Source organism: Sphaeramia orbicularis, chromosome 20, assembly GCF_902148855.1.
Source record: "Sphaeramia orbicularis chromosome 20, fSphaOr1.1, whole genome shotgun sequence".
Classification (NCBI taxonomy): Eukaryota; Metazoa; Chordata; class Actinopteri; order Kurtiformes; family Apogonidae; genus Sphaeramia; species Sphaeramia orbicularis.
In genome coordinates, this window is record NC_043976.1 from 25,679,661 (window position 1) to 25,823,705 (window position 144,045).

General features: G+C 37.0%; 7 protein-coding genes and 1 long non-coding RNA gene across 15 annotated transcripts; 6 read left to right on the forward strand and 2 right to left on the reverse strand.

The window, feature by feature from the left end:
• The first annotated feature begins 1,171 nt into the window (after nucleotides 1–1,171).
• Nucleotides 1,172–30,432, forward strand: map7d2b (MAP7 domain containing 2b). 6 transcript variants are annotated; one of them, XM_030123341.1, is made up of 16 exons: nucleotides 1,172–1,369; nucleotides 2,316–2,399; nucleotides 3,784–3,944; nucleotides 10,484–10,631; nucleotides 14,016–14,105; nucleotides 18,689–18,778; nucleotides 19,604–19,698; nucleotides 20,470–20,543; nucleotides 20,624–20,835; nucleotides 21,215–21,353; nucleotides 22,722–22,902; nucleotides 22,975–23,079; nucleotides 23,195–23,258; nucleotides 25,979–26,123; nucleotides 26,801–27,102; nucleotides 27,852–30,432. In XM_030123341.1, the coding sequence occupies exons 1-15, from the start codon at nucleotides 1,333–1,335 to the stop codon at nucleotides 27,096–27,098; spliced, it is 1,923 nt and encodes a 640-aa protein (XP_029979201.1). In that variant the 5' UTR covers nucleotides 1,172–1,332; the 3' UTR covers nucleotides 27,099–27,102; nucleotides 27,852–30,432. The 6 variants fall into 6 exon arrangements, with proteins under 6 accessions (XP_029979201.1, XP_029979205.1, XP_029979199.1 ...); XM_030123339.1 differs by having other exon boundaries at nucleotides 1,179–1,369; nucleotides 19,580–19,698; XM_030123340.1 differs by having other exon boundaries at nucleotides 1,182–1,369; nucleotides 19,580–19,698; nucleotides 26,822–27,102.
• Nucleotides 30,433–31,588: 1,156 nt separating this feature from the next.
• LOC115411592 (BCLAF1 and THRAP3 family member 3) lies at nucleotides 31,589–43,573 on the forward strand. Of its 2 annotated transcripts, none has more exons than XM_030123782.1 (11): nucleotides 31,589–31,788; nucleotides 33,100–33,143; nucleotides 33,358–34,020; nucleotides 35,160–35,960; nucleotides 39,291–39,460; nucleotides 40,064–40,184; nucleotides 40,411–40,480; nucleotides 40,569–40,705; nucleotides 40,869–40,971; nucleotides 41,051–41,165; nucleotides 42,092–43,573. In XM_030123782.1, the coding sequence occupies exons 2-11, from the start codon at nucleotides 33,109–33,111 to the stop codon at nucleotides 42,103–42,105; spliced, it is 2,229 nt and encodes a 742-aa protein (XP_029979642.1). In that variant the 5' UTR covers nucleotides 31,589–31,788; nucleotides 33,100–33,108; the 3' UTR covers nucleotides 42,106–43,573. The 2 variants fall into 2 exon arrangements, with proteins under 2 accessions (XP_029979642.1, XP_029979643.1); XM_030123783.1 differs by having other exon boundaries at nucleotides 41,057–41,165.
• A 1,206-nt stretch (nucleotides 43,574–44,779) lies between these two features.
• lipib (lipase, member Ib) lies at nucleotides 44,780–59,120 on the reverse strand. Of its 2 annotated transcripts, none has more exons than XM_030123785.1 (10): nucleotides 58,980–59,120; nucleotides 55,341–55,735; nucleotides 53,441–53,549; nucleotides 51,363–51,464; nucleotides 50,558–50,647; nucleotides 50,309–50,476; nucleotides 49,106–49,195; nucleotides 47,857–47,965; nucleotides 47,151–47,324; nucleotides 44,780–45,941 (listed from the first exon to the last, which is right to left on the reverse strand). In XM_030123785.1, the coding sequence occupies exons 1-10, from the start codon at nucleotides 59,026–59,028 to the stop codon at nucleotides 45,857–45,859; spliced, it is 1,371 nt and encodes a 456-aa protein (XP_029979645.1). In that variant the 5' UTR covers nucleotides 59,029–59,120; the 3' UTR covers nucleotides 44,780–45,856. The 2 variants fall into 2 exon arrangements, with proteins under 2 accessions (XP_029979645.1, XP_029979644.1); XM_030123784.1 differs by having other exon boundaries at nucleotides 55,341–55,732; nucleotides 58,977–59,120.
• Nucleotides 59,121–65,775: 6,655 nt separating this feature from the next.
• LOC115411594 (mechanosensory protein 2) lies at nucleotides 65,776–72,106 on the reverse strand. Its single transcript, XM_030123786.1, has 7 exons — nucleotides 71,882–72,106; nucleotides 71,673–71,785; nucleotides 70,224–70,296; nucleotides 69,905–69,987; nucleotides 69,207–69,410; nucleotides 67,810–67,944; nucleotides 65,776–66,373 (listed from the first exon to the last, which is right to left on the reverse strand). The coding sequence occupies exons 1-7, from the start codon at nucleotides 71,955–71,957 to the stop codon at nucleotides 66,188–66,190; spliced, it is 870 nt and encodes a 289-aa protein (XP_029979646.1). The 5' UTR covers nucleotides 71,958–72,106; the 3' UTR covers nucleotides 65,776–66,187.
• On the forward strand, nucleotides 66,313–67,652 carry LOC115411596 (uncharacterized). Its single transcript, XR_003934241.1, has 2 exons — nucleotides 66,313–66,422; nucleotides 67,432–67,652. It is a non-coding gene; the product is annotated as an uncharacterized LOC115411596 (long non-coding RNA).
• cip2a (cellular inhibitor of PP2A) lies at nucleotides 67,943–94,082 on the forward strand. The gene is given in 23 exon segments (XM_030123781.1): nucleotides 67,943–67,960; nucleotides 80,331–80,433; nucleotides 81,977–82,124; nucleotides 82,393–82,505; nucleotides 83,032–83,126; nucleotides 83,207–83,303; nucleotides 84,009–84,131; nucleotides 84,366–84,511; nucleotides 84,598–84,673; nucleotides 86,018–86,257; nucleotides 86,388–86,550; nucleotides 86,776–86,923; nucleotides 87,203–87,302; nucleotides 87,381–87,499; nucleotides 88,483–88,663; nucleotides 88,940–89,014; nucleotides 89,125–89,235; nucleotides 89,973–90,169; nucleotides 90,545–90,603; nucleotides 90,606–90,657; nucleotides 90,751–90,833; nucleotides 93,485–93,624; nucleotides 93,747–94,082. Coding segments are annotated over 22 exon segments (2,715 nt in total). The 5' UTR covers nucleotides 67,943–67,960; nucleotide 80,331; the 3' UTR covers nucleotides 93,894–94,082.
• LOC115411595 (SH2 domain-containing protein 1B) lies at nucleotides 74,228–78,335 on the forward strand. Its single transcript, XM_030123787.1, has 4 exons — nucleotides 74,228–75,082; nucleotides 75,597–75,660; nucleotides 77,100–77,313; nucleotides 77,404–78,335. Exons 1-4 carry the CDS (start codon nucleotides 74,940–74,942, stop codon nucleotides 77,454–77,456), a joined length of 474 nt encoding a protein of 157 aa, XP_029979647.1. The 5' UTR covers nucleotides 74,228–74,939; the 3' UTR covers nucleotides 77,457–78,335.
• A 464-nt stretch (nucleotides 94,083–94,546) lies between the features above and the next one.
• Nucleotides 94,547–108,937, forward strand: chrnd (cholinergic receptor, nicotinic, delta (muscle)). The gene is made up of 12 exons (XM_030123518.1): nucleotides 94,547–94,604; nucleotides 96,990–97,135; nucleotides 97,981–98,025; nucleotides 98,110–98,219; nucleotides 102,672–102,827; nucleotides 103,091–103,200; nucleotides 104,695–104,895; nucleotides 105,681–105,792; nucleotides 106,542–106,656; nucleotides 106,976–107,186; nucleotides 107,925–108,043; nucleotides 108,620–108,937. The coding sequence occupies exons 1-12, from the start codon at nucleotides 94,547–94,549 to the stop codon at nucleotides 108,800–108,802; spliced, it is 1,566 nt and encodes a 521-aa protein (XP_029979378.1). The 3' UTR covers nucleotides 108,803–108,937.
• The last annotated feature ends 35,108 nt before the right edge of the window (nucleotides 108,938–144,045 follow it).

Here is a 144,045-nt window from a genome sequence, read left to right on the forward strand (position 1 = left end):
GAATTTATGCAGCAGTTTGTGCTGTCTTTGTATGTCTATCGCATATGAAATGCCTTTAATTTTGTGACAGCTGTACATACCGAAGATAAATCAATTTTCCCATTGGATTTTAGCAGATAAAATATTGTAGCAGGATTTCTACTCATCGAAACAAATCTCACATACTGTATTGGTACAGTATGATGGTGAACTAGAACAAGGTTTTAACTCATTTTGACCGTAAGTGATTAAAGCAGTGGTCAAAACAGAGAATGAGAATTGTTAAACTATGTTATCAGTGATGTTTATATTTTCCATAAAGGATGTGTTTATTTTCAGATTTTGGACACAAAAAACACCCAGTTCCGAAGAAAAAAAAAGATACTCTTGCCGGATGTATTATTGTGTCTAAAGGTAACATCATAGCGTTATAGTGAGTCGTACTCTGAATTTATTTTTAGAGCTGCATACGACGTGACTCAGTAAACATGTGTGACCTATGTGTGTGACCGTAAACAGCGCTGACCCACAAATATGACGTAATGCTGCCGCTGGGGCTCGCTTGTGCCTGGCACGTGCGCTCTTCGGCACGAGCCACATATCGGTGCCAAATGAAGCAGACAGTCGAACGTGTGTTATTTTTTTTTAACCTTTATTTTTAATCATAACCATCGATAAGCAATTACTGTTTTATATTTGCATCCATTTAATGAAAAAAAAAATCATTAATATATTTTCACATTTGTTGCTAGGCGACGTAGGCAGAAGCGTCACCGTTTTGATTTTCGGCGTATTAATATGTAAATAGCCAAATGTGAAGCGGTCACCGCGAGGAGAAAATATTAATTTACGGTTAAAATAAAATAAAAGTTTCCCTTGTGTTTGATTTTAGGAAGGAGGCAGGTAATATGCACATGTATTGTCATAAAAATACATTTTCCTCATATTCCTTGATATATGTTTGAAAGGTTGTGAGAAAGGAGCTAGACCCATCCATTGACTTTTCCATTCATTAGCGTTAATCGTTAATATTTAGCCAGCCAGTCACACCAGCCGTGGCAGTATTGGAACTCTAAAAATAAAATAAATTAAATTCCATTAAAATCATTAAATTCTAGCACTGATGAATGTGTGGCGTGTTTGAAATCAGTGCTTCGTATTAGTAAATGCAAAACCAACAGACTGTACGGAAGACCCCCTCCCTCCCTGCTCGGTTTTCCAGTCTCTCCTAGCATCACATTTTTCTTCGTCTTTTCCTGAGTCATTGTGTGGTCTCCTGTGGCTTCGAGGCGCTTTCTGCTGTTACTGGCTCCTGTCAGGTGTTGCAGCGGGACATTTTCGACGACATTTGAGATGACCAAAGTGGCCCCAAGCCATACTGACATGACAGGTGAGGAAAAGATGCCCTCATTCAAACGGTTCAGGTTAGCAAAGTGTAGAAATTTAGCTTACTAATATAAATTAAACTGTGCCTCTGAAGAAAAGCTGCAAAAAATTATAACAGTTTGACACCTTTGGATGTCATCTTTTGTTTCCAGAAGTACTAGACAAATGAATATGATAAATTAGATAAGATTGTTTTCCCATTATGCAACTGGAAATATTGTAAGGAAAAGACGTGGCAGTACTGTCTGAAATACCACTGATGCTGTGATATTTTAAGCATGATTTCACCTGTCTCATCTATAAATGTAAAGCCTTTTGCATTTCATTTTAAATACCAAATTTTGCATTATTTTATGTTTCTGTGTTTACCAATTGACAGACATTTTCAGTATGCTCATAAAATCACTCCTGTGTTACTTAATCCATCCTTTTAGTATCAGCATTGTGGTCATATGTCATATATTTCAACTGAATCACGTGATTCATCTTATTATTTTTTTTCCCCATGTGATGTAATCTGGTGTGAAAATGCTAAGTATAACCCATGGGTCACTTGGGACTTGGTTCAGATTTGCATGTATTTGCATATCTAATGGCTGTGTGTATTGGGAGTGTTTGAGTGCATCTGTATATGCTGTGTTGGTCAGTATTTGGCTTCTGGCAGCTTTCATGTCAGCTTGACAGATTGAGAACCAACACCAAAACAGGAAGAGTGCTTTAGGTTGCACTCAGGGGTCCTATATTGACAGCCTGGGTTGACACCTGACCCCAGAGGTGATATGTTGACTGACAGCTGATTTATTGTAACAGGAAATTATTACCTTTTTTTTTTTTTTGGTTCCATACTTATATTAGCAGGAGTCACGTTCACCCCTCCAGTTTTACGTTTTAAGCTTTCTGCCATTGTAGAATGAATCATAACTGACTGTTATCTCCAAACAAACCCACAGCACTGGCTCCTCCTACTGCGCCGCTGCTCGCCAATAGGCATTCATCCCCTTCGCGATCACCAACCAGGCACAGCAGCCCTCTAGGTAAACTTTTAATCACATCACAGTCTGTTATGTACTTTTAAGGTCTGGAAAATCCAGGGCAGAACAAATTGAAATGTGACAGCAGCAAGATAAAGAAGTGACAAAGTAGAAGTACAGTGATACAACACCTCATACCTTCTTGTCCAATATGTATGTTGTTTTCTTTCTAATCTGACCCCACATTCTCATAATAATCATGGACAAACACCCAAAGAGTACAAGGGACTTTAATTTAAAAGACTACATAACACATGTGTAGCCTAACATTCGGCACACAACTGAAAAAACACTAAATACTCACTGGCTTGAGACTCCCTGAGGCCACATCGGCTGCGTTTAGCAAAGAGAACAGAGAGAAGACACAAGGTATGAGTAAGTGTCCACCTGGTGAAGCTCTATGTGGTGTGTCCTGTTCATCTGTCACTGTGACACACACATTGTGGGTGCAGTGCAGTCAGTATTCGCCTACTCAACAAATGGTTCAGGCAGTTGAACCACATATCTGCATTAAAATGTGAAGTATTCAAGTTATCATAGGCACAGTAAATAGGAGCAGTTTACGTATTGAAAGTATAACATAAGCATCTACAACACCAAGCCTCTGATAATCATAATCATATCCAATTGAGCAATTAAACTCTTTGACAAGATGGTGATAAGATCACATCATTCATATTTTCTTAAGAAATTTGTTACTTTATTTAGTTAGGATAGAAATTAAATATAACAAATGTTGGTCATTTATTTTATGCTAATTTAAAACTCATCTATAAATGATACATGAATCTTTATGACACTGTAGCGTTCTGTCGGTTTTCAGCCCATCACCTCTCTGATTTAACTCCATTCCCACCCCAGGTCAGATTTCTGTGAGTCTAAAGACCCATTTTTCATCTGAAGGAAAAATGAAATATTATTACATTATTTACAATTTTAGGACTTACAGTTTTGCATATCCATCACAATGTTGCAATTTTTAGGGCATTAATGGAAAAAAAAATGAAATTTTTGCTGTTGTTACCAGGTTGTACTATTTCTAACCACAGTGATTATTGTATAGCAGAGAAATACAATCCACGAGCATGTGTAGGCTTACTTACAATGGGGTAACTATAAATAGCTATTCAGGCCTGGTTTGATCACTCCCTGTGTTCATGCAGGTTGAGTTTTGTGCTATTGAGCTTTGCAGTTAAAGGCACCAGGCAGTAATTAGTGTATGATGTACATTTTAATTAATGCAACAGTAAAACCATTTTTCACCCTGCATACTTTTACTTTTGGATAATTTAGGAATGGCTCCAGTCTTACAACAATGATAGCTAAACCTTCAAAACAACAGAAATGCAGTATCAGAGTCTGAATTTATTTCTGGATATGTGTGCAGAGCTGTCAGAGGTACTGCGGGAAAAGGATCGTCGGGTGCAGCAGCAGTTGGAGCGCTGTGCCGAGCAGCGAGGACGAAAGATGGAGGAGCAGAGGCTGAAGGAGCAGAAACGCAGGACAGCAGCCGTGGAGAAAAGACGGCAGCAGCAAGAAGCAGAGAAGGTCAGAGGTCACAGCACACTAATTGATGCATTTACACATGTTAACATGAGCATGAGAAAACAGGATGACAGCTGTAAAATCCACTGACAAGTCATTAGGAGTCTAATTTAATTATACGTAATTAAAAATGTGACTTTGGTCCGTCATTCTTAAATAGATTAGTTTGGTGCTGAAAGTTTAAGTTATGGTTTAACATGTCTTGGTCTTAAATGCATATTTATTATTGAAATCTTTAGATCAGTCACAAATAAACAATAAGGGTGCAGAAGTGAGAGCTTCTGAGATGTTTATGAACGAAGTTTATTCTAAAAACAGATGGTGCCCATTTAGTGATTAGTGATGAAATTGTACAATAACTCTTTATGGGGTATCACATAATAGTCTAAGAGCAATTTACACAGATTTTCCAAAGGATCCAGCTTTTTAGAAATTACAAAACATAAAATACAATATAGGGTGTTTTTGATTAAGAGAATAAAACAAATTTAGTTTCATGACAAATAATTATACGCAATTCTCTCATTTTGTTTCAACTTCAAATTTTAGTTTTCATTTTATTTAATTTTATTTTCAAATTTATTTGTACATGATATTTTCTAGAAGATGATTGTTCCTTTACAGATGCATGAGGATTATAAATAATATAAAATCTTTACAGGGGCTTTCAGACTCATGCCACATCTTTGTAATTTCTTTTTTAGCCGCGACACAAAGCGTTCCAAACAATTATAAATATAATTTATAAATCACAAATTCAGAGAGCCAAAAGAGATTCAATGCTAAACCTGTTTGAAGGCAAATCCACTTATAAATAATAAACTCTTCACCTGCATTTGAAAGGAACTCAGTATTGAAATTTATCAGAATAAATCAATATTCTAATTAGGGCTGTTAAAATGAATGCGCTAACGTGAATTAATTAATCATCATGATTAATCTGATTTAAAAAATTTTTACGCAATTAAACCATGTGCAGTGCAGAATGACTCTGAACATCTCTGACAATGCATTTTGGGCAGTTTGTCCAAGTAGAGTTACCGTAGCGCATTCGCAAATGGGCAGTTGATCCGGTAGTGACAGGCAGCAGAGCCATAAAGATGGAAGATGCTAAACAGCACATTGGCCCACTCGATGGGAAATTTGAGTACAAAAAAACCCCAAGATGGAAAGTTGTTTCAAGTTGTTTTGTTGAAACTGTTGAAGGTGTTTAATAAACACGTTAACTGCATATGTTCTGTATATTCCCTTCTTTCAGAAGTCTGAGTCTGTTTATATATAGATTCAAAATTAATGATATTTAATTGTGATTAATCCAAATTAATCCACAGCAACCCTGTGATTAATCTGATTAAAAATTTTACTCATTTGACAGCACTAATTCTAATATTCTAAACATCTATTTTAATAATATCAGTTTCTTAAAATTGGACAGATTGTTGGAATTGTGTCAGTATGAATTACACTACAATAAATAGTACACAAACATGGTAAATATTAAACTTATTGTTCTGTGCACAGACCTGTAATCTTATTTTTAGGCTTACATCTCATTAAAGAAAGTGTGTTAAATTCTTGTTTAATTCAACATAATTGAATTATAATTGAGTATTTAGTTGAGTTTGCTGCTTGTATGTACAGATTTATGACAGACATATTTAGAAGATGACCTGTGACCTGTGTCCCCTATGTCCATGTTATGTGTTTATCTGTCTCTACTGACTTCTCCATGCTTTCGTTGGCTCATTGACAATTTACACCTTCATAACTCCATTTTACTCTGAGATCTTTGCTTTGTTGATCCATAACTGAGGTGTATTTCAGGCTGAGGTACAGTTTTGTAGGATAGTTGGTAATTTATGCATATTCTTCAATGATTATCTGTCTGTTGACCAGTTGTGTGCAGTCACAGTGTACTACTTGTGGAGGATGTTGGTTTTTTCACGGTTTGTTACCTTTGGCCAGGATGCAATATAATTGCCTTTATCAGTTTGTTTGTCAGCAGCATTATGCAAAAACTGCTGCACTGATTTTCATTAAACTTGGTGAAAGGGTAGGACGTAGGCCAAGGAGGAAACCATTAAATTCTGGATCAGACCCATAAAGAGCAATTGTTTGAATTCAGAGTTCCAGTAATTAAACAATAAACTGATTAATGTGGCTACTACATTTTTAATCAAAACCTATTTTTTGTAATTGATGATCGGTTTGAGTGAAAAAAAAAAAAAAGCTAAAATTCTCAGATTCCATCTTATTCTCAATCTTCATATTTCTTGTTTCTTTCCTCCTCTGTGACAGTAAAATAAATATCTTTGGGTCGGGACCAAACATGAAACTTAAGGATGCCATGTTGTGCTCAAGGAAACACCATGTTTTGACACTTTTTTAGGTTGGTTTAGCAATAATGCTTAATAATGCATAGTATAATGTGAGCATATGTTACTATAGGTGATGTGAGTAAAACTGTCAAATATTTTATTGTGAAATACGCTGAATGACAAGGTTTAATCACACTGTATTTGTTTGGGACTTTTATCACAAAAGGCTATTACAGAAGTGATAAATTTGTGTAAGATTTTGGGCAAAAAAATGCATGGTATGTATTCAAGTAAGGCTTTGAATGTACATGCTTTATTTGTATTACTTGTAATAGATCTAAATACTTTCACCATTCCTCTGTCCAAGACATTATCTGTAGAGCAGCTGTGATGTGACAACCCGCTGGATGTCAGAGAGGATTTTGTGCAGGATGTGTTGTGATATCTTTCCAGCCTGAAACATGCACATGCACAGGACTATGTGAATCATCCAAGAGTCTAGTATAAATTATAATCTGTGTTTGTGACAACCACATCAGCCTGTCCTTGAATATAAATCATATAAACCTGTGAAATGCTAAGCAACACACAATATTAAAACAGGTCCTGATTCAACGACAGTCTAGTCCAGAGATTTGATTTTATTGATTGGATTGATTTTAAGGCTCTGTTTGCATGCAAACGTCCTTCCCCTCCCCACACACTCATGTGCATAACTTAATGGCATAATGATCAGCCATTCTCCTGGGGCTATGATATCACCGCCAGCGTATCATGTGCCGTTTACTGGAAGACACAGTCGATGTGAGCACTGCTGTGACAAGCATATATTTCACCTCTCAGCAGAAAAATAAACACACAAAACCTTTTTTCTGATTATAAAGCAGAAACAGGTTACTATTGTTATTGTTATTGTGTTAATATATTTTTTAAGTGACGATGATATTCAGCAGTTCAGCTTTTTCACTTTGTCTGTAGATGAGTCATCATATATACTGTACACACAATATGTTGAACTTCATTGATTTTCTCATTCTTTCATTCATAAGATGTTTTGAGGATTAAAAACTGAGTGGAAATTGAACTCCACTTTATGGATTGTTTTAAATTACATGTTAATTATTGAATATAAACGGTTAAAACTGTCATGCTCTGTCAAAAGTCTGTATGTGGATAATACAAATTAAATATATCTACACCTAATGCTTTTACATAATTGTTTAATGTTAGTGTATAGTTTTTCAGTCAATATGAGCAGAATTTAGCGAGTCAGTATTCTGGCATATCCAAACCTCCGTATTTTGTTGATAGCTTTGGCACCATCCACTGTCATTCAGGGATACTGTTAAAAGTTATCTGGATTGTGTTGGCATCTGGTTAGTTCTTGGGAGTATGCAATGACAGGTGTACAAAATAGTGTCAGGAGACAAGTTGTTTGGTGGAACATGAGGAAGTGCGTTTTGGTATTAAAATAGCTCCCTACACTGACTCCCTACACATATAAAAAGTGCAGAAAACAAACAATATGTGTCTTTGTCAGAACTTGCCATTGTCAGGGTGTAGCTGCAGCTCAGAGGTTGTTCTTAGCTCATATTAAGGAGAATGTCAATGAGACACTGAATGACAACAAGGTAAAGAACGACTACCCTGTTGTTATATGTAGTTATTGTATTCACACTCAACAGATTATCTTACATTAATGAATTTGTGACTGTGCTGTTGTTTGTTCATCTATCTCTGCTATGTTTTATTCATTTTCATGTTAGCACATCTGCATATTTTCTGTATTTTCAGACAGTCCCCATCACTCCCTGCACCTGTCATCCCTGGTGTCTCTTTCTCTTTGTTTTGTGTCTGAACCCTCCTCCATCGTCTGTCTTCCCTCTTGCAGTTCGTACGTGAGTCTGCATGCTCCTTCAGCATCCCCACTCACACAGTGCTGAGGTGGGGCTTTCATCCTTTTAGTGTACAGACGTACAGACCACAGCAACTTAAATCATCCAGTTACTCTCTATGTCTTTATATTCCCACATCAGTGATTTTGATTGAAAGACGGTAATAGCAGACGTCACAAATACAAGTAGAAGTAGAAAGCCAAAGGACAGGTATGTGTTTCAGTAGCCCTATTGACATGGGACTAGTATAACCCGGGTACCTCCAGTGATATGGAAATTAACCCTCCACATCCGTGAATCACAGGGGATCAGCCATGTCTGTTTTATATTCAAATTAACTGATATCACGGTATTCCCCAGAAGTGATGTCAAGGCTCACTATCAATACCACTATCACTTGCAGATATCTGAAAGGTAGAAAACATTCCCTACTGTACCTGCCATCCATATCATCCATCTCATCATCTTTTGAAATGTCACTCCTCTGAAAGACTTAGGTTTGCTCTTTCAGTGAATATCCATATTATATCACAACATGAGCCTTCTGAATTTGCACCAAAAATGCTTGAAAAACTTGAATTCATCAACACCAGTGCAGTGTCTGCAGTCCCCAAGCAGGAAATAGGCAAAATAAATGTGCAGAGGATACAAAAAATGCTACAAATCAGAGTCAGTTTACACCCGACTAGTATTATTCAAAGGCCTCGGTGTTTGCTAAAAGAGGTAGATATTTGCATTGGAATCTTTACTGTACTCGCAAACAACCTCCAATATTATCACAAATTACCAGAGGCTCACAGGTAATACTTGTCCTGTATTAATGTGGCTATAAATTATGTCTTTCTCTCAGTCTTTTGGCCTGTGTCCTCTGTACTAACAAAATACTATGCACAAGCACATTATTGGTCCATCCATCCATCCATCCATCCATCCATGGAGAAAAAGAATAAGACTAAATCAACACTAAAGAGTTAAATTCATATTTGTAGAAAATACAACAAACACTGACTTTCATTGTAAAAAAAATTATATCATTTGACAAATAATTTTTAAAATGAAATGCAAATTAAACAAGGAAGATGAAAATGAATCTGAATTAGTAAAAAACTATCTCTATAATATTCAAAGAACACAGAAAGACAACTCATACCTTTTGGAATAATTTGCATTTGATAGTATGGTAGTATTTATGCAATCAAATGTCTATTAAAAAAATGACCAGGCCAAAGAAATTGATTTCCCCTGTTTCTTTAAAATATTAACTGGAAAAAAAGGTCTCCCACGCAAAACTTAATTTCTTTTCATATTGACTGCGTTTTAGATGGTATTTTGCCACATTTTTACTGCACATGTTCACGATCTGCAGCAAACTGTCATTTTAAAAATTCAGTGTTCAATATTTAGTGACGTGTAGTGGCAAGGCTTCAGATTCCCCCACAGGGTTGCTGGAAAAATGTGACACTTGTCTTAAGAGCTAGTGTTTGTTTCAATGCATCTTAGTTTTTTAAGTTAAGATATCAACTCCAGCCCTCATTTCAATATAGTCCATCACAAGAAAACACCTTAATGCTAGATGCCACCTAAAATGCCCTGCTCTCTCTTTAGACATAAATGGCTGATAAGATAACAAAATAATATTTTTAGGTTATCGTATACATAATTATAAACATATTTCTAAATATTATATTCCATTTCTGGAATTAGATCTCCCCAAATCTCTGTTAAACTTACACAATGGACCTTTAGGGATATAGACTGATATAATAGATGACATCCAATCTATGTACGGCTAAAGGAAAGGAGGCTGAAGGAGACTGGGAACATAAAGAGAAGGAGAACCAGTGCCACCAGCCAACCCACCCATTCTCTAAGTGCGGGGGTGGTGATGGGTTACAATTTGTCCCCTCCTGTCTGACTAAAGTGCTCTGTGAGATAGACTCAGTCATTAGTGAGGTAGAGCAAGGTAGACAGAGAGAGAGGGGAAGAGGAACAGGGAGAGGGTGGGGTTGTGAGGTGGAGAGAGAGAGAGAGAGAGAGAGAGAGAGAGAAAGAGAGAGAGACAGTGAGGGAATCAGAGGGAGCGGCAGCAGAGAGCAGTTGGAGCAGCTGTATTTTGTATCACTGACTGACATACGAGTGAGCGATCGAGCGCTGCTGACCGCCAGCAGGCAGAGCAGACGAGTGTGAAGGGGACTGAGGGGCGAGGCTGCTGCTGCATGCTGTAACCATGGCGCAGCCGTCTCCCGGCGCATCACCGGGCGTTCGTCGCCGTAGCGATGGCTCGGTGAGAGAGTGTCTGTTCTTCCCTGTTTCTGAACGGAACGAACAGGAGAGGCTGGAGGCCCTGGTCCGCCGGAGAGCCGGGGGCGCCGAGAGACGCGGAGGAGGAGGTGGAGAAGGAGGCGGAGAGGCCCGGGACCACCTGGATAACAGGCCTAAACGATGGACATGGGGAGGACCGCCTGACGGTGTGGAGGGTGAGTAGAATGAACTGAGGGGGTTTATTGAAGATGTGGGCAAAATACTGAAGCGCAACAGAGAAGAGAAAAGTCTTCACAATATTTAACTCCAGGTTGATAATTTAATTCTTCTTTTAAAACATTCTCAAGATTTAGATTTTTAAATGTGGAGAATATTTTAAAGAGAATGAAATTACGTAGGCGGTCGTTTGTTGACAGTATGATGGAGACTGACATGAAGTGTAGGTTTAATATGTACAACAGGGTAGACGGTACGGGTGGATACAGATGGGGGCTGGGAGTGGTGAAGAGGAAGGAGAGATGTTTGTGGGAGGAGGTCTGGAGGTCAGGGGGGAAAAGAAGAGGGGGGATGGTGGGACGAAAGGCTGGCGATGACAAAGCAGGGGAGGTGAAATGAGGATAAAGGAAGAAAGATGAAGAAGAGAAGGAGCGATGAAGAAAAGGGTGTGGAGGCTGCAATGCAGGAGCAGCTCAGCGCTTTGTCTCATCAGGCTGTGTGTGTTTTTATTACAGTGTGAGATGATGTTTGGGTGATAAACTGCTGGTTTCGACTGTAAATAGGCTACAGGTGTCTGCATACATGTGTCATTTCCCTGTAACTTTATGTCTCAGCCAGGATTTGATTCCCTCACTTGCCGTTTCTAACCTTCAACGCACCAAGACCACATATAAACACATTTGAGGCTCTACCTACAATCACCTATGATCATTTTATGTCTTATTTTAGCTTGTCTGAGAAAAACTAGCGTCTTTTCCTGATATGTTTTTGTTGACTGTGGGAGGCCTGAGTGCCACCAGCTCAGCTCGAGATCCTGTGGTGCATTCATAACGCCATCAATTATTCACAGTACCCATCAGCCCCGTCATCCTGGCACTGACCTGGGATCAGGGTCCACCCAGCGGCTTGTAGTGGCTCCTGCCAGGCTGACTTGCAGTGAGGCTGCTCTGGGATCTGTCGGGCCCAGCAGAACATTCACTGCAGCAGAAAACAGCAGCATCTCATCTTACAGTGGCCCATTCGATTAAAGGGCAGAGACTTGCCAAAGATGCCGAGTGTGTGTTGATGTGCTGCATATTTTTATACGTATTTAAATACGCATTTTCTCACCTTACTTACTATGACAGACAGCTGTTCAATCATAATAACAGACTTGTAAAATTAAGCAGTAGGCTTTTTTTCTGACCCATGACTTATGTAGTCTGTAGCAGATTGAAAAGAATGTGGAGGATATTGATCGGTCTATAATAAACTGACCTTCAGGGCTATATATCAACTGGCTCTTTGAACTTAATAACATTTCAAATAGAGATGCACCAATAAACCTCTATTCAGCTCTGATATGAGACATGGATTTGGATATCTGCCAATATAATAACTCTTTGTTCATAGATGTTACTGTTGTTTTTGGTGATGTTATGTGCAAAAATACATGAAGCTGTAGTGAACCATGGTTTGTGGGCTTGTCGTAACTCTTCACCTGTTTCTAAAAACAATACTTCAACCTATGGAATTCTCATAATGTTTATATAAATTGAAAATTTTGGGAATTGCAAATATGAATCATATTCATTGACCTTAATTCCACCATGGTGGCCATGAAAAGTCTAGATATTCAACATAAATGAAAAGTGTGCACTTACACTAGTTTAGTTTAGTCATTCTCGATCAGTTATCGAATTGTACTATACTTTGTGTATCTTTTGTTCAATTTAAACTCAAAACAGAGAACCATATGGGTCAGATTTTCCACGAAAATCCCTCAGCACAGTCCCAAGCTCTTCATTGCCTCTCACGTGTTCCTCTACAATGTTCAAAAATAGATACTGCAGTCAAATAATGCAATAGTGTAATAAAAAAAAATCACTGAAGTGAATCCATGAGCAAACTTTTAATTTTTCAATCATGTCTGAAAACATCATTAATGGAATAAAACATGTTGTTCAATCTATGAATGAATTCTCATAAAGCAGTGCTAAACCAACCATTTTCTATCATAGGATTTTAAGCTTCCCATTATTTACTGGAACAGAATATCTTCAGATAGTTCTTTAAACGCTGTACTATGTCATAAAATATTAATAGTCCAGTGTTTTAATCATTACTCTGAACATCTGTCAACATTTCTTGACTGTCTGTAGTGAAATCTGTTCCAGATATCCAGATATGAATCTTTTAATGCCACATATTTATACTGATATTGGTTTGGATCAATCCAAATTCATTTCCCTAAAAGTCTTGTAGTCTTGTTTGGATTCAGAAGCTTCACCATTAAACATGCCATTCCCACTTCTCTGTGATGTAAATAAGACTTCAGGTATAATAAGAGAAGCCTTTACCTTTAGTTACATATCACCAAAATATTGATCATGTAAAGCTTTGTTGTTCAAATACAACATTTCACTATTTTAGTGACACTGGCATAGTAAAAAAGAACCACTTTTATATTATATTTAAACGTTCTTAACAGTGTCACTGGGTCATTGTGGGTCTTTTTGTCCTGCTTTTTCATCTTTATACAGACTATCAGTAGCTGTGGTTACATGGACAATATTTATTCAGTTCAAATTAAATAAGTAATTTCAGATTTCTTACATGGACGTAGACAATAAATGAAGTGATTGTGAGTTTACATGAAGTGTTTCAATATCTGTGGTATTTATACATGTGGTTTGTGATGTTCAGTTGAATTCAGTATCACTCATCTTTTCACTTGTTTGAACAATATGTGATTAGAAGCTTTTCAACCACAGATGCATTTAACAATCCTCAAATCTTTTGACAAAAAAGTTGTTTCAGCAACAGACCCTTTCATTTTGCTATCTCTATGTTTTTGTCCCTCCTGGAGACTTGTCACATAGCGGAAAGAAAATAAAGAAATGAGTGGATTGAGTGTTAATCTGTGCTAATTTTTTCCTACTGAACTCAAATGTTTACATGTTCCCTCTCAACCTGCTTGAATTTTAGGTTGAGCTGATTGAGGCTGTTAAATAAGGCATTTTTCTGATTGGGATTTTTTGATTATCAGTGAAATACTGGACTCCATGTAGATACAGCTGGTTGGAGGCAAAAGATGAAGCAGTTTGTTGGCTACAACATTCATCAAATATGGTTAGCCTCCATACTTCTAGTATTATTAGTTTGAAGCAGTCCCTGATTGTGGCCCAATTGCGTTATGTTTCACTCTGATCTAATGCTATACGCCATTATTTGGCTACTTCTTTACTTCAGCTTCACGTAAAATGCTAATAGTCTTGTATTATATCCTGAGATTGTTGCCGGTGCTTGTTTGCATGTGCTAGCGATGCACAGATATTAGTGTGTGTTTGTGCACATAAAGCTGTGAGTGTGTAATGCTTTGCTCTGCTTCACCTGCTGCCCAGGTAACCCTAAGACCCTGCCCTGCCATGCCATTGGCTCCGCTCAGCCCAATGAGCTACCTGCTGCTTCCAGTACCAGCCAATCCCGTAACGGTATAGATCATATGACTGTGTGTGTACCACACCCATACATCCCACTCCCACACCACCACCTCTCCCGCTGTGTCACCTGCAGCCGTTTTTCTGTGCATGTGTGGACGTATTTGTCACATCGTGTTTTAATGAACTGTGAATTCAGAGCATTGTTGGGGAAAATTCCTCAGGCTATCACCTTGACATTTTCCAGTTGTGATATGTTAACAGATCACCAAAAACATGGTCCATTGTTCTTTAAGTCCAAAAAAGCTGAAAAATGCAAGCATAACATTCAACATCCTCTGCTAATGTTCAGCGAACAAGGGGGATAAAGCGAAGGAGAAAGAGAATTAAGAGAGATCAGTGAGATGAAAGACATGATTAAGAAAACAGCAGTATGTTCAGAACATTTCATAGCTGTTAAAAACCACAATGCATGTGCACCCACAGATTGCAAGGTGTGATAGGGTAGAGAGATAGATATATACGTATATAGATGAGTCGGATGAGTTTTTATTGATTTATGCAATTAATTGCATAGTAAAGCTCCATCATAACGACATCAAAGTCAAAACGAATGAGGTCAAAGACACCTAAATTACAATATTTTAATATGAATCTCTTAATAGTTTTTGGTGTTCACAATTGTCTTCATAAGACCTGAAATTACAATTGAAATAACAATTACCTGAAAGTTAATGTGGTTTTAAAACCCCTTTTGTTTAGGTAAGGTTTAAACTTCAGGTTCCTCTAAGAAAAGAGACAAAAGAACATAAAGAACACTTGCCATCTTTGACAATGATGTTTTGTTAAAATAGCTATAAATTCATAAGGTAATGTTAAAATAATTTATTTCTGGTCACCTTTCCAAGCTGAAAATTTGGTAGATGCCGTTTGAGAAGACATAAAGTGCATCTACATCAAACCTGACTGTTTTTTTCCTGTATATCTAACAGATGTAAAAGGGGACACAGAACAGACTGTTGGTGAATTTTATTTTTTACTATAGGAGGTCTGACTACCCTTATGTGGCCTTGTGGAAAATGAATCAGGATAGTCATATTTACATAGCACATCTAGTCACTGGTTAGATTTTGTTAATGTGACTTTGTTTTGTTGCTCTGATGTAATACAGTGGTCAAAAATAACTCCACAGCTTGTTCTAATGAGAGAAGGTATTTCTTTGTACTGGATGCATTTCTCTCAGAAGAAAAAAAATTATGTGTAGGCTGAGGTATTTTAGAAAGAATCAAATAACAAAGCTGTTAGAGAAGGCTCAATTTGTCATTGTTGTTATGAGTATTTATACAACTAAACAAGCTGAACAAAACTGGAAAAATAAAGCCAATAGAAAATAAAAATGCCTTAAAAATGTGAAGTTTATAACCTACAACACTGGATCTGAGTGTATATGTTGGATATGTGTTTATGTGTGTATGTTTGTGGGAGTGTAACTGGAAAAACATCAGTGATATTACTCCATGTCCATTTTTCATCAACAGTTTCAGCCAGTATTTCCACTCAAGTTGTCCTGATGAATGTCTGGTTTGGACCTGCTCACACATGTAGACATATCCATACACACACATACACACAATTTATCTCCCCACCCCCACTCTTATCACAACAAAGGGCTGCTCCACTTCCTGTCATCCAGGCCCAGAGCTGTGTTTAGTGATGCATATACATGATTCGCAGCAGGGAGCCTGGTCTGTAACACACACACACACACACACACACACACACCATACATCATACCAGACATTCACCCTGTAGCTATCTGTGAAACTTATTAGACCTCATCCTCACACAAGCGAACGCACACACACCAGACAGTTCTAATCATTCCTGTCTCACATCACAGATGCAGCCACCATGGGATTTAGTGATTTCTTTGCACTTTTTCTGAACCACTTTAAACCCAGGAGGAGAGAATGCACTTAATTCCAAGTCATTTCATGTTCTGAATTTCTAACTTCTTGGAATCGATTCCTTCCACCACCGTCTATTTCAGCTGGCCAGTAAAAAAAAAGCCAGACTCTCTCCAATATTTAGTATAATATAATATTCACTATGTACATGCTAAATACTAGTATCCAGGTTAATGAGTACATTTGGAGGAGGTGGGAATCAATGGAAAAAATACCAACATTTGAAAATATGCACCTTCTTAAGCCTTCTGTAAATATCATGTTTAGGGGAGCTGCCATGTTGCATCTGTAACATCTCATGGAATAGAGCAGTAGAGTCACATCTGATTGCATTATAACAATTATGTTAACATCTATGAATAGCTAAAACCTAGATTTTCAGAGCCAAGGTGCAGTAGTTGTGTTTCCTTCCACACTGTTCCTTTCATTCATTCATTTTCCAAACCGGAGGCTATCCCAGCTACCAACAGGTGAACGCGAGGTGCACCCTGGATGTGTCACCAGTTCATCACAGGGCCCCTTTCACACAGTTGAACTACAACATACTGAAAGGTAGTAATGGAATTTGTTCCTAGTGACAACAAAAGACCCTGTAGCTGTAACAGGCAGAAACACAAACCGTGGATGTATTTTTAGTTTTCACAGTGTAAGCGAATGTGTGGAAAATCATGTAAAATTCAAACTTTACACATGGTGGGAGTGGTGAAAAAGGTAATAATTTATTTGTTTTGCATATAAAGGCAGGAAACTAAACCATTAGCATCTTTACAATACTTAAAAACATAAAGCCCCTGAATAAAGAGTCATGCACACACTGAATCATGTCCAGAAGGATAAAAAAAGCCCTCAAGTCTAACCTCAACAGGAATCTGACATTTTGGTTTGACTTCCCCTTCTTCCATTTTAGCAGTTTTACTGTTGACACAGGAGGTGGTATTTAACTCCATTGTAAAACATTCAAACTCAGACCTGAAGACATCTACATGCCCACATTAAAACCCTTTGACTGTGCTCACCAAGCCTTCTTCTCCAACATGTTCAGAGGTTCAACAACCCAAATGCCGCTGCTTGGAGCTTCAGTTAATGTTAATATTGAAAATGAAGTCAGATTCACTTGTAATGGTTTTGCATTGTAAATACCAAGATTTGGCAATTTGGCAGCAGTGGGAGCTGACTGGAATAGGTCAGCATTTCTGCACATTTTCTAAATATAAAAGTATGCTTAATTTTTTCATTACCTCTTGTTCATCATCACTCCAGAAGTGAGACACTTACTCTTGCTGCCATTGTTGGTGTTTCTGTCACATTAATTGGCTGGATCATACCTGTGCAGGTAGTCAGCAGTGATCTGAAACCAGGATAAGACATATTCATTAAAAAGTATCTATTATTTTGGGACTTAAATCATGTTTACCTCATTGAAATATATTTCTAATTTTTAGTTGTGTCACATGTAATGAAGAAAATCAATGTCTTAAATCAAGAGGTTAGAGTTTACAATGTGGTACAGGAAATACTTGACAAGGACTTTAAAATAGTCTAAAGACAGAACTTGGAAGCCACAATATTTTTTTCTTGCAGTTGTGGGCAGCTTGGGCACGTGAATTATGCCACATGCCACATGCTCCTCTGTGGATGTTGTCATGATGCCTTCAGCTGCTCTGTACAGTACTTTCCCTCAGTTTCATATCTAGGGATGTAATGATATGAAAATTTCATATCACGGTTATTGTGACCAAAATTATCACGGTTATCATTATTATCGCGGTATTATTGAAATTGTGCTCAAAATGTTCAAAAAGTACTAATACACACTGAACTGATTTAACCAAGTTGTATTTTTTAAAAAAATAAAATAATTGGCACAATGCACTTTCTCTTGGCAGAAACATTCAAATATTAACCCTTGGTGGTCTGAGCCTATTTTGGCCGTTTTTCAGTACTTTTGATTTTGCCTTTATATACTATATAAAGAAATGTTTACTATACCCATGTTTGGTATCTTTTTTTTTTTCAGCACGACTTCATCTATCTCATCTGCTTATTGTTTGTTTCACTTTAACCTATTATAAAAACATAAAAGGCCAGAAAACACACAAAAAAATATAAAATCCGATTTGAAAAATGCATATACTTTATTGCATAAATAACACAAAGATGCTTAACAAACCTTTTCAAAGACTTTAAAAGTGAATATTGGTTCCAAATAACATAATAAAAAGCATATCTTAACATAAAAGCATATCTTTACATAGGTGTTTTTTCCCCTAAAAGTGCGGTAATCAAACACAGTTATCATGATAATTAGAATTTAAATGGTAATACTAACCGTCTGCAATTTTACCGCGGTTTATTGTTATACCGGTAATTGTTACATCCCTATTCATATCACTGCAGCAGTTACCTCAATATCATCACCCTCCATATGATGATGAAGCAGACTGCTGCTTCATTTCTCTCTTACATCACCAAGGTTAATTCATTCAGCTGCCTGCACAGATCATCGATCCGTAGGATTATTCTGCCTGTGAGGCGGCAGTTTTGTGTTTGTTGTGTGATGGTGTATTCGTTCTGGGATCAGGCACGAATTGTTCGTTGTATCTCTGACTTTTACCTTACAAGTCAGCACCTTCTTGTATGTGTCAATAATGTGTCATCTTTTTTTGTCAGTTGGGGACTTCCTGTCTCCGCCTGGTTTGGATCAGCCAATCAACAAACAGCTGTCTAACTCTTCAGCCGCCATCCACTCCCCAGAGAGAGGTGAGAACCCTTACACTCAGATGTGACTGAGTTTCCACCAGGATTTGCTCCTAAACTTTTCACAGATCAACAATCACTGTTGAGCAAATTCAGCTACTGGTGGCATGCAAAAAACTTATTCTAATCTCAGTTTATATTCATCTACACCAGTTCAGAATATCCTACCATACATAAGGTCATGTTTGTATCAATAGTAAAGGTATCAAGGGGTGAGAACCATGTGGGCGTAACTGACATTTGGGCAAAATGGAAATATTTACATCAACTAAAAGCTCCTGATAAGTTCTATCTGCCATAAAAAGAGACTGTTTTTTTTTTTAAATTTCCACTTCAAGACTGGATGCATGTTTTTAACCTTTAAATATCTGTGTGACATTTGTGTATCATGCCTCATCCAATAAGCAGCGCATGAAACTGCTTTCATCTTCCTCAGTTAAATATACTCAATTACTAACACAATTCAAAGAAGTGCTGCATGGGGCTGTAAAGTTACTAATAAAATGAAAATGGCTCCTATAATCTGTAACTTGTAACATTCTTGGACTGTTTAACATGGCATCGAATGCAGCTTAGAAGCAATTTTTCAGTGAGGTTAAGTCCTCTGCTGCACACTTGAAGTCAAACAGCTCTGCAAAATCTGTAAACAAATGCTCTGTTTGTAACCTTTATTATAGTTATGTTTTGTGAGCATGTTGCCAGAAATTTTGAATGTCAAGCCTTTAGCTTGTCATAATATCTAACATTGCTGTGTTTGTGTGGTGTTGTGTTATGTGGGGTTTTTGTTTGTTTGTGACATGTCAGTGTCCGTTATGTCCCATCGTACAGCTTCTTCCAGCAATCACAGATCACACAGAAGTTCCTCCAACCGCAGGAGCATCGCTGGACTCCCCGAAGAAACGTCCAGAGCCAAAACACCCACGGTAGGGTTGTGAGACTCCTCATACACATACAGAGGTACAGGCAGACAATTCACCAGATACACATTCTAGCAGAGGTTTCAGAACAGAGAGGACACATTAGTAAGTGTTGTTCATTGTGCTACTCTTTCATATATGTAAGTACATGCAAATACACAGGGGACATTACAATAATTTTCTAAAGATTTACCAGTAATCACAAATGTATATGCATTATTTACTAACACAGAAGTATAGAAGTCTGTGGTCTGAAGTATTATTTATTATTTTTGAAATATTTACACATTGCTCCTGGCTGTTCATGTAACTGAATGCCACATCATCCATTTAGTTTTAGGACCTTTATTAGGTCTGATTAGTCTGGTTAAATGCTCTACATTATCTGTCATGTGACGTGCACTGCTCTGTCCACCAAGGGTTAGTTTTTCCCTGTTATTGTCCACTTCCTGTAGGTTGAAATCCTTCTAGATATTCTGATGGTTCACTATGATCAATACAAAAAATAATCACAACCCCTTGCATTAAAACCAGAATAACAAGTTTCTTTTGAAAGTAAAGGTAGTTGTTTTAAAATATAGGGAATAAAAATTAAGTTGTAAAGTAAAGTACCAATACCTGAAAATCACACAGACGTCCACCCAGGACAATAGTTCAGTCTTCCTGTATTCTTTTTGTTAGATGATCCTACTTTTGCAAAATATCTGTATTATTGTGGACACCGCAATAAACTGAATGAAAATGTGGTCCTAACTTATATTATCATGTGATTTACAGGGGGAGGGTCCAAATACACCTGCCCGTAGTGCTTCCTTCAGGGCCAACAGCAAGGGCCCGGCAACACCAAAACGGTACAGCACAGAAACACAAAAATAGACACATAAAAATACACACACACCAGATGAACTGAAGTGATTTTGTTGGCTTCCAGGGTGAGGTCAAACAGGAGTCGTGCCCAGTCTCCCTGCTCCCCTGGTCAATACCCCCCCTCCCCTCTCCGGCAGAGGGCCACCACTCCTGGCACACCTGACGACAGGGGTCACACTGAGATCAAAGGTCACAGCACCTTAGAGAGGAAATCAACCAAATCTGAGACATCAGAGAAGAAAATCCCTAAATCCACCAGCAGAGAGCTGAATGCAGGTAAGGAGATGTGTCTAATGGATTTATAAACTCATATTGAATATCTCATATCTGCCATTTTCCCAATTAGTAAATGTGCAGCTGCTCTTGAATGCATCATGTTCAAACAAATTTACAAGAAGAACATATAAAATGTTCAGTAATTTAGGTGACTGTATCAGTAAGCAGTAACTAGCAATTATTTTCATTTTCTACATGTTTATTTTTCTTTTAGATTGGTTGTTGTCTATAAAATGTCAGAAAATGGGGAAAAAAGTCAATGTTTCTAAATCAAATGTCTGATTTTGTCCACAACCAAAAGTCCTCAAGATACCTACATATTTTTGGGCAACAGATTTGAGGAACTTCAGTTGTAACTGTTGTTTCTGTCTGTCCGCAGAGTCTCCTGGGACGCCCACAGGCAGGAGTGTTGGTGGGACAACGGACGCCGAGGAGGCGTCCAGGCTGCTGGCGGAGAGACGACGTCTGGCCCGAATACAGAAGGAGCAGGAGGAGAGACAGCGGCAGGAGGAGGAGAGGTCTGTTCCTGGATCAGATTTAATATGTTGAATATTTACATTTAGGGTTGGGCGATATGGCCAAAAATGTTATAAGGATAAAAACGTTGATGAAAACAGTTCATTTCAATAACTGTCATAAATATTTTGTGATAATTTATTGTCAGTAGAAAGGATGATAATTCATCTCAAGTGACAGGATGAGACGGTTTCCAATTTTTTAATGGCAGCAGATGAGCTCTGTTATCTTCATGAGCCAAAATTGAACCATTTTGAACCATTTGGTTTAAATGCTTGAATGTAATTTTATCCAAAAATGTGGTATAATTTCATGTAAATTAGGTTGATTCATCATCACTTTCCAAAGGAATTGTTTTGTGATGAGTTTGAAAGGAAGTTGGCTAAAAGTGTGACACAGAATTGGTTTCAAACCAGTATCTTGACTACAATTTATCACTGTTAAAATCATTAGAAGAAAGAAAACCCATATTTCTGATAGAAGAAAATTCAGAATTAAAAAGAGAAACTTAATCATTTTGTGGTTGTGAACAATTTCCCTATTAGCGCTTCTTACAGGAGGAGATTTTGTAAAGGGCTCTGACTTAATGCCTCCATGAATAAAAGATTGTACAAGTGCATTATTTAAGATATTTTCACAAATAATTTAGAGCGAAATCTAACCATCTAGTCATAGCTTTCCAGTTTTAATTTAGAAAACTAAACATTGTTCTAGTGATTTACATGTAAGTGAATATTATATTTCACAGATTTTAAGAAGTGCTTGTTGACAGTGAGTTAAATATTTATTAAAGGCTTGTCTTTTTGGTCATGTTCTATCAAATCTGCTGATATTGTGGAAATAGGTCAATGTTTCTGCGCTTTATCTAAAAAATGTTTCAAAAATGAGTACAACTCTGACTGTAAAGATACTTGAAATGTGTAGAAAAGAATCAAAATCACATTAGATCAAGGATGCTTACTCACAACCTTGTTTGGTCCAACAGTTTGATCTGAACCTACCTGACAAGTGTGAAACAAATGTGAACCCCCCCCAGACTTTGATTTGATGAAAAGGTGGTCTGGTTTAAACTAAACTATGGTTTAGTTTATTTACAGTGTAAAAAATTTTTGGACGGTTTTGATTTTTCAACCCATTTCAGGAGGCAACACAAGGCTATTGTTCCTGAAAATTAAAAGAAAAAAAATTGAAGATAGAACAGGTTAAAAATGAGACAAATAAACAATTTGATGTAACCAACCAATGTCAAATATAGGGAGACACAGTAGATGTAGATGATGCCGATGACAGGTCATCATATATGTTAAATAAACATGAGCCAGGGTTTGGACTGACAGCTGATTGATCAGAGCTCCCCTGTGTTTGTTCAGACTGAGGGTTGAGGAGGAGCAGAGGAGGCTGCAGGAAGCGAGGGAGCGTCAGGAGAGAGCAGCACAGCAGGCAGAGGAGGAGAGAGTGAGGAGGGAGGAAGAGAGGAGGAGCAGAGAGGAGGAGGAGAGACGACAGAAGGAGCAAAGATGGAAGGACATGCAGGATCAGCTGGACAAAGAGGTCAGCCTTCAGAACACGTGCAACATTAAGTGTGTTGTGAGTAAAAAATCTAACTGGATGGATGTTTTTCAGAGAGAGGAGGCCTTCTTGCGAGCCCAGAAGGAGGCGGAGAGGAAGAGGCAGGAGAGAGAGCTGCTGCACATCCAGGAGGAGCAGGAGAGGCTGCAGAGGAAGAAGGTACAGTACATCTGTCACATCTGTTTCACAAGTGATGCATGTTTCACAATCCAGTTACATGGTGAAAATCTCCCTCTTAATGAATCTGAATATTATGTGTATGTGTCTTTTGCAGAGAATTGAGGAGATTATGAAACGAACACGGAAGAGTGAAGTGGAGCCTCCATCTGCTGCCCAAGGTGAATGTTAAATTCAGGCACAAAATGCTTTAATAGTAAGGGTACAGTGGAAAATGGTGATCAACTACTCATATTGGCTTATGCTGATCAAGTGACAGTTTGCTTGTTTTAGGTCACACCTGAGGCTCGTGCACTTTTAAATCATTATCTCATTAATTGCGTTAAGTGGATTGATTATTCATGGTCATGTGATGCTGCAATGCTGTGAGGAACAAGCAGAACTATCAGCAGAGCTCATGAGAGAAGACAGTTTCAGAGTTTCCATAAACTGTTCTGAAGAATCTGCACATGGAGGATGATGGAGATGACAGCTAGGCTAACGCTGTCTTCATGTTAAGTCCGTCAGGGAGCGGGCTTTTTCTTTTAGTGCACCAACTCGGTAGAACAGTTTGCAGCATGTTCTATTGAGGTATTTATAGCAACGCTAAGGACCCACTTGCTGTATATGAGTCCTGAGTTATTTTGTGTGAGTTTTATGGTGTTTTATTTCAGTTTTATACTGATTTTAACTTCTTCTTAACTGCTTTTACTGAATTGTATTTATTTTATTGAATTTGTTTTCATTGTGCTCTTACTATTTTATTGTTGTTGTTTTGTAAAGCACTTTGATCAAAAGCGCTATAAATAAATTTTTTATTATTATTATTATTATGTCATCGTTTTATCGTTTGAACTGTTATTATGAGCATCTAAATGGGGAAAACCAGGGCTACTTGAAATTCTAGATCAGAGTTCTAAGGTATTTCTCATATTTCTAACATACACATGCTGTCTTCCAAAATATTTAACTTAAACTGCCAGGTAAATAAATCTCATGATTACTAAAATACATTATTACTAGACCAACATGAAGTGACAAACTACACAAGATCAGTTTGACCTAGATAGACATGATCAACATGTATAGATAGATAGATAGATAGACAGACAGATAGACAGACAGATAGATAGATAGATAGATAGATAGATAGATAGATAGATAGATAGATAGATAGATAGATAGATAGATAGATAGATAGATAGATAGATAGATAGATAGATAGATCTATACAGTATATATACATACGCACACATCCTCTATGCACACGTACAGACATGTTAGACTCTTTCTGTTGGGCAAGTAAAAAAGCAAAAAATAAATACGTAAATAACAGGAAAAACAAACTAAGCAGTAGGAGCACTTTTCTATAGCCTGTATTTTATATTTGCCTTCTATGCTTGTTGCACACAAGATCTTTTGGAGATACCATTTTTACTCAGTCCCGCAAGTACAGTATATGTCCTAGATGTAAGAATCTGGATGTTGCATTGCTACTTCCTTCCAGAAAGGTGGGGGACAAGAAAACCTGATCAGCCATGACTGGTCTGGTCAAAATAAGATAAGATAAGATAAGATAGTAATCCCCCAAGGGGGAAATTCAAATGTACAAGACAATAAACATAAAATACAATAGAAAGATAAAGAGAAGATAGAAAATATAAAAAAAATGTGTTAAAGTGACTAAATGACATATACAATAGTAATGATAGTAAATTAAGAAACGAAAGTAATGAGTGCAGTAGAGAAATTTCACAAACACTGATTACTATATACTTATATACTATACACTATACTATATACTATACTATACATTATATACTATAACTCTACACTTATGAACCTTTTCATAGCTAGCCATCATTAAACATTGTTTGAACATTGTGTCATGAGTAGACATTGTTTCAGCTACATTTCAGTGTTGAGGTTTTGTCAGGCCTGAGCTGGGTTTTCTTTGATTGTAATGAAAAACAAATCCAGTTTTTCCAACAAACATCTGGCCAGGGCCAGATTGGCGCTCCTTGGAGGTGGAAATTATTTGGAAATTGAGGAGGAAATGCTCTGGAACTGCACGTAGAGCTGAATAGTAGATGATCATTTTTAAGATGTCTTCACAAATAAGAGTGATATTATGAAGTTGTAATTTAAAGAGCTACTTGTTTTATTGATTAACTGGCAGTGTTGATTGGGATTCATTGATTCTGACCTATACCTTCTGACTACTAATAATACAATAATCAACACAAATAACAAAACAAATGGAAAAAATATGTCAAATCCAGAGTCAACTTAATATTTTGGGCACATTTAGTACTATCAGAATAAATATTTTTGTTGGTTTGTAGGCAAAATGGTAAATACTTCTCCCTGCTTACTTCATTTTCTGCATCTTCTCTCATTTTTATAACTGTTAGTTCTGTTTTGCTTCATCAGAAGGTGTTTACTTCTCTTCCCTCATCACTTGTTTTATTCTGCTGTAGCATGTTTTTTCCAAACCCTGTTTCATCTCATCCGTCTCTTAATTACTTTAGTATTAAACTGAATGTGATCAGCTGCAGTGTGACTCAGCAGTGTCAAACAGGCAAGGAAACAGCACCCCCCCATGGTCATTGGCGGTAACAGACTGAAAATGTACTGCAGCATTTCTTGAACTGTCTGACCTAAAATACTGCATTTTACAGTGTCTGTTTGTATCTTTGTTGTGCAGTTATTTTTTATTGTTTGCCTCTTTAAGTATCAGTTATTGAAAAGTTGAATGCTGCAGCATGTAATGAAAAGTTATAATGATGATAATGATGATGTTGTAGTGATTTAAAACTCAAAGTGTCTGCAGTTTTCAGTCTGTTTGGATCAGACATGCAGTATTTCTAAATCTCTATGATGCCACTTTGTGTGTTTTCAGCCTCTGAGGTCCGATCTGAGGCTGCTGTCGCCTCAGAGGAGGATGCTCCCACTCCAGCTGAAGCCCCCATTATCCTGCTGGGACCCCTTGAGAATAAGATCTGTGTGGACGAGCTGTCTGATGGAGTTCAGTCCATGGACGTCAGGTGAGATGTTATTATCTCTATCATATATTTATATCAGCCTCTGTTCATCCTGCAGGTCATCATGTGGTTGATTTTGTTTTTTTTAATTCAACATCAGTTTTGTTCCAAAAACCGAAAGAAACCATATTGCTACCATTGATCTCACAGAGTCCCTGTTTACAGTTATTGATGCTGCGTTACGTTTTGGGGAATGTGATTAAATGAACAGCTGTAAGTTCACACTGGAATGGATCTCTACTAATGGCTTGTGATTGAATCTCTCAATCTCACTTCCTCTCTCCATATACAAATAAACATATACATAATTTCTTTTTTCAAAGACCACATGCAGCAAGAGAAAGCAATGCACAGCAGAGCTTCATCATTTGCTTATATAGAGGACATGGGCTGAGTAGGCAGTCCTTCAGTGTGGCCCAGGGCATAATTGTGTGCAGACTGCTAAAAGTATGAGACCACTTCTGAATGCATAGTGGGTGAACTCACAGTGGTACTTGACTGTTAATGTGTACATGCCAGGTGTGAACAGGACCATAGTTATACTTCAGGTACATCAGAAGGGGAAGAAGAAAAGATGGATTTAGTTAAAGTCTGTTTGCTTTTGTTTAATCGTTTAGTTTACATTAAACACTGTCTCTGTCATTGTTTTGTTGTTTTGTCATTGTCATTGTTTCTTTAAGCTCTCCATCTGTCTCCATCAGTCCAGTGTCCAGAGATGAGCAGGCTAGTGCTCACGAGTTTTCACCAGTTACCGAGGGACCAGACGGTGAGAGTAACGGCTGCCCTCTGGGGCAGCTGATGGACCTCGATGCCCAAGGGTGCGGACAGCGTCAAGGTGCCGAAACACCCCCCTACCCAAAGCTACAGGCTGGGGTGGGCGACCTCAACAAGAACCTGCTGATCCAAGCGTACAGCGCCGCCTCCGAATCCTCCCAGCTCATCCCCAGCGTCGGGCCGAGCAAACTGGACATCCAGTAGCCCAGTAGGGACACACATCCTTTCAAACAGAGTTCATTTAGTTTAGAATGGGGCTGTGAGGGCTCTCTAAAGTTTAAGTTTAGACAGGGACATTAAATAAAACAATTTGAGACAGACATCAGTAATAGACGCTTAAGAGGTCTATTTCTCAGCCAGCCTGAGAGTTTTCATTAGTGCTACTGTTTTTGATTGCTTCTTTTATTGATGAATACTCCATAAACAACACTGCTAGAAAAAATATCTATGTTCTTAAGTATCAACTGTTCTCAATTAGCCCTGTGATGAACTGGTGGCATATTCAAGGTGTACCACACCTTTGACATTGGTAAAATGCATTGGCTCCAACACTTTAATATTCCACTAATTATCAGAATAAAAATCCTTCATTTTGACATGTTTTTTAATACTCTATGAGATGTATGCTGGTTTGTAAATCTTACCCTTTAACTGGTCATTGGTTTCTGTTTGCAACAAATGTGACAAGAAACTAAGAAATGAATCACCATGGCAGTGGCAAAGTAAAATCAGTCTGCGTCTGATGCAACTTTTTTTGTTAGGATAGAAATAGAGTGTCAGAGCTGTGGATAGTCTGATCATGTTGCAAATGGATGCTGTTTAATTTCATATCATTATGCATTTTTGGTTCGAACTAAGTTTAGATATATTGCTATTTTTAGGTGTTAACTGACTATTGTGTCTTTACACAAAAGTGGTACACAAATTGAGTCCACTGTGTCATTTCTTTGCTTTTAGGAGAAGCTGGGAGGTTCAGTTTAAACAAGAACCAGGAGAAACAGACCAGAGACCACCACCTCCATCTGCAACAACCAACAACAACCAACAACAACAACAACAACATTTCCACCACAAACCACTGCTGATTTCTCACCTGTACTACCAAACCACACACACTCCACACATAACTGTTAAGCTTTGGCTATGCTTTGAGGCAGTGCAGACTGGCGAGTTTGACCACCTGAATCTAAACCACATCAGCTAGACTTTGTTCATGTTAAGGACCCAGACTTTTCATTTGCAGATCATATCCAAATCACACTCGCAACACTGAACAGGATTTTTGTCATCCTTTTTTCTCTTCCATCTATACCTTGCTTTGTTGTACATCTGAACTGCTCCTTTGCAAACATAGCCCATCTGCACTGCCACAAAATTTCACTATTGTCCAGTTTAATCTCTGCTTTTGTAAAACTGTAAATAGATCCAACCGTGCTGTGGAGCGTCATTATAAAGACCTGATGGAAGCAGTAAGACCGACGCTGGTGGATGAATCCTGCGTAGCATCTTCAGAGAGGACTGACTTGTGAAACTGTTTTCAGTTGTAGCTGTGTTTGGGGTTTTCTCCCTTCCTGTCTGATGGTTCCTGCGTGTTTATCTCGACTGCTCACAGCGACTCGTACACTATAAAACCCAGTCTGCTGTAGCTGTTCCCTGAAGAAAACATTCACAACTGATATTATAACCTGTAGACAATAGCTTTGGTTTCTCTGCTGCTCATCACTTGATTGTTTTGTGGATGACCCCACGGCAAGGATGTGAAGAAAACCTCTGAGGGAGAACAATATGTCAATAGTCTTGTATTTTTATCTGCAGGTCAGGAAAATATTGACACAGTGTTGTGTATTCGTCTGGCACTGACTGTAATCACGCTAGCTGCAGTTCATTGTGTGCACTTAGAGTAGTTATGTGTTTTCACTGCTCTGGCATCACCACCTTCCCAGAAAACTCATTCCCCACACTAAAATATACCTCACCGCCTCGCAGCTCATCACCTCTGAGGCCTTAAAACCTCTGTGCAGCCCCCCACTCTGTGCTTTACCCTCAACCTGAGCTTCATCTGTATGTACTCTTCCACCAAAACATCCAGAGAGTAAAGAAACAAAACTTCAGAAACCACAAATTAGCTCAGCTCATCTGTGTTTGCTTTTCAGCTGCACCACAAGAACAACAAAGATTGAGGGTAAAGAAAATGGGATTTAAGTGTAATTCTTGCATTGCTTGAATTTGACCAGCGCACACAGCAAATTCTATAACAGTCATATATATTTTTATTCGTTTATACAGTATCAAGTTACAGGGACAGTGCATGTTGACCGAGGTTTCTGGAAAAGGGTCAGTTTATGGATAGTTTTCAACCCTGACAACCACAAAACTGCATAAAATATATTTAAAGAAGTGCAAAAATACATACTTTTTGTTATTTCAGTAAGTTACACAGTACGGTCACACATTTAAATTCTGTTTTAATCATCCCTCAGGGGCTCAGATGAGTTTGTCTGTGGAGATGATTAAAGAAACTAACAAATCATGAACCGATATCTGTGCAACTTTCTGATTAGTTAAAGATAATCAATTAATTCAGAAGTTCAGTTTCATCTCCGTACATTACTGTCTGTCTGTCTGAGTACTTTTTTTTTCTTTTTCAAATTGCCATAATACCTGCATTTTTAACTGACTTTCACTGTCAAAACAATGTTGAATCAAGTGGGATCAGGGACAGAAGGCCAGGAGCATCTATCAAGATATCATCAGCAATCATAGGACACATTAACAATTCATTTTAAGCTAGTAACATGTTAGTCGCTAACTTACACATGAAACAGACAATTCCAGTCATGATGTACACATACAGACATGAATGAGTTTCATTTCCACTGTCCAAACACTGTCTCATAACTTTAAAATGTTTTTTTCGTACAGAGATTTAAAGATTTTATTACTGAGCGTCTCTCATAAGAAACTTTTTTTATTATTAAAAATGCTCTTCTGTTTTAGTCAGGAGTATGCATCACACACATAGAATTGGCATGTATTACACGCTGCCAATTGGTGACTTAGTAAAACCAGGACTCAAGAAAATCGGGGACAGACTATGAATGAAATATACAAAAAGGTGGTGGTGGTTAGGAAAGTGTAGCATTTCAATATAGACCCTCTGCTCTGTTTTGGCTGTTAGAATCACTTATGATTGAAAGTAAAACCTCAAACGTGGACTGTGACAGAGTTTCCTCCAGCAGTGAAGGTGGTCTACTGCTAATCCGAGGCATCACACTGAGGGAAAAATGCATTTAGCAGCAACAGTTGCACCTTTCAGAGTGTGGTTTCATGTTGTCCCACTCCTGTCAGCTTCATGATAGCTCATTAGCCCTTCAGATTCAGCTCATCGTAAGAGGGTCTCCTGGATGTATATGAAGTAAAAATAAAGGACATACTGTTTATCCTAATATTACTCTGTGACACTGCAGCTTGGTGGAATATATCATTGTAGATGTGGTGCATGGAAAACTGCTGAAAACGAACAATAAACTTCATCAAGTCATTTTGTGTCAGTGAGATGGATAACTAAGCCCATGTACTGTACGTTTCTGGTTGACTAATGAAATGTTAAAGATAATGTTGGGTCTTAAAGATTAATAAAAAGTGGCACATATAATGATAAATTTAGTGTAGAGCTCACTGCAGCCACTTTTATTTCATTACAACTCACTGTCTGTTGATTTTATGCTGCACTGAAATTAAAACTAATCTGCAAAAAGCTGAGCCAATAATGATTTTTTTTTTTTTTAATTATCAGTTCATTTTAACATTGATGACAGAGTGAGACATAAAGTTTGACTTTTCAGCTTCCAAAAAATGAACTTTTATTTGGTTTTTGGCCAATACAAAAACAATATTGATTAATAGTCACAGAACAAGAAATAATCATGCAATCAGACCCATGAGAATTTTTATTACAAACTTGATTTATGTCAGAATTTTGATTAGAAAAAATAGTTGTGCAGTAATTTCTGCAAGCTGAATGCAATACAACGAATTTGAGTTGAAATATATATATTTTTTTTCAACACTGCAGGTCTAGCATGGATAAAGTAGATTTGTTCTCATAAATTTACAGTATCGACATGAAAGGATTATCATACTGATGTGTACTAATGATATATTGTAAGCATTATCATATATTTTATTTCATTCTTATTTACATGTATTATCAGTTAAATTTATTGTTTTATTAGAGTATTTTTCACTTTACTTACTATGACTTTACTTAGTATTTTGAGGGATTCACTTTGTTTTAATTTTTTCCCCCAACTTTTCTGCTGAAAGCCTTGATTTGGATAAGGATGAAAATATATATAACATTTAATATGATTTACCAAACCGTCATGTATTCAAGCTATGTCATGCAAATTAATTTATTTTTGTACACCATTAACTCTGGGGGGGAACCAAAACAAAGTCGATAGTATCTGAAATTTTATTTCATTTTAGTCAGTTTTGCATTACTTATGGTTTTTCTTCAGCTTTGAAAAACTTTTTTATACGACAGTTTAAACCATTTCTCCCAGCTTCTTTTATTTTAAGCCTAAATTTAAGTTTCAGATCATGTTCATGTCTCTTTACATGCTTTTATTTTAAAGATATTTTTATGGTTTTATTTTGAAGACTGTGTTTTCCGGAAGGGCCTGGAAGTTGATTTCAACAACCATTTTATTTTAGTCCGTGGTTGATAGTAAACAGCATGCGTCTAACTTTCACTTATCCACAAATAGGGTTGTAGTGGTATAGTTTGTTTGTTTTTTTGGTTGTTTGTTTTCCTTTGTTTTTCCGCTGTGTTACTTTGGTGTGCTAATATTGCTTTAGCTAACATTTGCTGCGCGTGTTGTGTTCAGAGGTAAGTCAACTGCGTGAGGTTAGCAGCTAGGTTCAGTTAGCTAGCGAACAATTATTCATCCTGATATATATATATATTTTTTTACTTAGCATTAAATATTTTGCATGGCTAGTGTGTACTATTAAGAGCGTCGCTAGTGGGATTCTCTCTATGATAAAATGAGTTTCTGTCATGAAAAATAGTAACTGATCGAATACTAGCTAACATTAGCATGTGTGCGTTTGCCACTGTGGGTAATTTAAAAACGGGAATGGCAGGTACTCAACCTATTAAAACCAAATGGACCTCAGTCACCATTTCTAATCAGATGGGTTAGTGCTGGCTAAGTCTATGGAGCTGTTAGGTAATCTATCCATGTTAAATATAGTGCTTAACAAATTTATTAGAACACCACCCTATGTAAGGCTTATGCCACATCTGCCCTAAAATAAATTAAACGGCATTGGTATTTTCAAAAATCATTCTTATATTACTGTAATGGTCAATACATCAGTATGTAGGAGCCAAAATGATATTTTTAATGCTGAAATGCAACTATGATTGCTATCCAATACTTTTCAAATGTTCTTTTACAATTAAATAATTAAAAAACAAAACAAAACAGTAGGATATAACACATTATTATGTCTTGATTAATTTTGCAAATTATAGTTGCACATTTGTACTCCAGAACAGAAATGTATTTTTTTTGTGGTTAAATGGTGTTCTTGATTAATTTCTGATTTGTCAGTGAAGCCCAGTGAACCGGCTGAAATTTGTGAACAAACCGGTGAAAGTATTTTATGATGCTGGATGGTCTCTGAGAAATATGTGAACAGGTGGTGTAATAAATTCACTAAGCACTGTATATGTCTAAAATATCAGCATCTTTGCTTGCAGATGAACATCAAATACAGTCCACACTTCCACCTTTAAGTTTGAGTACATTTAGAACAGCAACATTTTGTCATTGAAAGATATATTTGCTTCTGGGATTTTTTGAGGTAGATTTTCACTGTAATTCTTACTGTTTTATGTTGTCAAATTCTGACATCAAAAGGTTTGATCATCTTCTATATAACACTATGTGTCTTTTGATGGATAAAAATAACTCATCACTCTGAATACAACACAAAGTGTAGTCGGAGTAAACAATGAGTACACTCTGTGAACCACAATTTGTAGTCTCTGTTCACAGAATTAAGGCAGGGATTTTGCAAAAGGTTCTAAGTAGTAGTATTGGCAAAACAATGTAGCAGAACATTATTTTTTAAATATTTGTTATAAAATGCTTATCAGATTTTGTAACACAGTCATTTCCTTTTCTTCAAGGTTGGAAAAATGTCAAGACAGAGGTCTCAGTCACCGCATTACAGGTAATAGTATTCTCAGTATAAAGTAGGCTCAATACATACAGTACATAATAAATATATAGCTAGTAGTACTCAGATATGTCAAGAGTTGTTGATATTTTAGTCTGGAAAATATGGAATTTTGAAATGGAAAATGCTAGGTAAAATAAGTAATAAGAGTTATTTCTTAATTTTTGTATCACATTTGGTGAAGTGTTTTCAATATTTCCATTTTTAGGATGTTCCCATGGGATGAACCAGATTTTGATCCTCACAAAGTCATTGCAGAATTGCATGGGATGCCACAAGGTAGGAGGCACGGCTCAGGAGAAGATCCTGAAGAACACTGGGACTACCTCAGAGGTGACATGTCCCCAGATGGCCGGAGAAGATCCCCTCCTTTTCGAGGTGACCATCACTTTCCACATGAGCGGCATCCAGAAGAGTTTTACCGCAGGAGGCTCTCACCTTTTCAAGACGTGATTGACTATGGTGACCAGAGGTTTTCCCCACAGCACAATATAGGAGTCGAAGGAGACAGGTGCGGAGAAAGGTTTAGACAACACTTTGAGGATTTTGAAGACAGGCGGAGGTCCCAGTCACCAGTGAGATTACAGAGGGAGAGGTTACCCTTGTCACCAAGATCTCAGTCAGACCAGTTGCAGAGGCATCATGGGATGGAATGGAGGAGAGAAGACCAGGGCAGGAGTCGAGGAAAGTTCAGCGACCACAGTCCTGGTGGGAGGTCCGATGACCAAAGAGGGGGGGTAGGTAGGGAAAGAGGACAAAGGAATGCACAGAGTCCTAACAAGAATAGACGAAGGGAGGCCCCACGAATGGAGCAGAGGAACCCCCCCTTTAAAAGGCACAGGAGAGAAATGGATGACGCCAGTCACCTTGGGTAAATTTTAAGCAAAATGCTTTGCAGCACAAAAATGGAAAAAGAAGAATACTGAGAGTTCTTCTCTTTTTAATTTCTGTAGAACAGAATTCTTCACTTAATGTTTTTTTGACTTTCTTGAATGAGAGATACTACTATGACTAATATTGCATGGCTTTAATTTTTTTTTTTTTTTTTTAGCAAATTCTGCATATAATTAACATTTCTGCATGCTATATTAAACTTAATTAATATAAATGAGAGCTATAATTGCACTTAGTTCAGGCTCATGTGAAATCTGTTTTTGTAAGTGTAACACCCTTAAAACTCGTGACTCTTATGATGACAGTCCATCATAGGACAGTCAAACTAGAGCTGGATGACCTGACCAAAATATAATACGGTCTTTGGAGTTGGACCAATTACAACCAAACTATAAATAGATAAGGTTTTTGGACGCTTAAACCAATTTCTTGGTTTGAAGTCACTGAAGTCACCGGACTTCAGTGATGTACAGAAATGTAGGGTCTGTACAGCCTTATGTCTGTGTATAGAGATTTTTTTTTTTTACTAAAAACTCTGCATTTATGCATAATTTTGTTCCAGTGCAGTTGCAGTGTTTCATACAATCTACACTGTGTCACCTATCATAAGATGATCTGTCCTGCCATTATTTTATTTCTTCAGTGGTAGAAAACTCCTACACAATCTCCCTAAGTTTAAAGTAGACAACCCAAACACTTTTAGAACAGAAATAATAGTTTTGAACAGTCTTTTATATTCTCTGATCCTGCAGCATTTGTGCTATTAACGCATAATGCAACACTCTGTACAAGACCATAATTTCACTGCTACTTGAACCATTTAAAATGAATTGTAGAAACTTTTGGACATTGCTGTTGTTCAGTTACTTAGTGAAGTGATCTGTACAAATTTTCTTAAAAACAGATCATGTGGTGAATTAAGATTGTCTGTTATAAGATCATCAGATCACCCAGCTCTAAGAGAAACCCTAGTTTTCTGTCTGGTATTAAGTTGTTTTTTAAAGGTGTAAATTGTAACTTTTGTTCAAAACTACATTTAAGTGTAGCTTTAAAAGCAGATGTGTTGCTCCTCTGTATCATTGTTGAACGATTTCACCTCCTCTTGTGCCATCACAGGTACGGGAAAGAGGAGGAGTTTGGGGAACAGCGTTACTCAGTGGAAACACCTAGAGATGGGTTTGCAGGAGATGCTCAGGGGAAAATTCTTCATTCGGGACCACTTGTAGTTGAGCACGATCATGGCATAGACAACAGGGATGCCCTACGGCAGGAACACTTCAGCAGTCGCAGAGATCATGACTTTAACTTAAATCGACAGAGAAGTCCCTATCAAGTTGACAGCAGGATGCAGGAGCATTTCAGGAAGCCAAACAGCAGGTTGGATGAGTGGGAAGACACGAGTGGAGACCATTTTCAAGACACCTGGAAAGACCCCAACTATCATGAAGCAAGAAGAAGCCCTTTGCAACAAGACAGACCAAACCCCATGCGATATGCTAAACAAAATAGTCCCATGAACCATGGTGGAAGGAGCGATGCTTTCCCTGCAAAAGGGAGGTTCAATCGTGGAAGGAATGGGCCACCCAGGGGTCCACAACTTTTCCATCAGTCCTCCCAGGAATACCAAAAGCCTCTTCCTGAACAACAGAGACCAGCGTACCAACCACTCAGAGAAGACCGCTACAAGGAGATGTCAGAAGAGGAGCCTAACTGGGAAGAGAGAGGCCGATTTCAACCATGGGGTGGTGACAGACCTGCGAGTGCAGACCGACACTTACCAAGAGAAGACTTGGACCCTAAAATGCCCCGAAGCAGGGAGCGTGGATGGAACAATCCAAAAGCCAACAGCATGACAGTGGTATCAGAGGAAACGCTTACCATCAAAGTAGACATGAGCCGACCTGTAAACCAAAACAGGTAGGGTATTTTTTTACGATTAGATTGTCAGGGTGAGAGGTTAAAGTTCACACTTTCTTTTTCTCAAGGAAAGCTGCAGGAGGAAGAGGACAGAAGCACCACAAGAGAATGATGAACACAAAGAATGTACAGCATGAATTTGTTTAACTGAATTGGAATTCGGTGACTACAACAGCTGCCAAAGTTTTATTGATACAACACAAAATAACATCATAATTCTGCCTAAAGGAGCTTTGACACAAAAACCCCAAGAAATGGAAGAAAAATGGAAAACCCTGAGGAAGAGCCATTGAGGAGCAATGTCTTTTCTAGATGGACAAACATGCAGTGTCAAATATGTTACAATATGGTTATATCCTGGAACACGTATCCCATATTATATGAGCGTTTTTCATCAATTCATCAGGATCCTTCATTGAAAAAATACAATATCATCTGAAGATGGAAGTTGGAAACACTCAAAAACGTGTTGAAAGAAGAAATCATAATTTCTGAAGTGAAATCGGCTCACAAATTTGCCTTGAGGTTTATCAATTTTTGTGATTTGCAACACTGTCCTTTGACTCTGAAAATGGAAAGGAAAGTGCCCAGAAAAATTGTTTTAACTGCTAAAAATATACCCATTCATTATTGAAAAACTTCTGTGATCATTTTGGACCATGTTTTCAAATGAAGAGGATTCCACTTGCAGCGCAGATTGGTTGGGATTTATTAATCTGTGAAGATACCAGCTGGATATCTGAGAGAGCTTCAAGACTTTATATTGAGTCAACAGATTTCACATTTTGTGGCAAACATTTCCCAGTGGAACCAGGACTGTCCTGAAGCAAGAAACAGAGGACACGGATGTCAGGTTTGCAATGACTAATGTGACTGATGTTTTGCAGAGGAGTTTATCAGAATGTGACATTGAACATACCATTTTACCTGAAAATCAGGTTGAAAGCCAAGAAGAAGTGGTCTTTGCAGGGTTCAACTCTACTGAAAGAGATCTGTTGTATCGACTGGCTTTTTAATCAGAAGATCAAAACATAAAATGCCACAGTCTGATGAAGCGATCAGTACAGTCACTGTTGTTGAAGTTCCTTTCTGAAGCCAAAACTAGTGCTGCTTTTAAGATCTGAAGAAAAACTCCATGGTTTCTTCCCTGGAGCTGCCATAAAAGAACATCACCTGTTTCAGGAGAACATTATGGCATCGTGTGATGGCTTGGTTGGCTCCAAGCTTTCTTGACTTGTAGAAACTGTTAAGAACGTTGATCATGGAAGATGTTATTTCAGATGAAGATGGGAGGAACTGGAAGTCCTATTTTACCCTTATAAAACAGTGGTTTTACTCACTTTATGACAAAGCTTTTTGTAGGACCTGCACATGATGCTTATTTCAAAGAGGAGACTTTGAAAGAGGAAGGTAAGAAAATCCCAACACTGAAACTGAAATCAGTGTTGAAACTGAAATTTGAATCACCGTCACGGACTGATCTGAAATATTGATCATCAGATGTGGAACTAATCCTGGGACACACTGTATCACTAGTCTGTACTGTATAACAATGGAGGAAGAAGCAGTGAAGATATAAGCAGAGCATGAAGCTGGAGGTGTGAATGTTGGGGGGGGAAAAAAAAGCTGTGACTGAAGTGGATATTTCAGCTTGATGGGAGCTTTTGGTCCATGTGGCATAGGGACCTGAACATGTTGACTTCCTGAATGGGAAGAACAGGTGACGAACGCATTAGCCATGGATAACAATGGCACTGACATGATATTTGGGGAATATTTAACCTCTGTAAAGTACTGAAAGAGAAATGTTATGTTGTCTACTAACCACAGTGGAAAGAGATGTGGCGATTGAGTGCCATTTAATGAAGACCACCTTAAGGGAGAGAATTCTGGGACACATTAACACTGGATCAGAAGCTGTGCTGTGTGCTACAGTGAAGGAAAATAAATCTCTCGGATCATGTTACTGAACTTTCAGGCTGGTTTTTGCCAGCCCATCAAAGGTATCTGAATCCTTTTCAGTACAGAGACAACACAGTGAAGACTGTTGGGCCTGTCGTCAATTTACTAATGTCACAGTGAAAACAGAGGAACCACTTAGTCATTGCTGAAAAACTGATGCTTTTCACTTCTGCCAAGAGAAGTGAAATCATCTGAAAGAATCAACAAACAGAAGCTGAGGATGTGAGTGGTACTGTTGATAAATGGAGAAAGTCAAAACAGTCAACCAAAGCAATGACCATCAAGGAGATAAAAACAAAGCGTCTCAGGCAAATTATGTCAAATCCACAGAGGACATATTGGCAGTTTAGTGGATGAAAGAAGTTGGAGCATCAGCAGGAATGTGAGAAGAAATAATCTGCGGGGATTTTTTAAAGGTGGAGAAACGGGAATATAAATGTCATAAGAGATCAACGCACTGAGCGTTGATAAGTGGAGGCATTCACAAAGATCAACTATGAGCATGACAACACAGGAAGATTTCATGGCATCAAGAGAAACATCACAACTGAAAAAAAAAAAAAAAAACGCACCATGTTTGTTCATATCTTTGATGTTTGTGGCACAATCACATTGGAGGAATGGAGGAGTTGAAACATCACCAGTGTTGTTAAATGGAAATAATCTGCAAGGACATGTAATCTAAACTGTTCAAATGGAGAGATTAAGGATGTGATTATAAATGTCATAAAAGATAAATACTGATGAACGGAGAAACTGGATAATCATTGTTAAAAGAAGACAAGGCAGCAAAGAAGTTTTTAAACTGTTAAGTGTCAAATGCTGAAAAACAAGTTGTCACTGAACAACAGCATTAAGGAAGTCAGTGAGCAGCTGAAATACTTGGTCTTGAAACCAAAGTAAGAAACCCAAACAAGAAAAGAAGTGTGAACTTTGACCTGACTCACCTGTATTTCGGAGAGGACCAGGATGGTTTCCTTTCACATAAATTTTGTTTTAACTATCCATAAAACTATTCTGGATTAACCTATGTTAGCATAGACTCCCTTCAGTTGGTTATAGGCTGTTGTATGTGTTGTGGAAGTATTTTTTCTCCAGGTAAGTCTCTTGGGTAAGGTAAAAAAGTGACTTTTTTGACGTCTAATTGGGCTTACAGATGCACAAAGGACCAATTATTGGTATGTTTTTGAACCAAAAACTGTGCTAATGAACACATTTTGTCAGCGTTAAATTAAAAATATGTTTTTACACAAATCCACTGTTCAGATCCACTATTTTGTGAACTTAATTTCATGTTTTTATTGTGTTGGAGAAAACTGCATTTTCATCTTAGCTGTGGCGTTTAACCTTCAATTTTGTCCTCCACAGCCAGCTGTGTTATTCCTCAGACAGGCAGCTGTCTTTAGATCTTGTCAATGTGGGTCGGCAGCGTCTGGACTTCCTGCCAATGTTGGAGCACTCTGGGACATATCGGGAGACTGCGATGCACACTGGGACTTTTGCACAGGAAATCATCACCCTGGTGCACCAGGTCAAAGGTGAAACCTCTCTTCAGTTTCCTTTTTTATCAAATTCAGATGAAAAGATCAGAAATGTATTCATAGTATTGATGAATTTAATTGTTCTATTTGTTCCTCACTCAGTGTAGCTAAAACATCTCTGTTTTTTTTTTTAGAATAATGTATGTGACAAATGAAGAGATCTGGATCTTGACTGTTCACTGAAAGTTGATTGGTCCGTGATAATGTTGCGCTGCGATAAACCAAAAGAGTTGAACATAATGCTGTGCAATATGACCAAATCTCACACTGATTTACAGTCATTTCATATCCAGAATGTATATGTATATACAGGTGTGTATTGAATGAACACAGCAGCCACTAAATTGTTGTATAATAATATGCAATATAAAGTAGGGTTTTGAGGATTGATGAACTGTCAGATAGCAGTCTGAGCACAGCCTAAGAGAGCTCTAGTACGGAAGAAGTGGTCTCCAAAGGCTGTTGTCCCTTTTGAAAACAGAAAAAAACATCAAGTTTGTTTATTTCTGTTATCACCGCAGAGCATCAAATGAAACATGGGTGTGTAATTTTCTTGAGTGTTTTATCCATTATTAATCCATGGTCCCCTTGTGTTTACAGATCAGTATTTCAGAGGTGATGACATTACCCTAAATGAACGCTTCTCCGCTCCACAAAAAGGCAGCTACTCTGAAGAAGAGATGGAGGAGCTGACCCTGGATCAGAGGTTCAGTTCAACCCGGTATGTCTCACACTAACAGAGTCTGTGCTTTTATCAGCAATTGTGACTTCACATGTGATGTCATTTTTTAAATCACATAATAACACATCCAGTAGGAATTATAATCTTTAGACAGAGCTCAAGAGGAGATAGTAAAACATTTGATATGTTGTGTAAATGTGGATGAAGTAAACTGTTAACTTATCTAAACTCATACTTGTGTATTTTTTGTGCTTTTCTTGTGCAGTGGCTTCAGTTTAAATGTGAACTCATTTGATGATGATGAACCACTGTTCTCCAGACTGGGGCCCATGCAGGTTAAAAGCTGAGTTATCAAACTACATTTTGGTGTGAATTTTGTCAGATTGATAATGTTCACTGATCATGCTGATGGGCTATTAACAGGGTTTAGGTATGCAGCCGGCACGAGACCCAGGAGACCTGAGACACGACCTAGAGAGGAGGAGACAGGAGAGACTAGAGGGAGTGAAGGTCACAATACCAGGGACCAGCCTGCCACAGCGCCCCCTAGGGCCAGTCAGGTAGGATTCTTCTTTATCGTCATGACACTACAGGACCATTTTAAAGATCTGAGGGCTGTTTCACAAACCCAATATTCCTGAGTAACAGGAAGTTATTAGGTAACTCTTAACCTCAACAAGATTTTCTGTCTACTAAACTTGAAAACTTTAATTATTCTGTCAGTGAGCAGACAGAGTATGGTGACAAGGATGGGATGTTTCCGATGGATGATGTGGGATTTCCTAACTGGCCGACACAACAAAACAGGAGACGAGAAGGAAACGTGGTGAGTGTTCGTCAAACGGTTTGACCTCTGACCTTCACACAAGTGGAAGTTAGAGTAACTCTGTTCGGTCCTCCTGTAGGGACCAAGGAGAGGAGCTCCTTACAAAAAAAGCGTCGGGCCACAACGCAAAAACAATCGCCTTGGCAATCGGCTTGGACCATTTAGGAAACAGAACCACGGCAACAACCCAACAGGTAACAGTGACCCAAACTAATACAGCCATATGAGGGGTTTCATTTAACATGTCTGTGAAAAATTAAGTGAAATAGTCAGATGATGTTTCCTTCAACATTGTCCCTGTCTGTGTAAAAACGGAAGCAGTACATTCCAAAGAAGCGGTTGATTTATGAAACCACGCAATGGACTGTACATCAGCAACGTTTGACATATTGTACCCTTCAAGACAGTCTCATAAATACAAAACAATCAAAAAAAAAAATCAAAAAGTTTTGTCTTTTTTTTTTTTCCCCCCTCCGAGGCCAGTCTTAACAGATCTAGTGTGGCATAAGTGAGTTGACATATCCCATTCAGGGTTACTGTCATGAACAAAAACTAAAATACTAAAAAAAACAATAGAAAATTTAGGTCTTGCAAGAAATTACATTAAGAGCTGTTTTGAAAAAAAAATCTCATGCATCTATAAATCAAAAATTAATAGTGAAAAATAAATAATGGAACTTGGATCACAGCAAATGTGTCCTTCTGAAGTGTACATATTGGTGTCTATGCCAGTGTCAAAGGTCACAGTGGAAAACATGGAAATAGTTGTTAGTCATCAGTTTTTAAACAAACAATTAAAGCTATTATGCAACTGAGGGGTCAAAGATCAATGACGCATTTAGTGTCACAGATTTATTTTGAGGTGAACTCTCCTCTTGTGTAACTGCTCTTGGTGTGTCTGTGTGGAATTTTCTTGTTGACCTTCGACCGGGTGACACATTTTAAGGAGGTTTTCCCATCCGCCCACTGATCAGCTTCTAATCGTACCTGAGCTCATCCAATCCCATCTTCTCTCCTCCCGTTTCTCCGTTGACACCACTCAGATCCTCTTGCATTAAAGCCGCTCTCAGCATTGACCCAAATGTCTCTGACCTCATCTCTTTGTCTCCACCAATCACAGGTCCCAACTGGTGACCGGACATCGGAAAGGTATTCAAACTGGAGTCCCGGCACAAATGTTGTCATTCTGACTGTGAAGAAGGTGGAGATTGGATTAAAGTGAATGTAAACCGCTGGTATTTTAGAACTGTCTGATCCATTCACACCTTCTCATTCTTTGTCTCTTTCTGCTCTCCTCCCACCTTTCTCATGTCAGTGTGTTCATTCATTATTTCTAGTTTTTAGAAACTGAACGTCCCTGTGTTTACATGCATAAAACAAAATGTGGCTTTTGTTGGAAAGCTCAGCATTAGGTACAAACCAACAAACATATCCTGCTGAAATACGATGAAATATGACATTATTTTGTCAAGAGGCAGTAATAAAATTCAGACCAAGACCAAATATGAATTAAGAACATTCACCAACACTGACTTTTTCTTTACAAATCTTGTCAGAAAGTAATTTACTACTGATGTAAACTCGTCAACAGCCCTGATGTCAGGGTAAAGGATAACTTCAGGGTTTTTTAACCTGTTGTTTTCCATTAAAATGGATATTTCAAACTGCACTCAACTCCAAAACTTCTCAGAATACACCCAACTTTAACCCAAATCATATCAGAACTGAAGTAGACTCACTACACAGATGTTCATATAGTTTCTTTTTGCACTGATGTTCACACAATGACACCTAATATTTAATGGAAAACACAAGAAATGTAGATTAAAACTTGTCAAATATTTGTCAAATTTGAATTGATTCACTAAATTTTGATAGAAATTTACTCATTGGGTAACACTTTGTTGTCACAGTTTATTTCCACACAGTTCAATAACATTTTATTGTTCATAAGATTTATATAAATAAGTAAGAAATGAATAACATAAATGGCTTCGGTTAAAACTTTTTTTTACATGAACATTTTTTTTATTTCACTCCTCTGACTCTAATTGAAAACACTGAGTAAAATTCTATGCATAATCTTTCATCAATTTAATTCGACTGAATATATATATATATTTTTGTACTGGTTCACATTTAATCCAAAAACTGAAATGCAATTAATCAATGTAACCTCTTTTTATGAAGTACATGTTGCTTTTATGTAATAAAATAATGAAATGTCATTAATATCTTCAAACAAAAACATCTCACTATGCCCTATATGGATAAAGTTTCCAAACAGTCACCATCTGTTGGTGAAAATATGAACATGTTAAAAACCTGAAGTTATCTTCTGACGGTTGAATAGAAATAATGAAGTATTTGTCTCTGTATATCAGGTGCAGCTGTAAATCCCCACCATTGTACATTTTCATTCATGTCTTTAACACACCTCACCAGTTTCAGACTCTGTGAAGGAAAATGGTGTAGATGTTTGATATGATTCCTTTACTTGTATCTGTACAGTATTCATTAAAACCAGCCTTACTCTTAAACACCAGAGCAGATGTCATCTTCTACCCACAGTTGCTGAATGAATAAAATGTTTGTCATTTTGTTTTTGTATTTTTTAGACTTGACTTTGGCAGCTGACTACACTTAAATCTATTTAATTTACAGCATATGCATCACTTTTACACATAACTTTAGATGTTCATTTTGTAATATTTAGTGACATCTAGTGCATCACTTAAGCCTGCTGCATACTTCGTGAGAATAGAGGAAAAAAATTACGTAATTTTTTCCTTTTCACCCCAGTTTTGGAGTTCTTGCAGCTTTACTCTTCTCAATGTCTGGTTAGAACTTTATACTTGTGCTGTGCGAGAACTATTGTGCGATTGGTCACGTATTTGAAGGGGGCGTGGTTAATGTGGAAAAGCAGAGGACCTCCCAGGAGTTCAGTACTTAAGCCTACTAGGGCTTGCTTCATAGTCAGTGAGAACAGAGAAATTTGTTTCTTTTTATAGATGGTAAAAACAATACAGTTTCTTCTGCCCGAGACGTTTCACGCTACACGAGAAACTCAAATGCTGAACTCATGGTGGAGCATTTTCCACATTAACCACGCCTACTTCAAATACCTGACCAGTCGTGTAATAGTTCTCGCACAACGCGTGAGTGTAAAATTTGGTATTGGAGCACAAGCTCTGTTGAGATGATGGTTTGTAAAAATGTCCTATTGATGCTGAATTATCACTATTTCTCTTAATTTGAAAGGATGTCGACGCAATAAGGTTTACTTTTGCAAGAATTTAATTTGTCCAGTGAAGTACTGTAATACGATTTACATTAGTCAATATTGCACAGTTGCACTTCCCAAAATTAGAATATGGAAATGTTAAGTATTTTTTGTCAAGTGAAATTGTATATACTCTAGACTCATTACATATAAGCTAAAATATTTCAAGCACTTTTTTGATTTTAATTTTGATAATTACAGCCTATAGCTCAGAAAGAGTAGAATTTTATGATGGATCCAGTAGTGTTCCCTAAATTACAATGAATTAAGCAGCAATCATTAAGTAAAAGCTAACAATCAGGAAATAAAATCTAACAATCAGTTAATAAAATAGTCAAGGATAAAGCTAAGTGTCATTAACTAGCAAGAAGTGAGATATTACCTAAAATATCTTTTTGTACTTGGACTCAATACAAGTGAAATGATATCTATAAATGTTTTTATTTTTGCAGTTACATCCCCTATATCCTTGACACTAAAGTCATTTTAGTTGCATCACGTCAGTTGAATAAGCAACAAACAAAATGAAACCTTTCAAAGTTTATTTCAAACATTGCGTGAAAATTCAAAATAAAAAATATGACATGAATTTCATATTAGACAAAGTAACTTAGTCACGAGACTAATACATTTGAAAAGTTAAACTAATACTGATCTGAGCTGCTTTTGTCGGGAAATAACAGACAACAGGTGTTTTCTATCACTGACTTTGAGAATAAAACACATTTTCAGGAGACTCATTGTTCAGCTTATGTCTGGTTATTCACACAACATAGCAGTGTCTCTGTAAAGGCAGCAGCTCCACGTCTTCATTTAACTCTCACACCTGAATGATGTCGGAGAATTTTGACAGCGGGGGGACGAGGTGACAAAGCTTGAGATCTGCTGGTGTTAAGGCACAAAAAAATGAGGCTGTGACTGCAGTGAATATTTTCCTGCTTCTCACAAATGCAGCTCCCTGGTATTTTTCACTGTAAACTTTTAACTACCATGTCTTGACAGGTAACTATCATGTAATACTGTGCATGTCTTTTGAAATCATAAAAAATGCATAGATTCCTGAAAATGTGTAACTTGTAACTTTCAGGCCATCATACAAGACAAAATATTAAATGTATGACTGCTGAACTGCATTAATGATTTTTCTTTGACTAAGCCACTTGTACAGGAAACGGTTGCATTAATGAAAGTAATCCTGCCATTGGAAGATTGAAAAACAAAACAAAAAAAAAGGTGGAATTGAACAATTCTGCACAAATGAGAAGTAAATGTTTGTCATTTTTACTGAAAAATACCTGAAACCATTCATCTGATGTCAGAATAGCTGCAGATGATCCATTTTCATGCCTCCTGCAACTGTTTTTCATATTATCTATCACTTCAGCTTCCACAACAATCCTGCACAGATGGAGCTTCAGTCACATGTAACTATGGTAACCGCCAGCAGCCAATAAGGATGCAGCAGCTGTTCCAGAGCCCCCACACCCTAGGAGGTGTCAGACCCTGAGGATGAGTGACTGTCCTTCAGCAGGGTTCAGGGCATGTTTAATGTTTTTCCATTGAAGATGAAGAGAAAGGAGGAGGAGGAGGGTGATGAAGGGGTCAGAGTCTGGAGTCGCAGGGTAGAGGACGAAACGCCACCTCCATGTTCTCCTCCATGATGATGTCAAAGCGGCACATCAGAGGTCTGACATGAGGAGAGCATCAGGACAACGTTCAGTACACAGTAAATATACGTTCAGTACACAGTAAATACACAACGTTCAGTACACAGTAAATACACAACGTTCAGTACACAGTAAATATACGTTCAGTACACAGTAAATACACAACGTTCAGTACACAGTAAATATACGTTCAGTACACAGTAAATACACAACGTTCAGTACACAGTAAATACACAACGTTCAGTACACAGTAAACACACTGCATCTTACTGCTATTTATTTGCTCTTTCCTTCCTGTCTATTTTTTCCATCTCTGCACCTGCCTGCCCTCATCCTTTTTCCCTCTTCCTTCATCCTTCTTTTCCCTCCCTCTGTCATTTTTTCTTTCCCTTCCTTCCTGCCTTAATTTCTTTCTGTTCTTTTGCTTTCTTTTTTCCCATCACTTCCTGTGCTTCTTTTCCCCCCTTTTCCCTCATTTTTTGTTTTCTTTCTTCCTTTTCCTCTTTCCCTCTATTGTTTCTTTCTTTCTTAGATATACTTCTACCCTTCCTTCCTTCCTTCCTTCCTTCCATCCCTCCTTGGTTCTTTTCTTTCCTTCATCCTCACATCCTTCCTTCCTGATGTCAGGTTAGATGCTAATGTTCTTTTGCCTTCTTTTTTCCATCTCTTCCTTTGCTTCTTTCCCCCCTTTCCCCTCATTTTATGTCTTCTCTCTTCCTTTTCCTCTTTCCCTCTATTGTGTCTTTCTTTCTTAGATGTACTTCTACCCTTCCTTCCTTCTTTCCTTCCTTCCATCCCTCCTTGGTTCTTTTCTTTCCTTCATCCTCACATCCTTCCTTCCTGATGTCAGGTTCGATGCTAATGTTCTTTTGCTTTCTTTTGTCCATCTCTTCCTTTTCTTCTTTTCCCCCCTTTCCCCTCATTTTATGTTTTCTTTCTTCTTTTTCCTCTTTCCCTCTATTGTTTGTTTCTTTCTTAGATACACTTCTACTCTTCCTTCCTTCCATCCCTCCCTACTCTTTCCTTCATCCTCACATCCTTCCTTAAAATATATTCCTCTGTCTTGCATCCTTTCATTCTCTTATCTTCCCTCCCTTTCTCTGACATCAGTACCATCAACACATTGTTAGACAATGTTGTAAATAACTCGAACTATGAAGTAAGTCTTCCTTCCTTGCCTCCTCCCTCCCTCCTTTCCCTCCTCCCTCCCTTCCCTCCTTGGTTCTGACCTCTCTGGTCTTTCCAACGGGGTGAATCGTATCCTCAACAGTCTGATTTTGTACCGAGGGCCGATCACGTTGCCAGTGTTGATACGCATTGAGATCTTCTGGACATGTTGCAGATCATCATCAAACTGGGCCAGCAGGCGGGTGGAGGTGTACTGCTCAAAGCGGAGAAGTTTACTGAGACAAAAGACAGGAGAAGGTCTATTAACACACACACTGTCTGGAGGATGTCTGAGCCTGTTATTAGTGGGTCACAGAGTTAGTAATTGGATGTTTGACTTCTGGCTTCTGGTGGAAAGGTGACAGTATGGTTTTTAGGCCGGATGTGATGCAAATATGACCCCAGGTATGAGAGAGAATATGTCAATACTGAAGTTTAATTTAAGCAAAGCAGTTCCACAAATGTGAAAACAGATGATGAATATGTGTAAATCCTATTTTTTATATATACTGTACAGTAATCACTTAATGACAAGGAGAATGTCTTATTACTGGAGGTCTCATAGTTTTTATCTGCCAGGAGAAAAAGCTGAACGTCACTGCAATAATTCATAGTATCTTCACAGGATTCACTGACATTAAATAATGTGTAAAAATCACTGGACTTATCCTTGCACTGTATTGAAAGATTAACTGATGGTTAACTGAAGTAGGTTTTCTGTGACTCTTCTGCTCTAACTGGTGTTTCAGGTGTCGCTCTGACACTCACTGGTCCACCCGGGCCTCTGTGTAGCTTTTGCCACTGTGCAGCCTGATGTAGACGACCCCCCAGCGAAGGTACTGGTTCCAGGTCACCATGTCCACCCTGTAGCTCAGTTCTGCCACACACAGGACAAACACAATATTACACTCCCATCACCAGAGCCATAACACATATCAAGTCTTTTACTGTTTGAAGTGTGGAATGAGATCACTGCAGCTACATTTGTAAAATTTATTTCTGCTGTTTCTAACAGCAGCGTTTGCCATTTTTAATGCTATTTTGTGAAGATGTGCTTTCTTATAAATATAGGTTAATTTATCTTGATATTTTGAGAAAGTGAGCCTGGATGTTGAAGCTACAGAAGCAAGGAGGAGAAGTTTGTTTAATGGCATACTACAAAAAATTAAATGATGTATTTATACCTTGTCTTAATGTTCGGTGTCAAATTAACCAGACACTCATTTTAGGTTCATCACAATTACTAAATTATATTTTTTTTGTGATAAATTATCCCATTACCAAGAAATCTGCTTTTTGTTTTCTCCTTATAATGTAGTGAAGACACCCATTATCATAAGAAAACAGTCTCTGTTTTCGGGATCACACGTCACTTACTGTTTAATCTCCTGGATAATAACATGTAAAAACTGCATGTCCCTTCACAGCTTCCATATATTTACACTTTGTATCATAAAACCACATTTTAGGAATAAAGCTGCAAGAATCTTGTATTTCAATAAAATAAAAGGTCTTGCAAATGAGAATTGAAACTGAAATTGGATCCTCAAAACACAATTTTAGGATTTTAAAGGTGTTTTCAACAGTTCAGTAGAACATCCTCCTCATTTCCCTAACATTATCTTCTAAAGAATATGTGTATTTGCTTATATTTGGTCATATTTCAGCTTAATCTTGAAGTTCTCACTCTGTTTTAGGGTTAATTTCATTTATTTTTGTCTATTCCTTTTCTTCTAGTTTACTAAAAGACTTCATTGTGGGTCGTCTGTACACACTTTTTCAGGTCTGTATGTTTAATACGAATCTAAATCACACCTTTTTTTTTTTCTTTTTTTTTTGTAGTTGAAGCTGAAATTCTCAATTCAGACATGAACAAATTAAACAAAAACACTTGATATGAGAGTGAAAATATATAAACTATGGACTTGAATAGTCTGAAACTTGATTATCAGTGGGTTATGTTTCCTAAACTACCAGTGGAGCTTGTCCGTCTGCCATGTGTTTGTGTTAAACTGACTCCTGTAGGGCAGCGTGGCCGTGGTGCTGAAGAATACTTTGGTCTGTCCGAGTTGCAGCAGCCTTTCCCTCCATGGGCTGAGATCGTAACCTGCAGGTAAAACACACAGATTCAAGAAGACAATCATATACACCTATAAATCAACAGTTAACAGTTTCGTCCTGATTATATACAGTAAAGATGGTTAAAAACAGGTGAGTCACATGAAAAGGCCAAGATAGCAGTAAATAAAGGCAAAATTTAGGTTACCAAAAAGTCAGTTTTTAGTGATCAGTAATGTGCTACAGTTGTTTAGCAGCAGAAGAAGTTAGAGATCAGCTGGTAAATCAGCTACGTATTTATTTTTGTGTTTATACAATGTAAAACACATTTAAATTAAAGCCCAATGTTGCATCAAACCAAAGTGATTTCATCATCTCACATAAGAAAACAGCGAAATCTGAAACTGAAATGTTAAGTTTTTTCTTTACATTTTTACTTAACATATCCCTTAAACAAGTAAATATTTACAAAATAGATGCTGAGTTCTTTTGCTGATAATGCTCTTCTTTCTAATCTTTGAGATATTGGGTTTTCTGCTGATGTACAATTCAAAAAGGGGGGAATTTCAACACGTAACATGGACATTTTCACATTTTTTCCAAATATTTCATTAACTAAACACTAGATTAAGTAACATAATAACCTACAGGAGTTTAATTAATACTAAAGTAATAGCAGGGGTGGATCTACGGGGGGGGCAAGGGGGACCACAAGCTGTAAAATGGCCAAAGTAATTTTAAAATATGTTATTCCTCTGTTCCATCACATCTTAGAGGCAATTATTATAATCATTTACAGAGCAGAGAACTTTTACTTGTATTGGAATATTTTCATTTTTATTTTCGTACTTACTTTAATACACTGATCTTGTTCCTGTTGTGCATTAAGAACACTTTGGTTGTCTGTTGATACAGTGCATTATATTGCAATAAATAGTTCTAAAGTATTTTTGTGGCTCTTTTGTTGAATCCATCTACGGTACATACTGTCTTCACATGCCACCCTGCAAGATATCTTTTCTAGATACGCTCCTGAATTGCAGATCTACCAAGACATGAGCTAGTTTTTGATGGAGAATAGTGCAGTTTGTTCATTTAAGAGCTGAAACATTCTTTATTTTTCTTCTATCCACAGTGTTGAATGAGGTATTTTGTGACGTACTGAGCACAGGGCAGGGGGCGGGCTTAAAGGCCTCACACTGCAGACACCTGCCATCCAGGAAGTCGCCATAGGAGGAGCATGGGTAACCGGTGAGGCTGCAGGTCCGGTTCAGAGCACACAGGTACAGAAAGACCGAACGCTGGTGGTCGCACACAAAGTACGACTTCCCTGAGTAAGAAAACACAGCAGGTTAATGAGTGTGTGTGTGATAGTGTGTGGGTTAAAGCAGGATTTTGTGTGTGTGTTCACCTGCAAAGATGGTTTTGGGACATCCAGGTTGGTCGGCTCCACCGTTGGCATAGAAGTCAATGTGACCGTGAGCTCCATTGAGTCCAAACGCTGCAGAAAAGACAGAATGGAAAAATTACCTACATCAGTGGTTCTCAAATGGTCTCACCTTGAAATCCATTTTCCTGGCCATTAAGTTTTCACCCACTGTTACAGCATAATTTTCCAGAAATAGGCTGGTAAGCACTTTTACGTCATAAACAGCATTTTTTTTCTATCCCTGCATTCAGAGCATATTTCTTTGATAATAAACTGAGTCAACATCACAGCTCAGGGCTTCTGGTTCTCATGAATAGGAATAGAACAGAGTAAGGGAGATTAATTTGACTCATCAGGCATTTTTTAATGAGAATAACAGAGTTTCAGTCACTTCTCTCCACCAGTATTTGTTTATCAGCTGGTTTTCATCACTCAACCTAAAACAGAAAAAATGCTCAAGTGAAAGTGATCAAGGTCTGCAGCAAATTTACAGATACTCTGAACTGTATCAAACTGTCCATCCTGACAGAACCCACCTCCTGCACTCAAAGTTTCAGATTTTACCTTCAGGAGCCTGCTACAAAGCCAGTGTGTCAGTATGTGAATCTATGTGACCACTAGAGGGAATAATGAGTCACTCTGTGGGTCTGTCATGAAAACGAACACAGAGGCCAAGTTGAGGATGAAAAATAGAAATGAATGAAAGCAAGTCCATTATCCACATGATAAAATGCTAAATCCTACATCTATGCCTTATTTTTTGCTCAGGTTGTGTTCAGGTGCTCACAGTTCATATCGGTGTGTAGGACATCCACAAACATGGCGTCTGAGGGGTCCAGCCTCTCTCCTGGGGTGGCGCTGGTGAACATCGGCCCTGCAGGGTCCAGACCTGATGAAGTAAAGTACAAAAAATGTGTTTAGACATTTAACTGAGTGGCTCAACAGTCAGTTATTATATTTTGATACACATAATAAGAGATTATAAGAGAAATACATCTCTATCTTTTTTTTAGCTCTGTAAAAGTTTCCCATTATTCAATATTTCAGTGGTGATATTTATGGCTCCTAGACTCTATCAATGACAGTAAATATGGCTTTTCATACCAAAATGCCTCTGTATTCTGCCCTTATATTACTTACTTTTTACATCATTTTTCTAACAGCATAAAAAATGGCTGCTATGATGTAATTATGCTCAGGATTTTGCAGATGAATTAAGGCATAATTAATTTAAAAGCCAAAAACAAACACTGTGTTTAATATTAAGAGTTGACGAGGTTTTTGGTGTTCTGGTTTTTAACATATTATCAGGGTTTGATTTCGTTTCAGTTCATTTTCATCAGAAATTCCAGGCAATATATATATATATATATATATATATATATATATATATATATATATATATATATATATATATATATATATATATATATATATATATATATATATACATACATGTGTGTGTGTGTGTGTGTATATATATACATATATATATATATATATATATATATATATATATATATATATATATTTTTTTTTTTTTTAGTTATTATTGTGAGAAAAAAGTCAGAATTCTGAAAAGTCAGAATTCTGACTTTTTTCTCAGAATAAAATATGACCTTAATTACTTCCGCCAAGGAGGTTATGTTTTTGCCAGGGTTTGTTTGTCTGTCTGTTTGTTTGTTTGTCTGTCCGTTAGTGTGCAACATAACTCAAAAAGTTATGGACAGATTTGGATGAAATTTTCAGGGTTTGTTGGAAATGGGATAAGGAAGAAATAATAAAATTTTGGTGGTGATCGGGGGTGGGGGGGCCCACGGGGGGGGGCGCAGACCAGAAAATTTCATCAAAATCTGTCCATAACTTTTTGAGTTATGTTGCACACTAACGGACAGACAAACAGACAGACAGACAAACAAACCCTGGCAAAAACATAACCTCCTTGGCGTGGGGGGGCCCACAGGGGGGCCACTGATCAGCCTTGGCGGAGGTCTGCGCTCTCCGAGTGCTTCTAGTTTTATTTCTATTTTTCTAGTGGCCCTAATCCTCTTCCGTAAGTATGACATAAGGAGGATTTTCTGTCTGTACATTTTACTGTCTCTTAATTCAGCAGCTTCTTCTTCATTTAGTAAGTTAAGTGAGTTCTTTTCTAAAGAAAATAACACATGTGTAAGTTTCCTGCAGATATACATGTATTAAGAATTATTGGTATTTATTTAAGTGCTGAGTTGCAAAAACACAAGGTGCTAAATCAAGGACAAACACCTGATTTTTGTGGCCACATATGGAGGTGTTTGTCTGCCGTTGTTGTGTCCACACAGCTTTACAGTAAATCTGTCTGCTCGGCGAGAACGTCTTATGGAATTAAATGTCCAATCTACTGTTTTATTTCAGGTTAGTTTATTTGTAACTTCTTTGTTAAAACAGTGCAGAGCATGTCAGAGACAGCACATTATTTACCTGTTGTCTTTTACTATTGCATTACATTTCTATATCAGCACTGTCAGTTACATTTTCAGAACAGTTAATCCATTTATACTTATATTTCAAAATCTTTTTTAAATGTATTTTTAACCTCTATTCTAATCACTGCAACATTATTGAGAGCACTATCAATAAGTAAATCAGCATAAGTACATAGTTACTACTCTGTACTTCAAGTTTATTTTGATAAATAGACCAATTAAAAAGTGAAAAACTGAAAATTCATGATCATGATAATGATTTAAAAAAAATATAGATGGCTATGTAATTAATAATACTGCCAGGCCATAATTTCTCCATTTACAAGTTTGCAATAACTTTCAAATTGTCTTACTCTTCTCATGCATACTCTGTTTTTTTTTTTTTTTCTTTTTCTTTTACCTGTGATACGCCCAATCTTCCCTTTCAGGTTTTCTCCTACAAATCCAGCCAGGTGAGCTCCCAGACTGACACCAATCAGGTGAACTGAGCTCAGAGAGGCTCCCTCCTCCTGCAGACACAAGGCTTAGGCATTCAGGGTCTGGTTTCAACTGTTTCCTACTGAGCTGAACAAAACCGCTGTAGCTCAGGGAAGTGACAGGTACTGCTGAAAAACCAAAACACTTAAAGAGGCTAAAAAACTCCACAGAGCTGCAGGAGTCATGTACTTTTTACTTTTATTTATATATTTTGCGCAAGCTGCATGGCTCATCTATATTAGACTTTCTGATCCTGTAATACATACAGGTGGACATTAAATAAACCATTCTCTGTCAAGGGGCTAATAGATGGTTTGAAATAGATTTACTGAAGTATTGATTCCTTTGACATGTGCAGTTAAAGTCAGAGACTAAGTGGGGTTAATAAGCTGTTGACATTTTCCTGCTCCAAGCTATCATCATTATGTCAACCTTTAAAAATCCATTATTGCTCGAGCTATACTTGAACCTCTCTTCTCTCTTTAACTATGTAAAACAATAAATTTTTTCACACTACTAATATTCACAATGAGACTAAAACCTACCAGATTAAATGAATCATTAGGCCATTCTAACTAAAAATAAGACATTTTGTGTTAATTCTACTGTGACAAGACAAGAAACAGAGTTAATATGAGAACTAGTTATGGCCTTATTTTTTATGTTATCACCATTGGAAAGTTTGAAAAATCTACTTGCTAATGAGATTCTTCATGATAATTAATAATTGTGCTGTTATTCTCAATTTAATATTAATTTACTTCTTCCCTCTGTTAAATGAACAATATTAATATATCACATCATATATAAGAAACTATTAACAGGTCCATCACGTCACCCCTATCCTGGCATCCCTCCATTGGCTCCCTGTGTGTTTTAGAATTGATTTTAAGATTTTACTGATCACTTTTAAAACCCAAATGGGTCTGGCCCCTAGCTATATAGATGAGATGCTTGTTGACTACAAGCCAGTACGCAGCCTTAGATCCCCGGGCAGAGGGCTCCTGGCTGTTCCAAAGTCGAGGCTTAAATCTAAAGGTGACCGAGCCTTTTCCATCAGGGCCCCTTGACTTTGGAATGGCCTGCCCGAGGAGATAAGGCTTACGGAATCAGTGACATCTTTTAAATCACTTCTTAAAACACATTTTTATAGACTTGCTTTTATGTGATGTCTGTCCCTTTTTAACTTTTTAATTTTTTAATTTTAATTTTTTTAATTTGATTTTTATCCTGTTTGATTATTAATTTGTTTCACACATCTCTCTTATTGTGTTGCTTCTGCTTTAGCATTTTTACTTGCTTCTTGTATCCTGCTGTTGTGCCCTCTGTCAAAGCACTTTGTAAACTTTGTTTTTAAAGGTGCTATACAAATAAAGATTATTATTATTATTATTATTTTTATTTTTATTATTATTATTTTAACATTATATTAGTGTGTCTTTATTGTTAAACTCAATATACACAAACTCAGTTTACATTTATTCATAGATAGTCTGTTCCTAACAGATGCACTATATTACCAAAAGTATTCACTCACCTGCCTTGACTTGCATATGAATTTAAGTGAAATCCCATTCTTTATCCATAGGGTTTAATATGATGTTGGTCCACTTTTTGCAGCTATAATAGCTGTGGTCTTTACTTCTTGCTCCAGACAGATTTTTTTCCGTCTCCTTTAGGTCAAAACTATTTTTTTTAGATCATAAACATAACCAACCCCTGCCTTCAAGTATTTTTTCTTCACAGTAAAACATCTTCAGCTACTTTACTCTGTTCACTGTCACTGATGTGAAAAGATGAAAACACCTTCACACATTTCTCACCTCCATAGTCATGATGAAGCCGGTCAGGTTGAGGGCTGCCTCCCTGGTATAAGTCACAGCAGTGAAGTAGTTGAGGTTGGCCGCCCCCTTGTTCCAGTCCATGACTATTATGTTCATGTCCTCCTGCTCTGCCAACAGGTGGACTATGTGGTCTATCCAGATGGGGGGCGCTCCGGTGGGTCGGTAGCCATGGATGACGAAGGCTGTCGGCCTGGAGACGTTGAAAAGCGGCTGTGAGGACAAGTGGTGGTGGTTGAGTTCCCGGCCACAGCGGAGGTTAGAGCGGGTGTAGAGGAGCAGCCGGACATACAAGCTGGTTCCCACAAAGCAGTGTGACAGGTTGAGGTCAGTGAAGTTATCGCAGGACTCGTCCGCCGTGCTCTCCTCCTGACCTGGAGATGGATGATAACAACAGCTCAAAAATAAAAACAGACAAAACAGAGTGTCTGGCTTGGTTTTTAAGTACCATGATGACTACATTTACATACAGAAGGTTGGATGTTTTGTATTTATTCTGAGAAAGACTTAACTCCTACACTGGGTCTTTATGTATTGTTTTTGTGAAGAAAAAATGTGAGTGAAAATATGAAACAACACCTATGAGTACAAAAAGAATCACAAGCAAAACAAAGAACATCTATGACTACATTGAAATTTAACCCATAAAGACCCAGTGTTACCTTTGTGGTAGTCCCCAAATGAATTGTTCTCTCTATTTAACCTTTCTGAAGAGATTTATCACATTTATTGTTATATTGCCCTCTATATCTAGCATTTTTTCTGTGAAAATCATATATTTTCTTATATTTGATTTACTGATCATGTAGATGAAGTATGTAGAAGCTCAGATTGAAGTTGAGGGTTATTATATCTGAAATAGAGAAAACTGAAGAAAAACTTACTTTTTCCTCACTTTTTTTTCAAAATTTTTGTGTGATTTTATGTATTTTAGTCTAAATAAAAACATAAATATGAATATTATACTCCATTTAAGAAATTAGATCTTAATTAGAGCCATGCACACAGTTTAGACACATTCTTTCTGTCTGTCCCAACAAAAATCTGTTTTGTTTTTAGAAATCATATGATCACTGATGGTGCACCTCATGGACAACAACTCTGTCACATCCCTCTTTGATTTCTGCAACCATGTTCTTTAACATTCACTGTCCAAAAACTTGTTGATATCCTGTTGATATACATGCGTTGATGCAAAAGTCATCATCATTCGATTTTGGAGGGGTTTCATCAAAAAATAGTGTTCTTTTCAGTTTTGTGAAGAACAAGACTTTTGTTAAAACAAGACTGTTATGTGTTCCCAATCTTTTGGAGTTCTACATACCAGACTTATCTGGTTGCAGACACAAATTAATGGCTGGGTTTATTCATCCCATAGGATTTGGAATGAATCTACAGGTCAGTTCAGAAGACAAACAGACCACAATGCAAATTTGCCTTAGTGAAAACATGTGAAACTGTGGTTTCATCAGAGGAGATTTACCTTTATTTATCTAAATGTTCACTTGCATGTTTCAATCTCTGACTCAGCTTCTTCCCTTTACCTTTATCTCCACCACAGGGTCAGAGGTGAAGAGTGTGAGTTAATGCGTAACTCGGTCTGACTGGAAATCTTTAGTCTGGTTTCCCACTTTGTGGCTGTCAGTGGAACTGTTTAGCTCAGTGATGGGAGGATTAGGTTGGCAGTGGGGATAACACAGAGCCTATTTAAAGGCTCTGGTTCTGGTGTGAAGAATGTCTGATTCAATATGACAGAAGTGCTCGTCTTTTTGGGTAAATAATCAACAAAGTTCAACAAGAAGGGAATTAGAGAGAGATCTATGCCAGGCAAAATAATATCCCTGCAGTATTTTCTGTATCAGTACAACAAAGAAGGTATTTTTGCATAAGATGGACACGTAACTGCATATAAATAATAAACAAGTTTTATTGGATTAGTTATGCGTAAGCATGTAGCATATAGCTTAACATAAGCAGGACTAAAGAGCTAGCCTGTCTTTGGTAGGCAAATTAAAGAGAACACTAAGTGGTTTGGTGAAAATATTGTCTGTTATTGCACAAACAAAAATCAGCAACAAAAAAAAAATCAAACTAAAAATTATATTAAAACAGTAGGACACTGTAGTAGGACACTGAGAAAAATTAAACAAATCATAATAACTGACAATGATATACACATTACATTTTATATTTACTATATTTGGCAAAATGCAAAGATAATCCAAAAGGGAAACTCCGAGGCAAAAGAAGCAAATGCCTAAAATTTCTTGAATAACAACTTAATATGTATTACATATGATTCAGGCTCAATAAACCAAACTAGAGAAGATCATTGACCTGACACTGAGCTAAAAAACAACTTAGTATTTCTATAACAACTTATTTTAGTATTTCGTTTTCAAACTTCAACAGGAGGATGAGTAAAATTTCCATTCAGCAACATTCCAGTAATATTACATGATTTTTTTCTATCAGCTCAATGAATAAGGTGTATTTTAACTGCTAATTTTAATTGCTTTGAAAAGAAAGCATAATGGGTTTTATTGGATTAAGTGGCAGTCAGAAATTAGCAGTTACCTTAAAATAAAGGTCTTACAGTAACAGCTAGCATGATGCAGATACCCAAAGTACGAAAAGGCCTCCCCAAATTTATAACAGACTCATTTAATAATAACTTTTTTTGTTTTATTTTAATATTCTATCACTGTTTGAAAATGCAGCAAGACTTAAAATAAAAAGGGTCAGCAGATAAAATAAAACACATTCCTTTGCTAAAGAAACATGATCAAACATGCGATGTAAAAAAAAAAAAAAAGGTTATTCAATGAAAATAGTTGTAAACTGAGGTGAAGTAGTTTAAAATTATTGTTTATTCATTGTCTTGAAATATCCAAAAGCAGTGAATGTGTCCATCCCTGTGTTTGGTGTACAAAAACTAAAAGCAGACATTCCCAGGTATGGAAAAAAAGCCATGGGATAAGGATTAGACATTTAACGTTGTTGTCTTCTAGTTTAAAGTAAAACTTGGGGCATGTTCACTGGTACACAAGCCTTTCCCATCAACGAAGTTGCCAAAAAACACGACTGCTTAACGTTTAGCACCAAGATGGGAAACACTGCTCTGCAATTAGCACACATGAGCGCAACACTGCCCTCAATAGGATCAGCCTGCTATAAAAAAAAACACCTTATCCCATCAGCATCCGCCCCACCCTGAACACTACAGGTGATTAAAGCTGTCAATCACCAAATGGGGCGGGGTTGTAGAATGAATGGCCCCAATCCAGCCCCCAATGCACACATTAGTAAACTATAAATGGCAAATTCTAGTTTAGAGAATGACTGGGTTAATTTTACGCCATAAGATGGAGGGAGACAGATGTTTTCCATGTAAAGCTCCAAGTGGAGCAGATGGAGGTGCTTTAAATAATCTGGTCCTTCACTTCATTAAGCTGTTTCTGTCAGCAAACACACAGGTATGTTTAGGAACTACTGGTCTACAAGTTTCCCAAAGGACTAACCCCTCCCCTCTGAAAAGTAACAAGATTAGAGCTTTGACCACAACCAGAGTTTATGATTTATTCAACTAACAGATAGAGAGAGAAGTGTTTTTCTTACCGCTGCAGAAGCTGAAGATTCCCAGCAGACCCAACAACCTACAGGGCAGCATCGTTCAAGCCCACTGAGATGAAAAGAAGAAGATGAAGACGGGAAAATCCGACTGAGGCAGAAGGAGGTCTGCATGTAAAGTGAAGGAGGGACAGACTGAGCAGGGAGGGATTGTTGTAGGAGAGAGGAGGGAGGAGGGAAGGATGGAGAGGAGGAGACAGAGAGCCTGAGATTACTCTGGAAAATTTACAAAAGACACAAGAAGAGGTAGAAAAATACAGCAGCTCCTGAGGTAAGAGTACGGCATCAACATATGCCTTTATATTGTGGTGTTTTGTCTGATTTACATCTTATTTTCAGTCCACAGAAATGGCCAAAAAATTCAATATTCAAGATAAAATGAGCTTATTATTATTATTATTATTATTATTATCATTATTATTATTATTATTATTATTATTATTATTATTATTATTATTACTGATGCTAATAATAGCTTCACAATAGCTTCACAATAAGATGAATATTGCAGTTATTCCGGACAATATTGTGAGTGTAATACAATGAACACATGGTATGGTGTTTCTACATGTTTGGGTATCAAACAAAATGGACAGATTATTGATACATTTGATGTAAAGTTACACAATTGAAGCTCATACAAAAATATATAAAACTAATAAAACCTCTACCTGTGCTTTTTTCATACTAACTTACAGAACTAGTCATCATATGAGTACATCATATAGTCTGATTTCCTCACATCTGGAAACCCTAACCTTAAAAAATGAATCATAATAGGGTTATGTAAACAGTGATGCTGTAATTATTGTGGACCATATTGTGTTGTTTAACTGCAACACAATAAACATAAGGTACCATGTGTTTATGGTTGATTATCAAAGACAATGTACAAATGACTGATAATTTTTGCAAATTAAAAGCCTAAAACTTTAAGACTTAATGTTAAAAACATAGAAAATTGGCCATTATGGATATTATATGAACTGAATAAAAGTTGGACAAAAGCCTCTGGCAGCATTTTACGCCTTTGGCATTTTGACTGTTGTCATCTTGGATTTTGGAAAAATCAGTCCAAATAAATAGAAGGAAATAAAGGATGGAGCTGGGGAAACACACACCAAACACAAGCTAATAGTATCATATAGAAAGCTCCAACCACATCAACTAACACTGTCTCATTAAATGTAATTTGAAGTAGTTTCAGCTTGTTAACACATAGTTGTGTTTAACAGTATCGTATAAATACACTAAATGTATGCACTTTGTGAAGCACTTTGGGCTACAATTTCTGTATGAAAGGTGCTATACAAATAAAGTTTATTATTATTATTATTATTATTATTATTATTATTATTATTATTATTATTATTATTATTATTATTATTATTATTATTATTATTAAATAACAATAGGCTACATGGGCTGAGAAAATAATCCAATCAAATTCTGTTCTTACATTAGTTAACCTGAGTTACATCCACAGGCCAAATAATATTAGTAAGAACATGACACATATATATAATTTATGATGCTAACCTGTATGAAAATTCACCCTATGCAGTCATCATGAACAGAGATTAGCAACAGAGGCCTAACCCCTTTGTTGTACTCAGCTGTTGATACTTTTTTTCTGATAATAATTTCTACATTTTAATATGGAGCCTATGGGATTGAGTCACTTGTAGAGCCTCACGTGAACTGAGGCCATACTAAGAATTGCAAGTTTTGGTATTGATTCCATCTTTTAGGTTTCCATATGACATAAATGAGCATCAATAGGTATAGTGGCTGAAGATGAAAATGAAGAACAGCACAGTACGTTAATGTAAGTCAGGGACATCAAACTTATTTTAGTTCAGTGGCCATGTACAGACCAGTATGATAATAGGGTCAGACAGGTAAAATAATTGCATAATAACTTAATATTATAATGACAATGCCAAATTATTCTCTTTGTGTTGGAGCAAAAAAGTAAAATTAAATTATGAAAATGTTTACATCTACAAACTATCCTCTCACAACCAATTGTGAATAACCTGAACAACCATAAACAACCTGTAATTTCTCCAAAAAAATAAGTGCAATTTTAACAATACTATGCCTCAACTTATCATTTATACATTTGCATTACAGATCCCAGTTGATCTTTAGTAACAGGCATTGGAATTTGTATTTGTCATTATTTACAGGTATTTATACTGTTATTTTACTAGTTTGATCTACTTGAGATCACATTGGGCTGCATCTGTCCCCTGAACTAAAATGAGTTTGACACCCTTCACCAATAACATCAAATTCATCCCAAGGGGACCATATTGGAATCTTTGGCAGACCAGTTTTGGCCCACGGGCCATATGTTTAGCACCCCTGGGCTATGTGGAGGAACAGTGTGACTGTACATGGACACAAGTTTCTGTTTCATGTAGGCTGTTTGATCAATAAACTATCTCGACTTATAATAGGTGGATAAGGCAAGAAACAGGTGTTCCTTCTCACTTTACAAATATGATAATAAACATTATAATGATGTCATGAACTGAAATGAAACTGAAGTCTGTCACTGGTCACACGGCGGACAAATTATATTGTTGCTCTCCAGTAATCAGATGTAGGAGCACAGTGGTATTTATAGCAGACAGACTTTTACCCATTGATTGTACGTTTTCACCGTATGCTCTTACATTACTGCAGTCCTCGGCTCAGTTTCACTGCTTCTGAAGTGTTTTCAGGCTCTGGTTGTTAAATTACAAGTTGAAACCAGTGCAGGATGGGTTGGGTGCAGTGTGGTCAGAGTATGTGAATCTATTAATAACCAAAACTGGGGTGGCTCCACCAAATATACCCACAATCGTTTATTTAAGAGGCACCTACAGTCTGGGGTTTTAATGTAACCTGTGGTCCATGTTCTTCTCTGTACAGAGTTTATATGTGAGGCTTTATTCTGCGTCTGCAGAGATGAGGTTTGGTTTCCACCTTTCCTTTTAGTTCCTCATTCCTCATATTTCACTCATAAACCATCCATGAGAAAATACTATATATAACAGATAATAGATAATATAATAGATGTATTGTAGATATAGCAGATATGACATTTACCATCATATTACACTAAGCAACTTTAAAAAATCACATTTAAAAATTTGCTAGAATTGTCATGAGATGTACTCAGACACTCCAAACAGCTTCTCAGACACACAATATACTGTTGTTCTGCCTGACTGTTGTTGCTTTTTCTCAGCCACAGCCAATTTATTAAAGTTGTATTCACAAGTGTACAAACTGGGTAGGGGAGTGAAATACTGGGATGAGCTAAATTGCTTTTTTACACATGTGACCCTCCCTATTAAAAACCCTGAAGTATAAATGGAGAAAATGTCTGTGGCAAAAACGCCATGGTTGAGTGCAGCCAACCGTGATCAGGCAGTCAGGATGCTGCATGCAGGAATGACCCAGACAGATGTTGCACATCACTTTGGTGTCCATCACTCCACCATTCACAGTCTTGTGTGTATGTCTCCCAGAATGTGTGCAATAAGAACAATAACTATAATTGGAAATATAGTGCATGAATAAAAAAGTAAAATATTCATGAATTTCATTGTGCATTTTTGAAGTTACCTGGTGTTGTTAAATAGCATAGAGTAATTCATCAAACTTACATATCTTTTTACTCAAAATGCTAAAGATTAGTTCATTTCAGTTAAATTAAATATAAAGATTGGCTTTCTTTCAAAGAAGAAACATAATTACATAATTACCTATCATTAAATAATGTATCATTGAGATTTGGACTTTAGTGTACACAGCAAACCTCTGAAAAATTGTGTTTTAACTTCTTTAAAGAGGTACTTTTGTGTTATTAGTATCATGTTATTCAACATCTGGAAGGGGTCTTTAATAAAATGAACTGAAGTGTTGTTAATATTGGTTTTAAATCCACTGATTTTCAGGATTAGTTGTCAAATTTACACTTTAATGATGTTTCCAGATTAGATTTACAGGTTAACACTGTTGAATCTGCGTTGTATCATCTCATAGTATCAGCTGACACTGACATAAATCACATTCTTTGATGCATTAGTTTGTCAAAATCACTTTTATAGTTTAATGAATAGTTCTCATTCATCACAATACTGCATAATCACTGCATATTATAGTCTCTGATTGGTTAATGACTGTTTGGTCTTTTATTTCTGTGTAACATGCCATTGCTGTGTATACACAGGTCTAGCCGTAGAACATTAAAAAATACATACTATATATGTTTGGACTTAGCCAGAAAAGTCCCTCAGGTAGACAAATTGGAAGAATTACACAGTCGAATAAAATAAGTGATTATTTTTTGTAGCTGATGAATGAAATAATTTGTATAGCAACCTTTTTTTTAAAATCAGGTTTGGTACATTTTCAGTAAATAACTCTCTAATAAGCAGGATAATGCACAGTAACATCACATACACTATGTGGTTATATTTTGTCTAAATGTTTCCTGTTATTTTCTGTGTAAATGTATAAGTGTGTATAGGTCTGTGATGTCTGCACGCCAGCTCTGAGCAGAGATTGGCAGGTGAGAGGCCAGGTAAAAGGTCACTGTGAGGTCTGCGTGTTCTGGCTGGTTAAAGAGCTTATCTTTCATCAGTCACCTGACTTGGCAAACGATGTCTGAGTGGAGCATGTAGAACCAGAGGTGTTGAGATGAACACACTTTGGAAAATACAGGTTAGATTGTTTTATTTTTCAGTATATCACACACAGCAAGAGTAAATGTACGAAACTAAAAAGACATTGAGTAAATGAGTAAAACTTAAGAAACATATGATACATACAACATATATGATTCTCAAAATGGTCCAAAATTATCTATCTTGAATTGCAAAATGTAAGATTCTCTTTTGAAATAACCTCCAGACTCCATTAGCTTGCATTTAAGTCTTCTACAAACTTAAGTCTCCAGAAAACCTAGTAGAAAACCTGGTAAATGGACTAATACACTCAGTAGTCCATCAACAATAATACTGCTCAATGTAATATTTTGTATTTGTCTGTGAGAGCCAAGAGGGTCATTGGTGAGAAAAGTCAAATACCAAAACTAGTCTTGATCTGCTTGTCATTATGTGGCAGACATCATGCTTCACTTCTCTGTGTGATGGTTCAGTATTTGTGTTTATGGCATTTATGGATGTAAGTTTTCATATTATAGTACTTGACACAGATTTTCCAGAGTAATCCTAAGGTCTTTCAGTTTTGATACTAGATGTAGATGTAGATAAACGAAGTTTCTTGATGCCCTCTGAGCCCTTTCTAACATCACTGGGCTCATATGTATCTTTTAAACTCAAATATTTAGGTCAAAGTTGACCCATTTTAACAAAGACTTTATCTTAAGTCACCCAAAAAGGTTCACAACTTAAAATGTTTATAGAAAATATTTACTATTGCAGCTTACAGGTTCTATACATTTTTATATATCAAATTTGCCAGATTCAGATCAAATTAGACTAATCTGACAAGAACATTAAATGAAATATTATATATGAATATTATCTATTAAAGTGTAGTGTAAAACCTAATAAACACACAGCTTTATGAAACTTTATGTAAGGATTAACTCCCTATTTGTTATTATTTTTGGCTGTGCATACATTTTAAATAGATTTGTGGTTTGAAACTGTGTGTAGATTCTGATCCAGGTCAAACTGGACCTGGATCAAACAGTATACAGCATAAAACAGCATGCATGGGTTAAAACTTGTGAATACATAATTCCTTTTTCAATTTATGAATGAATCAAATATCAATGAATCTGCGTGAGGCTGCAGGTTTAGAAAGATCTGGAGTCAAGAGGGCAGGATGTTCTATTATAAGACTAAAGCTGCTGAGATTATCAGAGCTAAACCTGAACATATTCATGTCTCCTGTATTAGGTAATCCAACAGGTATCTGCTCTCTGACACCATGAGCGGGTGTGTTATGAGTGGGCAGCATTATGTAGTTCATCACCTGTCAGCGGAGATGACCTCACCTTACACCTGTGAATATAAGGTTACAGCATCACCTTTAAAATGAGCAGGTTAAACAGACTAATAAATCCAAACAAAAGGGACATATTCATTGGTTTTGGTTAGTGTGTATGAATAATACATATAAAAACAAAAAGCAATGATTTCTGAATGTACTCTGGCTTTCATTCAAGACAGTATGAAGAGAAGATATTAATGTTTCATCCAAGGAGTTATAATAATTAAATAAAATGACAATAATAATAAGACAGCTGATGTGAACAAGTAATTCTAATCATAATTTTATCCTCAAAGACTCAAACAGCTACTGGCAACTAAAAGCATCTACCAGATTTTCATGGTCATCAGATATGACCCCTTTGGAATGTTCAAATGCTCCATAGTGAACATGGAAATACTGTCATCTTCAAAATTAATTTATCAATAAAACAATGACAAATGAGTATGGGTTGTTACATTAAGTTAATGTATATTTATATTTATATATTTTGTTGAAAATGTCATTTTTTCTATGTTTTTAATAACCTTTGAATTCATTTATTTAATGAACATCTTTATTGTTAGTAAATAAAACACAAATACCTGAATTCACTGAAAAACATAAAATACAGAGGATAATATTACAATGAAGCTTCGCAAATCACGTAAGAAAGGCTTCACCACAAGGATAGGTCTTTAAGGGTTAAAGGCAGAATCCAGGAAAAGCCAAGTCCATCATGAGCAATTTACCCTCAAATACACGAAAAAACATGGAAGACAGAGAGTTTTGGATATTTCATCCTTTATGATGCATAACAGAATTAAAACATTCAAGAAATACAGATGAATATCTGTCTGTAAAGGATCCTCACTGCATCAGGAACTGTCATTTATTAATGATGATAGTATGTAAATTCAGGAATTCAATATTTTACATTTATTTCCACTTTAAAGATTAGATACTGTTGCTTGTTACATGTTTACGTGTAATCTGTAAACTTTAAAAATGAATTAAAGCTGATCTCAAGAAAAACAAATGTTGGTATTGAAGTCTTTTTTATTAACATGTTAATAAATACATAACGTTTACATTGTACGTACATTTACAATCAGTGTGACAACTACAGACAATACATAGTGGCTCATTTTATTTTAATTTCCCTGCAGAGGTATTCATATGGTGCATCCTGTGAGGAGCTAAGGCTGATGGGACAGGAAGTTTGTCAGAAGTTCAACAGGGAGGGAGAAGACAATGACAGACGCACTGCTGTCGACAGAGGACAACGACTGCAGGTATCGGAGCTGGAACGCTACGGGGGAAAACCCTGACGCCGCCTCCTTCAGAGCTCGGGACACCTCCAGCTCCCCCTTGGCCACAATCATCTGAGACACACAGAAAGAGGTTCTAAGATACCTGGAGAACCAAGATCAGGTACATACACAGGAGATGACACATTTAAAGGAACATAAAAAAACGTGAATCTGCCTGATGTAAGACAAGCAGCAAAAACTCAATGATGAATCAGTGAATATGCCTGTGTGTGTAATTCTATAAGAAAATAAGGTCCAAGTTTTCTGATCCCAGTTTCATAAATGCGAAACTTTTTTGGTTTCATTCATCCTGTTAGAGTAGAAAAAACCTTTGGATGTTTTACGGAAAAGTAATGACAAGTTGGTTCTTTACACTACATCCATCCATACTAGGGATCTTAACATTCTGGCTTGTATATCTAAGTATATCTGAAGGAAATATTTACTTTTACTAAAGTAAAATTTCATTGCAGTAATAGCTCTTTCAGTTACATTTAGTGCTTTAGTAAAATAACCTCTGCAGCAACATACAACAATAACAGGGAAAATGGTCTCCTGCAAAAGGGTTTTCTATTTAATTAAATGAAGAAAAAAGGCAACAAATAGCAAAATATTTCAGAGAATGATTGTGATATTCATGAGGAAAATACTGCCAACCAGAATCAAAATAAGGTGCAGTTTTTCGTTTTGGAAACAAACAGTATGAGATTAAATAGTATGTACACTGTTGCCCATAAAGTTGGAATAAAATATTTGTACCTCTTCTCATGAAATGATTGTGACAATGTGTTTTATTCTTGATAGGTAAAGTGTAACTGGGACTCAGTATGTAATCATTGTTCCTGGTCTAAGGCGATTACCAATGTGTATAAATAGATGTGTATAATATAAAAAGGGCAACGGTGTATAAAAGACAATAACAGTTTGATAATATCCCAAGTTTAGGGTATGCTAGCTTTAACTGTGGCCAAAACATTAATAAACTGTGTTAGAACTGCAACCATACGCAAAGGAAACGCCACACAAATATTTCAAGGTAAGTTGTTAATCTTTTCAAATAAAAATATGTAAACTTTGAAGGTTGTAACTTCCTGCATGTGATTTGATGCTTTTCTTTGTCACATTTACAGGTAAACTGTATATTTTTGAGGTGTTAATAAAAGGGAATCTGGAAATGCTGTTCATCCTCAGATGTCCTCCTCTATAGCGATGCTCACACTGTCTTTTTTATTATTACTGTCAGTGTCTATTAGTGTCTCCACAATGTTGGTGAACCGACAGATTGAAACCACTGTTACTTCACATGACCCGATGACTGAAAACCCAAATAAACATCGGCATGTTTACCGTCTGCGGTGTTAACTGTTTACTGGGACTTTAACCTGCTGTGATTAAATGAAACAGATGGCTGGGGCTCAGACACACTTACTGCATGTGGGTGTTTTTGAACTCGGACTGTGTGTGAGTGTGTGTTTCTGTTATATATTTGAGTCCAGACATGTAGGAACCTTTGCTCTGGCGTTCCTTGCAGCCTCGGCCTCTGAAGCCATGCAGCGCTGCAGGGTGACGGGAAGTGTTAAGTCCTTTAGCTCCACCCTCTCCACCAGAACGCCCCACAGTCTGGTTGCAGTGTGCAGCACTTCCTATTGGAAAAAAGAGGTATGACAGCTTCCAGCAATAACATATCAAATCAAATGCAAACACAGGAATCAAACATGAGATGCATCTGGTCATCTGCTGGCTGGTTCTCTGTGAAGTGAACTACATAATGTTTTCAGTTACTAAAACTTCATAACTGACTATTTAATTGGTTAAACCACCTGTATGACCTTTACTCTAATTTCATTATAAAAACATGGCTTTGTTTTTCTTCTTAGCCTAACAATCACTGATCTGCCTAACATAGGGATGGAACTTTACCAGATAGTTTCCATTCATTTTTATACACATTTTAATAGTTATATATTGAATATTTTATTTCAGAACTGTAAAAATGTCCACAGCTGAAGTAATATTTATCTTAAGTGTTGATATTACCAGTGAAAGGTGTGGAGGAAGTGGCAAATGCAATGATGCCATTGCAGGGTTTTCTGAATGGAGGAATGTGAAATTCCTCAGAACACAGCTATTAAACTGTAATGGTAGCACATGTCTTGGTATGAATCTTATATTATCCCACCTATAAACCCTGTTGCTGCTCAATGTCTTTCAGTCTAAAGTTATTTCAGTCATTCATCATCCTGCTGAAATCAAAGTCTCATAAATGTAGATTTTTCAGATCATTAATGAGAGTATCTGCTTTGTGAAATCCTCAGACACTCATGTTTATTTGGATAAAATCTTTAAAAATGTGTCTGCATTAGAAGTATGTTCTTTTAAGTTCTTTTACATACTGTTATAATTACATTTTTCTTTTGTTTTACAAATTGAGACAGGAATCACATATTCTTTCTCTGGATTCAGAGGTCTTTCCTTTATTTTATATCACCAAACTGGGGGTCTATAAACTGTACATTTTATATTTTCCTTTGTTGTATCAAGGCAAATGCACTTTTTAACTCTGTATTTATAGCTTTCCTACAACTAAAAAAAAAGAATACTAGACTGTCATTCACTCTTTACACATAGAAAAGTTATTTATAGCTAAGAATAAAAAACAAAACCCTTTTCATCAATCAGAGGATGAATTTTTTGATCCAGATGGACTGATGACACTTTTTTGTCTCAAGCAAACATCTAGAAATTATTTATAGTCTCCAGGTTCAGAGGATTGTGAGCACTTCATCTGTTAACAAAACAGAATGTAATTTAACATTAGTAACAGGTGCACATTCTCTAAATTCTGTCACGGTAGAAGCAAAGATTGCTCTTGTTTTTCACTCATCTTTATCTGCATTAAACTCACTTCCACCCTCTTTGTGACACTCGTCCTCTGTGCCAGTATGTCTGCCAGTGTGTGTGCACCCAGTGAAGCCCTCAGTGTGGTCTGGGCCAACATATATGTGACCTGGGAGCCATCTTTAACACGTGTCACCCAGAGGGCAGGGTCTACCACACGGTAAAACACAACAGCGTCAACCTTTAATGGAACTCCATCTGCAGTGAGAACCTGAGGTGGAGGGAAAGTGAGAAAAACAAAGAACAACAGGTCAACAACAGTATTCAACCCCTTTCCCAAAAAACAATCTAAAAGCCAAGTGACCTCTGTGTGTGTGTGTGTGTGTGTGTGTGCGCGTGCGTGCGCATGCATGTGTGTCTCGGGAATCACACAAAATCCGGAAAGAGCTGACGGCTGCAGTTTGACATTCTTATGTATTTTTGGTCAAGGAAAGACAGCAGCGAAAACAGCAAGTTGATAGGACCAATATTTTGGGAGATAGTAATTTTGGAATACAATAGCCTTACAATTATGTTGCTATACCCAGAACGCTTTGGCGGTAACTACTGGACAAATGTGATACAGCATGCATGAATCCACAGCAGCATAAAAACTACCACATCTAGAGCCTGTGGATCCCCATGGGTCAACGGGCTAGTATGTTTTAATACCAGAACCTGCAAAAGCCCTAAATGACTGACACAACACTGCTTTCTGCTGCTGACCTCTTGTGGTCGGACATTGAGGGACACGGTGCGCAGGTCTACCTTCTGGATCACATCCAGCCAAGGGATAACCCAGAACAAACCTGCAGAGATGTAATAAGATGAATGAGTCCCATCTAGAACACAGGCTGCTCACAAAGATACTTTAACCCAGAGTCAAATGTAAAGTAGGAAACCTTAGATTTTTTTATTTATGTACCTCATATCAATAATCAGCACTGCAGGGCCTTTAGACACATTAATTATTGTGGCTCTTCCCTGTGCTTTGACTAAAAGATAAAAATTCCAGGCCAGATGTGATAGAAAAAGAATCACGTACCAGGTCCTTTGGCTTGTCCTTTAACAACACGGCCCAGTCTGAAAATAACAGCCCTCTCATACTCCTGAACGACCTGTAGGACCAACAACAGAAACATTCAAACAGACAGAGGGTTAAATATCTCATTGATGCATTTCATCTCCTTTTCCTCTCATACTGTATTTTTATGCCTGTAATTTATAGTATTTATAAAAAAAAAAAACACTGATGCACCCTGGTCACCACTTATTATATATTTATGTATATGTAAAGAACATGTGGGCCACTGAAATTTACACTGAGAGGTTAAGTCTTGTTTTAGTTTTGTCTTAAAGCACTCATGCATCTTCATTCATTATAAATAAACATCTCGTCACTTTTTCAATGTTTTCTCTTTCAGCCCTAGTTTATTTTTCTTTTATATACAGGGAATATATCTCCTATCATTGACTGGCAATACAACAATTTGACCAGTTTTCTCAAATAAAACACTGGCGGACACAGTGTGACACAGACCATTATCAATTATTTAATTATTTTCTGTTGCTGTTCTGTATACATCATGCATGGGAAGAGTGAATATGAATGAGTAATAACCAGAGAATAGTATGGGAAGAATAAAATACAGGACAGAATAAAGTGCAGATTGTGCACAGAAAACAATGCATAAAATAAGAAAGATAAAAAAAAAGTAAAGAAATAAAGAATAAACAATAAATATTAAAGCCAATTATTTAAAAGAAATTACCGGTACCGTTTTTTTTAATGTCATCATCAGCACATGTCCCATTAAAACAGAAACAGGTTTGAGTTTGTGGAGGGAATTGTCTTGTGAAATTGGATTAGATTCAGTTTTATTTTATTACAAGCACTTTAATGGAATAAAATGCTGGTTTACATCCAGTCTGAGGGTGTGAAATAGTAAAAGGAGTTTAAAAAAAAAAAAAAAAGATGTAACCAGTAGACTATTATCACCACCTTATGTAACTGTACTTACCTATTAACATTTTAATTTGCACAGACACCATTTACATTTGCACTGTGTATTTTATTTTACCTACCCTGTTCTATTTTGAAAAAAACTTTTTTATCTATTTATATTTCTTATGTTTTTAAATATTTGACATTCTGTGGACATCAAATCAAGAACTTAAATGTACATGGAACACCTTTTCTTACTGTGCATATGACAAACATTTTGAATCTTGAATTAGATATAGAGAGGTTATATTATAAAGTATATATTTACTTATATTAAAAAAAAAAAAAGACTCTACTCAACATGTGCAGATATTTACACATTTTTTAAGAAATTATAACATTTTGGAATATGAAAAATACAATGAACAGGTTAAAATTAATAATGAACACCAGGTTCTTTTATGGGCTTTTAAAATATATAAATAGAGTTTGAATGGTGTCAAATGTCCTCTGACGGACAGATATCAGTGTGTTTACATGTCAGGTCACCTTGGCGCACATCCAGGCTGTTAGCGGGAAGGTGAAGAAGATGAAAGCCGCGGACAGCAGCGTCAGCACGGCCCCGAACACCTCCGACACACCGCCACTCCTCCCTCTTCCATCTGCCGACAACAACAGCAACAAGATGAATGAAGAACTTAAACTATGGAGAAATAAGTACTTTAACAGTCACGTTACACATTTCGGACACTGCTGACCTTGACGGATGTTTATGTCACTTTCAGGATCAAATTCATCCGCACAAAGAGCTCCAACTCTGGTACCGCCGGGCATTGCCCTCGGTCCGTGTCACAGAGAAATCACCCTTATATTAGACTGCAGTTTGTGTCTGCAGTTGTTCATATTTTAGCCCGGGTTACTTCTTCATGGCAGCTGATTAAAAACGGATTTGCGTGATCCCGCTACAACTTCCGCGTTGCGTTACCTAGCGACATGACCACGCCCCCATGGGTTATAAAAAGCACCAGCTGCATTATTATTAGGGACCGAGCCGAAAGGTAAGGCCCTCTCACGCAGTGAGAGGCCTTGCCTGCAAGCAAGGCCCTATTGTTTTTCGTTCGTTTTTATATTATTATTATTATTCACACACCACTTTGACCTGGATTTTGACCCCCTGAACATGCACGAAAACTCACCAAATTTGGCGCACATGTCAGGCCTGGCGAAAAATTTGATAAAATGAAAAAATTAACCCCATAGGTGCCAAAATGGGCTCTCTAGCGCCACCTATGTGAAAAAAACGGTAACTGCCCTAGTGGCCAGTAGGAATGTCGTACAGACATGAAACCAGTGCCAAAATTTTTGTTGGATCATGCTCTACAAATCATCCACTGACACTCATGACCTATCTGCAACAGGAACTTCGCAATATGCCTTTCAAAATAAAATTTCTAAAACTAACTCCGATGACACTGTTTGTGGTATTGACTTCTAAATAGCGCCAAAAGATAGAGTGAACCCTCCTTAATACAACGATTTCACACCTTTTCCATAACTGTCTTAGTTTCTTTTTTACAAGCCTGCAAAGTTGCGATGTTTGGAACTCATTTTTCACTTTGGAGTTTTTCCCCACATGTGACATATCTACGCGTTCACGGGACTCAGCACAACTCTCACATCCAAAAATTTTTGAGATAGGATGTACGGTTATTGATTTATAACAATTTGTTTCTTTTCATACTTTTTCCACTTTAGACTGCCATTTGACCCCCTTAACATGCTCCAAAACTCACCAAATTTGCCATGTATGTCATGACTGGTGAACACTTTCATACAATATCAAAATTAACCCCTTGCATGCTAAAATGGACTCTGTAGCGCCACCTATGTACTAAAAAACACACAAAATCGGCCCTAGCGGCCAGTAGGAATGTCACAGAAACATGAAACAAATGCCAAAATGTTGGTCTGATTGAGCCCGACAAATCATACACTGACACTCATGAGCTAACTCCAACAGGAAGTTGGCAATCTGCTTTTGAAAGTTACTCTACGTTTCTGCAATTAGTACTCAGTCATTCCAGACTTTTGAATAAAAAGTTATACCTCACTCAATTCCCACAAGTCTGCAGAATCCAAAAGTGAAAGAATTTTTCAGATACGACCTACGGTTATGGAATTATGGCGATTTTTTGAAGACTATGTTTACTTTCACTTTTAACAATGACAAAGTCCCTATAAAATTCTTCTTGGTGGGCAGCTGTCTATGGCTGTCCATAGTGTAGTGGTTCATGTAGCTGCCTATGGAGCAAGAGGACCTGGGTTCAAATCCCAGACAATCCAAACTTTTTTTTTTTTTTTTTTCTCCATCTTAAAACAGGTTTTACTGCATTGTATTTTGGATACTGGAAATTTTGCACACATTCAAAAGTACACAGAGTACATTTTTTCAAAATAAAACCCCAAATACCAATAATACAAAATTTCTATTACATAACTTCTTTTCATTTTTATGATCAAACGCTCAACTCTTTGTACAATGTTTCTTCATTCAAAAGTACTCTTTCTCACAGACACACATGCTCACACAATAGGGTTTTTCCAAAATAAAAGCCTTAAATGTGAGACATCATCACTTTTATGCTCAATTATTCATACAATTTCAATTCATTTTTCAAACTGATTCTTTCTCTCACATACAAAACAAATGCACATACACACAGTAGGTTTTCCAAAATAAAAGTGTCATTTTAAAGGTGATGGTGGTTTCAGCAGAGGGTCGCTGGTGTTCTGTACAGATGTAAGGAGGACGGACACTAAAGGGTGGGAACTGGTATGGGGACGGACAGGTGTGAGTGGAGCTGAGGTGTGGACGGTCACGGGAGGCGGATCGCGGGGGAGGCGGAACGCCCGGTGCGAGGTCCCGCCCAATGCTGCTTGCAGCTTTAATTATTATTATTATTATTATTATTATTATTATCATTATTATTATTATTATTATTATTATTACTATTGTTTTTTGTGTTTTCTTACTATTATTATTATTATTTATATTATTATTATTATTATTAGTAGTAGTAGTAGTAGTAGTAGTAATAGTAGTAGTAGTAGTCGTAGTACTATAAAGTGCAGGAATTGATAATTATTTTTACAGATTTAAAACTAGTCTGACACCAAACTAGATTTTCCCCTCTTCCCCCACCTTTTTTTTTAGTTCAACCAGAGCCTTCTTTATAGGGCACTGAGTTCAACTACTTCTAGTCTTACGTCATATGTACCTTGTTAAGTCCTCTTCAACACTGTTTTCGTGTGCTGTTCTGACATTTTATCCTAAATACCCACTTATGATTAATACAGCCTCAACTGTGTCTGATTATACTCATCATGACATAATGTTTAGCACAAGAAATAGAGCTCTGCTTCTTTTGATGCCTAAACTATTGACACAGGTTCTTTATTTGTATTTTGCATATTTGTCTTTGTTCTCTTTCTCACACATCCTCCTTCTCAAACTTTTTACACACATACTTCCTGTGAAACTTTCTGGCCAGCTCAGTGGTTTTGTTCTATGTGCTGCTCTGAACACTTCAGAGTTTTGACTTGTCTTGGCCAGATTCTGTTATTCAGTCCTGTTTGTCTCATTGTCTTTGGCTTTATTTTCATCAGACTTCACATCAGGGGATTGGTGGCTCCTGTACATGACCCCAAAAGGAATGCAGAACTAAAATTCTTAGAAAGTTAATAATCTGAGAAAGCAGAAGCAGATGTCTGGTGTTCTCTGAGGTAAATGTCCTTCACCCTCAGCTTGCAATCACCATGGCTGCTGCTTTGCCCCTGTGTTACCATGGCGCCATCAGCAAGAAGGAGTGTGAGGATCTGCTGGGAAAGAAGAGCAAGGATGGAGCCTACCTGATCCGAGACAGCGAGACCATTCAGGGGGCAATGTGTCTATGTGTTTAGTGAGTATCTGTTCTGTTTACAGCCAAACTGAAGTTACAGCTTGATATATCAGACGTCATTCTTCAGGTTTTTTTATGCTTATTTGTTACATTTTTCTTTATTTAACACTTCCACCACAACTGCTAATATTCATAATAATTGTCAATAGTATATGTTAAATTCTCTGTAATGCGTATGCTACATATTTTCCATGATATTTCTTTTATGCTGAATGATCCGCTGTTTATATCAAGTGGTTGTAAATGCAGTTATACAAATCCAAGCAGTAAACTTACTCATTTTACTCAATCTGACTAATTCTAATTGTTACATGAATGAGAAAATCCATTGACAGTTATTTCATGTATTGTAGCTAACACACATTATATAATAAGCTCATGACAGTATCATTTGAGAATTCATGTGACAAAAATCTTTACTGATAATTTTCCATTTTAGAAGGATAAAGCTGATATTTACTAAACTAGCAAAATTATCTGAAGAATAATGTGTGTATCTTGTTTGTCTCTGCAGTAAAAGCAAAGTGGTGTACACCTACAGACTCCTTCAGACACACACTGGACATTATACTCTTCTGGTAAATAAAGACCCAACATGCATTCACAATACACAAACCTGTAACATGAATACTTTTGATTAATCACGTTTTGAATATTTTATTCTTTGAAATTACTTTACAATAACATATTAAACGTTTATCACACACACTGATAAATATTATAGCTCATTTTCAATTTTCACCATCTTAGCCTATGTGTACTATAACCACATTTGATAATTTTGCTAAAAAAAAAAACTGTCATAAAACCTACAAAATAAATCTGACATGTATTTCAACTTAAATAGGTATTTAACTTATTTGACTTGTTAAATTTAGACAGTAACTATTGAAATATATTACTTACACATGTAATTTCTTATCTTTGTCACCAAATATCCTTAACTTAGTTCTGATTTGTCATATTTCATGTATTCAATTAATAAGGTGTAAATTCTATTCTAAAATCTCTACAGAGTATCAGCGTAGCATGTTATCACAGTATCATTTGCAGTATCAGCAATCCGTAACAAGAATTACTGCTAAAGGAAATAAATTTAACTACTAATGCTCACCAACTGTAACTCAATCTTTTTTTTTTTTTTTTTTTTTTTTTTTTGAACATTATAAGTTTGACCAGTCAGTTAACAGACTCAAACTGTCACAAATTGATATTTGGTTCAAAATACTCCGTCTTTAATTTATTTGATGTTTCCTGATGTAATTCAACAGCATTTTTATAGACTGTATAATTTATATTCTATATTTTTGTGTAAACACTAATATAAGTAAACAGCTTATCATTTGTGTCAAAAAGTAGAGGAGTTATACTGTGTTATTATCAGGCAAATATAAAGCTAATAATAAACTTAGTATTCACATAAAATATGGTAATAACATACATTACGTTCATGTAAATAAATGTGTCTGACCCACAATAACCCAAGTGGAAACTCAGCTCACCCACTTAGAGTGGAAACTCCAATGATGCTAAAGAGACAAAAACAGCACGCTGATTAACTGATTCACACGTTTTCCACTCCACTCATAGTGTTACACAAGATGTATAGGTACCATAACATTTAGATTATATATATACATGTATATATATGTCATCATAATATATTAATAATATATTAATGTATTGCTCCTGTGAACAGCCATATACCTGTAGCTTTACATTTACCTGTATTTAACACATTAAGTAGCATTCAGCAAATATTAACAGTAAAATGTCTGTAAATACTGACCGAAACTTCTTGTCCTGTTTTTTGTTTTTTTTTTTAAATCAATATACACAAAGAAGGGTTTTAACTACATTTGAATTAACTTCATGACACTTCTCTTTCTCTGTCAGCTTCCTCAAATATTTCAGTTCAACATGATGTTTCTGGAGATAATTGTTTTCTGATGTTCGTGTTGGTTCCTGTTTTTTAATTTCTGTCTTTTTCTCTCTCTGATGTGCTGCTTGTCTGCAGTCAGCTGGAGGTTCAGGGGAGATATTTTTTAAGACAGTGGATGAACTACTCCATCACTATAAGAAAAAGAATCAGGGCCTGGCCATACACCTGCGCCATTCTGTGAAAAGACGGACGGCCATGTTGATCCAGTCCCGAAAAACACCACAAGAGGAACCACGGAGAGCCCAGGATTACCCCGTGGCTTTATCTGCTGCAGAGGGTGAATATGAAAGTACGTCATACACCGTCACTTATTTATCTTTGTCATCTTAACAGTTTGACTTCCTTTTATGTTATTCATATGATGCTTTTTTTCTTCCAGATGTTTTTTCCTCAGCTGAATATGTTGACGTCCTGCCCTCCTCCACAGCTTGATCACATCTCAAATGTCAGTGTGATCTTTAAACATTCATCACAAGGACAGCTTTAAAGACATTTTGGGGGAGAATATTCTGGACTGTGGCTATTTAAATGGACTATATGTGATCAGAATGGATTATATGCAGATTACCAAATAAGAAAGCTAAAGACTTTATACATTTTATATATAGCTTTTTCTTAGCCCTCATATTGTCTTCCCTATTTAAAGTTAAAAAACAAAAGAAAATAAACTTCTATCAGAGCTTGTATACAACCCATAGTTCAATATCCTTGCTTTCAGAAGTACAAATACAATATGCATTATCTGTATTTTAACTGAATGTCTATTTTTATGGCCACCCTCTACTTTCTTTTCATTTTACCACAAACATCTGTACATTTCGACTTCTTATATGTACAAAACAGGCTCATTGCTTGAGCCAAAATGTGAAAATCAAGACCAGCCTCAATCCAAATCTAAATAGACGGGACAATAACTCATGAAAAAAGAAAAAGTCCTGTGTGAATCCACGGGCTTATTTTATGTATGACAAGTGACAGCAACAGGACAATAGTCAAAAAAGGTGACTGGACTGCAGAGAAAAGCTGTCATGTGAGTGCATTTTTTTTGCATGTGTATAACATTTGATTTGGTTTGAAGATACAATGATTTTATGTTACATTAATATGATGTGAGGTTCACTTCATTTTGCACATAAACAGTTGGAGCTGGCAAAAATGTTCGTCGGAGCCTATTTTTTACTTTTATATGTTGAGAATACATGTCAGAGCATGTAATATTAACTTTTACTGCAGATCAATGAGTATTTCTACTGTGTACTTGTGCAAGTATCTGTACTTGTAGTGGAGTAAAGAGTGTATTTTTGTCACATGTGTTTGGTTCATTGTCGTTGTTCGTTGTCTGTTCGTTGTCTTTGAAGTAACACAGAGAAAAAGTTTTCTTACTAAAATATTGTCCGTAGCCAAGAGAAAAGCATTTAAAACAGCATCTTGATTAGGGGCATCAAATTCAGTTTAATTTATGAGCCACATTTAGCCCATCATGATCCCAAGTGGACCAGACCAGTAAAACAATAACAGTGAAAAAAAAAGTACAGTTACATTCTGAAACTTTTTGCATCTACAAATTAATAATATTTAACAGTGTTATGCCACATCATTCTAACTTATAGATCACAGTGGATCTACCAAGGCACAAAACATTTAGTAACAGTCATAACATTGTTAAAATTGCCAGTAAATGAGATTTTAGTCCACAAAATCTGCTCTTCTTTTATACATGCACTTCCATCATTTATAAGAAATACTGATGCAAAACTGAAACAGAAAACAAAGTATGGATTTAACTACGCAGTGTCACATGTAACACATTGACCATGAATATTGCAACACTTTTTAAAGAATAATGCTGAGATAATGTGCTTCAGAGGCATCTGTACAGTGGAGATCAGCAGTCACAGCTGCATTTTCCCTGTACTTATTCTGTTTTTTAAAAGCAGAAATATTTGTGTGGCTTGGTCTCTCTGCATTTAATGTTCTCCTCTCAGTATAATTCATCTCCACATTTGTCTTAGTTATTTATGAAGTCTATGAACCAAAAAACAAACATTTATACTGCTACCAAATGCAGAGGCAGACAGCATTTCTATATGTTTTCTGTCTGCAAGTAACAGTAACATATTCTTGACAAGGTTTCATTCTTTGACGATCCTTTTGTGTTTACTGTGTTTGTAGTCTAACATTAAATCAAATAGCAATTTCTGTTAAGAGATAAGAATAAGAAGAAAATCAATGGGAATATGATTTGCAAAGGCTCTTTTAGGTCAGTAAATGCCTTGCACGTTCATTATAGAAAGTATCATTTACCCAGACCCCTGTCTACAAGGACAAACATATAACCACATCCTGCCTGTGTGTTCATACAGTTTCATCTGCTCACCATTCCGTTTGGTGGTTTTTGGGTTTTGCGCATTTAAAGTAAATGGGTTTATCTCCCAGTTTGATCTGATAACTGAAAATTAAAATATTGCAGATATTTTTAAGAGAGCAGAAAATTCTGTAGTGGGCTCTCAGATGTTTAAAATCATCCAACCACAGACTCCACATTTATCAAATGTGTCAAAAGCATCTATAAAAATACATACACACAACAAATAACATATCAGATCATTTCTCCTCAACGTCACAATTTTGAAACTGTAATCATTCTAAATGTCCTAAAACATAACTAAATAAAAAACACAAGTGGTGTGTGTAATTTTATTTTATTTTATTTTATTTTATTTTATTTTATTTTATTTTATTTTTATTTTATTTTATTTTGGCTGTTCTTGCTCCGCCCTGACGTTACGTACTTCTTGTCTGGCCTCAACCATAACCAAAACATAGGAGAGTGTTAGCTTAATTTGCTTATTTCTCAAATCAATTCGCTTTAAATTTCCTTTATATTTACATTTAAACTGCTAAAAATATTACAAAGTATTCCCCGAGATATGAATTTTAACGATAAAAGCTTTGTTGATGTAGTTTTAATCCCACCTCCCCCCGTTTTTTGTGAATGGTATGTTCCTTTGCCATTCGAAGGTCGAAGCGGGAGGAAGTTAACGTCGTGGTGCCGGTTGTTGATGTTTTCTGAGGAAAGACAAAACACTACAAGTAGATTGCAGTAAACATTTTTATATATGTTATTAATTGGACGATGAATATTGATTAAAGTATCAAGACACAGTTTCATTATTATTTTTAACTGGCTGGAATTGTGACATAGTGTAGGTTGCTAGTGTTAGTAGTTGCAGTGCTCATAATGGACGCCGTGACAGTGCGTCGTTACTCTGATTTTTAAGACTTTGTCTCCGTGTTTTTTCACAGGATGGATGTGACTACGTGTTTGAAGTCTTTGCTGATGGCCATAAACCAATACAGAGACAGCAAGACAGCGACAAACGCAGCTCAGCTACAGAAACAAGTGGAGGTGAGTGTTTATAAATACGCTGTAGTGTTTAATTATTCATGGAGGCGACGTGACATGGACCCACATTAGCTATATTAAATGTTCTAAACAGTACTGAAAGTACTGAAATCCTTACAGTAACACACTGAAAATACTCAATCACAAGTCAACATTAAATTAAGGTATGTAGATAGTAACAGCAAAATGTATGTGCAATATCAAAAGTAAAATGTGCAGAAAAATGATTCCTGTCATGGTTTTGTTATTTGATGTTTTGGTACTGATCAACAACAATCGTGTATTTTTTCTCAAGTATACTGCCTCACTTTGCATTTCCATTTATGCTACTTCATGCTTTATGTTATGTTATTTTTACTCCTCTGCATGTGCCTGACAGCTTTAGTTACTTTTAAACTAAAGAGTTTACACCATTGATAATATAACTAACAAGATTTTAAGATACAACAGTTCAAGAATAAACCAGTGCTGTGCAGTAAATATGTCTTACATAAAGCAGCGAGTACTTGGCTCATCTGTCAGATGTTAACAGCTCAACCAAATACTGATTTTCCCCTCTAAACCTCTCAACATGGTTTCATGTCATTTAATGTTCAAATCATTCAATATAACTAAAAATCAAAGACGATAAAACTGACAACGGATGTAAGTATCACACATTTTTTCTTGTCTCTTGTGTTACTCATGTAATGAGCTGTTAGATTTATCCGGTATCTCTGTTTATAAAACTGGATCTAAAGTTGCTCCAACAGTAATATGCTGCCACAACACTGAGGCTTTGCTCAGTAATTGCATAACTTGTGTAAATATATCAGTCAGATTTTTACATCAAATAAAGGATCTGAATATTGCTATATTAATATGTATGTTGCATTTTACTGCTGGAGACAGTTAAGTTCACTTGAACCACTTTATTCATGGTTTAAACTACAACAATGTGGTGAATTCCATCATGTGAATATATTGTTGTTGAGCCACTCACAGTATGTAAAAGTCTTAGGCCACCAATACGTTTGTTCTATTAGCAAGGTTATAATGAGCATGTCGTTGAATGTTTTTTTTTCTCTGTAACAAAATAAAAAGCATCAACACAAATATTTCTACTGATCATAGTGGTTAGTATTTGATGTGACCTACCTACCTCAGCATCAGGCAAAGAAATGCCAGAATCAGAAACTACACTTCTTACTTCTACAGCATCTGCTCTGAATCCAAATCAAAAGGTAAATTATAAAAATTGATTTAATGCCACTGCAAAAAACAATATACACTTCTATACTTGTGTCATGGGCCACAGAGTCAAGCCACAGAGTTACATCTTGCATACTCTTAACAGGGATAAGTGATTACAGCTACTAATCATGTATTTAAACCCCTACATGTGGGAACTATGTCTAGAAGATCAGAACCCACTGTTTAGATTTGTGATTGAAGCTAAAGTGTTTGTATGGGTGTGTTGTAACCTGTCTATACATCCTCTGTATATTAAATGTTATGTAGCCCACTGTCCCATCAGTGAACATCTGCATGTTGTGGTTGTTTCTAGGAGGTCTCAGGCCTTAAATATGACCAGCTGCTGTCCTCGGGTCAAGTGTTACCTAGTGAGTGTGTGAGTGGGCTGGTGGAGCTGGCTGGAAACCCAAACACCATTCCTACCTTGACGAGTTCCATCATCTCTCTGCTGGCACAGCTCGGTAAGGTGGTACATGTACATAAGACAAATGTGTGAAACCACTGGTTGGTTTAGTTTCTCAGATGAGCTCTTTACCTACTTGTAGCCAAAACTCACATGTAGTCACAAAGAGAAACTCTCCCCTGATTAAAAACAATGAAAGCCCACTTTGCTTTTAGGATCGTAATGTAAAGCAGATGTCAAATTGGAGAGAAAAACACTGAATTTAAAATTTAACTTGATGGACAAATAACTTAACTTCTGTCTCTCACCTGAACACTGTCTTGTAGCCTCTGATGATGACACTCGAGAGATGCTTCACAGCAGCTATAACCTTACCAGCACCCTGGCCTCTGTTATCCACTGCCACGGAGCCACACCTGGAGAACCACTGGTACTGCAGGTAAGTCAGAGAACTACCTCCACATCTGTGTGGACAGTATATTTTTAGTACATACTTTACAGTAATAGAATATCTTTTAGAAAAATCCAGAAATGCTTGAATGAAAACACATAAAATTTATTTAGAAAGTTTTAGTGTCTGTTCATCCCGAAGATCAGTCCTTACCTCTTGCTTTTCACAAGTTTTTGACCAAAATTTAGTTTTTCATGTGTAATATCTTTCAATCCTTATGAAATTTTGAAATAAACATAATGGGGAGTGGGTTTTGTAGCTGAGCTCGATATAACATGAGTTATTTAGTAGAGCTAGTTTTAACATGAGTGCTTTTAAATTTCTCAGAAATGGCCAATAGATGTATTTTTTAGCCTTAAATGACAACTTTAAAAGTTCTAATTACTTAATCATTACATTAATAAACATCCCATCAATTATCATATACCAAATTAAAGATAAAGTGTCAGACTCTGAGACTTTAGAAGATAAAGTCAATATTTGATTATGATGCATGATTTTGTATGTGATTCAGTGTCTGCAGGTGCTGCAGAAACTGACATACAACACCCGCATCTTCCAGTCCACAAGCTACATCCATGAGCTCATAACATTTCTCATGACAAACATGTAAGTATCACAGTAAGTTCTCAGTGAGACGAGAAGGTACACATCTGCTGTTCGACTCACTCTGTGTTCTCTCACCATAGACAGTCTCATAATGATGACATCATCATGCCCTGCCTTGGCCTCATGGCCAACCTGTGTCGGGATAGTCACTCAGTGCAGAGCCTCATCAAATCTCTGGTTAGTGAAACTGGAAGCCTCTGACAATGATGGTTTGTTATAGATACATGTGCTTTTAATAAGAAATTAGGCTATATTTGCATATTTACAGACTTTTTGTGAGAAGGAGCAGATAATAATAATTAAATGAGTAAATTATTTTTGATTAAATTTTAATTAAAATAAGACTGTTGAAAATGTTTGTGTAAAAACTGTAATTAAAGGCTAACTAGTCCTCAAAGCAGAGATATTATAACATTGAACTTCAACATATAAAGGTGTTTAAATTGGATATTATTATAAGAGTTTTATCGTCAGCTGTCACTAAACAGTTACAGATATAGGTGAACTAATCCCCCGGGGGATTTTTGGAAATTCATGTCTGTCAAGTCATAAAAAAAATAATTCACTGAACTGTTTATTAAATATTTGGTCTGTCCTCAGTGTAGTCTTCATTCAGGGATTATTTTGTTTTACCAATTTCTGTCACTTCTATTGAAATGACAATGAGGTTTAAACACTTCAACAAGGCTTTGATTTACCCGTGAATCATTACAGAGCATTGAAATCACAAAGAAAATCTCTACAAATTAGTGTTTTTGAAAGCCAAAACTTTGCCATGGACATGTCTGTCCAGACCTCCATGTGTAACTGGGTTCACATGACATGTCTATCCAAACAGAATGTTGTTTTGAGTTATATCTGTGTGATTATGTGTTGTTTCAGGACAATGTGAAGCCTTTCTACCGAACCCTGATTAACTTCCTGGCTCACAACAGTCTGACTGTGGTGGTGTTTACTTTGTCCATACTGGCGAGCCTCACTCTGAATGAGAAAGTTGGAGAGAAGGTAAGTGGTGATCATCTATGCTGAGATTTTATGAAACCTTACAAAACAGCTCAAAATGATTCTGTTGTTCTGCTGTAGATGCATATTAATTTAGTGTGTTGTGTTTTGGAGTTTTTATCACGGCAGCACTGACACTATTAGTTCCTCTTTTCTTGTTCCTTTTTCACTACTGTTTTATTTTCTGTTTTATCTCTCCTCTCTGCTTGTGTTCACATGTTTTTTTTTTTCCTTTAGCTTTTTGATGCAAAGAACATACATCAGACTTTCCAGCTCGTGTTCAACATTATTGTAAATGGCGATGGCACTCTGACAAGAAAATACTCTGTTGACCTTTTGGTTGACCTATTAAAGAACCCAAAGATCGCAGATTACCTCAGCAGGTACAGTCCTGTACATCCTCACATACAGTGTTTAAACTATGTGATTAGTAGCTGTTATATTATTCAGTTTTTTTCCCCACTTGCAGGTATCAGCACTTCTCAGCATGTGTGTCTCAAGTCTTAGGACTGCTGCACTCAAAAGACCCCGACTCTGCAGCCAAGGTGAAACCGGAAACCACACTCCATTTGCTTCATGTCTGCAACATATTATTTTTAAGTTTTCTGACATATAAACATATAATATACACATAAACAGCTATTTCAAATATCTGTAATTTTTGCTAGGTGGTGCAGTTGTGGTGAGCACTGACCTATTTTGTGGTCAGTCACAGCAATACGCACATCATGGTATGGTGATTAACCTGTTCAAACTACCAGTGATTAAAATAACCACGCCAGGTTGTTTTCAATTCCTGTTCACTGTTCAGACTGAACTCATTCTGCGTAACATAATCTCTGTAATGTTTGCTTCTGTTTCCTTCATGTTAAGTAGAACATAAAGAAAAGTAAAGTAAAACAAATTGCCATAAAGAGTGTAATTTGTAATGATGCAAATAATAGAGCTTAATATGAAAGCCTACACTTGATCTGGCTGAAAATATTATGATAAAATAAATGTCAAATCGTTAGTTTGTTTCGGTTTAAACATGACAGTCATTTTAAGAAAATTACAAAGGTTTTTAAAAAATAATTAGTAGTTGCACATACAGCTGAGTGATTCGACCAAAAGATCATATGATGAAGTCACAATCCATGATCTGAATGAGTTTTCTCACTATAAAATGTTTTTGAGTTACAAGCAGATTAATATTCTCTGGTTTCTGGAGGGTTAGGCTGTGCATGTTTATTTTTGTTGCTTTTGACTAGAAAACTTGCATTTTTGCAGTTTTTTACTGAAATTATCATATTTTGATGATTTTTACATGGAATAAATACATTTTCATGTACATTCAGCTGTGATATTTTTATTAATTACATAATTTGTGATGGCCTATTTCCCCCTGTCAGAGTTTTATAATGATTTAAGTTGTGGTGAGCACTGACCTATGTTGTGGTCAGTCACAGCAATATGCACATCATGGTATAGCATAACTCTAAAGCATCTGTGTAAATCGGACTCTGACCCAGCAGAACCCACAGCTGGCACATTTATGGTAATTCTTCATCATTTCTTCAACAGGAGCAAAAAAAACGACTAACAAATTCTGCAAGTTAATGCAGCGTCAAACTGTATAAATACTGTAATTTCACTGATAATCAGCTGATAATACTCAGGACATCTGAATTCAATGTTTTTAGGTCAGTACAACCTTTAGTTTTCTCAAAAAACTCATTAGGAGTTTTATAAAGGTTTTTGATTTTGCATCCGATCCCTTTAATCTAAAACTAAACAATGTTTTTTTGCATCTCTGTTTTTGGTGTTTCAGGTATTAAATATTTCAGTCTGTGGTGCAAAACACCCTGTACTAATCCTGTACTTCATCATTTTGACTTGTGTGTCTGCAGGTGTTGGAGCTCCTCCTGGCCATGTGCAGCATCCCAGGGCTTCGTTCGTTGCTGGTTGAGGTGGTTTTCAAACCAACTGGACCCAAACTCAGAGCTGCAGGACGTAGACAGGGGCCGGGCCTGGATGGAGGACGTAAGGCAGAGTCTGGACTTGCTCTGGTGCAGTGGCTCAGCTCACCTGTAGAGGGTGCTGAGTCCTGCTCACTCCAGGCTCTGCAGCTGCTGAACGAGCTGCTTGAGGTAGGGAAGCGTAATGTTCATTAAGATAGTGAATTCAGGATCTATGTTGAGGGTTTATTGAATATACACAGATCATTAATGACAGTAGTGTCGATGTTTAGATTCCTGTTAAACCTATTTCTTTTTGCAGGAGGCGCTGGGAGCAGATACTGTGTCTGCCTGTGTGCTGAGCTTTGTAGAGATGTTGCTTCCAGTCCTGTTAGGCCTGTTGAAGGGTCTCGATCCTGCACAAGGAGACGCTCACATAAGAAAACACTGTTACCACATCACACATGTCACCAGTCTGCTGCTAAATATCCTTTACAACATGTCTTAGGTTCATAAAAAAGTCTAAAACTGATGAAAACAATGTCTGACAAGCTTTTCTATGTGTTACCAACATCATCAAGATCCTTGATGGTCTTAAGTTCTTTGGTGTGTTAAATATAATTTCTTAAAAACTGGAGAAAACCTACCCTTCATCACTGACAGACTGCAGAGGTTGTTTATTTCTGTGTTTGAAGCCTTAACTCTGCCACTCCTGTGCACTGAGGACTCCACCAGATGTTTGGTGTCTGGGCAGGTGAGCGCTCAGCTCTGCCTCTCACAGGCTGAATCCCTCCTTTCCTGTTGTCATAACAACAGCCCCCTCACCTGCCCATCTCCAGGTTTAGACAACAGTCTCAGGTGAGTGGCAGCTCATCCTCACATTTCTGACCAGACTGGTGATTGGTTAATGATCAACAGCATGGTTTAAGTTCTCTTTCCACTGTTTTCATTCATTACAAATATTCTAATCATTTTTTGACAAGACATGGGTCTTTATGGGTTAAAATGGGAAATTCTACTTGGTGACACTAAACATACAAAATGGTCAAATTATGCCACTTTACGGGACATTTTGCATTATCAATCATATTTAGAGGACTGAATGATCCTATATTGGCCTTTGTGTCTATGCTTCAGTCAGGTGTGCTCTGAGGCTCTGCTGAAGACTCTAGAGTTAATGAGTAAACTGAGACAGCAGGTGGAGGACATGGAGACCAGCTTCTACAGGATGTTACAGGTAAAAACACACCCACATGTGCTTCTTACTCAGCTGCATGTGTTACTTTTCTGTGACCTCTTATTGTCTTTCTAACAGGATCAGAGGATAGTGAGTCCCCTCTCTCAGGCCCTGACGTCCCATCACAGAGAGCGTGTGCAGACCGGACTCTCTCTGCTGTTTGAAGCCACGCCCCTTCCAGATTTTCCCGCCCTAGTGTGAGTTAGTCTTTGGGAATGACGCAAACCTAAACAGCTGCAGGTTTAGTAGTTCTGCTGAGTCTTCTCATCCTATGCAGAAATCATGATGATAAAGTCAACTAGAGTTTCATTACCTGACAACTTCTCATCACCTGCAACTAATGATTCTTTTCATTAAAATCAGAACCAGATTTTAAAACATTTAGATATTTTCTTCTGCTTAAACAAAAGCATCAAATTCTCACATGCGAGAAGCTACAACCAGCAACATAAAAAATAATAATAATAATAATCGTAACTAAAGAATTAAACCAGATTTCCTAAACACACTACAATATCCTTTTCTGTGTAAAAATGAAAAAAATAATTTTTTTTCTGATTTTCATTTTCTGATATTGGATATTTTAAAGTAGATTTGCTATGATTAATGATGATTTGCATGTCTTTACAGTCATGTGTTATAATGCACAAAAATACATATCCACACTCAGAGAAATATGTATATGTAGATAATGATGGTTTTCATTGAGAAAGTAGTTTTTGAGAGCCCCCAATCATAATGACAGCGGTGAATTAGGAACACAATTATTTATTAATGTATCTTAAAATTACTTCATTTTCAGATGAACTATGTAATTCAACAATGTTTGTGGTTTTAAAGTATTAGTTCAAATGTGGGGTTAATGGTTTATTAGTATATTTTTGCTGTTGTAGCCTCTGTTCACTTGTTTTGCTTTGTTTTTTCAGCCTTAAACAAAGTACAAAGATGACAAACTAAACATACTGGCTGCTCAGACATAGATTAAGATAAAATTTCTAATTAAACTTGACTTTATTCCAAGCAAATATTATGTTGGTTTATCAAACAAATCTATATAACTTAGCACGAATGGTTGCAATTGATAGTAAAATGTTTTCTGTTAGTAGGTAATAGTTTTTATGTCTCTGTTATTTTGGTCAGTGCATTCATTTATTTTATTATCATTATTATTATTTTTAAGTCTGGGTGAAAGTATTGCTGCCAACAATGCCTATCGCCAGAGGGAGGCTGAGCTGTCAGTCAAACGAGTAGCTGTGCAGGATGTCCCGCCCCCTCGAACAAACATCAGCGTGTTGGAGTCTTCCACTGGTTCCAGCCGGAGCGTTCACAGTCTGGTAGAGAAAATACAGAATGGACTGGAGGTACACAATGTGTGTGTTTCATTTAACAGACATTTAACCCCTTTCACTAAATTTGTAATTAGGCCAGTAGCAATATAAACAAAGTATTAAACAGAAAAGTCCAGCTGAGGCTAAGTTATCTACACTAAAACAGAAATAAAGTTATAATAGAAGAAGCAAACAACCATAAGATGTGCCAGATTGCAACAGATTCCTACAGAAAAACTGTAACTCTGACAGTGACTGTGATTTCAGGTGTTTCTATCGTATTTGTGAGTAAAACCTTTCATTTTGTAGCTGCAGGAGCAAACTAAGGACTCACGTGTGTCTGAGATCATTGATGTCTATGAACAGAAGCTCTCAGCGTTTGCAGTGAGTACAGTTATTTCTTACCTCTTCATTTTGTTGTCTACCACGTAGTACATTAAAGGTTGAATTTGCTTTTTTTCGAACTGTCCTGTCCCTCTTTACGTCTCTTTCAGTCTAAGGAGAGTCGACTGCAGGACCTGTTGGAAGCCAAGGCTCTGGCTCTTTCTCAGGCTGACCGTCTTATCGCTCAGTATCGCTTCCAGCGAGCTCAGGCTGAGGCTGAGGTAACATCTTCAAATATGAGGAGGCTGGAATTAAGTTTCCTCTGTGAACTGTAAACTATGCTTTTGTTTATATCTGAAATTCATTCATTATAAATAAACAGCTCTGAGAGAAGATGATGAGCAAGTCAAAGCCTGGTGAAATTTTTTTGTTGGACATTTACAATGAAATTTCAGTTATTTCTTTTGTCTAGAACAACCATGAGTGTTTCATTTTTTCTATCTTTATTTGGAAGCTGTTTGTATATGCAGTGTGTAGTGGAGAGTACTGATGAAGAAACATTTGATACCAATACTAATTAATACCTTGGTGTTGATACCAATTCCTAAATGATACTGATTTTCCATTTCAACAAAAAGAAAATGACATACATGTTGTGGCACAAAGATTTAGTTTTATCTTTCCATTCATTTTTTTTTTACTATCAGTGCAGTTTTATTTTGTAAAAAAAAATGTGTCAGCACTCTGCCATTTTTCCACTCATAAAATAAAAATCAATCTAAAATGTCACCATTTGAGGATGTCTCTTAACTTATCTCTAATAAAAATGTTTAAATACCATGCGTACGATACTGATTAGTTTTACTTATGTTTTGAAATTGTCAAAAGACTTTTTTTTTTTTTGACCGAATCGAAGGAATTCAATCAGTACCAATAGAAATGATACCCAGCCCCTTTAATGACTGATTAACATTTATTATTTATTTCCATTTCTCTTTCACTGCGTTTTTGTCTGCAGGCTCGTAAGCTGGGCTGTCTGCTGAAGGAGGCGGAGTGTCGGCGTGAGGACCTGCAGGGTGAGCTGGGTAATCAGGTGCTGGAGGTGGAGCGCTCCAAGGCCGATATGGAGGAGCTGCTGCAGCACAACACACGGCTGCAGAAGGACTCTGAGGAACACCAGGCGCTCAAAGGAGCCTACAACGCACTGCTCAACAGGTCAGAAAACAATCTGGTCAGAATTTTTAAGATTCTTGTCGTGACAAAATATAAGATGATTTTTCTTGTATCTTTTAAGTTCACCTTTTTTTATTTACAGTTGTGGAATTTCTGGTGATGGTAGAGTTTACAGTATTTTAATTTAATGGCCACCGAAGAAAAATGAGACAATGAAAGCTTGAAACCAACTGAACAAGTTTTTTTACCAGGATTTTCTTTATTTTAAATGTAAAAACTTAAACAAATTTCATCAAAGCATTTAGTCTTGGATCATTATGTCAGGGCTTTAAAACACCAGGTATAGCAGGTTGTCATGAATATAAGAGTTTTGTAACAGCTGATTCAAGAGTTTAACAATTTTTTCTGCTCTTGTAGGTTTAATGAAAGTGAGCGTCTGTTGAAGGAGCTTCAGATGACACACATATCCCTCACCAAACAAATGACACTCTGAGGAAAAACCACGAGGCTCTGCAGCTTCAGCACGACCAGTAACTGACATGCACATACTTGCTTATTTATTTTGCTCTTCTCTTGTGGTGCACAAACCCTTCACCTAAATATTTTCCTCATCTCTCTGTTAGGACGCTGTCAGTATTACAAGAGAGAGAGGAGGAGATCAGATCCCTCCGTTCAGATCTGCAGCAGAAGGACAGTGACATAAAAGGTCTGTCAAACGTCAGCTTTTGTTTACTTGGCCTTTATTTAAGCAACTTTGGCGCCATCTGGTGGTCATGTAAAGAATAGCACAGTATGTGAGTACAGTACAGGCCAAAAGTTTGGACACACCTTCTCATTCTTCGCATTTTCTTTATTTTCATGACTATTTACATTGTAGATTCTCACTGAAGGCATCAAAACTATGAATGAACACATGTGGAATTATGTACTTAACAAAAAGTGTGAAATAACTGAAAACATCTCTTATATTCTAGTTTCTTCAAAGTAGCCACCCTTAGCTCTGATGACTGCCTTGCACACCCTTGGCATTCTCTTGATGAGCATCAAGAGGTAGTCACCTGAAATGGTTTTCACTTCATAGGTGTGCCTTGTCAGGGTTACTTAGTGGAATTTCTTGCCTTATTGATGGGGTTGGGACCATCAGTTGTGTTGTGCAGAAGTCAGGTTGATGCACAGCTGACAGCCCTATTGGACAACTGTTAGAATACATATTATGGCGAGAACCAATCAGCTAAGTAAAGAGAAACGAGTGGCCATCATTACTTTAAGAAATGAAGGTCAGTCAGTCTAGAAAATTTCAAAAACTTTGAATGTGTCCCCAAGTGCAGTCGCAAAAACCATCAAGAGCTCCAACGAAACTGGCTCACATGAGGACCGCCCCAGGAAAGGAAGACCAAGAGTCACCTCTGATGCTGAAGATAAGTTCATCTGAGTCACCAGCCTCAGAAATCGCAAATTAACAGCAGCTCAGATTAGAGACCAGATGAATACCACACAGAGCTCTAGCAGCAGACACATCTCTACAACAACTGTTAAGAGGAGACTGCGTGAATCAGGCCTTCATGGTCAAATAGCTGCTAGGAAACCACTGCTAAGGAGAGGCAACAAACAGAAGAGATTTATTTGGGCCAAGAAACCCAAGGAATGGACATTAGACCAGTGGAAATCTGTGCTTTGGTCTGATGAGTCCAAATTTCAGATCTTTGGATCCAACCGCCGTGTCTTTGTGCAACGCAGAAAAGGTGAACGGATGGATGCTACATGCCTGGTTCCCACTGTGAAGCATGGAGGGGGAGGTGTGATGGTGTGGGGGTGCTTTGCTGGTGACGCTGTTGGGGATTTATTCAAGATTGAAAGCAACCTGAATCAGCATGGCTACCACAGCATCCTGAAGTGACATGCCATTCCATCCGGTTTGCGTTTAGTTGGACCATCATTTATGTTTCAACAGGACAATGACCTCAAACACACCTCCAGGCTGAGTGAGGGATATTTGACCAAGAAGGAGAGTGATGGAGTGCTGCGCCAGATGACCTGGCCTCCACAGTCACCGGACCTGAACCCAATCGAGATGGTTTGGGGTGAGCTGGACCGCAGAGTGAAGGCAAAAGGACCAAAAAGTGCTAAGCATCTCTGGGAACTTCTTCAAGACTGTTGGGAAACCATTTCAGGTGACTACCTCTTGATGCTCATCAAGAGAATGGCAAGAGTGTGCAAAGCAGTCATCAGAGCTAAGGGTGGCTACTTTGAAGAGACTAGAATATAAGATATGTTTTCAGTTATTTCACACTCTTTTGTTAAGTACATAATTCCACATGTGTTCATTCATAGTTTTGATGCCTTCAGTGAGAATCTACAATGTAAATAGTCATGAAAATAAAGAAAATGCGAAGAATGAGAAGGTGTGTCCAAACTTTTGGCCTGTACTGTATATGGTTTCACAAGAGACTAGAAAATGTGTTGTACACCCCCCCCTCAGCAAAAAAAAAAAATTATATGCATTATCCTGTAATTTAAAAAAAAATCTCATAGTTATGAGAAAATATTAAGGAAAGTCTAGTTTTAAAATAAAATTAATCACCTTCAGAGGTCAGAACGTTAAAAGGTTAAAAATAAATAAGAAAAGTGCAAATGTTAACTGTAACACTGAAAAGTCAATTCAAGATAATTTAAATGTCTGAATAATGAGTTATGACTATTCAAAGATATGTAGAGTGTGTTAGTTTGAGAACAGAATATTTAAAAGTAAATTTCAGTGTTAAAAACTGTTTAAAATATCATTAACCCATCATCCCGTCATACTACTGAAAATGTTGAATTAAGCAGCTATAAAGACAATAGAAGAATACAGTTTTGTTCAGAATTATGTTATGATTAAGACTGTGGGGAAGGGGTGGAATGAAATAAATGCTGACTTCTTCCCACTCCTCTTTAGATGTTTTAATAACACTAAAATTGTATCTAAGTACTTTTTTTTTGTATAATGGTATACTTTTTTTTGTTGTCTTACGTTGATAATTTGCTTTGGGTGTTTGCTTTTGTTGGTGGTTTTATTATGTTTTTATATATTCAAAAGGAAACATTCATTCATTCATTTATTTCTGAACCCGCTTTATCCGAAACATTAATTCATTTATTAAAATATTAATTGCTAAATATTGTGTTGAACTATCCTATTCCTCTGATAAGACTAGAAAAATTATTAATTATATAATTTTATTTATATATATATATAATTATTAAGCTCCACTCCTTTGACGTTTTTTGCTATTTTCTAACCTGGTATGATCTAAATAATTGATTAAAAACAGACAAAATTGTTTGTGCTTTAAATGTCGCTTCCTGGTGTTTTGTCAGGTCTGAACGCTAAGTTACAAGCAGAGATGGAAAAGTTGAAAGAAAAAGATGGAGAGAAGAGAGAACTGGAGGAGACGGTGGATGTTCTAAGGAAAGAGCTGAGCAAAACGGAGCAGGCAAGGAAAGACGCCAGCATCAAGGTAAAGAAGGAAATACTTTTATATCTCTACTCATTAAACAGGACGGGGTTAAAGCTCATATTCTAATTTGAAGCTTGAATAGTGAATGTTGATGTGTTTTGTTTGTTTTTTTCTCTCTCTAGGCGTCTTCTCTGGAGCTGCAGAAGAGCCAGTTGGAGACAAAGCTGAAGCAGAAGGAGGATGAACTGAACAAACACTCGGCCATGATCGCCATGATTCACAGCCTGAGCAGCGGGAAGATGAAGAGCGACGTCAACCTGTCGATGTGAAGAGCAAACACAGAGGAATAGACTTTAAAAATGTCTTCAAAGAATTCAAGACTTTAATCTCACATTAACTTTTTAAATATAATAAAACACTTTTAATGAAATGTATTGATATTTTTAAAGTTTATGTGTCATTTGTCTTTGTGTGTTTATGTTATAGTTTCTGATTAAATTGTATGTTTTAAAAATGCAGTTGTGACTCGGCATCATTTGTTTTCTCTCATTTGCTTATTTAAGTCACACATTTACACACTATGAGGTCCTCAAACCCAAAGATACTGTTTATTCTTACAATAAAGGAGGAAATCCAGAAAGTCAAATCAAAGAGGCTGTAATAAAAAAAAAAAAAGAATTGTTTATGAAAATATTTGACAACTAATCCATTAATTGTTTCTGTTCTTTTCATAACTCTGATTTTATTCAACATATGAGCTGTTTTGTCTCTGAGCCTTGGTTCATTTCTGTAAAACAACAATGCTGTAAAATTCAGAGTATTTTCTCCCCCCTCCTCCTCTTCCTCCTCTGTTTCCCGTGCAGCAGCTCTATCCCTTTTCTATTTTCTCCTCAGTGTTTCTGCAGCTGCTGCCTGTCACTCAGCTGTTTGGCAGAAGGTCGCTGGGTAAAAGGAGTCCTGACTCTTCACCAACCCTTCAGACATGGAGCGTCAGCGTGTAGCACTCTACGTCGTCTTCCTGCTCATACTGCTCTCATCTGGTGAGTTTTTGGAAATCTAACCTGACCTGTTTACAAATGGACTAATATGTGGCCTATGCTGTCATCCCACTGTTAAAGAAGCTGAAATACTGTCTCACTTTGTATTTGGTGCAAGATTTTAGTGCAGTTTTGACCTCACTGTGTTGAATATCCCTCTATCCAATCACTAAAACTCTTCCTTGAGGTTAAACATCTAACAACTCTAACTCTATGTGTCCGTCCTGCTTAGAAATAAATATGTATTGTCAAAAATCTTTAAATAGGAATTTAAAAAATGAATGAAATGAAGCATACAGTGTTTTTTGACTGGGCTTCAGTTTGTAAAATGCTAATACATGTCCAATGGCAAATAAAAACAAACATGGTTGCGTGGTATCAGTGAAATGTTGGAGGAGCAGCTGAAACACTGATGAGAACAGCTGCCATGATTCACTGAAATATGACCGGCATGAAAGTATTCACTCACATTCAGGAGCTGTTTGTATCAGCGTATGCTTTACTGTATTTACACTATATTTATATCACCAGTGTCAGAGTGTATTCAACATGTCACCTTGGGCTTCGTTATGTTTCTGTATTCAGTTAAATGAGCTGATATTGAGCATAAATTTTAACCTCAGTGACTCATTTTGGACTTTAGATCCTGTTGCAGGGTCTTCAGCAGTAGCTCACCCTTCTGTTCTTTGTCAAACCACATTTTTTTTCAGCCTGAACTTTAACCCAAATCACTGAAAAATAAGAGAAGTGTCCATTGGGAAATTTCCCAATGGTGGGATCAATAAAGTCAAACTTGTCAAGCATCAAAATATTGCAGAAATCTAAAGGTAGAATATCCAAGATCATTTTTTCAGCATTCGAGTATGCATGAGTAAATTAACAAAACCTCGACATTTACCTCTCAAAGACCTAAAAGTCATTAGTGACCCTAAAGCATTTACTGATCTAAAACATTTAATAACTTTGAACCACTATTCCTATGAAAACATGTAAATAATTCAGGTAAGATGCAGTTATTCTGCTTTTCGTCATCATCAGATACAGTATGACCCTTTTGGAAGTTTAGAAGCTCTTTAGTGAACATAGAAACTCTGTCATTATCTGCGACACTGATTCAGCGGTAAAACCCACCTAGTATGACAGTGGTTGTAGATGCTTGTCTTTATGTTCAGTTAATGATATATTGTGTCAAAAAGTCACTTTCTCTTAGTTTTTTTTTTTTTTTTTTCCAGTTTAATAACCTTTAAATTAACTCTGGACCTTTATTATCATCTTCATGACTATTAAATTAAATATAGAAAAAACACCTGAGTTTGATTAAATAGAATAATTATAATAAATTACAATAAATCACTTAGGAAAGGTTAAATTTAGAGAAAAATTCAGTTGGAAATCACCACAAAAACATTTCTGGGTCTTTAACTCTTGAAGATCTAAACAGTCACTAGTGACTGAAAGCATCTACTGGTCTAAAATATTCAATAACTTTTGAACCACTAATATTATAAATACTTTGAAAAGTAAAATACAGTTTCTCAGCATTTTAGTGAAAAAACACCTGACTTTTGATAAATGACTTTCCTTTGTTTTTCCTTTTGAATTGATTAGCTTTTATGAAGAAAAAAAAACTAAATGAAATATATTAAAACAGCTGATTTTCAGTGAAAAATTAAAAAAAAGAGGATAATATGAGAATAAATGGTGATAAATTATTAAGGAAAGGTTAAAGTGTTGTGCTGACAAGCCCTGAAGACAACAAAAAAAGATGTGTTTTATATAAATAATAGTAACATCCAGAGGAAAATAAAACACTAAAAAATCTGAATATTAGACAATATATAATTAGACGATAATACAGGATGCATAAGACAATAAAAGAAAATAATAAAATAATTTTGCTAAATCTGTATTAAAATGAATAATAATAATAATGGATTAGATTTATATAGCACTTTTCTATGAACGCATGCTCAAAGCGTGTACAGAGGATCCATTATTCATTCACTCTTACATTCTCCCTCTGGTGGTGGTCAACTACATTAGTAGCCACAGCTGCCCTGGGGCAGACTGACAGAAGCGTGGCTACCAGTTTGCGCCTATGGCCCTTCTGACCACCACCAAACATTCATACGCATTCATACACCAGGGTGAGTAGCAGCACTGGAGGCAAGGAGGGTGAAGTGTCTTGCCCAAGGACACAACAGCACATGGACAGAGCGGGATTTGAACCTCCAGCCCTTCAGTTATTGGATGACCCGCTCTACCATCTGAGCCATGGCTGCCCCGAGGGAATATACAGTCCTCCAGTCATACGTAGCAATAAGAAATACTAGGAAAAGAGTGTCACTAATATGCATTTTGGTTCCTATTTTCTGTGTTTGGTGTCAGAGTGCTGGTGCAGGAATGAGGAGGAGCGTCTGATCAACTACCTGTTCAAAGAGCGAGGCTACAACAAAGAGCTGCGTCCTGCTCAGAGGCAGCAGGATGCCGTGGACGTCTACCTGGCCCTCACCTTATCCAACCTCATCTCTCTGGTATAAATTCATCTTTATTTGACCTTTTTTTCACCAGGTGCGTCATCAGGAACAAAACAGGTTATCTGTGTGTCTTAGTTACTGAAGATTTATAGAAACATGAGAAAGTAGATGAAAATATGTGAGTCTACATCAAATAGTTTTAAAGCATTCACTATTAATGATTCTAAAACTTTGCAACCACGTCTATAAGATGCTAATAATAAAAAATAAATACTAGCCTTTAAATGACTGAAATATAAAATATTAACCCTTAAAGACCTAAATAGCAACTATTGTAAATTGTTTAATAAATTATGAACCACTGATCTTGTAAATAATGTAAATAGTTCAGGTAAAATTCAGTTTCTCAGCTTTTCATGGTCATCAAATATGGCCCATTTGGACATTCAGTGTAGTGAACGTGGAAACACCGTCATTCACAAAACCCATGTAGTTTTATAAATGACTGGTTATAGATGCTTGTTTTTATGTTCAGTGAATGAAATATTTTGCGGAAAAAGTCAGTTTTTCTTCAATTTTTTGAGATATGATGTAATAATCTCTGAATTTAGTATGAGTTCTTTGGAATATCTACACAATCAGTGAAATAAATAAAGATGTAGAGAGGGACTCGGAGAGCAAACCTGAAAATTTCACCAATCAATCAATTTCATCTTGTATAACAACATACCTGCAAAGTTCCACATCGATCGGACTTGAAATAGCAGAGAAAATAAATAGATTTTTAATGAGGACTGATTTACAGACAGATGTGTGGATGCATCTAAAATTACAACATTACAGGACTGAAAAATTAGATCAGAATAAAGGCACTATTTCTAATTCATTTCTTCTCCTTCTAGAAAGAAGTTGATGAGACACTGCTGACAAATGTGTGGATAGATCATGTAAGTAATTATAAAACATTCACACAAAGATTCTCCTCAGTTTGTTGTTGTTTTGTGATTTGTGTTTTATTGTGTTTGTTGTAGTCGTGGACTGACTACCGCCTGTCCTGGAACGTCACAGAGTTCGACGGCATCGAGATGCTTCGCCTGCCATCCAGTATGGTGTGGCTGCCTGAGATAGTTCTGGAAAACAAGTGAGACTGAACAGACTTTATTTATTTATTTATTTACACATACTCAAGCTTTTCAACCTGTGATGTCTGTCATAACCCATAAAGACCCAAACAGCCACTGGTGACCAACATCATCTGCCAATCTTAACTGTTTAATACCTGTTGATCCACTAATCCTAACAATACATGTAAATAATTGGTGTAAAATACAGTTTTTCATCTTTTCATGATCATCAGATATGACCCATTTGGACTTTCAGAGACTCTGTAGTTACTGTGGAAACATCATCATGTTCAACACTGATTCACCAGTAAAACCCATGGAGTTGGATCAATGACAGTGGATGGAGATGCTTGAATTATGTTAAGTTAATGATATATTTTATTGCGTAGGTCACATTTTCTTCAGTTTTCTCTGTTTCTAATATAATAATCCTCAACTTTAATCTGAGCTTTAATGAACATCTACATCCTAAGTAAATTAAATATAGAAAATACCCGATTTTCACTTGAATAATGCAAAATGCAGAGGATAATATTATAATAATTGGTGATAAATCACTTAAGAAAGGCTAAATAGAGAGACATATTCATTTTTAGTTTACCAGCCGAGAGGCTGTAAGCTATTGTCGTCATGTGGCGGTGTCTGTCGTCCGTTACAAAACTTTCAATCGTCTTCTTCTCCGAAACTACAATTCCGATTGACTTCAAACTTGGTATACAGCTTCTTTATGATGATGTCAACAAAAATTAGTGAAATTATTGGATCTGGATCTGATTCTGGATTTGGTGCGACTTTGAAAAATTTCCCCATTATAAGAGACAGGAAGTGGATCGATGCAATAACTCAGTAAATATAAATGATATCAAGCGTAAATTTCTGCAGTACAGCCCTGATGGGGAGATGACCAAAACATAATGGTCACATGCTGATCAGGATCTTCTTCTGGATCCAGGAACTTATGGAAAATTTAACATGGGCTCTTATGGGGAAAAAATTTCAATCGTCTTCTTCTCTGAAACTACAGTTCTGATTGACTTCAAACTTGGTATACAGCTTCTGTATGATGATGTCAACTCAAGGTATTGAAATTATTTTGATCCGGATCTGATTCTGGATTTGGTGCCACTTTAACAAATTTTCCCATTATAAGAGATAGGAAGTGGATCCATACAATAAATCAGTAAGTATCAATGATATCAAGTTGGAATTTACATTTTTTACAGATCTGATTGGAATATGACCAAAACATGGGCTATTTCTGTAATAGAATAAATACACATAACTGGGTGATAATAAAAGGTATCTGGATACATTTCCCAAAGCTTTTAATTTGGCCGCTAAGCTACAGGGCCATTGGTCCTATTTTTGTAACTAGAAGCACTCGGAGAGCGCAGACCTCCGCCAAGGCTGATCAGTGCCCCCCCCCCGTGGGCCCCCCCACCCCCAATCACCACCAAAATTTAATCATTTCTTCCTTATCCCATTTCCAATAAACCCTGAAAATTTCATCCAAATCAGTCCATAACTTTTTGAGTTATGTTGCACACTAACGGACAGACAAACAAACAAACAGACAAACAAACAAACAAACAAACCCTGGCAAAAACATAACCTCCTTGGCGGAGGTAATTATCACAAAAGTAGCTCTGGGTCTTTATGGGATAAACATAGTGATTTCACTCCATCTAAGAATTCCTGCAGAATGTTACAGTGCATTACTGCACAGTCAAAGAATCTCTGTGGACTCTTCAGGAACTTACTGTGTCAAATTACAGCAATTTCTCCAATGAATTTCACTAATCATCATCGTTTCACCACAGCTCAGCCTGTTTATGTAAAGTGGATGAAGCCTCTCTGATGTAATCGCTGACTCTTCAGTCATCTTAGTTTACAGGAAACCTTTTCTCAATCTCAAGAGAGGAACTCTGAAGGATTCATTTACATAAGGCTTTGCCAGATTTTGAGTTGTCTTTCAAAGTCCAGGATCCATTTAACCTATAAAGACCCAAGCAGCCACCGACAACCCAAACCATCTACTGATCTAAAATGTTTAATAACTTCTGAACCGCTAATTCTATCAATCCATGCAAATAATTGGTATAAAATACAGCTTTTCATCTTTTCATGGTCATCAGATATGACCCATTTGGACGTTCAGAGGCTCCGTAGTAAACATAGAAACATCGTCATCTTCTACAACATTTATTCACCAGTAAAACCTGAGTTGTCTGATAAATGACAATGAATGGAAACACTTGCCTTATATTCAGTTAATGATACATTTTGCAGAAAAAGTAACTTTTTCTGGAGTTTTCTCTGTTTCTGATGTAATAACCCTCAACTTTAATCTGAGCTTGAATGAAGATCGAGACGATCAATAAATTAAATATAGGAAAATTACTAGATGTTCACTGAAAAAACACAAAATACAGAGGATAGTGCCATTAGAAATTGTGATAAATCACTAAAGAAAAGTTAAATATAGAGCAAAAAATACTTTGGAACTGCCACAAAAGTAACAATGGGTCTTTATGGGTTAAAGACTGAGTCCTTCCTTTGGAGAAATTTCAAGGATGCATCGGTGAATCCTAGGCACTGGTTAACCTCTATGTTGCTCTAAAGACTCATGTTTCTGAACATAAGACTGCAACACATACCAAAAATATAGACCAGGGGTGTCAAACTCATTTTAGTTCAGGGGTCACATTCAGCCCCATTTGATCTCAAGTGGGTCAGACCAGTAAAATAGTAGAATGATTGCTTGTTCATTAATTACCTCCGCCAAGGAGGTTATGTTTTTGCCAGGGTTTGTTTGTTTGTTTGTTTGTTTGTTTGTCTGTCCTTTAGTGTGCAACATAACTCAAAAAGTTATGGACAGATTTGGATGAAATTTTCAGGGTTTGTTGGAAATGGGATAAGGAAGAAATGATTAAATTTTGGTGGTGATCGGGGGTGGGGGGGGGCCACTGATCAGCCTTGGCGGAGGTCTGCGCTCTCCGAGTGCTTCTAGTTCTGTTTTTTGTTTGGTTGTGTTTCTTATTGTGCTGATGAAAGAAGTTAATTTACCCCTGGGGATCAATACAGTACATCTATATCAGTATCTGTATCAGTGTCAGTATCTGTATCTATATCGGTATCTGTATATGTTGTTAGTCCAACTCATTAGTCATTGGAATTTTAATATTTGGATGTTGGCAACTCCCTTAACCCTTTAACAACAGCAATCTCTCCAGCACTGCATTTTGCACTTTACAGTATTCAAATTACTGTAACTCCTGAACCGTTTGTGCCACAAAATTTAAACAGCATTGGAAAGCTGAGATCCTGAGCTTTCCAACACTATGTAACACTTTACGGCAGCAATGTGTGACTCTATTACAAGTAGAAATGAGCTAAAAAAAACACCTGGAAATAACAAAATATATGGAGCCATAATATGAATATTGAATATTCTAAACCAAAAAGTACGTTTGAGCACATGTAAAATAGTTCAAAGTTTATTTTTTGCACTCTCCAAAAGTTTTGTAATGGAGATTTAGTTTCTGATAATAAATGTGCTAAAAACTTCAAGTCAAATTTTTTCTTACTTCTTAATTTTTACTAAAGCACACTGTTTTAAGCATTTATTATTACCTCTGCCAAGGAGGTTATGTTTTTGCCAGGGTTTGTTTGTTTGTTTGTTTGTTTGTTTGTTTGTCCGTTAGTGTGCAACATAACTCAAAAAGTTATGGACAGATTTGGATGAAATTTTCAGGGTTTGTTGGAAATGGGATGAGGAAGAAATTATTAAATTTTGGTGGTGATCGGGGGTGGGGGGGCCCACGGGGGGGGGGGGGGGGGGGGGGGGGCACTGATCGTTAGTGTGCAACATAACTCAAAAAGTTAGGGACAGATTTGGATGAAATTTTCAGGGTTTGTTGGAAATGGGATAAGGAAGAAATGATTAAATTTTGGTGGTGATCGGGGGTGGGGGGGCCCACGGGGGGGGCCACTGATCGTTAGTGTGCAGCATAACTCAAAAACTTATGGACAGATTTGGATGAATTTTCAGGGGTTTGTTGGAAATGGGATGAGGAAGAAATGATTAAATTTTGGTGGTGATCGGGGGGGGGGGGGCACTGATCAGCCTGGCGGAGGTCTGCGCTCTCCGATTGCTTCTAGTTTGTAATAATATTGAAAGTTAAGTTCTTCCCGAAAATAATAGTGCAAAAGAATTGGCAAAAAAGACATTTTATGACACTTTTATTGTAAAGAAAACATGCAGACACCTAGCTAGCCTGTTGTAATGGCAGTCTTAAAAGGGTTCATATCATTAGACTTCAATGTCATATCAACCTGACATCTTGCCAGAGCTTCCAACACATTTTGGTTGATTGCAAGTTGTTTGCAGGTTGTTTCTGTCCTTTATTTTAGGAGATAAAGCAGTGCATAAATGTTCATTTGTTTTATTATATTTTGTCCTCCCTCAGTAACGACGCCCAGTTCCAGGTGGCCTACTACTGCAATGTTCTGGTGGATTCTAATGGTTTTTGCTACTGGTTACCTCCTGCCATTTTCCGCTCTTCTTGCTCCATCAACGTCAACTATTTCCCCTTCGACTGGCAGAACTGCACCCTCAAATTCACGTAAGACAACAACCAGAGAAAAAGGCAGTAATTTGTGTGAAACATAGTTGGGCATTTCTGATACAGGGCAAGATAAATAAGGTGAAATCAACAACTTAAAAATGTCTTGCTGAACTGCTTCTTATATGTCCAAATTTACTCATCTAAGGATTTAATCTTGGAATATATCAAGGCTTGATGTGCAATTGTGAAATCACAGAAAACAGCTCTCATACAAACAATGAGTTCAGTAAAAGTACTTCCTTTACTCACTGACTCTGCAGCTCTCTGACCTACAATGCTAAAGAGATCAGGATGCTCCTAAAAGAAGACATGGATGAGACCAGCAAATGGACAGTGGAGTATATTATCATTGACCCTGCAGGATGGACCGGTGAGTTTCCAATACCAGAAACAACACAAACAAACAGATTTATTATAAACAATTGTCATAAATGAGGGATTCACGACAATTTTTATAGTAATTTTCTCATATAAGTTTTTCTTGGTCTTCCTTAGTGTCTTTTAATGATAAACTTTATTTTGAACATATGCAGGCACAAAAGTGAACAAAAGGCAAAAAGCAACCACAAACCCAACAGAACACTCCAGCATGTCGAAGGCAATTAGCCAACCAAAAAACAGACAGAAAAAAAAAGTCACACAATGTACAACTACCTCACTGTGGCTCTTCAACAACACTTTATGTCTGAAATGGAGTAGGAAGAAGTCTTATATTGTCCTACCCCAGTTTTACATGACTAATATATACAGCCCAAAAAGAAAGGATTTATATGCCTAAAGAGGAAACAAGCAAGGAAAGATTTATAAATAAATGCCAACCACTATGAGAGCAACGACTTGTTATATATAGGACAGTGGTAAAGATGATTTCCACAGCTGCTTTATTTTTTCTAGATTCCTTTCCACGTGTTTCTGAAGGACACAGTTATAACTAGAAGCACTCGGAGAGCGCAGACCTCCGCCAAGGCTGATCAGTGGCCCCCCCCCGTAGGCCCCCCCACCCCCGATCACCACCAAAATTTAATCATTTCTTCCTTATCCCATTTCCAACAAACCCTGAAAATTTCATCCAAATCTGTCCATAACTTTTTGAGTTATGTTGCACACTAACGGACAGACAAACAAATAAACAAACCCTGGCAAAAACATAACCTCCTTGGCGGAGGTAACAAGTGGTGCCACAACAAACCCTGCCCCTCACACATATTGTAGCTTTTTTTGGCATGGATCCAGCTGATGTCATCATGTCTATGCATGTGGTGATGTCAGCATATCAATTACCTCTATGTATGTGCCAAATTTGAAGTAAATTGAAACAAAATTGAAGTTTTTATAGACATTTGAAATGTCACCCAAAAAATATTTTAGAAATTCATAATAAATTTGAACTTTGACCTACTTTTCCCAAAATGTAATCACATCTATTCTGGGTCACTGGCAATCTACAAACCAAATTTGGTATGAATTCAACTGATAGTTTTGCTGCTACAGACATTTGAAATTGTGCCCATTATAAGTAAATGGGGGAAAAAAAGATTTTAAAAATTCATAAAAAATTTGAACTCTGGCCTACTGTTCCCAAAATGCAATGAAATCTATTCTGGGTCACTGGCAATCTATAAACCAAATTTGGTATGAATTCAACCAGTAGTTTTGCTGCCAGAGTGTTAACAAAGAAACAAACCGAACCAAAAACGATACCCTTTGTCTCCCCTTTGGGGGGTGGAGAGACAACAGTTATAACAATTATAAGCATTGTATATAAGTTTTGAAGACTGGCTCAGTTTGTGTCACTGCACAGCTGTATTCTGCACATGTATTTCTGCCATTAACTTCCTGTGTTCAACCCTGTATCTGTCTGCAGAGAACGGTGAGTGGGAGGTGATCCACCGGCCGGCCAAGAGAAACACCTACAAACACATTCCCATGGAGAGCAACAAGCACCAGGACATCACCTTCTACCTCATCATCAAACGCAAACCACTGTTCTACATCGTCAACATCATCATCCCCTGTGTGCTCATCTCCTTCCTTGCCTCGCTCGTTTACTACCTGCCTGCAGACAGTCAGTACATTTCACCTCTTTTATCAACACTGAGATTACATGAATGTGTGCTGTAATGAAAGCACAACAAATGCACAGTTTTTCATGGCTCAAATTATGGCTGAGCTGGTACCATCCTGATCATGTGTACTGTGCTTTCATCTGGTTCAAGCTTTTTACATGCAACATATTTACGAGTCCTAATAATGACATTACTTAAGAAAACAGTAAGGGGCCAAATTTTAGCCTCATTTTAACAAACCAACTTTACTTAAAGTTTGCAAAGTCACAGATTATAGGTTGAAGTTACTGTGAATGCAGGTTTAATTGTGATCTCCACATGTGTACAGTGTAAAGAGGACTTATTATACTTATTTTTAGGGACAAAACAAAATGATGAACTCCAGTAAAATAATATTTACAGTTGTTAAAAACTTAGAGTGCCACTAGTTTTCTGTAATGCTGTAGTTACAATTGACAGATGTTCAGTTCAGTGCTCATAAAATAGAGTTTTTCATGAAGACCCACAAAAGTTTGGTGAAGAGTTGAAAACAGGAATAAATGTGAGGGGAAGTGACCACACCTCTGTGGGAAAAACTCTACAATAATATGTGTTTTTAATTACTTTCCAGAGATCACAATTTTCATACAGCAAAAATGTCATTCATTAAATAGTTCCGTACATGGCCCAATACTAAAACTGACTATGCTTATATAAATCAAAGTGTAGGTTGAACCACCAGAAATACCACTGACATGCATTTGCACTGATGTTTGGACTGATCCAGACTTTGTTTCATGTGTAGGCGGTGAGAAGATGACGCTGTCCATCTCAGTGCTGTTGGCTCAGTCTGTGTTCCTGCTGCTGATCTCTCAGCGACTCCCAGAGACCTCCATGTCTGTACCGCTGATTGTCAAGTGGGTAACACACAAACACACAACAGGGTTCTGTCAGGGATTTGGAGCCCTGTGAGAAAAATATCACTTTGGGCCCCAGCACTTCAGTGACACAAACCCTAAAAATATAACAATGTTCAATCATGGATTAATATACTGCTTACAATAGATTTAATGATCACAGGCTAGATAGATGAGAAAGGTGCCATCTTTAATATTTAAAAAAAATATTTTTTAACGATAACAGTATTAGTTTTTTTTCATTGCTATACAAATAACATGGTATGTCTTTTTGAATGGAAATACAGTGTGTTTACTAGTATTAGCGAGGAGCCTGGACACCTGGACCAAACCATATTATAACATAAGGAGGGGGGAGACGGGGGTCAAAGGATGACTGGATTTTAGTCAGCCTCTTTTGACAACAACAAAACTAATGTGAAGAACAAATAAAATGGTTATTGGTGCTTTGTGAAGCAAACTTTTTTTATGGTTAATTGTTTTTGTAAAAGAAAAAAATTGGAATGTTCTACTATTTTCTAGGGCCCCTGTCAGTCATGGGCTCTCCTGCATAAAACCAACTACATGAAGCAGCTTCAGAGAGGACACTGTGGTGCTTGGAGTTTGAGTTTATGCAGCTATTATGAAGACATCTGAATTAAATAATTAACTGATCTATCCCAGTACCATATAGTGTGTGTCGTTTTAGAAGTAAGAATCTGATAGTGTGTGTGTGTGTGTGTGTGTGTGTGTGTGTGTGGGTGTGGCAGGTATCTGATGTTCATCATGGTGTTGGTGACGGTGGTGGTATTAAATTGTGTGGTCGTTCTAAACCTACACTTCAGGACTCCGAGCACACATGTCATGTCTGAATGGACCAAGAGGGTAAAACACAGGCTGGCTGTCTACACACACACACACACACACACACACACACACACACACACACACACACACACACACCACATTGTTTTGATTTTATCAAGTATCAAACTGTGAAATATTAACTGATATCAAATGTCAGTACCTAAAGAGTAAATCTCATGAAAGTCAGTGAAAGAAACACACAAAATAATTTTAGTAACAATATCTGTTGTTGATTTTTGTTTTTGGTAAATACGTCCATTTTATACACTGTTGAACTGTTTTGAATGTAAAAATGCACATACAGTTTTACACCTAAATATTGACATGTTTTTTCCAGTTTTTCCTTGAGCGTCTCCCTCGTATCCTGCGTATGTCTCGCCCTGAAGAGTCTGAGCCATACTGGGATGGGGCGTTGCCACGGCGATCCAGCTCAGTGGGCTACATCGCCAAGGCAGAGGAGTATTACAGTGTCAAGTCGCGCAGCGAGTTGATGTTTGAGAAGCAGTCGGTGAGACACGGACTGATGGCCAGACCCACACACGCTGCAGGTACTGCTCAGGTTTCATTCACAGTCTGGTTTTACCTCAGCAGACTTACTGGTTCACAAACATGTCTGTCTGACCCTTTTAAAACAAGAAATATTCACGCCTCCCCAACAAAATTGTAACAATGGTTCAAGTACAATGTTTGTTGAAAGAAACATCAATATTATAACCATTCTTTCTGTTTTTTGAATAAATTATTGCGCAAATTAAAAGCAAGTTAGATTTTTGCTTGAACAATACAAATAAACTCAACAAGACTTTTCCAAATATAAATATGAAATGTGCAATTATTTTGTTCAAACTATAACAATAAAGTTAAAACAGATATATGGTAACAAATATAAATACTTTAACGGTATCAGTGGCTGCAATGAGTCTATTTTACATTGCACATATTCTCAGAACAATAATGTGCAAACTATTCAACTTCTACAAAAACAGAAATGTCATGTTTTGGTTTTTTACCCATCTCAGTAAAATCCATTCACCAAACTTACACTCTTGGTCTAGTCAGTAGCAATACAGTGAATCTGACTGTTGTACATCCATAAAATGAATGCTAAAACATTTTTGCGTGTTAAAGAGAAAAAAACAAAAACACCCAGGAGTGATTTGGTGCCCCACTGGAAAGCCTCCCCGCCCTGCCAAAGGAACCCACCCACAGTTTGAGAAACACTACTAGACTTTAGACCAATGAAAGCTTCCATGGACGTTGTCACAGATTTATTACTCTGTGTTTAGAGGTGAAGCCACAGGGAGATGGAGGTGAGACGGAGCAGCTGTATGCAGAGATCAAACCTGCCGTAGATGGAGCCAACTTCATCATCAAACACATGCGTAACAAGAACGACTACAACGAGGTGAGAAGAGCAACAGGAGGCATTTGGCTGTAGTGTAATCCTTTTAGTCCTCAAAATAAAAAAAAAAAGAAAAGCAGAATAAGAAGAGAACAATGTTCCCAAACCTACACATTTTCACTTAAAATGCATTCTGTGTATTTGAGTGTACTATAATACCACATATACCTGCTTTACTGTGACAATATGAGATTTATTGCACTCATTTTCTGTAACTGTTGCCTGTAGAACCCATTTAGTTATGAATTTTCTTGTCATATTGGAAGAAAACATACTAAGAAATATGTATATGCTTATTTCAAATCTGTACAAGCAGCAAAGCTAAAGGTGGACTAAGGCTTTTACACACTGCTGTACCTGGTGGTATTTTGTTGCTGATATCCGTCTAATCTGCCACTTCAGTCTCTTCATTTTTTCCATACATGCACACACAATCTTGTGCTAAATCTGTGTCCTTAGACTTATTCACATTTAGATTTATTGATCTTTTTCACCTCTCCAAACAAACCACAAAACATGATATTTATGCATGAAAAAAAAAGAAGCTGGATGGAAATGCACTCTGCTGACTATTCACAGGAGAAGGATAACTGGAGTGGTATTGCCCGTACTGTGGACCGCCTCTGTCTGTTCCTGGTTACCCCGGTGATGACCCTCGGCACCATCATCATCTTCCTGATGGGAATCTGCAACCACCCTCCGTCTCTGCCGTTCCAAGGAGATCCACACAACTACAGAGACGACAACGTACGCCTGCTGTGACAGGAATACACTGGAAAACATGTCTGCTGCAGTTATTTGATTTTCAGATATGTAGCTACTCTATGTGTGTCTTTAATTTGAAGTGGAAAAAACTACATATTTTACTTGTGTCTGTTTGGTCTGAATAAACATTTACTTTCCTCAGGGATAAGTGTGTAATTTTTCTTTGTTGTAATACCTCCTTTTAGAAGAAGTAAGTCTTGAATATTCCTGTATTATAATCAAATTTAAGTTTGAGCATTGTTCTGAAAAATATGGAAAGATATTTTAATAGGAATGCTTCTAGTTAGAACTTCTACTAACAATTTAATACAGGTACATAAACTGCATTATCATAGAAAAGGCTAAACTGATGCTGACTGGTCATATGATCTCTGTGGGAAAAATAAAGTCAGAAGTGAAAAGCAAATGAAAGCAAAATTCTGTTGACAGATATGAGCTTTCATATTCTGCTGAGGTTAGGTTTTATTCACCTTTCACAGTTGTTGAGCTGCCTTCACAGAAGAAAATAAATGTTAGTCAATTCACATTAAAGTATGTTTATAACTATGACACTTATTGCCTATAATATCTGTACCCCAGTGGTTGACTATACTAGGCTATACTATGTGCTCTGAAATTTATTACATTTTTTACTAAAAAACAGCTTGAAATAATCCCAAAGACAATTTCTGAGGTATTTGAGGGTGTTTCAAACTATTTTATAGGGGGTTGTCAGCACCCCCTGGTGATTCAAGTGTAAGACTATACTATGTGCTCTGAAAACGAAATCTTGGAGAGATTTTTTAAATTTACTTAAAAACAACTCTAAGTTATTCCAAGGACATTAATCAGTGATTTGTGAATGATTGAAAAGTTTTTCAAAACATTTGTCAGAAGGTTGTCAGCGCCACCTGGTGGTCGAGTATAATCCTAATCAGAACCATGTTTATTTCCATGTAAGCAGGGGCGATTAAGGATCAGAGGTTTAGAGATGCTGAGCACCCAGAGTGCTGGCTGGCCTGGCAAGAGAAATTTCACTGTTTTGTACATTTTAATGCAATTTTGGACCATCTTTCCCACATTTGTGAAAGAAAAGCATAACATTGTTTGGGTATGAGAAACTCTGCAACTAAACCATCAAATCTGATTAAAGTTATTTAAATGCTGAGCCACAGTAAAAGAGAAATGGATTGGAATCATAAAAGAAATATACCCTAACCCTAATTTCTGGTGGAAGACAATCCTCCATTTTGATACAGCAGCTCCTCAATGTATACATCTACGAGAGAATGGGTTTAACTCCAGGGGAATATTAGTGTCAGAGCTACCAGATCTACTTCTAAACACTGTCTGCACATGACAATACAATCAGTTTACAGGTTCTATCAGTGGAACATTTATAAATCTGTTGTATAAATGTACATAAACTAACATATATGTGGAAGAATACTTTATCATATACCATCAAACCATCAGCAAACCAGCACTTTTGTCATTTGTTTTCCAATTAATCTGATTAAAATATGTAACATTTAACACACTTAATCTCTGAGGCAGATAATTTCTAAAAAAAAAACAAACTGTAGACCAGTGTATATGTTAATTGTCAATCTGCTCTCCCCTCTCTCTTTGTGTTTTAACCCAAAGGCAAATAACCAAACAATGTGTTTTATATCTAATAAGAGATATAAACTGGTACATATTATCCAACTTACAACATATTTGCAATAGAATATTTGGTTGCTGTGGAAAATGAGGTTACATCTTAGAATCTTACCTGAATCTGGCTCTTTTTTTTGTTTTAGAAAAAAACAAAACAAGACAGCTGGCTGTCTACACACACACACACACGCACGCGCACACACACACACACACACACACACACACACACACACACACACACACACACACACACACACAATAGGAGTTAATGGACATCAGAGGATCAAACCATTTTCGAGACAAGGTGAGGGGGGGTGCTGCATTTTTGTTGCTAAAATATTATGTTTCAGCCATGTACTGAGTATGGTTCTGACATTTTTCTAGCATGTTAAGAATGGACATAAAGTAAACAAGAAAAAACAAAAATTTCAGCAATCTTAAAATATTTTAGGGGTGCTGGGAATCAATTTAGGGGTGCTTCAGCACCCCCAAAAATGGGCTAAAAAGGCCCATGCATGTAAGTAAACAGAGTTTACAATACTAAGAATTTGCTTCAGTGGTTTGGTGCATACATATAACATGGAGTAGGTAAGAAGCATACACTAAAAAAATAAAATACAATAAAATAAACAAGTAAGATAGTTATAATGGAAGATCCAGTGGACTATAAGACTATAGTATGGCCTCTGAAAATTTCAGTTTTGGCCAGATTTTTTAACCTATAGCCAATCAACTTTGAATAATCCCTAAAAATGGCTAGTGCCTTCAGTACAACCCTGTGTTTTGGTCTGTGGTTGATTCATTTGACCAGGTCTAGTTTCAATGTTATGTGTCTAAAAACTTAGGATATTTTCTTCCCTGATGACACTGGCATATTCAAAGACGATGATACCGGGATTCATCAGGATTTGTCTAAGAGTTTTTTACATAGCATGAGACATTTTCACACATGGATTGGCCTCCAGACTCCAGACCTGAACCACCCTGAGAAACTTTGGGATGTGATGGAGAAGGTTTTGCACAGCGGTCAGACTCTCCATCATCAATGCAAGGTCCTAGTGGAAAAGTAATGCGACTATGGATGGAAATAAATGTCAGATTTCAGTTCTTCTCCTTTAACTGATTTACTAAAGGTAATATATCTGATGTTAAAATAATTCTTCAGTTTGATTTTTATAGTTAAAAATCCACTGTAAAATGTCTGATTCTTGTTTACAAACCACTTTTAACATAATCCTCAGACTATACATTCACTTTTTCCTAGGATTTAGATGGTTTTGTTTCCTACATCCCATGTCTTTGTCAAAAGAAGTTATTTTTTAGTAATACAAGTATAACGTGTAACTTAGAAAATAAGCAAAATTTGAGTATTTCAATGTAAATGTAATTAAGATCAAATTGTGAATCCCAAAAGAAATGTGATTGTTTTCTGCTGCTTGGTGTAAATGCATCTTTCTTTCTTTCTTTTGTATTAACTCCTTCGTTCAGTAGGCTAATTCATTTTCAAAATGTTCAGCACAACTGTTAAGGGTTAGTGATGTTTGAGTCTGTAATGTGCTGTGTCATTGGTGATTCTGTTGCATTTTTGTAGTTTTTCTGTTCTCTTCTGTGTGTGGGTGTGTTCTTTCCCTCCAAACAGATAGCAGTTGATTAAGGATGAGCTGCAGGAGTGGTGTTGGTGTGCTGGCTGCAGCTGATTGGTGCTTCAGAGATGAGCTGGGAAATTTAAAGCCAGATCTTCATTCCTCCAGAGAGACTCCTCTCATTCCATCTCTCCCTCTGTGCAGACCAGCCTTTTGTGATTTTTTTTTTTTTTTTTTTTTTTTTTTGTTAGAACTTTGTAAAACCAGCTATACAAGGAGGGAATCTTTTTCTTTAAGTTTTGTTAGGTAAGACTGATGTATTTTGGTTTCCTTTGTTTGTGTTTGTAGAATATTATGATTCCCTTTCCTGATTTAATTTTTCTTTTTTTGTAAATAAATATCTCATACTGCAGTGGCGTGGTTGCTGGTCATTTTGTTAATTTGCTCCTGTTTGTTAAGGGACATGGAGGGAGGGGAGTCTCAAACCATGTTGTGTCTCGGCAACCCCTAGACCAGGGGTCAGCAACCCTGGTCCTAGAGAGCCACTATCCTGCATGTTTTAGATGTATCCCTCTTCCAACACACCTGATTCAAATGATAAGCCTATCATCAAGCTCTGCAGAAGCCCGGTAACGACCATCAGGTGTGCTGGAAGAGGGAAACATCTAAAACATGCAGGATAGTGGCTCTCTAGGACCAGGGTTGCTGACCCCTGCCCTAGACCGAGCGTAACATGAATTGGGGGCTCGTCCGTTTGTTTTTTTTTTTCCATATTCAGATTTTGATAAGTAGTTTTTGTCATCTTTTTTCTTGTTGGCAGTTTTGTCTTTTGTGTGTGGGGAATTATGGAATTTTCATTAGATGACTTTGTGACCAGTCCTACTTGGGATAAAATTAACACTTGTAAAAAAGCAGATCTTTTGATTGTGGCTAATTGTTATAATATTCAAGTCTCCTATCAGGTCCGAAAGGCGGAGCTACGGAAAGCGCTACGTGACAAGCTGGTGGACAAAGGGGTGTTGTCCTCCCCGGAGGAGGATTCCGCCAAGGAGGAGGATTCCGCCAAGGAGGAGGAAAAGGAGGAGGAGACTGAAACGGTAGGGGTTGCTGCCTCTAGTGGAGAACCGGTAATGGTCTCTCCTGCAGGTATGTCAACAGAGAACCTCCGTTTCACCCTCCGAATTAAGGAGGTGGTGATGAGACAAAAAGAAGTAGAGCTGCAAGCAATGCGCGTTCGCGTGCGAGCCCTTGAATAAAAAAAAAACATGTCTCCAACCACACCTCTCTCACCTGTCCCCAGCCCAGCATTTGACATAAGTAAGCACATAGCTTTAGTTCCACTCTTTCGTGAGTCTGAAGTTGATTAATATTTTAGTGCATTTGAACGCATCGCGGCCGCTCTTAATTGGCCGAAGGAGTTTTGGTTTCTTCTGTTCCACTGTAAGCTGTGGGTAAAGCTCAGGAAGTGTGTTCTAGTCTGTCCGTAGAACAAAGTTTAGATTATCATGTGGTTAAAAGTACTGTGTTGCGAGTTTATGAGTTAGTGCCTGAGGCACACAGACAAAAATTTCGAAATAGTGACAAAACTGCCAACCAGACTTATGTGGAATTTGCCCGAGAGAAAAGTTTGCAATTTGATAAATGGTGTCAGGCAAGCAAGGCTGACACTTAGGAAAAACTTAGAGAACTTATTCTGCTTGAAGAATTTAAAAAGTGCTTAAAGTGCTTGAATTGTGGTTTATTTAAATGAACAAAAAGTTACAAGTTTGGATAATGCAGCTGTTCAGGCAGATGAATATAATCTAACTTAAAGGGGCATTTGTTACGTCGGGGTCTCGCAGTGCCAATTATGGATTAGACAAAAAATCAGGTCTCCAAAACCGGTGCGTAAAAGTCCATCCGTTGCGTCCAGTGAAAGCCGCGAGTGTTTTTATTGTCGCGAGGCAGGGTATTTAATTGCTGTCTGTCCGGTCCTGTCCTAAAACGAAAAATGCAAAATAAATCTTCTAAAACACCTGCGGGCGTCGGTCTCATTAAAGCCGCACCCGTACTGGAAAATCGCACTGTGTCCGTGTTTGAAACTGAGGTTGATCCGCGTTATCAGCCTTTTTATTTCCAAAGGGTTTGTGTCTGTCACTGGGAAGGATAATGATAAAGTACCAGTAACTATCCTCTGAGATACTGGTGCCGATCATTCCTTCATGCTTGACAATGTGTTACCACTTTCAGATGAAACGTCATGAATATAAGATCTCTTAGTTTGGGGAATTAAAATGAGCGTGGTAAAAGCCCCACTCCATAAGGTGCATCTTGAGTCCTCGTTTCCCAGTGGGCAGATACGTGTAGCTGTGCGTCCTCAATTGCCGGTTAAGGGTGTGTTATTTATTCTCTGTAACGATTTGGCTGGCGGTCAGGTGTTTCCCGCGCCGGAGGTCGTTGATGAACCCATTTGTAGTTCATCAGATTCAGCCCCTTGTCCTTCGTTTTCTTTGTTTCCTGCATGCGTAATTACGCGCGCTCAGAGCCGCAAAATGGGTGAAATTGTGGATCTTTCTGACACTTTTATGGCTTCCAATGATGTGAATAAACTGTCTGATAATGTGACTGTAAAAGAAATGCACCTGCCAAAAGTTGAAAAATAGTGAAACTAAATAAAAACATTTTGAAAGAATAAATATATTTAAATGAACGAGTCACAGTTTTAATGTTCAAACTTTATTAAAGAAATAAACAGATTTTAAAATATTAATAGAGAGAGACAATTTGTTTCCTAAACCACTGTTATTAAAAGAAAAGTGTCATACTGCTCTGTTTAATAATCTATTGATCATCCACTGAAAATACATATCAATGATCAAACAATATATTAGAAACATATTAACTACATTAAACAGTTGATTAACATGACTGATTTTTTTTTACTTAATATAACAGGAAAGACACAAATAAATTCGCTCATTGTCAAATATTGACATACATCTATTTAACCCTGGAAGTTGGATGAAATATTTCAATGATGTTTGTAATGCAAAATACTCTGCTGTGAATTTGGTCAATTTCAGTAAATATTTTTGATGTTATTTAGGTCATAGAACAGGCTTAGACAGTGAGTACAGGAAATCAGTAAAATCACCTCCTGTGGGTCGACTTATAACGGGTTGATAAAATGTAACCAGAATGAAAACAACAGAACATCACTTTAATGGACAACGTAGAGAAAAATAGTGCAGTTGTGCTAAAATGAGCTGACAAAAGTTAAAACTAAACAACAAAAATGTATATATAGTCATAGTACAAATAAAAATGTAGCTTTTTTTTTGCCCAAAATACAAATGGAATCTGGCTCAGTACTTCTTTAGACTACATTTAATCCCTAAATACTTGTCTACCAATCAGTCATCTGCATGATCAATAACTTGTGAATTTCATTTCGGTTAAGTGCAAATCTCTCTAAATATTCACAGTCTTGTCAAATGCGTCTTCAGTGACACATTAACTAAACAAATGTGCTTCATTTTATTCATCACCTGGTTTCTGCTCCGTTCATTCCATTCATGGAAGTCATAGTCAAAGCTCTGCTCTCGTCTCTTCTATCTTCTGCCTCTGTCCGTACGTTTGATCTTCTGACTGTGACAGAAAATGAGAAATGAATATAAGGTTTAAAGAAGATGAAATTAAAAAAACAGCAACAATCGCATTCTCTTATTCAGAACCAGGTTTAAACAATCATTTGTGCCAGTTAAGGTGATGAAAACACTGTTGATGCTGCATCTATACAAACATTTTCATCACGTCATCCTTTAAATTACTCTTCAAATATAATACAACAAAGAAACACAGATGCTTCACGTTACTTATACTATTGTTAAGCCTCTACCAGCTTCAGGACAATGCTTCAAACTGACACAGATCTTTTATCTCACATCTGAATGCAGCACCAGTTCTGAAGGATTGGGATCAAATTCTTGATTACACAAGAGATCTAAGACATCCCCTGAACAGTAAAGGTACAATAGTGAGTGCATGTTTGAGTATGTACCTAAGTAGCTGACAGTCTCTCTTTTAAAGCTGAAAAACACCAATATCCCCAGAAGCAAACACGAGACACAGCTCAGTACAATAGTGGTGGACATGTGTGGAAATCCTGAAAGGAGAATCACACAGAAAACTGGATTATATTAATTCACTTTTTCAGTTAAAATGTACACAAAACAGGACTCACCGTCAAGATTGCAGAGTTAAAAGAGCTATATGTAATATATGTACTCTAACCAAAATCAACCAAAGTTTCAGAAAGTAACCAGATGGAATGAGAACCACAAAGAAACAACTTTTAGTGACAGTGACAAAGTGATAAAAGCTAGAAGCACTGTTGTTTTCTCTACCAGACACAGCTCTACATGAAAAGAATGGAGTTTGATGCTGAAATGGAAGCGTTTCTTCTACACAGACAAGTTTTAAGTGGCTTATGAAGGTATAAAGTTATTATGTGATGTTATTATCTTTGCTAAGTTGCTGTTTGTTGATTCATGCTTCAGACTAAACTGTGACAGCTCTGACCTTGTTTGTTCGATTCCAAACAAATCTTTAGTGCAGCTGTTGGCAACATAAACTGTACAGAAAACAGGTGATTTGTGGTTTTACTGTGGCTGTTTTCTGTCTAAAAACAGAGCTAAGCTAACAGAATTATAATGTAAACTATCAGATGACTCAGCATATGGACAGTGTTATTCTGAGTGATTGAAAATAAGCCGCTATGAGTTTTAGTTTGAAGAAAATGATGTGTGTAAACAATGAGCTTTATACTTTATTTAGTGAGTGATGCAGCATTGATTTGTTGGTGGTTTTGGTAACAGTGTGCTCTGGTTCGTGACTTCCCCCTGCTGGTGAGTCTTTGGAGTATCAAAACAACATGTGACCATTTAGGTCCCTACAAAGTTTGGGCCAAAAAATGGCTAAACAAAGACCACTGTTTATACTGGTATGGAAGCTGTTCATAGAGTCTGAAAAGGTGCAAACTGTAGTGTTTCAGTTAAAATTGTGAGTGTTTCAGTTCAGTGGTTCTCAGTTTTATCTACAGAGCTATATAACTCACCACGTCCTCCTCATATAGGTCCGTCGCATTACTTTTAGAATTATGTACCAACAACGCACCCACCCCCTCCCCAATTTTTTTTTGGGCAGGGTCCAGGGTGGGGAGGGTCCAGTAGGCTCATTATACTGTTAGTGGGGCATGGGTCAAAGAAGGTTGAGAAACCCTGTTTTAGTTAAAATAGTGTGTGAGTGTTTTAGTTAAAATTGTACAAGTCAGATCTCATTAAACTGAAAGGAAACGCAACAGGCTCATTTACTCTTTTAAGATGTAGTCATATTTGGTGAGACTTTTTCATTTTAATGTTTTTAATGAGGTCAACTGAGTGGCGTTTGTGCAGGCTTTTGACTTTCTTGGGATACATTTTGTCAAAATGTTAAATCATATGTACAGTGTCTATTTGACCCCTGATTTTTAGGTTAGGGACTATTTTTTTCTGTTGAACCAAGCTGTACTTCTACATTCTTTGGGTAGTTTTTCCATTCAGCTTCCTCCAATCTGAAGTAAATGGCAGTTTTTGACATTTGAGGCAGTATTGTAGAAAGGTTGATTTATTCAATGAGATATGTTGTATATGTGCCACGAGGACAGACATTTTGATATAAAAATATGTTTTGGTGAATTTACATTGTTATATATTAGAAAAGCCTTGGTTTTGATTTGTTCCTAACTAACTAAACTAATTTCCAAAAAGCTCAGTCTTTCTTTTTATTTGATAGAACTGGTATAATATTGATATACTAATTAAGATTAAACTCAAATTGTTGGCACTATAAAAAAATGTGGTTCTTGACACACCTTGGTTAGCATCTTGCTATATTAAAATCCCATGAATGAGCATGAATGTTGACTGTTAGCGCTCAGGTCTCATTACCTGCAGTTATTATGACTTCAGTCTGGGTGATGTATGTTTCCTCAGGTGCATAGACCTCGCAGCTGTAGGTTCCCTGGTGCTCTGGCTTCACGTGGTGCAGTATCAAGCTGCTGGATGCTGAAAGATGGTCGGAGACATGAGGCTTCCACTGGTCCCAGATCTTCACCTGAGATATCTGATTGACCATTGTGATGAAGAGGATGGGGTCCGAGTGTCTGAACTTTAATGAGAGGTTAAAGCTTTGAAGGACATCGTGAGGCCAACTGCAGGGAATGTTGATGTCGTTGCCAGTGGGCACCAGGATGTGCGCTGCAAGAAGAGCAACAGGATTATTTAAGTCAACCGAAATCACCTCATATATAAGTAATATCAAACTTCATTACCTCCATGTTTCAGGAAGGCTGTTTTTTTATTGGTGTCACTAGTCACACAACAAATGAAAGTCTGGTTTTGTCTGTGGCACTTTTCTGTGAGAGTCAATGAACTCTGAATGTCGTAGAAGCCGAGGTGGTTTAGATCTGCCTTTGTTTGGGTTTGAAGGACATCACTTGGTGGATCTGTTGACCAGGTGAGCGTCGGCACTGGGAAAATGCCTCCAGCACTGCAGGTGACTGAATTGTCATTGAACTCCATGTTAATGTTGCGGACAGGAGCTATACAAAATTAAAAATGCATAAAAATTACAGGCAATTACTTTGATCAAAACATATACAGTAACAACAACAAATCCATAAGTTGTTTATGGTTTCACCCCCAAACTCCTTCTTATACTTGCTTCTGGTGTTTTTTACCTTTTATGACAAGTGATATGACTCCTGATTCATCAGTACGAGGTGCAGTCATAGTGATACAGAAGTATTTTCCCTGGTCGTTCGGTGTGACGTTTCTCAACAACAGTGTCGCGTTGCCCCCCAGGACCTGGTCTGCAAATAGGTCCGTTCTGCCTCTGTAGTTGTCAGCCTGTGAATTATGGCCGATCACAAAACTGGTGTTGCCATAGCGTGTGCAGCTGACCACCGCTTTCTTCTTGTACCACATGATCCTTGCACCTTTGCCGTCGGATTGAAACTCGCATGGGAGCACACATTCCTCTGGATTCACACAGGTGACAGTGAACTCTGGAAATACAATTGAAAACAAATTAAATTAATTGAAACTATTTTTTTCCCCTGGACATTTTAAGACATCTACATTTCTATCCTTTATTATAAACAGTGTTGATGAAGATTACAACACTGAGATGCCAAGTAACTGTTGTTGGTATTGCACATTATATTGTACATTGTGCTGACATTTTACAACTTCAGTCTATTCTTCTAAATTCATTTCTGGGGAGTCCACTTTAAATAAAATGTTAAATTTTACAAATATTGAAAGTCACATCAATTTGGACCATTATTATCGTATCAATTTCCAAAAAGTGGAAAAGCTGTAGATAAACTGTTACAGCAGGGACAGGAGTAGGTGCTTTTGAGTTTGGTTGTTGTACTGCCCCCCAGTGGAGAGAGAGTTTGAGTTCTTGTGTTTTGTCTACTCAGAGGTACCGTAGTTTCCATATTGCTTGAGACACAACAAACGCTAGCATGAACAAACCTTTGCAAGCAATTAGCACAATGCTAAAATGCATTGAAAGTCTTATGTACAGTACAGGCCAAAAGTTTGGACACACCTTCTCATTCTTTGCATTGTCTTTATTTTCATGACTATTTACATTGTAGATTCTCACTGAAGGCATCAAAACTATGAATGAACACATGTGGAATTATGTACTTAACAAAAAAGTGTGAAATAACTGAAAACATATCCTATATTCTAGTCTCTTCAAAGTAGCCACCCTTAGCTCTGATGACTGCTTTGCACACTCTTGGCATTCTCTTGATGAGCTTCAAGAGGTAGTCACCTGAAATGGTTTCCCAACAGTCTTGAAGAAGTTCCCAGAGATGCTTAGCACTTGTTGGCCCTTTTGCCTTCACTCTGCGGTCCAGCTCACCCCAAACCATCTCGATTGGGTTCAGGTCCGGTGACTGTGGAGGCCAGGTCATCTGGCGCAGCACTCCGTCACTCTCCTTCTTGGTCAAATATCCCTCACACAGCCTGGAGGTGTGTTTGGGGTCATTGTCCTGTTGAAACATAAATGATGGTCCAACTAAACGCAAACCGGATGGAATGGCATGTCACTTCAGGATGCTGTGGTAGCCATGCTGATTCAGGTTGCCTTCAATCTTGAATAAATCCCCAACAGCGTCACCAGCAAAGCACCCCCACACCATCACACCTCCCCCTCCATGCTTCATGGTGGGAACCAGGCATGTAGCATCCATCCGTTCACCTTTTCTGCGTCGCACAAAGACACGGCGGTTGGATCCAAAGATCTGAAATTTGGACTCATCAGACCAAAGCACAGATTTCCACTGGTCTAATGTCCATTCCTTGGGTTTCTTGGCCCAAATAAATCTCTTCTGTTTGTTGCCTCTCCTGAGCAGTGGTTTCCTAGCAGCTATTTGACCATGAAGGCCTGATTCACGCAGTCTCCTCTTAACAGTTGTTGTAGAGATGTGTCTGCTGCTAGAGCTCTGTGTGGTATTCATCTGGTCTCTAATCTGAGCTGCTGTTAATTTGCGATTTCTGAGGCTGGTGACTCAGATGAACTTATCTTCAGCATCAGAGGTGACTCTTGGTCTTCCTTTCCTGGGGCGGTCCTCATGTGAGCCAGTTTCGTTGGAGCGCTTGATGGTTTTTTGCGACTGCACTTGGGGACACATTCAAAGTTTTTGAAATTTTCTAGACTGACTGACCTTCATTTCTTAAAGTAATGATGGCCACTCGTTTGTCTTTACTTAGCTGATTGGTTCTCGCCATAATATGTATTCTAACAGTTGTCCAATAGGGCTGTCAGCTGTGCATCAACCTGACTTCTGCACAACACAACCCCATCAATAAGGCAAGAAATTCCACTAAGTAACCCTGACAAGGCACAGCTATGAAGTGAAAACCATTTCACGTGACTACCTCTTGATGCTCATCAAGAGAATGCCAAGGGTGTGCAAGGCAGTCATCAGAGCTAAGGGTGGCTACTTTGAAGAAACTAGAATATAAGAGATGTTTTCAGTTATTTCACACTTTTTTGTTAAGTACATAATTCCACATGTGTTCATTCATAGTTTTGATGCCTTCAGTGAGAATCTACAATGTAAAAAGTCATGAAAATAAAGAAAATGCAAAGAATGAGAAGGTGTGTCCAAACTTTTGGCCTGTACTGTATATGCTAACCAGTGGCGATTTCTCATAGACTGCAAGGGAAGCCCGGCTTCCCCTAAAATTACGAAAATTAAATGGTTAAATATGTTCGGTTGTGTTGGCATTTCATTGACTACAAATGTGTTAGAACACGTTCATCTTACAGACGAGTTCATTCAGAATCAGCTTTATCACAAATCAACGGACGTGATGTTGTTCACTTCTCCTCCATTCCCGTTGCGCTGTTTTCTCATTCGATCTCTGCTCAGTGCATTTGCCCATAGACGCTGGGCGTCCATGCACTTCAATGGGACTGAGTGGAACAGTTTTTTTCATTGCCTCAAAACTGGATGGTAATTGGATAAATGCCACGATGTTGTCCCGCCCCCGGACGCCGGGCATCTCTGGGGGTGAATGGAACTGTGGGCGGAGCTCGGCCAGGCTGGACACCAGAATCCCACGTGCTGATTGGAGGATCAGTCAAAAGGCTGAATCCCGTTTGATTGACAGCTATTTTGAGCTCTACTCCTTCACTGACAGTTCAGTTTAATACCGCCGGACATTCTGCTGTGAAATCGAGAGAAAAACCACTACGAAATTACACGTTCATTTCTTGCACCGTAAATAAAACACACTCATTGTGCTTCCTTGTTTCAATTTAACATAATTTCAGCGTTTTCTTGTTTCAGTTACATAATTTAATCATTTCTTGTTCAAGTTTAATATCATTTTGTAGATAGTTAAATCAATCAAACTGTCGGCTAGGTCAGAGTGAAAGGAGCATCTCTTGTTTAAAAAGGCTGAAGTCCTACACCCACAACACACTGGGCCAAGGCAATCTAAGCAGCCCAGCTCTGCTGGACATTGAGAGGACACTGGTCCAGTCCCTGGAAAAGATGCCTACTTGGTACGATAAGGTCACTGACCATTTTCTTAAAAAGGAACGGAGGGCCGGATTTATGTTTAAATAACTTGACAGTTTTTTTGTTTTGTTTTTTTTTTTTAATGTAAGCCGACAATGAGCTTCCCCTGTCTGAAAGACGAGCAGCCGCCACTGATGCTAACGCTATTAGCGGCTTACATTTTTACACAAAAATAAAGTATGACACAACACAAAGAGTCTCACCTGAATATGTAGGGTGAATAAAAATCATATTTCATTACAATACTTACAGACCGATGTTCATTTAGGAACAAATAAGTAACAGGGCTTTAACAATAACTAAACTAAAAAGGTTTTGAGCAAAATGGAAACTATGGTAGCTCTGAGAGGACAAAACACATGGACTTAAACTCAAAATAAGCCACCACTAGGGGGCAGTACAGTTGTAGTGTGGGTTTCCTGTGGATTCCAGGGCAATGAGGTGTCAGATGGGTACACCAGGGACAGACTCAGCAGGGACAGTTAAGATGTGCAGATGCCATTTGATAGAATGAAATGCAGCAGCATGAAAACAAAAGCAACAGAATGAGGAAATTACATAACATCCAACCATCAGTCAACCTTAGAAAAGTGAGGACAGACTAGACCAAGACTGGCACATTGTGGACCATCAAGTAGCTTTGTGCTCATGGGCTCAGACATGGCAACTGACCTCGTGTCCTGAAGACACTTAAAGAAAGGGAAGGTTTTGTTAAAGACAGTCGACTAAAGATAATGTGCCAAAGGAATATCAAATCACCCCAATTTCAATGCAATAGTTTACACATCCCATAAACCCATATTTTATTTACAGTAGAACATAGAAAACATATCAAATGTTAAACAAAAATGAGGTAATTTTGATTTTGATATAAACTTGAAAAAGTTGGGAGGGGTATAACACAAGGCTGTAAGTGGTGTTAAAAACCTGGCTCAGTGAATGCAACAAGACAATACACTCATTTCCTTAAGCAAGGAAAATTACTTGAACTATATGTAAGCCAAAACGCAGTATGAGGGTGACAGATATCAGTAATGTTTGGGTTAGTGAAGTCTATGTGTGAATCAAACAAAATCAAGGAACAAACCAATACCATTGTGTTGGCTATTAGGTCTGCAGGGTGCTCAGTCAGACGGTGAGATCACACCTGCTGAGGTGGCCCTTTTATAACCTCAAACCATGCCCTTAAGATGTGTGACCAAAGAACAGACAGTCCATGGCCAACTGATGAGAAAAGAGAACATTAGTGAGGCCATCACAATGGTGCTAAAAAGAAACAGCTGGAGGAACACTTTGCAACACATTCAGTTAATTCAGCTAACGGGTCAGTAATATGACTGGGTATAATCAACTGAAGCATCTGAAAGAGGCAGAGTTTCCTAAAAGTAAAGACGGGTAGAGGTACACTGATCTGAAAGCCCATGTCTACAAATTGTGAAGCAATTTCAGCAAATGTTCCTTCAAGTAAAATTGCAAAAACTTAAAATATCTTATAATCTACATTAAATTACATGATGAAAAGATTCAAAGAATCTGGAGTTTTCGTTGTGTAAAAGACACAAGGTTGAACATTAATACTGGATGTCCATGATGTCCTCAGGCAGCACTGCATTAAATCCAGGTATGATTCTTTAATGCAGTGCGAATCAATGCATGGACTCAAGAACACCTCCAGAAATTATTGTCTGTGAGCACAGTTCACTGTGTCATCCATGGATGCAGGTTAAATATTTATCATATAAAGAAGAAGCCATAAGTTAACATGACTCAGAAACACTTGTATCTTCTCTGGACCTATTCTCTATTTATTTATTTATTTATTCTTAATCTATTCTTGTATTTTACTCTATTTTGGTTTTTATTCATTTTTCTGTAAAGCACTTTGGTCCACTGTGGTTGTTTTAAAGTGCTTTACAAATAAAGTTGGATTGGATTGGACCAAAGCTCATTTAAAATGGACATTTAAAGTGGAACTGTTCAGTCCTGGGTCAGATGAATCCAAATCTGAAATTCTTTTAGGATCCCATGGACGCCACATCCTCTAGACTAAAGAGGAGAGGGTCTGGTTTGTTATCTCTTTTCAAAACCTTGCATCTGTGATGGTACGGGGGTGCATTAGTGCCTGTAGATTTGGCAGCTTGCACATCTGGAAAGGTACCGTCAATACTGAAATGTACATACAGATTTTAGAGCAACATATGCACCCATCCAGACCATATCTTCCTCAAGGAAGGCTTTGCATATTTCATTTAAAAAATTCTAAACCATGTCCTGCCTCTTATCCTAACAGCAGGGCTTCATAGTAGAAATGTTCAGGTGCTGAAATGGCCAGCCAGCTTTCAGTCAAGACTTTTGTCTAATTGAATGAAAGAATGTCTACCATCGCTCTCCCAAATCTCCATTAACTATCATTGTCAGTCCCCAGATGTTGTTGTCACTGTGGAGTGAAAAAAAGGACCCAGATGCAGGTGCTAATGTAAAAGAATTTTATTAAGAAAAACCATGATTTATAAACATTAGGAAAATTTACTTAAAATGTCCATAAATTCTGTAAAAATCCAAAAGCACTAAAAGCACCACAGGGAAAACAGGCAGGAACCATGTGCAACAGCATATGATTTTGTGACTATTGACTTCAGGAGGAGGACGCCGCCCTCTCAGCCACTGTGGATCAGGGGGAGGCTGTGGAGGAGGATTATAAATACCTGGGGCGGTGACAAACACTGATCTAAATAAAGAACTACAGTGAACAAAGGGAAGGTGAGCGGTGTATGTCGACTGTGTTTACAAAGACAGATGAGTATGGGTATGGATACAAGGCCAAAGAAGGAAAAATACAAGTCGGTATCTAGAAAGATGGAAAACTACTGAGTAGAAGAGCAAAGCAACAAACATTCGAGTCGAGACATGTGATAAGGGACATTACACCGTGGTAAACAGGACCCTGACCCAATTTTATGTTGCTGCCATCAAATTTTAGTTTAAACATTTTATATGTTGTCTGTATTCTATTATAACTAAAATATAGGTTTATGAGATTTGCAAATTAGTGTGTTCTGTTTTTATTTACATTTTACACAATGTCCTGAGGTTTTTTTTGTTTGTTTGTTTTTTGCACTGGGGTTGCATTAAAATTATGGAAGTAAATGTAACTGAAAGTCAAGTAGAGCTTTATTTGATCTAAAATGTGTATATAATGGGTTCTGCATACATTTTTGTGTACATTTTTTTGGTAATTTTTTGTTAAATATTAAGTAAGTATAAATATAGAAATATATAGATTTTAGTCAGTATTTTACACATTTGATTTTACATTCTTCTGGGGTTAATAAAATATTCTAATACTGATTTATGATTTGGATCTAAGAACAGTTTGCAAACCTTTGCAGCACACCATGTTCATTACAGATTCAGGTGTTTGAATTTATAACTGCAGTGTCTGCTGTCTGTAGTCAAGTCTGTCTGCTAAGCTGTTGGTACTTTTCCCAGTAAATGTTTCCTGCAAGGTAAAATGACACCCTGGTAATGTAATCTACTGCAAGCCTGAAATACAAGTCAGTTGGCTCCTTTTTTAAAAATCATCTTAATTGTGAATTTTGTGTCAATACATGTCACATGTTACATTCATCTGCAAAGTATTATTACTTAAAACTTTCCACTGACTTTGCAGACAATGAAAGTTGTTGTTTCAAACTTCCAGTCAAGTTTCCAGTTACAGGAAGGCTCAGGAGATTTTGGTCATCCTGAATTCTCTGGATTTTTCCACATTATTTTGTGCCATTTATATATTTGTTTATAGTGAAAATGTTTTGAAAATTTAGACTTTGGTGACAATATAGAAATATGAAATAAGGTATGTAATCTCTTCAACTTTGTGGCATAGTGTATCATTTTTTAAAACTATTTTTCTCCTGTTGACTTTGGGTTTCTTTGTTTCTGGAAGGAATCTTCCTAAATATTTAAAATCTTTCATGACTTTTTCATCAAAAAACAATCGGGCCATTGTGCTGTTGCTTTGGGTTGACATTTGGCAGAGGAAAAAGTCCAACTATGTTATGATATGCAAATTCGTTGTCCTAATTAAAACAAGAGACAAGTATTTTGGAGGAGTTTGTAAATCTTGACCTCAGAAAAGGAATGTGAAAGTTAGAGGAGAGGCCCCAGATGGAAAAGACATAACAAAATGAGATAAGGTGGATATGATATAAAGGATGTAATAAGACTAAAATGCTGTAAACAATATAAAACAAGGGTGTCAAACATACAGCCTGCCAAAGGGTTTGTATTGGAATGTATGTGAATAATAATAATAATGGATTGGATTTATATAGTGCTTTTCTTTTCTAAGAACTTTCTATTCATTCATACTATTCACTCACTCCACAGTCCCCGACGTGGTGTCACCGAGGCGGTAAACTGCATCTGTACCCACGGCTGTCCTTTGGCAGACAGACGGAAACATGACTGCCAATCCACCATCAGCCTCTCCAACCAACACCAAACATTCATTCCCATTCATACACCAGTGTGAGTGACACTGGAGACAATGTGGGTGAAGTGTTTTTCCCAAGGACACAACAGCACATGAGTGGGACAGAAAGTCCGAAACGCCAACCACCTCTGGATATTGGACGAGCCACTCCACCTCCTAAGCCACAGTCATCATTTCACATTGCAGATGAACAATGACCCAAATCACACTGCAAAAACCAAAGAAGGTAAATGTTCATCAGTGACCACGTCAGTCACCTGATCTCTACCCAACAGAACAGCTTTTCAGTTACTGAAGACCAAACTGAGGTCAGAAAGACCCAATGACATGCAGCAGGTACAGGTAGTAAACTGTAGTACAGACCTGGCAAAGCATCTCCAGGAGGAAACAGAGGTTTTCCATCCAGTATTAAAAACAATCCTCATATTTCTAACAATCGTGAGACCTGTTTTGTAACACCCAGAAATGATAAAAACAACTCAAGCCGTTAATTCAGACTTTATATGCATCCAGCTGCTCACCTTTTCCTTCTCCTGCCCGAAGGTGAATCCACAGGAGTGAGCACAGGAGAATACTTTTAAAAGCAGCCATACTTCATGGATTAACAATGAAACAATTGAAATTTCATCTCCTCCAGAGCAACGCAGACAGCTGAAAGGACAACTGTAGTCTACTCGTGCCTATACTCGATCAGCCTCGCCACTTTATACAGGCACAGGAAACACAATATCCTATCACCTGACTGTGATCATGTCAGGTGTTCTGATAAGCACCAAAAAAAAAAAAAGAAACAAAAAGAAACAAAACCTAAAGGGATAACCAGGACCACTTTATGTTTCAACTGAACAGAGAGATATCAGCTGTTTATATCAACAAAAAGTGTGTGATAACAAACTGATCAGCCATAACATCATAACCACTGACAGAAGTGCTACTACTACTGGGTATTTAACTACACTGACGTCTTTCATTGGGTTGGATATATAAGGCAGCAAGTGAACATTTAGTCCTCGAAGCTGATTTGTTGGAAGCAGTAAAATATATAATGTAAGGAACTGAGTATCTTTGCCAACATATGGTAATGGTGATGACTGGGTCAGAGCATCTCCATGACTGCTGGTCTTGTTGTGTGTTCATGGTCTGTAGTGGTTAGTACTGACCAAACATGGACAAAGGAAGGACTAACCAATGTCGGGACAATTGAGAAAAAGTTTGTGGAAGGTGTTGGACAAATAAATGTGTTCCACGGAGGTCCACCTTTCTACTTCCAGCACTTCAGGGATCTTCTGCTAATGTCTTGGTCACAGCACACCTTCAGAGGTCTGAAGATCTGGACATGCTTTGACCCAGTGATTTGACCATCACCAATTTCTCCCTTGTCAGAGCTGTTCAGATTCTTACTCTTGCCCATTTTTGCTGTTTAACAGTAGTGACAACTTGGTAACTTAGTAACAACTTGGCTTTATTAAGAAATAACTGATGACATTATAGCACCATCTGCTGGGAAGCAGTTTTTCAGAGAAATTAATTCACATTTCACTACAGACAAAAAAAAAAGAAAGTTTTGGCAGTGACAAAAATCTGACTGCATAAATGTAATGTGTTTACCAAAACAAATATTTGAAACTTATAAAAACTTACAAGTGTTCTTCAATTTGCTCCAGCAATACATGAAAAAAACTGAACCATCAAAGCCTGACATAAAATTTGTGTCACTGGCAAAACGTTTGGTCATAACAGGGTAACATTACAGAAGACAGTCATACTATAAACTGTGACAAGAAAAATGTACAAAAATAGTGAAAACACTTCACATGAAAAATGACATGATCAGTGAACCTAATGCTAGAGCAGTATTTTATAAGAATATCAAAACTTCAAGATTGTATCAAACAGTGGAACAGTATGTGGTGAGTAGTTAGAAAACATACAAAAATACAAATTTGTATGGTACAGTTTCCAGTGGTTTTCTACTTGATGCTTAACAATGATGACCATGTTTACAGTCTGTCCAGCTCCACACTGATCTTGTTAAATCCTCATGAAATGATCCTACGATCCATGATGAAAGGGAAATTCTGTTGGCAGTGTTAACGTTTCCAAGCAAGTATACAAGTATACATTACAATATAAAACATAAAAGTAAAAAAGCAACTGATGTCTCAGAAGGGGCATAGTGTTACTAAAAATAACTGGAAGTGAGGTGTTGAAATAACACTTTGCTCGTATGTAAACAAAAAACACAGGCTCATACCAGAAGGAAAATAAGGAAAAGAGGATTGGAAATATAACTATGGAAGGGATAAGTTGAAAGTCTCAAGTGTTGCGTTGTAAAAAAAAACAAACAAAAAAAAACATGTAAAAAACCCAAAAATGTCCAAAAGCATTAATTTAGATTAAAACAGACTCCTTTTAGGCCCATGAGTCTTATGGTTCTTCACTTCAATAACACATTCAAGGATGAAGCTCAAATCTTCTATTTTCGATCATTACTGTCTCCTGAGGAAAATACCTGGTTTATTCAGTTTGTATCCTCTTATGTTCTTTCAGTCCAGTGATAGTCCAGATGCTGACCTCCTCTAGGCCTAGTAGTTATATTTAAGCTTTGTGCTGCTGTTTTGCATTTTTTTGTGACACTTAAATCCTGTCTTGGAAAGCAATAAGGAGACAGGATCATTTTTCTGTCAAAAGCTGCCATTGCTGCTGGAGATGATTGAATAATTTCTTTATAGCTTTATAATCAGGTATCATCTGATTGTAAAGCTATTAAGTAATGATTCCAAGATTTTCTGCAGGTTCATCTATATATTAATACATGTTCTTATACACATACTGACATAATCCCTGACAGAGTGTTTCTCTTTGTGAGCTGTCTCTGCTTCCTAGAGTACACCCACACTTACGTCACCTGTAGGGTTTCTGGTGTTGTCCTGTGTCAAAAAAGATATTACCATTAATGCACATTAACATACAAAGCTCATGAGTATGTGAAGAGTGAATGATTTATTTTACCTGTTTACATCTTCTGCACAGCGTCAGGCCTATTGCAGCAACAAAACTGACTCCCACCAATACCACCACCACCACCACCACCACCACCCCTACAGCAACCTTAGTCTGACTCCCTGAAACACAAACAGACACTGTTATGTCACCTCATAAATGTACAGGTCTCTTAATCTTCTGTAGCGCTAAATTACTAAATTCTGCTAATGTAAACTACATTAATACAGCATATCAAGGATGTGTCTCCTTCTGTCTGCACTACAATTATATGCAAAGAAAAATGACAAAAAAAAGCTTGATTTGATTTTGTTATATACACTACATGTCCACTGTTGCAATACTTTTCAGATAAATCAACTACCATCCTTAGCTTAAAATTTCAGCTGTGTATTAATACCAGCATATACCATGTCACGCTTACTTTAAAGGGGATATATGAAATATTTCTATTTTCAAATATTAGAAAATTAAAAAATAGTATAATTAGCATGTTGAGACAAAAGATTCATTCATTCATTCACATGTTTATTTCAAACCTGCTACCACAGTTAAACACTTAACAGACGACAACTGGACAGCCGATAAATACATGGTTTGAAAAGGGGATGGAAGAAACATTGCTTTTAAAGTTCCAACCCCTCACACCACACAACCTGTCACAAAACATCTCACTACACCAATACAAAACAATACAGAATGTGTCAGAACATTACAGAACAATACAAAACAATACAGAACATTACAGAACATTACAGGAAAACACAGAACATTACAGTAACACATCCTCACAGGACAGGAACATAGACAGGCCCGGACACACTCTGACCCTCACTGGAGATCTGCCAAATATACCAGTGTACTGGATTGTAGAGATATAAAGTGAATTTATTTACATTGATGGGTTTACGTGAACACTAGAGGGAGTAGTGAGTCACTCTGCTGTAACACCACAGTGTCTTTAACCAAAGCATCAGACTATGACCAGATGGAATAAGAGCCAAGACTAAGAAAAATAAAGAAATGACTTGTAGAATCAGTGAAAGCGACAAAAGTGATAAAAGCTAAAATCACTGACAGCTCTAAATGAAAAGAATGGAGTTTGATGCTGAAATCACAGTGTTTCTTCTAGTTTGATTATGAGGCTTATGAAGGTATAAAGTTGTTATGTGATGTTTTTACCTTTGCTAACTTCCCATTTATTGATCCATGGTTCAGACTAAACTCTGACAGTTCTGACCTTATTTGGATGATTCCAAATAGATCTTTAGTGCAGCTATTGACAACACAAACCATACAGAAAACACAAATGATTTGTGGTTTTACTGTGGCTGTTTTCTGTCTACAAACAGAGCTAAGCTAACATGAAGATTATGAGACACTGTTATTTTGAGCAAATGTCAAAATAACTGACTGAGTTAAAATAACTTGATGATAACAGATGTGTGTAAACAATGAGCTTTATATTTTACTAGCGGCATTGTACCCGTGGTGCCATTGTACGATAACATGAGAGGCTAAAATCGCCTAGCATACCTCACAACATTTGAATGCAGACATAAAATTGTGCCTAGTAGATAGTCAGGTAATGTTTCTATTCATTTGGTGAGTTTGGTGGCGATCGGGCCTGTGAAGGCTGAGGAAAACCTGTACAAACGCCCTCCTGTGCTGCAACATCGATCAGACGGACACAGAACGTGCATTATACAGTAGGATTCAGTGAGTGATACAGTCTGTGGATACATTGTGTTGATTCATTGGTACTTTTGGTAGAACTGTGTTCTTTTATTCTCATCAACAAGCCCAAACTATAGAAGATTTGAATCCTTGTGTAGATTTTATGCTGTCATATTTCTTTTACCTTCCATAATCATCAGATGAGTGTTGGTTTTATACGTCTCCTTGTTGTTACTGAGTTCACAGGTGTAAATTCCTTCCTGATCTGGGGACAGATCCTTTAAAGTAAGGCTGCCTGATGCTGACACCTCCTTCACCTTCTGCTTCCAGTTTTGTGACGTTGTGTAGTTGTGGTTTGCTCTGGTCTGGTTCAGGATGATCTGACTGTAGTTGAATCTCCAGACCAGGCTGAAGTCCTTCATGGAGGTGTTTGAGGAAGTGCAAGGGATTGTTGTTTCACTGCTGGAACCACCCAAGAAAGCTGAAATGATGCAATACTACATATTTAAGAAGCTCTGCAAGAATATTGATTACATTTCTTCTAAGAGAGAAATACAACAGGGCAAAGTCTGGGAATTAACCCAACAATGGTTGGTAGTTTGTTATTACTTTTAATTTTTTTTTAAATTTTATTTTGTCCCAGAACACATTTAAAACAAATGTTCAATTGAAAAATAATTCAACATAAAAAAGATACAATAAAATAAAATAAAATAAAAGTAATGTCAAACTAATCCATCCCATTTTTAAGACCTGTTAAAATTTATATTAAGATGTGTGCTGTTGCTGTGCTCTGTGAAAGAGTGTTTCACCAGATCCTTCCTTCCTTCCTGTTGCACCATGATTGTGTAACAGTCAGTTCACCACAAACACTGCACTGTACAAACTGTCAAAATGTGTGATATTTAGAGAAAAAAGTCATATTACGAGAATCAAGTCACAATACTCTACATTCCTTAATTTATCACAAGACTGTTCATCTGATTTTGACTCTTCTCTGGGAGTTGATTCTAATAAAATTCACTTTCTATCTTGGGATATTATGGCTTCTTCTCCTAACATGTGGCCCTAATCCTCCTTTAAAATCTGTCAGGACTGCTCTTACTACTTGGAAAACAAGATTTCATAATTCTACATTTTTCCAGGTTTTTAATGACCATAGGTTAACTTAATAAGAAATTTTAACTTAAGGTGTAACTTAATGTCATTAGTACAAATGTATAAAGGCTGTGCATACTTGATTATACTTGATAATATATAATTCAGTCAGTGTTATTAATATTAAGTTCAGCTGTAGCCCTGTTATTAGTAAAAACCAGAAGATGAGTTGGTTTAGTAGAAAGATAAGGACTACTTGCACAGTTGTTTCAGTGTGGCTGTCCTCCAGTTAGTGCAAGTGCTGATGTTGCAACTGAAGTTCACATCTGTGGCATTATCTGTAAAAGTCAGAGAGCTGCTGATGTTGTAGAGCTGCTGTTCGTTCTGGAGGATCGTTGGTTTATTCTGCTCAGTCACAGTAGACAGAGGACTGATGGACCAGGAGAGCTTTGGTTCTGGGTAGATCCCCTCTGAGCTGCAGAAGACCCTGTTTTCTACCTGCTCTATGTCAATTTCATCCACTGGAGCTGCAAAACAATTGAGTCGGTGTTACACATTGATTGTTTTCAATGATACAAAGTGACAAAAATTTAAAGGGCTGCAGGGAAACCTAGTTACAGAAATGGAGTTTAATAGTCATGATTATGTTTTCACAGATGTATAAATACCTAAAAATAAGAATAAGTTTTGTTTTTGTCACATTGGAATGAACTGTTTTTATCTATAGAGGGAGCAGGTCACCTGAAGCAGCAGTGAACTTTGTTATTTGGTTGTCCATCTTAAGGTACATTTGAGTGTCAGAAATATCCTCTCAAACCCTGCAGTGCAAAAAACTCTGCATCAGCTTATTGTAATTTAAGTCCTCTGAGAGGAATGTTTTCAGACTCCTGCATCCTTGACTAAAAGGCCCAGAAAGGACAAAACATTGGGTCTAGAGAGGGCAGGCAGCCTCCGTAATTCAAGATGAGGTGAGGGCAGAGTCGTGCAATCTCAATTTCACAACTAATTACTACATATTGAACCATTAAAGGAGTTCAATGTAGTGTTAATATTCCAAATTCTCTACAGCAGGGTGAAGTCACGTACCACATTTAGGACCAACGAAATCAACAAATCAGCATAAAGTCAGTCAAAATAACACTGTCTCTTATAGGGGTATAAGAAAATATCGGTTCTGCAATATATCGTGATATTTCGTTTCACAATACAGTGTCGATATTAAAAGTACTGTATCAATATTTTTAGGTATTTTTTTCAAATGTAGATATTGTGGAGGTTCATTTTTGTTTTGTTTTTCTTTTTTGTTTATATTTTATTTATTATTATTTAACACTGTTTTATTAAATAATATTAGTTTCTTTGTTGGGATTGCATAAAAATAATGTTGTCATGTTAGTTATGAACTAACAGAATATGAACATTTGAGCAGGATCTTAAACTGTAATGTCTGTAAAACATAATTTCAGTAAAAATGTGTTTAGTATTTGTGCATATTTCTGGTGTAATTCAATTCTTCCAGGGTATAATCTTTTAAAAAAGAAAGAAAACTGATTTAAAAAATGCCTTTTTAACAGTATCATGATATATCATGATGAATCGTGATATATTGTATCATGATCCCAGTATTGTGATTTGCATCGTATTGCCAGATTCTTGCCAATACACAGCCCTAGTCTCTTATAATCGTCACGTGCTGTGTCAGCTGATAGTTTACATTATAGCTCTGTTAGCTAGACAGAAAACCTGCAGTAAAACCACAAATTAGTTTGTGTTGTCAATAGGCTTATAGCTTCATAAGCTTCATAATAAAACACACCTATGTAGAAGAAACACGACGACTTCAGCACCAAACTCCATTCTTTTCATTCCGAGCTGAGCTGTGTCCAGTGGTGAAAACAACAACAGTGTTTCTAACTTTTGTCACCTTGTCACTTTCTTTGACTCTACAATTGTTTCTTAGTGGTTCTCATTCTATTTCATTACTTTTTGATGCTTTGGTCAAAGGCCCCATGGCATTAGTTTTCCTCAAAATGAGAGACCAGCAGAGTAACTCACTCCTCCCTCTACTGGTCACAGAAATCCACCAGCCTGTCAATGTAAATAAATTCAGTTCATATTTCTACAATCTAATACACTGGTGTCTTCACCTTAACTTCAGAGCTCTTTATTCTCAATGCTTTAATTATAATTTAATGTATTTTTTTTAATATAGAAAAGTAAAAATACTAAATGCAGCCCCTGTTAACAGAAATGAAATTGTGCGTTTTTCTTACCGTCCACTTTCAGGTTGATCACTGACTCTTTGTTTCCGCTGCTGGTGCTGGTGAAACACTGGTAACGTCCCTCATCCTGAACCTCCACCTTTCTGAGCTGCAGTGATGCATTTCCTCTGGAGACCTGATCATTGAACAGAGATGTCCTGCCTTTGAAATGAGGCCTCTGATGTGCAAGCTGGTCTTGGTTGTGGTAGTAGGAGTGAACAGGTGTGTCCTTTGCAGCCAACTGAAGCCAGTGGATGACTGCACTGGCACCGCCCTTAAAGGTACAGGGCAGGATACAGCTCTTCATGAAAACACAGGAAACCTCAGCATCTACAACACATCAGACACAGATATATTATAAAAGTGAGTGATGTTTTGTGAGTACTTTTTGTCATATTAATGTGTAATTGTTTTGATGATTTTCATGTTTTTATCTACATATCATATATTCTTAGTTTTGTAGTTCTATGAATGTCGGAAATTCATCTTTTGTTTTGACCTATATAAAGAGTCTTTGAGTATCTTGGAAAATACTATACAAATAAAATGTATAGAGTAATTATTATTATTATTATTATTATTATTATTATTATTATTATTATTATTATTATTATTATTAAATGCTCTGAATGTCGGTTGTCAAGCAGCAAACTTCCAGACTATTTCAACCGGAACATTGGTCCACAAACCTTTAATGCTTTGTCTCCTTTAGTGGATAAAAATACTTTAACCTGCTACATTTATCTTGACAAGTATTTTAACTACAGCCTCCAATTGTTTCAATTCACAATATTGTCTGTAAATATTAGAACATTTGTGTAACATTTTATTGAAAATAACAATTACTGCCTCATGAAAGTTCACCTCTGTTGACCAGTTGAGTGTCAGTTTACATCCACGTGGATCCAGAGATACAGTGGAGGAAAAACATTTTTGTTCACCCCATGCATTTGTGATATATTGCATTAAGACTCACTCTTAAGTCATTAAACTCTGCCATTTATTGTCCCATTCTCTAAACCACAGGTGTGAAACATGCAGCCCGTGGGCCAAAACCGGCCTGCCAAAGGGTCCGATCCAGCCTGCAGGATGAATGTGTGAAATGCAAAAAATACACAGAAGATATGAACTATCAAGGACGATTATTTTAGTTCAGGCTCCACTTTTAGACTGATGTGGAATACCTGTCCGTCAAAAATACTTTAAATCACTACATTTTAATACTAATTTACTGTAACTTAATACTAAGTCCTTATCCTAATAGAAGTAAAAACTCACACTTGGAGTCAAAAAATAAGAGTTGAGTCAGCCAGTCTTCAGAAGCCTTTTCATGTGTTTATTTCACAAATCAAACACACAGGATGGTTCTCTGGTGAAGACCCAACGTTGCCCTAAACACACAGCCTTTTATATCCTTTTTGCCCAACCTTCTAGAAGTTTCTAGCTGTTGTCCACTGGCAAAAATATCTTACAGTTTCAATTGCTTTCAGAAGCTCTTGTTTTCTCATTAAAATTATCTTTGGTCAGGCATATCTGTCTTGTTTACCCTACTTACTACATACACACACACTGGGTCATTTTCACTCTTCTTTTCTCTTTGCCTATCTCACACTAATCAGTCAGTGCAGCTGTGAAGACACATGCCCAAACATGTGCCTACTGTGCCACTAGTAGGTAAGGGCGTACTGCCAATGGCCTTGGGCACACTGTCAATGTTTACACAGGCCCACACCTGCAGGTAAAAAAACTCATATCTCAGATTCAGAAATCAGTTCATGTTACACACAGAGAAATCATATCACAGGCACAGAGAATCCTTGTATCACAAATCTTTTTCCATCAGTTACACAAGCTTTCCCCTCTAGGCTCACACAACTTCATGTCACAGACACAGAGAAGACACAAGGAATCCTTCTACAAGACCAATATGGTCTAAAGTGGATGAGACCAGTAAAATACTCTCATAATAACCTATAAATAATGACAAGAGCAAATTCTTCTCTTTGCATTAAATTAATACGTTTACATTTACAAACTATCCTTTCACAATAAATGTGAATAATCTGAACAAATATGACCAACCTCAAAAGTCTTAAGAGAAATAAGTGTAATTTTAACAATATTCGGCCTGTTGCTAAATGTTTTGTGTAGTTGCAGATCCACTGTGATCTGTAAGTTTAATGTACATGTGTAAATGATAGAATATTTTTTAAAATTGCACTTATTTTTCTTAAGACATTCCAGGTTGTTCATGTTACTCACATTTTTAAGAAAACTCTGTAGATGTAAACATTTTCATAATGTCATTTTACTTTATTCACTGTTATTATTTTATTTGTCTGGCCCACTTCAGGTCATATTGGGCTGAATATGGCCCCTGAACTACAACGAGACACCCCTGCTCTAAACCCTCATGCTCCCTTCTGAATGTACACTTTTACATCAAGGTCAAAACTGGATGTTTCAGCAAGATAATGAAACACACCCAGGACATGACATGTTGAAACTGTCAAGAATTTAGTCTTTGTTATTTTCTCTTGTTAACTACAACACTAACTACTACAATCATTTGCATTTGTTTGTGTCTCTCTGATGCAGCCACTCCTTTTGAAATACACAAAAGCTTTTTCCACAAACATGTCTTGATAATATTTGAGATTTGTATAAAATTTCAAGGGTCTACCAAAGCTTTTTACCACAACTGTATCTATATTTATATATACTCAGGACTTTGAAGTAATTAAATAAAAGTGTATTTTTACGTGGCCTGGATGCTCCCAGTATATTGACATATCTGATTCCAGTGAGAAAAGAGAATGTCTGCACCAACAGTTTTCACAGTTGGGTTTGTTGTTGAAAAATGGTCAGAAAAGTTTTTTCACTTAACGTCAAAGGGACCTGACATTTGCCTTTTTGGGTAAAAAAAAAAATTGTCATAATATCATCCTTCTGGTTTGTTTGGTGACTGTGATCTTGCACCATCAAAGTTATGAGACATGACATGGAACCTACTGAAAATATTATAGCTATCCCCCATGAAAATAACAAATAAAAAGCAGTAAAATGAATTATGAAGACACATCTTTTTTTTTAATTACACAAAATGAATAAACTACATGAATTATGGAACAGCCAAAATATTTAGATTACTGTTATTATACTTGACAAGTGTGATGCACCTCTTTATTTGACTTAACACTTCTTTTATTTCTACTTGTGTTTTTATGAAACAAATTACCTTTTTTTCAGTAGTTCCCAGGTTATATAACCGAATAAAACTTTTCTATATGTAACTACATTATGTTGTTCCTGCTTTACTGAATAAATAAAAGTTCATTTTAATGGGTTTTACAGGTTCTCCTATTTCACCATTTTTGCATAAATATCTTATTTTTCTCTCTAATTGGTTGTAGCCTATTTGGTGGTGACTGAATAGTAGGTTTATGTTACTTCATGAATTCGTGCTATTTTCTGGTAATTCTGACACACTATACACACCATTCTATGTTTTTACTTGCAGTGTGCTTTCATAGTTTTGCCCTTTTGAGTGAAAATGTGTAATTTTGTATTTTTCATAAACTCTGAGTTGTTCATATTAAACTATATTTATTCTGAGAATCTGATTTTACACTCTGAACTCTGATCAGTTTAATGATCACTAATAGCCTATGATCCACACTTTTTTTTTCTGAATTGTATAAAGTCTGATCATATTTAGTTTCATCACAAGCTGCGATCGCTGAGAACAAAGAGTCTACTTTTAGTTTCGTTGTTATAGGTCGAGCCACACTGTTGTACACACTGTGCATTTATTTACACACGCACGCTTAACCCTCCGGTATCCCGTCCATCAAAGCCCTTACTAAGCACCAAGTTGTAGAATAATGTCAAAAGAATTTTCATACAGTTTGGTTTTAATTCTTTTACACTTTTTTCTATTTCATCACGAGGCCGACTGCAGGTACTGTCAACTGTCCGCCTTGCCCACCCAATCGACAGTCAAGGGAAAACATTTATCCAATAGAAAAACATAACAGACTACACTGCTATTGGCTCTTATTTGCAATTGGATGGGCAGCCTACAGCCCGCCCTATTCCATCAGTGATTGGTTGTCATTATTGTTTTGCATTTCCTGAGCGCTTCATTCGCTCCTACAGCAGCTCATAGTCTGTTTCTGGGCTGCGGGGAGTTCAACGTCCCACCTTGTTCTCTCCTGCACCTGTCGAGGTCACTGCTGCACCTGTTGGGGTTTCTGTTTCATACCGCGATTTTTTCTATCGGAGTTTCACTGTATTTGTGGCTTGTTGATGTGCTCTTGGGCTGAGCATCGTCTCTGGCTCCTGCAGAGCAGCCGGCCTGGTTTGGCGGACACTCGCATCACGTTATGTATGCACACACTGACTAAAGCAGCACCAATTAAACGCACACATTGGGCAACACAATGCCAGTAAAACCAAAAAACCTACACAACGCCAGTAAACACACACACACCCTCACACACACACACGCACACATGAACACACACACACACACACACACACACACACACACACACACACACACAGTCTCTCAACCGTCGCTCCAAGGAAGGGACAAAAACCAAGTGAGGGGTAAATGACCTCTGTCACTAAATTATATTAATTGTTATAATAATTTTGTCATGATAGTCTATATAGTTCTACTGACATTTGAGTCTAAATTTCAGGGTTTTAGATGGAAAAAGAAAGATTTGTTGTTCTCTTTGTCATTTATCACTTTTCAGATTGAATTTGAATGAGACTTTTTTGGTTTGTGAAATATGAAAACATATAAGTTAGTTTTTTTTATTTTTACTTTTGGCCCAGTTTCAGTTGTTTGTGCGGTTGTTCTATCTGGGCCACTTTTCAGTCTGAGTTTGAACAAGAGTAGACTGCCTTCTTTTTGTATAAATTCTGGCCACAGTGAGAATAATTTATTTTATGAGTTTTTAGTATTCATTCTTTATTTTCCAAGCTCATCCAATGAAAAGAAACATGCACAAAGGACTTTTAAAATCATTTTCATTTTATATTAAAGAGTAAATGAACACAGATGAGCTGCCCAACAACTGTATTCTTCTTTGGGGATCAATAAAGTGATTCTTATACTTACATAAACCCCCAAACCACTTCTTTTCAGTGCTGTCAGGACTGCAATTCAAATTGTGAGCCTTCAGGACACTATTGCTATTGTCTGTACACACCAACCAAGTTGCCCACCTGTTATTTCAACCAGCCCACCCTAATATGACAGGCTAGAGCCGGCCCTGTTTCATCAACTTGAGCCGTAAGTAAAAATACCAAATACTCAATAATTGTCACATTTTTTAACCCGTTAAATGCCATGTTTGTATTGTAAACTAACCATTTTTTGAATGCAAAAAACACAAAAAAATATTATTTTTTCAATATACTACATTAAAAGTGGATCACATATTATTTGATTTTTGCAGCCTGGCATATGTCAATGATTAACTCCGACACTGCAATTTGCATGATTATTTTTGGTGCTAGGTCAAATGTTCGAAAGTACTAGCTGTCACCAAGTGTGCCAAAAAGGCACACCTATAAATCAAACTATTAAATATTATATATTGATTTATTTTTCTGCTCTAATTTGATTTTATTTTTGTTAATCAAGGTCAGCCCTAATCATACATATCAAATGGAAAAAATAGTGCGTTTTAGGCACACTTGGGAGACAGATGCTATAATTTTAGTTGGTGGCCAGAATTTTAAAGATCATGCACAAATGAACAACTTTTGAATTCTAACCTTATTTAAATTGTGAAAAATAATATTAAGTTTTTTAACACAAAGTGCAAAGTGTACCTAAAAGGCGCACCCGGATACCGGAGGGTTAACACACACAATGCTCTCGGACTGCGAGTGTCCCTAAACACATCACTCACCTCCTCTGGCAGGAATAGAAATATTCTGAAAAATCCAAAACAAAAGAAATAAAACACAGGCACCACAATGCATTGTGTAGATCCAGTTTTCCCACCATGCTCCTCATGAGTCTGACCACTCCACAGTAAGCAAACCAGATAAAACTAGCCGTTGATGAATGCAGAAACAGGAACTATCTGTAACGGTCCTTTGACGTTACGACCATCCGATTTCTGTTTGGAAATTAAAAAAATGAAAAGAAAACCTTCTTATATCTAAATGTAGTGAAAGTATAATTATAACATCTGAAAATGTACTTACATATTTTGAACATGACATAGGTCATTTTGAATTTATTGTTAATCTGATCATTTTATTTTGAACAATTTCCCATATACAAAGTAAATATGCCAAAACACGCCCAAATTTTTACGTCTTTACGATCGAAATTGGAAAAAAAAAAAAAAAAATCACCAGAATTTATCTTTAGCAAAAAAAAAAAAAAAAAAAAAAAAAAGCACTAAAACTCTTATAAACAATTATTTAAAATGGAATGAATTTACTCTCTGTTGTATTTTTTTTTCTTAGATCTTTATATTTTAAGTTATTATTATTTGTGTTTTCTTCTTTGTGTCTGTAAGCCTTTGCATTATGTTAATTTATTTGTTTGGATGAGTTTTCTTTTTGACATCTTGCCGTTTGTTCAAAATTTCTCTGTTTTGTTGTAAATATTTTCAATAAAGTTGGAAAAAATCAAAAAATGATAAACGAAAACGATAAAAGACTTGTATCTTGTTCCTCATATAAATGGAAAAAAACAAAAAACGGAGGAGATGGAGATTTGTGATTGAGAAAAAAGTAGTTCCTTTTCAAGATGTCTTTAGATCAATATTCAGATTTTATTTACCCTTTGGGCTCTGATTGTATTTTGGCCGTTTATTTATTTTTTAATACTTTGCATCTCTAGTGCGCGTTCCACGCTCAAATAGCGCATCATTTTTCAGGAGCACAAAACAAAAAACAACTACACTACACACTCACACTCCATTACTCACTAATTATACTGTTTCCAATAGCTTTGAAGTGCCGAGAAAGGTTAGAGTCTGATTTGATTGCTCATGTGTAATCACTTTATTCTAGGCTACATAAAAATTTACACAGACAGTATCTACAATATTAGTAAAAGCATCAATGTCACGTGACTTATATTCTCTGAACCAGCACTGAACTCTACTATTATACTGGACATATAAGACAGGCCTATATCCAGTCTATTTACTGCTTCTTCTGGTCTATATAAATATTTTAATACAAAAATCTATACTTTTTCAATGTCCTCCATGTCATGTGATCCCAGTTCTTTTCAGATATTGGGAATTTACAGACTGACAAAGCCAAACGCACCTGTCAGACATTTATTCTTCAAGAAAACATCAACATGAGACTAGATTAAGAATTTCAAAATATAATATTATTTATTTTATATGGACAATGTACACCTGCATATATATATTCACTGACATTTCAGATCCTTCACATGACCACAAATCTCAAGTCTATTTTTAGTCATAACTTCAATCTCATTATAAATTGTGTTTTAGGGTTTAAGGCCCATGTACGCTGATGTTAAAAGTGTGAATCAGACAAAGAAAATCAAGCACAAGGATGTGAAATTGCAATAATGATGAGCTACATCTGCACAAACTTTGTTATGGCTTTTGGAGAATGTGTAATCAGTTCATTGAGGTACATTTGATCACACAGGCTCTGACACAAAGAGAAGAAAACAAACTAAGTGGAAGTCAAATGTCACTCAGACCTGTTACACACATCAGCACCACCGCAAAGGACCAGAACATACATGACCAGCAGATGGTAGCACAGCTCTATATTATAATAAACATTTACTCTATTCTTTCATCCATGTCAAGCATCAGGAGGTAAATGAGGAGAAGTGGATGATAAAAAAAAAAGCAAATGAACCATAGCACCAAAATAAGTAACATCTGGAGAGAAGTAATGCTGGTTATTGTCTTTGTCTGCTATTCTTGCTCAAATTTAAGGAATTCTTCTTCCAGTTCTTCATTTTTCTCTTTCTGAATAATGTCACATCCAGGGCGACTGGGCTCCAACAGGATGACATCCCTCATTTCTGAGTTCAGAGGAATGGCCTGATCCTCCCTGCAAACAAAATTCAGTGAAAAATAATGTCTCACATATGTTCATTTATTTTAATCATAAATAGCATCGTAAGAGTAAGGTAGAAGTAGAGATATAATGGCAATATTTTCTATTTTATCCATTCTGTTTTCTACTGGTTGTTATTTCATCACAATATTCACCTTTAACACAGTGATCATGTTGTAGTTCATATAGTGCCGCATTAATAACACAGGATGTACTTACTATATTACACCTTCTCTAGGTCGACCTGTGTGGCAATATTTGTACAATACTATGACTGCAATTGCAAAAACTGCCACCACCATCGCCACAACACCAATGATCCAAAGATAGTCTGAAACAAAAAAGTAACCAGTGAATTAAAGCGTTCATAAACCAAACACTGTAAAAATACAGTCACAACAACAGAAACTTCTGCAGGTTTATTAGACAGACAGACAGACAGACAGACAGACAGACAGACAGACAGATAGATAGATAGATAGATAGATAGATAGATAGATAGATAGATAGATAGATAGATAGATAGATAGATAGATAGATAGATAGATAGATAGATAGATAGATAGATAGATAGATAGATAGATAAAAAGTTTTTTTTTTTTACATTAAATATATTGTCTTGATTGGAAACAATATAATGCAAAGGTTTTTCAGATACATTGTAAAATTTTTGTAAGGAATGTCCTTTGCAGTGGAGATCGATCTATCTATCTATCTATCTATCTATCTATCTATCTATCTATCTATCTATCTATCTATCTATCTATCTATCTATCTATCTATCTATCTATCTATCTATCTATCTATCTATCTATCTATCTATCTATCTATCTATCTATCTATCTATCTATCTGTTTTATATTATTTACATTATAGACAAAAGAGAACAAGAAGGAGAAGAAGGAGATGAAGAAGATGATTTTACCTTTATACTATAAATGCTTTATATTTTCTATCATTTTAATATCAGATGAGCGTGGGAGCATTTTTTTGACCAGGACTGTGAAGTTTTAGGATGTGAACAGAAACAACTAAAATCCTTTCCACGTTGATATAAATTATGAACTTATGGAAGACTTAGACACCAGGGATGATGATGATGGTTAACAGTATCTTACCTGGACTCTCCCTCTTCTCTTTCTTGCCTTCTATCCTCAGAAAGACATTGTTTTTATACATCTCCTTATCGTTTGTGAGTTCACAGGTGTACATTCCCTCCTGATCTGGAGTCAGGTCCTTCAGTGTGAGGCTGCCTGATGCTG

Coding starts and splice junctions, on each gene's coding strand:
- LOC115411592 (XM_030123782.1), top strand. CDS start 33,109: ATGTCAAGACAGAGGTCTCAGTCACCGCATTACAG. Junction 33,144..33,357: donor TCTCAGTCACCGCATTACAG/GTAATAGTATTC, acceptor TTCCATTTTTAG/GATGTTCCCATGGGATGAAC. Junction 40,185..40,410: donor CAGAGGTTCAGTTCAACCCG/GTATGTCTCACA, acceptor TTTCTTGTGCAG/TGGCTTCAGTTTAAATGTGA.
- map7d2b (XM_030123339.1), top strand. CDS start 1,333: ATGACCAAAGTGGCCCCAAGCCATACTGACATGACAG. Junction 2,400..3,783: donor CAGGCACAGCAGCCCTCTAG/GTAAACTTTTAA, acceptor ATATGTGTGCAG/AGCTGTCAGAGGTACTGCGG. Junction 19,699..20,469: donor CCAGAGCCAAAACACCCACG/GTAGGGTTGTGA, acceptor TGTGATTTACAG/GGGGAGGGTCCAAATACACC.
- chrnd (XM_030123518.1), top strand. CDS start 94,547: ATGGAGCGTCAGCGTGTAGCACTCTACGTCGTCTTCCTGCTCATACTG. Junction 97,136..97,980: donor TATCCAACCTCATCTCTCTG/GTATAAATTCAT, acceptor TTCTCCTTCTAG/AAAGAAGTTGATGAGACACT. Junction 98,220..102,671: donor GAGATAGTTCTGGAAAACAA/GTGAGACTGAAC, acceptor GTCCTCCCTCAG/TAACGACGCCCAGTTCCAGG.
- lipib (XM_030123785.1), bottom strand. CDS start 59,028: ATGCTGCCCTGTAGGTTGTTGGGTCTGCTGGGAATCTTCAGCTTCTGC. Junction 50,648..51,362: donor CCTACACACCGATATGAACT/GTGAGCACCTGA, acceptor TCTTTTCTGCAG/CGTTTGGACTCAATGGAGCT. Junction 45,942..47,150: donor CCGTTGGAAAGACCAGAGAG/GTCAGAACCAAG, acceptor TCCTCATGTCAG/ACCTCTGATGTGCCGCTTTG.
- LOC115411595 (XM_030123787.1), top strand. CDS start 74,940: ATGGCTGCTGCTTTGCCCCTGTGTTACCATGGCGCCATCAGCAAGAAG. Junction 75,661..77,099: donor CTGGACATTATACTCTTCTG/GTAAATAAAGAC, acceptor GCTTGTCTGCAG/TCAGCTGGAGGTTCAGGGGA. Junction 77,314..77,403: donor TGCAGAGGGTGAATATGAAA/GTACGTCATACA, acceptor TTTTTCTTCCAG/ATGTTTTTTCCTCAGCTGAA.
- LOC115411594 (XM_030123786.1), bottom strand. CDS start 71,957: ATGCCCGGCGGTACCAGAGTTGGAGCTCTTTGTGCGGATGAATTTGAT. Junction 70,297..71,672: donor CAGCCTGGATGTGCGCCAAG/GTGACCTGACAT, acceptor TTGGTCCTACAG/GTCGTTCAGGAGTATGAGAG. Junction 69,411..69,904: donor TCAATGTCCGACCACAAGAG/GTCAGCAGCAGA, acceptor CCTCCACCTCAG/GTTCTCACTGCAGATGGAGT.